The 144,179-nt window shown below is 44.5% G+C and overlaps 5 protein-coding genes across 7 annotated transcripts in view; 3 read left to right on the top strand and 2 right to left on the bottom strand.

Annotated features, from left to right (window-relative positions):
* Positions 1-60,341: 60,341 nt before the first annotated feature.
* On the top strand, positions 60,342-68,996 carry lactbl1a (lactamase, beta-like 1a; the record flags this gene model as incomplete). The annotated part of the gene is made up of 6 exons (XM_084068718.1): positions 60,342-60,447; positions 62,564-62,670; positions 63,310-63,467; positions 64,403-64,623; positions 66,270-66,375; positions 68,018-68,996. 6 exons carry the CDS (start codon positions 60,342-60,344, stop codon positions 68,994-68,996), a joined length of 1,677 nt encoding a protein of 558 aa, XP_083924844.1.
* An 8,118-nt stretch (positions 68,997-77,114) lies between these two features.
* On the bottom strand, positions 77,115-102,984 carry LOC311053256 (polyhomeotic-like protein 2). The gene is made up of 15 exons (XM_084068717.1): positions 102,890-102,984; positions 98,808-99,072; positions 95,745-95,888; positions 95,369-95,446; positions 93,524-93,685; positions 93,317-93,403; positions 92,173-92,500; positions 88,074-88,468; positions 87,476-87,584; positions 83,590-83,810; positions 81,314-81,413; positions 81,057-81,171; positions 80,138-80,264; positions 79,272-79,545; positions 77,115-78,597 (listed from the first exon to the last, which is right to left on the bottom strand). The coding sequence occupies exons 2-15, from the start codon at positions 99,003-99,005 to the stop codon at positions 78,443-78,445; spliced, it is 2,493 nt and encodes an 830-aa protein (XP_083924843.1). The 5' UTR covers positions 99,006-99,072; positions 102,890-102,984; the 3' UTR covers positions 77,115-78,442.
* Positions 102,985-117,158: 14,174 nt separating this feature from the next.
* LOC311053255 (solute carrier family 2, facilitated glucose transporter member 1-like) lies at positions 117,159-122,855 on the top strand (the record flags this gene model as incomplete). The annotated part of the gene is made up of 9 exons (XM_084068716.1): positions 117,159-117,236; positions 118,395-118,555; positions 118,661-118,901; positions 119,421-119,583; positions 120,025-120,212; positions 121,127-121,231; positions 121,399-121,500; positions 122,045-122,248; positions 122,649-122,855. 9 exons carry the CDS (start codon positions 117,159-117,161, stop codon positions 122,853-122,855), a joined length of 1,449 nt encoding a protein of 482 aa, XP_083924842.1.
* A 2,599-nt stretch (positions 122,856-125,454) lies between these two features.
* Positions 125,455-131,800, top strand: LOC311053692 (trafficking protein particle complex subunit 6b). 2 transcript variants are annotated; one of them, XM_084069361.1, is made up of 6 exons: positions 125,455-125,811; positions 125,909-125,976; positions 126,559-126,676; positions 127,462-127,545; positions 128,609-128,702; positions 129,587-131,800. In XM_084069361.1, exons 1-6 carry the CDS (start codon positions 125,731-125,733, stop codon positions 129,616-129,618), a joined length of 477 nt encoding a protein of 158 aa, XP_083925487.1. In that variant the 5' UTR covers positions 125,455-125,730; the 3' UTR covers positions 129,619-131,800. The 2 variants fall into 2 exon arrangements, with proteins under 2 accessions (XP_083925487.1, XP_083925488.1); XM_084069362.1 differs by lacking the exon at positions 127,462-127,545.
* Positions 131,801-132,707: 907 nt separating this feature from the next.
* sema3gb (sema domain, immunoglobulin domain (Ig), short basic domain, secreted, (semaphorin) 3Gb) overlaps positions 132,708-144,179 on the bottom strand; it is a 53,213-nt gene continuing 41,741 nt past the window's right edge. For both annotated transcript variants that reach the window (XM_084068049.1, XM_084068050.1), the window contains exons 4-18: positions 144,101-144,163; positions 143,633-143,752; positions 143,337-143,430; positions 143,075-143,194; positions 142,433-142,578; positions 141,307-141,421; positions 141,084-141,153; positions 140,832-140,976; positions 140,048-140,270; positions 139,351-139,439; positions 139,208-139,249; positions 138,837-138,994; positions 138,354-138,421; positions 136,404-136,528; positions 132,708-136,262 (exon numbers count right to left, since the gene is read on the bottom strand). In XM_084068049.1, the coding sequence (XP_083924175.1) occupies positions 135,858-136,262; positions 136,404-136,528; positions 138,354-138,421; positions 138,837-138,994; positions 139,208-139,249; positions 139,351-139,439; positions 140,048-140,270; positions 140,832-140,976; positions 141,084-141,153; positions 141,307-141,421; positions 142,433-142,578; positions 143,075-143,194; positions 143,337-143,430; positions 143,633-143,752; positions 144,101-144,163 (1,983 nt within the window). In that variant the 3' untranslated portion in view covers positions 132,708-135,857. The remainder of the gene's footprint in view (positions 136,263-136,403; positions 136,529-138,353; positions 138,422-138,836; positions 138,995-139,207; positions 139,250-139,350; positions 139,440-140,047; positions 140,271-140,831; positions 140,977-141,083; positions 141,154-141,306; positions 141,422-142,432; positions 142,579-143,074; positions 143,195-143,336; positions 143,431-143,632; positions 143,753-144,100; positions 144,164-144,179) is intronic.

Here is a 144,179-nt window from a genome sequence, read left to right as displayed (position 1 = left end):
AACCCATTTATCAGCTTACATTTTAGAATGTTCCAATTCCATTTTTTTTCACTTCCAATTTCTATTATTTAACCTGTAAGCTTTTCTTAGTTCTCTCTCCTCATTGGATGAAATTGGTCTCTCAACCTGACTTTTTTTTTACATCTGAAATTACATGTAAATGGCTTAAAATGCACAAAAATACCCCCAATACATTGTAAATGGCTGACTTCCTGTTGGGTTTAAGTCATAACCCCTTGGGTGTATGTCTGGACATGATACATAAAATATGTAATTCTTTGCCACTTGCAAAAACAATAATCATAATATTAACTATAAAAGGCAGTTCCTGCAGAAACTGTGTGGGCTCACTGAAAACAGTCGCAAATTGCAATGTATTGTACCGTAGAAAATGTATTTAAGCAGAATGTACATTTGAAGGAATTTGTTGTGAGCTTGTAGATGGGCAATTTGTGTGTGTGCATGCGTGCGTGCGTGTGCGTGCGCTACAGATATACTGGGGTTGACCAATCCTCAAGGACCCCTGGATGTCCCCGGCCCGCACTTTGAGAACCAGCCCAAGGACCCCCTGGAAACCCCTCAAGGACCCCTGGGGGTCCCTGGACGGCACTTTGAGAACCAACCAAGGACCCCCCGGAAACCCCTCAAGGACCCGTGGGGTGGGGGTCCCCGGACCGCACTTTGAGAACGGCTGGGACGGCTGGCCAATGAGAGGAGACATGGGCATATTCCCCTTGCCTATGCGTGGCCTAGACCGGATCACACGGCCATTTAGAAACGAATACCAGGCTTTCCTCAGAGGTGTAGTCTAGTGACGCCGGGTTAGGGTTTACATACATCCAGGCTATGGGTAATGGCTATGGGATGTAAAAGTAGCAGAACCACAAGCTTGTAGATCCACAACGCCACGTGACCTGTTGCAACAGGTGCTACAAATAAAGCATATTATGCTTTAATTACAGTGCTGCAGCGGTTAGGGTAGGAGACACAAAGAGTCTCCTTTGTATCTCCTACCGGAACCGCTACCTACCGGTCCGCTGGTCATCAAATTATTGGCTTAGGAATGCGACAAAAACTATCCATGAATTCAAGTCTCCATGGGGTGACTAATCGATAGAAAGATTTTGTTTTTTTTGGGTGAACTATCCCTTTAAGCTGAGAAGAATGGCAAACGGTTATGTCCGAACAAATGGCTATATTGCAAAAAGTAATTGCTCAAATTCACATTTTGTTTTACTCTGAGTGGCCCGAGATATTGAGGCACAACATGTGCGATTTTGATTGATTGATTGATTGATTGATGTACTTTATTTAGTAAGACATGAGAACATCAGTACATGGAAGTACAAATTCACAATACAAGGTCTACTAAACTGGAAGACTCATTAAGCACTGAGCTTGTTTAAGATGAGACCCCCATGCACACAAATCATGATGACATAAGAGATGACATAAGAGACAGACAGATATACACACTACTATACAGAATGTCATACAATCAGCTTATAGGTTACTGGTATGAAGAGTGAAAAATATGTACAAGAGAAGAAAAATAAAAAAAGGGGGGGGGGGGTGGGGGTAGGTTAGGACTTGGGGTAGTTTAAGACTTGGACAGGGGCCATTTTCGAATTGCAGCCTCCTGAAGGTGTGTCTTTAGGGCAGACTGTCTTTTGGTGTTGGTACGATCAAAAACGTAGTTATAAGAGCGAGTTAAAAACATGTGTTTATAAAAAAACATTATTGCTCAAAAGCTTAAAATTTCACACTGATCGTAATGGAGAGCCTATAACCCCTGTCACTCAGAGGGCCGTAGTTCAAATTATGTTTTGGTAGTCACATTGTGTGAAAGAAGACAAGTATGGCTACGTCTTGGCAAAAAACACATGTGTGTAAGGTGAATATTTTGTGCCTCCCTTCTGATTTACGTTGTTAAGCGCTGAAGATTTTAAGAGCTTTTTTACATTTTAACTGCGATTTCGGAAAAAAACCTGTGACGTATTTGAATACAGTTTGAACCACTTGTGCGCTGTTAAAAGTTTAAATCATCTTCACGATAAAGTATGCGGAGTAATGAGGATGCAAAGTGAGGTGGGTTTGAAGATTTTCATAATAGATTCTCTACGGGATGAAAACATTATGAATAAATGAAAAAATAAATTAAAAGTAAAACATTTCGAAAAGTATAACATTTAAAAAAAAAGAAGCACATCAATCTGTGTATAGCTGTGGAGGCATGCGATAATCCGACACACCTTTTCTCCGACTATGTGGCATCCGCGTGCGGTTAGGGTTAGGGTGCGGGTTTGGTTCGGGTTTAGTATTGAAACGTCGGAGCGCTGCGCTGTCGGAGGAATGCGCTGTCGGACTAACGTACTGCACCCGTATAGCTGAACATGTTGAACATAGCACAAAGTATGTGGAAGGTTTTAGTACCGAAAAAAGTGGCAGAATAAATAAATAAATTATATGAGTATAAAGCGGGAAAACATTAGTGTGCTCAGGGCCGGACTTACCGTTGGGCTAGGGTGGGCTGCAGCCCAGTGGCCCCCAACTGGGGGGGGCATCAAATTTTTTTTTAAAACATTGTAAAGTAACCCTACCGAATTAACCGAATTAAAGTAACAAAAAACAGAAAAAAAAGAAAAAAGCCCGCAAAAACGCAGGGGGGGGGGCGCTCCAAAAAATCTCCAGCCCAGGGGCCTCAACTCCTATAAATCCGGCCCTGAGTGTGCTCGTTCTGCAGCGAGCCCACAAATAATTCCTTGCATTTCATAATACAGGAATGGGAGACCTGTTAAGTTAAAGAGAAATAAGAGGACACAACAGTATAGTCCTGTGGGACATGGCAGCAGACAGAGTGCTTTATGATCCTGGTGTTTATGAGCAGCAGGGTGCTCCATCATCCTGCTGGTTCCCTGGTGAGATCCCTGCAACAGCCAAAAGTGTGTCAACAGCCATGTGTCCAAGTGTCCTTGAACAAGTCACTGAACCCCTTCCTGAAATCCCCACTCATTGGAGGCCAGTTTTCATCAATTCATTTGCCTTTATATTAAATAGTTTGTTAGATTGTGATTCTACCTGTATGCTTTGTTTTTCACGCATAATGCAATCATGTAATTTCTAAACAATTTTATTCTATTATATGTTATCTCTGTTGATGTGCAGTGTGGAGGTCAGTGGTGGAAAATTACTCAGATTGCTTACTTAAGTAATAGTAACAAAATGTACAAATAGTACTCCTGTATTAAAAATGTTACAAATCAAAATATGCTTTATGCACCAAATTAATGCGATGCATTGAGAGCTTGTTCATCTTCTATATTCGAATAGCCAAAGTTTTGTAATAATGACCTAAATCTGCTAAATAACAAATGATTGTAGTCGAGTAAAAATATTTTTTTGTGTCACAAAGCAGTGAGTGTAGATCTCATGAGGCAGGCTTGTAGAAAAACTAGAGATTTTTAATTGGTTCCAGGCCCAGACAACACTTATGAACAAAAAATGTAACAACTTAATTGGAGAAGCAAAGTGTAATCCTATCCCCATGGCAGCCTAGCCAACACTTTTCACTGAGCTGTTTTTTTTATACTGCAGACTCCACCCTTCCATTTCTAATCACCCAACCACAGTAGAATAGCAATCCACCCAAGATGCTCCCCATGTTCTAATCAATCAGCTAAGCACCACTCAATCAGCTCTTCAGGCACCAATCACCCAACTACACAGCTATTATAGGCTTCAACTGGCCCGGCCGGCGGCCGCTTCCCCATAACAGCATCTATGTGCAGATAAACAAAGATATATGAAAGAGATTCCATTCACAACAGAATGTGCACTTTATGAGGCGCAGTTTACGGAGCTAGTTCAGGCCAGGCAACTCAGGGATTGGGCCGTCCGACCAGGTGACTAGTCACATGCATTTTTCTCCTGGTCGGTGGGTGATAAGTATTGCTCTGCTACCTGTTCATTCTAGTTGCGCTCTCCTGCTGGGCTGTCGTGCCGACGCTGCTGCTGCGCTGTTGCTGAAATCCTGCGTATCTGCTGCTTTGCTTGCCTACGTATGCTGCTACCATGAATAGTCTCATCCCACCGCCTCCCCGGCATCCACCTGTAGGTTCTGTTTCTAGATCCCCGTGGGGGTCTTTATTCACTCCCTGTAAATGCTATTTGGCATGTAACATTTATTAAAATGTTATTCTTACAGGGAGTGAATGGATTCAGAGACCTGACGCCAAACTATGCTTCTTTATGCTTCCTATATCTATGCTCAAGCTTGCTTAATAAATATATATTCTAATCCAATCCAATTGTTGTCTGACTGAACTGTGGGACTGGGAATACATGTTAAAAGCATAATGCATTTCATAGAGAAAATGTGTCTGCAAGAGGCTGCGCTGTGCCAATTTGCCTCCCGAGATGTAGTGGAGTAGAAGTATAAAGTATTGAAAAATGGAAATTATCAAGTAACTCAAAAATAGTACAGTACTTGAGTAAATGTACTTGGATACTTTCCACCTCTGGCGGAGGTGTGTTTCGTCAATGCTGCAGGTCATTATAATTGGCATACAAAGGTTTGGGTTTATTGCAAACAGTGTAGTTTAGTTAATGTTCTTTATGTTTATGGTTAAGTTCATGGTTGTTGTTGTTGTTGTTGTTGTTGTGATATTTGTCAAGTACATGAGCACATCTGGAATTTGTTTTCTGCATATACCCATCCTAATTTATGGTTTGAGTTGAGTTCCACCACCGTGGCCATTTTTTGTTTTCCTATCCACATGTTTCCTAGGGCGTTGTGGGCATCACTTCCTGTCGATTTGATCAGGTATCAGGGATCAAATCGACAGGAAGTGATGCCCACAACGCCCCAGGAAACTTGTGGATAGGATCATACAGTAGATATGACTATGGATAGTATGGTAGACACCTTGAGCTCAGATGCCCTACGCTAGGCTGTGAGTGGCTCACAATGTCAAGTGAACCAAAATGAGCGCTCCAGTCACTCAACCACCATAGGAAAGAAAACACAGCCACCAGTGGAGGGAGTGGTTGCCATTTAAAATATGTCGGTCTGGAGCATACAGTAGGTATAAATGCAAAAACATTCACCCCCCCCCCCAAGTGTACAATGATGTACTTCAACTTCCATACTGTTAGAAGTACTGTATATATACTTCTGTGCCTTGGTTGAGATGTGTGATGTCCTTGAGGGGGTTCCAGGGGGTCCCCAGCTAAATGATTAATAAGTTAGGAACCAAAATGATGGACCATTACAGGTCATTAAAGGCCAATTTGTACACTCTCAGAGTTACATTAACACTGAGGATTGGTTAGTTTGGGGTCCCAGAAACAAAAACAAAAAATCAAATGCAGGTGTAGTACATCATTAAAATTAAAAAGGTTGAGACCAGTGGTTGTCAAACATTTTCCTGTCAAGGACCCCCAAATTGATATGTATTTGGCTGCAGTCCCCCTTTTGAAAATATGTTGTACCAGGGACCAGCAGAATAGAAGATTTGTGTAAAAAATTCAAACATTTTCACAAATTTATACAATAAGTGTTTGAATAGCTAAAGTATAAAATAAGGTTTACATGGTTAAACTGATCATTATCTTATATTAACTCATTTTGCAGGGGACCCCGAGGAACCCCCTTCAATGATCCCCTGGGAGTCTCTGAACCACACTTTGAGCACCACTGATCCAAGCAAGCTGGAGCAGAGCAGAGCAGCCACAGCAATGCAGAGAGAGGAGGGAGGAGGGAGAGTGAGGGATGGAGAGAGAGAAACATCAGAGGGGGGGAGGGGGGGTAGCGAGTGAGAGAGTGTGGGTCTACAGAGCGAGGAAATAGAGCAGAAGAATCTGGGCCTGACATAAAGGAATCCAGCAGAACGCTGCCTCAAGATGAGTGAGGGCTCCTAAACAGCAGATTAGAGGAGCCCGTTAGAGGGCTCGTTCCCATGGAAACCTTTGCCCAGGGAGCTCGGCGACCCTCCTGCTCTGCCAATACGAACGCAGCACAGATTGTAGGTCACACATGGCATCAACGATCCAATCAGGCCTAATCTGTCTTGACTTGTGGGTCGTAAATTGAGCAACAAAGCTGCTGGTTTCTCTCTGTTGGCTGGTTTCGCTGTCAGGGGCTTTGTTCCCAGTAACGTTTAACCAGTAAGATGTATGGGTAGTATTGCATGGCGTCGAACAGAATTATGATTACTTAGGTTATTATATAGTGAAATGTTGGGATGCATTATGTAAAATGACACACACACGCACACACTTTCAGTCGATTAATGCACTGCAGCCCCATGGACAAAATGGCCTTTAATGGCACATCATATTCTATGGACCAACGTCATCCATAGAGATGATGCACATGCGCCGTCTCCTCAATGTTAGCCTAAAGGCAAACATTGTAGACAGCCACTCTGATCAAACCGCCCACCCTGACCCGTTCATGCCTGCAGTCACACCAAAATTCTCTATGATATATTAGAGAATGATGTGAAGAACCTGTTACCTCCAGGCAAGAACAAGTGGTTGGAGATGCAAAACCGCTGGGTGAAACAGCTTGTCTTGGAGTTGTGCTGTGGCTCTGAAACATATCTAAACCTAAGATGCCATATATTAAAGGGGGTGTAAGATATATTTTTATGTAAAAGTCAGTGTTAAATAGCTTTATATTCCCATAGTAACCGTTGCTATTGTGTTAGTTCAGTAACAGGATTTATTCACACGTGTGCACTTTATATTGTATCGTGGATAACTGTTGGTATTGTTGAGGTTTATTGTTTTGTCTGAGGTTAGATGGCAAGAACACGTATCCGTTTCTGTAATATCTCGTTTTTTATTGTTATATGTTAGGGACTATGCAGGAAAAACTCAAATTCTATTGCATGTAGTTGTGTTACTTTGTTCATAAATATGTTCTGTCCCTTCCAAATAAACAAATATAGTAAAGTTGCACAAACTAAAGTTTTAATGAATCTATTTTGCTGCAACGGCGTGGGGTGGGGGCGCAGATGGTCAAAGGGTAGCGATGACTCTGGTTCAATGCAAAGGAGTATGGTACAACAATTTACTTACTGACTTATCACTGACAATCCAATGTCCAATACAATGTATATCATTTGTTTACATGACATTTCAACTTGTCATTTGATTTGAGGCCAGTCTATGATTGTCAAGTCCTACTCTTGTTCGCCTCCAAAGGACACAAGGATACAACTCAATCAACTTTTATTTTCCAACTCTGTTTTCTGATTTGTTGGCTTCTTTTGTTGATTGGTCTGGTCAATAATTAGGTTGTAAACCTTTAAAGACAGAAAACAAAGGTAAACAATATTGCCATTTTACAACAAATGATAGTATTTTTTAAAACAACTCATATATAAACAATAAATGTCTTTAAACAAATTAATGCCTTTAAACAATGTCCTCAGACAACATTAAAGCCAACATTTTTTATTGAATATTTTAAATTAATTAACCCTTTAAGCCCTTTAAATGGAATAAAGAAAAATCAAAAGAGATAGCTGATCCACAAGCTGTAGATTGCCCCTTTTTCGCTTGATAATTCATGAATTTGACATCAGGGCGGATTCAGACTGGGTCCGATTGATTCAAACCGTTCCTGAGTACGATTGGCCTCTCGCAGCCATTTCATTTAACAGTAATGGTAAATATGTGCCTCATGGGGGCGCTGTGGACTATGGGGCTTTGGGAGAGAGAATGTAATTCACAGAAGAAAAGTCACTTGTCAGAGTCTAGTGAATAATAAAGTTTGACTGTGTTCTGTTCCTGACGTTGTCTTGAGTTATAATAACAACAGATCAACAATACAACCAAAGCAGTGTGTGCACTGGTCTTTGAAACCTCGAAATGTAACCTCGTCTCTGTTAATATGATATTGGCGTCACGGACGCATCCTTGGTATTTTAGCAGTGACGTCACGGACTAATCCTTAGTATATTTATCCTTATATACGCGTTTGCTACACATGTGTTTTTAGCGGTGCCAACCGCTCTACGTTTGACTCTGTCTGCGTGTGGGTCCGTGGGTCCGTTTGTGTGAGCACGGGATGAGCACGGCAAAGAAGCAAACAGCTATAACTTCAGTTTGCAGCATGCCACCAAGTCCAAATTTGGTATGTGGACTTAGACCACCAATAGGGACGAGCATGAATTGATGACGTTATCAAAGAGGGGTCCAGGGACCCCCAGCGCCCGTATGAGCACGGGATGAGCACGGGATTTTAAACAGCTATAACTCCAGTTTGCAGCATGCCACCAAGTCCACATTTGGTATGTGAACTTAGACCACCAATAGGCACGAGCATGAATTGATGAAGTTATCAAAGAGGGGTCCAGGGACCCCCAGCGCCCGTATGAGCACGGGATGAGCACGGGATTTTAAACAGCTATAACTCCAGTTTGCAGCATGCCACCAAGTCCACATTTGGTATGTGGACTTAGACCACCAATAGGGACCAGCATGAATTGCTGAAGCCCCGCCCCCTCTGTCTTCCCATTGGCTGGCCTTCAAACAGCCATAACTCAAGTTCGCAGCATGCTATGGAGTACAAATTTCGTACATGGACTAAAGCCAGCAATAGGGACTAACTGTCATTACTTAAGCCCCGCCCCCTCTGTCTGCCCATTGGCTGGGCTTTAAACAGCCATCATTCCAGTTTGCAGCATGCTACCAAGTACAAATTTGGTAAGTGGACTCAGACCACCAATAGGGACGAACTGAAATGAGTTAAGGCCCGCCCCAAAGGCACCGCTTCCTTCACACAGGGTGTGATTTTTTGTTTATTATTTTTCACGGCTCGCGCTAGTCAAACACTAGCAGGATTATTATGTCTTGTCAACATTCAAGTAGAACTATGAGAAGGTATAACCCAGCTAAAATAATGTGTCATTATAAAAATATATAAATGATATATGATTAGCAGTCCACTTCCTCCTGTTGGTACGGATGGCTTCACATTGCATCGTTCCGTACACGAATACGCAAGATCCGGATCCGAGACTACCTCCGGAGGCGGTCTCGGGTACGGTACGGTGATCCTTTTCGGGGAACGATACACAACATCAGCACATCACAACATCAGCCAAGTGGTCCAGGGTGCGCACCCGGAACCATAGTGTGAATCCGCCCTTAGTAGAGTTTTAAATAGAATTTGAACCTATTTAACTTTGTATTATTCTTTTGTATTTTATACTTTTCAAACACAAAATGAAGTCAATGCTGTAATGTGTTCCTTAACCAATTTAAAACTTTAGTAGTTAAACATGGAGCATGTATAACATAAAAGTATAATTTCTAGTATTGGACTAGTACTGCATTCAGAAGTAGGGGTGGAAAGGGAGGCAAATTATATTGATAACAAAGAAAGAGACTGTAGTGCAGACAATGGTACCATGTATTGAGAAAAAGAACCAAAAAGAAACAAAGACAATAATTCAACATATATTTCAATAAACAAATAAAGGCTCAATCCCTGAGCAGGTCAGTCCAACAAATCAAAGGCTCAATCCCTGAGCAGTCCAGGCAGTCAAAGTCAAAGGTCAAATGGTCAGAGGGCAATATGAGAGGCAGTGTTGGTGTGTGAGATATGGGGGGATTGGGTGTAGTGGTGTATGGCTGCTGCTGCAGATTTGGCCTGGCAGGACAAAAGTGTTGTAGACCATTCAAGTCTCTCTGGGTCGTGGTTAGCTCGCCATCATGTTCATCTTCTTTCATGGCATGAGCATGTATAGAAAGGCAAAATGAATATCTTTACAAATAACCAAAAACAGCTGATCTACAAGATCACTGACAATCAAACTAAAAAATAGCTTATCTACAAGCATTACGATTACATCCAAAATAAATATACAGTCCAACCAAAATAACAATCAAATCAGAAGAAACATTTCAAACAACAACAAACATTTTAAACTCATAGTCACTCACCAATTCAATCTGTCAGTTTCACACAGCCAGGAACGAGGGGTAAGCACGCAGTTTCAGCTCCCAGTAGAAAAGTTTTATTTATAATAAGTTAGGCAACGTTTTGACCGCAAATGGTCTTCATCAGGTCTGATACATTACATGGCAGGGCGTGTTAAATACAGGAGGAGAGGAACGATACAGTCAAGTTTCACACAGCCAGCCAGTTCAATCAGGTGGGTAGTGGAAATCTAAAAGCCATATTATAATTGGGTTTAGTCATTTGGTCAATGATAAAATTGTTGGAATTTATAATATGGTACAGACCTGCAGCAGTTCCAGAGTGATGTGCACCACGGCACCTCACTCACTACTGCAGGCTGACACTGTTTTATACTTGGGCGTGGCTGGCAGTCAGTGATCGCCATAGTGGCTGATCAGTGTGTGAGTGAGTTAGTGAGAGAGTGTCACACAGACAGCAGTGACACAGCATTTACCTGTGTTACATCCACATTAAGCAGCATTGCAAACATGAATGTAAATAAATATTTCACCGACCATTGGCGTTGTTGGACTGAACCCATGAGTGGAACTTGGAGCTTCTTCTCTCTGAAGTTTGTTTGAATGACTGAGAACCTCCATTCCTTTTCATTTGCCCCATATCAGGTAACAAGCAGCCATTGTGTTGCTGTATTCTGGGAAGTGTAGTTACTTCAGCAGAGTAGGTGTGTTGACTTTTCACCTGTTTCCTAGGCTGTGTGTTTTACTTCCTGTCGATTTCATTGGATATCATTGGTCATCTGACCAGTTTCATTGGATCAAATCAACAGGAAGTAGAAAACACACAGCCTAGGAAACAGGTGAATATATGGAAGAGGATTGGCAATAAAGCTCCATTCCTGAGTTAAACTCACACCCTTGAACTGCTTGGAGAGTGCAGCTACGCTACTCACTATTTCTAGATTCTTATCCGTGTTGGACATCAACACTCGATGTAGCAGACCCACAGTTGCTTTACATTATACTTTTCTTTTCTCGTTTACATCTTTGCATGGGGTTGTCAGGTGCTTTTAGTTTGAAGGGTCTCTTGTCAAACTCAGGACAGGAGCGCACCAGCCACCTTGATTGAAATCAGATTCACTTGTGTTGCTGAAAACATGAGTCAATTCATCAGTCAGGCTTCACCTCTTATTGTCCAGCTGGGTCCGCTACGCTCGACTGGCTAAATTATGCTCCCATACTGACTGCAACAATGAAGAATAAAGAATCATTGTTTTCCAAGGCAGCTGACCACGTTGTCAGCCAGATAAGCCCTCGATCTAGTGATCTCATCTCCGTCTTCCGTCCAGATAAGCTGGTTATCAAGACAAATCACAACGGGTGGTTCCGGAAGTGGACTCAGGACCAGCTGTCTGACTTCACCCTCAGTGACATATTGCGGGGTACACCACAACTAAATCCAGATGTTTCTGAGATATTCTTAGGTCCTTACGAGGGGACGTTCAGATACGATCACAGCGGGAGGCTGGCTGCCAAGGTTAAACAAATATTCAATGCCAAGTTTGAGGGACAGGGTTCTGCTGAACTGAAACTATCTCCCGTCAAGTGCAAGAAAGAGACACTGGCGCTGCTTCAGTCCAAAAACTGTTGCGACAGGCAAAACAAGCTTGTGCAGCAGATGCAGGAGTCGAAGAAGGCACCAAAGTGTCCGCATGTTCTGGCCATGCTGACAGAAAGAGTCATCACGACCAACTCCTGGGAAATCTTTGAGACCTGGAAGCGCACCGGTGGAGCTGAGGCAAGTGGGCTGGACACTGTTGATGCCAGTTTAGAAGCTCTGAAGACCAAAGACCAGTCCGTAACGTTTGATTCTGGCACAGTAATCACTTATGGACTTCGGAAACTAGACATCATGGATGTCAAGTCCTACTCTCGTTCGGCTCCAAAGGACACAAGGACGCAACTTTGTTTTCTGATTTGTTGGTCCGGTCAATTATTAGGTTGCAAACCTTTAAAGACAGAGAAAACAAGGTAAACACATTGCCATTTTACAACAAATGATAGTATTTTTTAACAACTCATATTTTCCAAACAATAAATGTCTTCAAACAATAAATGCCTTTCAACAATCATGTCCTTAGACAAAATTAAATTATTAAAGTCCACATTATTAAACATTTTAAATACATTAACCATTTAAGCCCTTTAAATGGAATAAAGAGAAATAGCTGTACAAGCTTGTAGATTGCCCCTCTTTCATTGGTAATTTCATGATGATTTTCCACGATTTAGTAGAGTTCTAAATAAAATAAACAGAATTTTAACTTTGTATTCTTTTGTATTTTATACTTTTAAAACACAAAATGAAGTCAAAGCTGCAATGTGTTCCTTAACCAATTTAAACTTCAGCAGTTAAACATTAACACATTAAGCCACATTTTAAACACATTAAGCAGCATTGCAAACACAAATGTAAAATATAGCTGCAAGCAGCGATAATACGGGGCCAGCGATTGCAGAGAGAAGAAAGGAAGAAGCAATGATAAGTAATATGCACAATAAGCCATAAAAACATAGAAGACTGAACTTGAGAGAAAGAAGACCATGCAATTAACAAATGAGCATTTTAAACCCTCACTAACCCTAACCTCAGTAAAACTATGCCTACCCTTAACCTCAAGAAATACTACGCGTAAGCCTACGAATGCCAAATCATGATCACCTCAACACATCATCTGGGACGGGGATCGAACCGGTGACCTCCAGACTCACAGGCTGCCTTTCTTCTCATTGAGCTAGACATATGGTAACCCTGTCAGCGTCTGTTGATATATATAACTCTTTCCGACCCTGATGAACCAAGCCTCTGTTTTGCTAACTACTCTAGATCACTGGTTCCCTAACCATCTACCGATGGAGAAATTGTAAGTCTCCTCGGAACAGAAACTAGTGAAAGTAGCCGTCTACAAGCTCACAAAACGTTGCGAGATTGTAGATCGGCTATTTTCACAATGAAGTATGTCATACATTGAAAAAACATAATCTCAAATAAGCATTTCATCTCATCTTTAACAATTGCACATGTATTCATTGATAACGTCATGCTGTTTGCAATTCACTTTAAATGAAGTCTGCCTGAAGTGATGTTTGAACTGGCGACCCTGCGGTTGTAAGGCAGTAGCTTTGGCGAGAAGCCATTGGACCAACGGACCTTAACCGGTGAAAAAAGAAGCTCAAACAGATAATACAGTTTCATGCAAATAGCTGAAAAATCCTGAGTTTAAGTGTTTTTCAAACTGCTCAGAATTGAGGACAATCTAAGGGCGGAGCTTACTGGTCAAAGTGATAGATGTGTTCCTCATGAGTCAAGGCACAAGTGGAAGCCAGTTTCACGACTTTCGGCCAAACGAGGCATGACTTATGCCGGTTTAAAGTTAGCATTTTCAAAAACAATCTATAGCGCCCCCCTTTGGCCAATTGGAGTAAGATTGGTTTCAGTGATATTTGGAATGACCCTCTACATTACTGCAAAGTTTCAAAGAAATGCGAGTCTTGCATGTATGTGTTAGGGGCAGATGAATAATTTTCATAAAACTGCAATAGTTAAAACCTATCTCTAATCTGCACGAAACATTTTACACATGAACTTATGACCTTTGCCGACAAAACGATAGCGGCGGATTTTCCATAAGTGATAAAATGCAGAAGTTATGAGCCAATGAATATTTTTCATATAATTCAAAATGGTGGGAGATCTAAAGGTCAGAGGTCAAAAGTCAGACCACAAAAGTTGTCGGCATGAAGAGACGCATGTGTGCATCGAAGTTTCATGGCTGTACTGTATGTCAAACAGGGCATGAGTTGTACCTGTTCAAAGTTGGCATTTTCAATTGAGTGCTATAGCGCCACCTTTTGACGAAAGATTGTGAGAATTATTTCTTGATAGTTTTTCATGACCCTCTACCATATGGCCGAGTTTCGTAAAAAGCATATGCACGGTTAAGCCAGAACTGGCAAAAACGGTAGAAGAAACAGAATAATGCCAATAATAAAACGGAGCCTTGCTCTGTAGAGCCTGGCCCCATAATATGAAAAAGGTTATGTACAGTACGGCACTCGGCTTTTGCCCGCATGCCACAGCAGACCAACTCCATCTTGTACTGTATATTGGTGCAAGACCTGAGGCCCAAAATTAATCCCAAATTAATTTTCCCAAATTAATATATATTTGGCCACTGACCCCCCCTCCCATCTGAAAATGTTGTGCCAGGGACCCCCCCCTCAGATGTTAAAAAGCTCAAAATTATTCAAAATCATTCAAACACTTTTTCCCCCCAAAATCTTTAAAAAATGTGTGCAAGCTTGTATATCTGCTATTTTTGAGAACCAATGTTCTGAAAACTAAAACTTTTCTGAAACACTTTATACATACCACACAGACAGAGACAGACAGACAGAAACTTTCCCGGTTTTAATGGGTTAAATGGCCTGTCTTGGTTTAAAGCCCACTCACCACGACAAGGTGCAGGCCGAGAGTGGGGACCCCCCCCCCCCCACCAATCAGGGTGGGGGAAGGGGGGGGGGGGACAAAACAAACTGACGGGACAACATGAAACTTACTGTATGTTACAAACATAAGCAAGCAGATATTACATATATTACAAACAGAAGAGAGTTTGTAATAGCAGCAAGGACCCGACCGATCGCAGCGTGACGGCACATACTGTACTGATATGCGCGACAATACCGCAGTAAGGACCCGACCGATCGCAGCGTGACGGCACGTACTGTACTGATATGCGCGACAATACTGCAGCAAGGACCCGACCGATCGCAGCGTGACGGCACATACTGTACTGATATGCGGGACAATACCGAAACAAGGACCAAACCGATCGCAGCGTGACGGTACATACTGTACTGATATGCGCGACAATACCGCAGCAATCACCTGACCGATCGCAGCGTGAAGGCACATACTGTATTGATATGCGAGGCAATACCGTAGCAAGGACCCGAACGATCGCAGTGTGACGGCACATACTGTACTGATATGCGCGACAATACCAGCGCAAGAACCCGACCGACGACGGCGCAATAGCGTGACGGCACATCCTGTACTGATATGCGCCACAATACCGCAGCAAAAGGATCCAACCGACCGACGACGATCGCAGCGTAGCGTGACGGCGCATACTGTACTGACATTCGCCACAATACCGGCGAAAGGATCCAACCGACCGACGACGATCGCAGCGTAGCGTGACGGCGCATACTGTACTGACATGCGCCACAATACCGGCGCAAGGACCCGACCAATGACGATTGCAGCGTATCGTGACGGCGCATACTGTACTGACATGCGTACGCCCAGCCCCGGCCACAGGACAGCACACGTCGCCAACAAGTGGTCGACGCGAGTGTCGACACGTCGCCAAACAAGTGTTCGACGCGTCCATGACCGGGGCTAGGCGTACGGACGCGCAAACGACCCGACCGACGACGGCGCAATAGCGTGACGGCACATAATGTACTGATATGCGCCACAATACGGCAGCAAACGACCCGACCGACGACGGCACATACTGTACTGATACTGATTGTGGCGCATATCAGTACAGTATGTGCCGTCACGCTATTGCGCCGTCGTCGGTCGGGTCGTTTGCGCGTCCGTACGCCCAGCCCCGGCCACAGGACAGCACACGTCGCCAACAAGTGGTCGACGCGAGTGTCGACACGTCGCCAAACAAGTGTTCGACGCATCCATGACCGGGGCTAGGCGTACGGACGCGCAAACGACCCGACCGACGACGGCGCAATAGCGTGACGGCACATAATGTACTGATATGCGCCACAATACGGCAGCAAACGACCCGACCGACGACGGCACATACTGTACTGATACTGATTGTGGCGCATATCAGTACAGTATGTGCCGTCACGCTATTGCGCCGTCGTCGGTCGGGTCGTTTGCGCGTCCGTACGCCCAGCCCCGGCCACAGGACAGCACACGTCGCCAACAAGTGGTTGACGCGAGTGTCGAAACGTCACCAAACAAGTGTTCGACGCGTCCATGACCGGGGCTAGGCGTACGGACGCGCAAACGACCCGACCGACGACGGCGCAATAGCGTGACGGCACATAATGTACTGATATGCGCCACAATACGGCAGCAAACGACCCGACCGACGACGGCACATACTGTACTGATACTGATTGTGGCGCATATCAGTACAGTATGTGCCGTCACGCTATTGCGCCGTCGTCGGTCGGGTCGTTTGCGCGTCCGTACGCCCAGCCCCAGCCACAGGACAGCACACGTCGCCAACAAGTGGTCGACGCAAGTGTCGACACGTCGCCAAACAAGTGTTCGACGCGTCCATGACCGGGGCTAGGCGTACGGACGCGCAAACGACCCGACCGACGACGGCGCAATAGCGTGACGGCACATAATGTACTGATATGCGCCACAATACGGCAGCAAACGACCCGACCGACGACGGCACATACTGTACTGATACTGATTGTGGCGCATATCAGTACAGTATGTGCCGTCACGCTATTGCGCCGTCGTCGGTCGGGTCGTTTGCGCGTCCGTACGCCCAGCCCCGGCCACAGGACAGCACACGTCGCCAACAAGTGGTCGACGCGAGTGTCGACACGTCGCCAAACAAGTGTTCGACGCGTCCATGACCGGGGCTAGGCGTACGGACGCGCAAACGACCCGACCGACGACGGCGCAATAGGGTGACGGCACATAATGTACTGATATGCGCCACAATACGGCAGCAAACGACCCGACCGACGACGGCACATACTGTACTGATACTGATTGTGGCGCATATCAGTACAGTATGTGCCGTCACGCTATTGCGCCGTCGTCGGTCGGGTCGTTTGCGCGTCCGTACGCCCAGCCCCGGCCACAGGACAGCACACGTCGCCAACAAGTGGTCGACGCGAGTGTCGACACGTCGCCAAACAAGTGTTCGACGCGTCCATGACCGGGGCTAGGCGTACGGACGCGCAAACGACCCGACCGACGACGGCGCAATAGCGTGACGGCACATAATGTACTGATATGCGCCACAATACGGCAGCAAACGACCCGACCGACGACGGCACATACTGTACTGATACTGATTGTGGCGCATATCAGTAGAGTATGTGCCGTCACGCTATTGCGCCGTCGACGGTCGGGTCGTTTGCGCGTCCGTACGCCCAGCCCCGGCCACAGGACAGCACACGTCGCCAACAAGTGGTCGACGCGAGTGTCGACACGTCGCCAAACAAGTGTTCGACGCGTCCATGACCGGGGCTAGGCGTACGGACGCGCAAATGACCCGACCGACGACGGCGCAATAGCGTGACGGCACATAATGTACTGATATGCGCCACAATACGGCAGCAAACGACCCGACCGACGACGGCACATACTGTACTGATACTGATTGTGGCGTATATCAGTACAGTATGTGGCCATACTGTACTGACTTGCACCACAATACCGGCGAAAGGATCCAACCGACCGACGACGATCGCAGCGTAGCGTGACGGCGCATACTGTACTGACATGCGCCACAATACCGGCGCAAGGACCCGACCGACGACGATCGCAGCATAGCGTGACGGCGCATACTGTACTGACATGCGCCACAATACCGGCGCAAGGATCCAAACGACCGACGACGATCGCAGCCCGACCGACGACGATCGCAGCGTAGCGTGACGGCTCATACTGTACTGACATGCGCCACAATACCGGCGCAAGGATCCAACCGACCGACGACGATCGCAGCCCGACCGACGACGATCGCAGCGTGACGGCGCATACTGTACTGACATGCGCCACAATACCGGCGCAAGGATCCAAACGACCGACGACGATCGCAGCCCGACCGACGACGATCGCAGCCCGACCGACGACGATCGCAGCGTAGCGTGACGGCTCATACTGTACTGACATGCGCCACAATACCGGCGCAAGGATCCAACCGACCGACGACGATCGCAGCGTAGCGTGACGGCGCATACTGTACTGACATGCGCCACAATACCGGCGCAAGGATCCAACCGACCGACCGACGACGATCGCAGCGTAGCGTGACGGCGCATACTGTACTGACATGCGCCACAATACCGGCGCAAGGACCCGACCGACGACGATCGCAGCATAGCGTGACGGCGCATACTGTACTGACATGCGCCACAATACCGGCGCAAGGATCCAAACGACCGACGACGATCGCAGCCCGACCGACGACGATCGCAGCGTAGCGTGACGGCTCATACTGTACTGACATGCGCCACAATACCGGCGCAAGGATCCAACCGACCGACGACGATCGCAGCGTAGCGTGACGGCGCATACTGTACTGACATGCGCCACAATACCGGCGCAAGGATCCAACCGACCGACCGACGACGATCGCAGCGTAGCGTGACGGCGCATACTGTACTGACATGCGCCACAATACCGGCGCAAGGACCCGACCGACGACGATCGCAGCATAGCGTGACGGCGCATACTGTACTGACATGCGCCACAATACCGGCGCAAGGATCCAACCGACCGACGACGATCGCAGCCCGACCGACGCCGATCGCAGCGTAGTGTGACGGCGCATACTGTACTGACATGCGCGACAATACCGGCGCAAGGATCCAACCGACCGGCGACGATCGCAGCGTAGCGTGACGGCGCATACTGTACTGACATGCGCCACAATACCGGCGCAAGGATCCAACCGACCGACGACGATCGCAGCGTAGCGTGACGGCGCATACTGTACTGACATGCGCCAAAATACCGGCGCAAGGATCCAACCGACAAACGACGATCGCAGCGTAGCGTGACGGCGCATACTGTACTGATATGCGCCACAATACCGGCGCAAGGACTCGACCGACGACGATCGCAGAGTAGCGTGACGGCGCATACTGTACTGACATGCGCCACAATACCGGCGCAAGGATCCAACCGACCGACGGCGATCGCAGCGTAGCGTGACGGCGCATACTGTACTGACATGCAGCGTGACAGCGCATACTGTACTGACATGTTCCACAATACCGGCGCAAGGATCCAACCGACCGACGACGATCGCAGCGTAGCGTGACGGCGCATACTGTACTGACATGCAGCGTGACAGCGCATACTGTACTGACATGTGCCACAATACCGGCGCAAGGACCCGACCGACGACGATCGCAGCGTAGCGTGACGGCGCATACTATACTGACATTCGCCACAATACCGGCGCAAGTAGCGTGACGGCGCATACTGTACTGACATGCGCCACAATACCGGCGCAAGGACCCGACCGACGACGATCGCAGCATAGCGTGACGGTGCATACTGTACTGACATGCGCCACAATACCGGCGCAAGGATCCAACCGACCGACGACGATCGCAGCCCGACCGACGACGATCGCAGCGTAGCGTGACGGCGCATACTGTACTGACATGCGCCACAATACCGGCGCAAGGATCCAAACGACCGACGACGATCGCAGCCCGACCGACGACGATCGCAGCGTAGCGTGACGGCTCATACTGTACTGACATGCGCCACAATACCGGCGCAAGGATCCAACCGACCGACGACGATCGCAGCGTAGCGTGACGGCGCATACTGTACTGACATGCGCCACAATACCGGCGCAAGGATCCAACCGACCGACCGACGACGATCGCAGCGTAGCGTGACGGCGCATACTGTACTGACATGCGCCACAATACCGGCGCAAGGACCCGACCGACGACGATCGCAGCATAGCGTGACGGCGCATACTGTACTGACATGCGCCACAATACCGGCGCAAGGATCCAAACGACCGACGACGATCGCAGCCCGACCGACGACGATCGCAGCGTAGCGTGACGGCTCATACTGTACTGACATGCGCCACAATACCGGCGCAAGGATCCAACCGACCGACGACGATCGCAGCGTAGCGTGACGGCGCATACTGTACTGACATGCGCCACAATACCGGCGCAAGGATCCAACCGACCGACCGACGACGATCGCAGCGTAGCGTGACGGCGCATACTGTACTGACATGCGCCACAATACCGGCGCAAGGACCCGACCGACGACGATCGCAGCATAGCGTGACGGCGCATACTGTACTGACATGCGCCACAATACCGGCGCAAGGATCCAACCGACCGACGACGATCGCAGCCCGACCGACGACGATCGCAGCGTAGTGTGACGGCGCATACTGTACTGACATGCGCGACAATACCGGCGCAAGGATCCAACCGACCGGCGACGATCGCAGCGTAGCGTGACGGCGCATACTGTACTGACATGCGCCACAATACCGGCGCAAGGATCCAACCGACCGACGACGATCGCAGCGTAGCGTGACGGCGCATACTGTACTGACATGCGCCAAAATACCGGCGCAAGGATCCAACCGACAAACGACGATCGCAGCGTAGCGTGACGGCGCATACTGTACTGATATGCGCCACAATACCGGCGCAAGGACTCGACCGACGACGATCGCAGAGTAGCGTGACGGCGCATACTGTACTGACATGCGCCACAATACCGGCGCAAGGATCCAACCGACCGACGACGATCGCAGCGTAGCGGCGCATACTGTACTGACATGCGCCACAATACCGGCGCAAGGACCCGACCAACGACGATCGCAACGTATCGTGACGGCGCATACTGTACTAACATAAGGCACAATACCGGCGCAAAGACCCGACCGACGACGATCGCAGCGTAGCGTGACGGCGCATACTGTACTGACATGCAGCGTGACAGCGCATACTGTACTGACATGCGGCACAATACCGGCGCAAGGACCCGACCGACGACGATCGCAGCGTAGCGTGACGGCGCATACTATACTGACATTCGCCACAATACCGGCGCAAGGATCCAACCGACCGACCGACGACGATCGCAGCGTAGCGTGACGGCGCATACTGTACTGACATGCGCCACAATACCGGCGCAAGGACCCGACCGACGACGATCGCAGCATAGCGTGACGGCGCATACTGTACTGACATGCGCCATAATACCGGCACAAGGATCCAACCGACCGACGACGATCGCAGCCCGACCGACGACGATCGCAGCGTAGCGTGACGGCGCATACTGTACTGACATGCGCCACAATACCGGCGCAAGGATCCAACCGACTGACGACGATCGCAGCGTAGCGTGACGGCGCATACTGTACTGACATGCAGCGTGACAGCGCATACTGTACTGACATGCGCCTCAATACCGGCGCAAGGACCCGACCGACGACGATAGCAGCGTAGCGTGACGGCGCATACTATACTGACATTCGCCACAATACCGGCGCAAGGATCCAACCGACCGACCAACGACGATCGCAGCGTAGCGTGACGGCGCATACTGTACTGACATGCGCAACAATACCGGCGCAAGGACCCGGCCGACGACGATCGCAGCATAGCGTGACGGCGCATACTGTACTGACATGCGCCACAATATCGGCGCAAGGATCCAACCGACCGACGACGATCGCAGCCCGACCGACGACGATCGCAGCGTAGCGTGACGGCTCATACTGTACTGACATGCGCCACAATACCGGCGCAAGGATCCAACCGACCGACGACGATCGCAGCGTAGCGTGACGGCGCATACTGTACTGACATGCGCCACAATACCGGCGCAAGGATCCAACCGACCGACGACGATCGCAGCGTAGCGTGACGGCGCATACTATACTGACATTCGCCACAATACCGGCGCAAGGATCCAACCGACCGACGACGATCGCAGCCCGACCGACGACGATCGCAGCGTAGCGTGACGGCTCATACTGTACTGACATGCGCCACAATACCGGCGCAAGGATCCAACCGACCGACGACGATCGCAGCGTAGCGTGACGGCGCATACTGTACTGACATGCGCCACAATACCGGCGCAAGGATCCAACCGACCGACGACGCAAGGATCCAACCGACCGACGACGATCGCAGCCCGACCGACGACGATCGCAGCGTAGCGTGACAGCGCATACTGTACTGACATGCGCCACAATACCGGCGCAAGGATCCAACCGACCGACGACGATCGCAGCCCGACCGACGACGATCGCAGCGTAGTGTGACGGCGCATACTGTACTGACATGCGCGACAATACCGGCGCAAGGATCCAACCGACCGGCGACGATCGCAGCGTAGCGTGACGGCGCATACTGTACTGACATGCGCCACAATACCGGCGCAAGGATCCAACCGACCGACGACGATCGCAGCGTAGCGTGACGGCGCATACTGTACTGACATGCGCCAAAATACCGGCGCAAGGATCCAACCGACAAACGACGATCGCAGCGTAGCGTGACGGCGCATACTGTACTGATATGCGCCACAATACCGGCGCAAGGACTCGACCGACGACGATCGCAGCGTAGCGTGACGGCGCATACTGTACTGACATGCGCCACAATACCGGCGCAAGGACCCGACCAACGACGATCGCAACGTATCGTGACGGCGCATACTTTACTAACATAAGGCACAATACCGGCGCAAAGACCCGACCGACGACGATCGCAGCGTAGCGTGACGGCGCATACTGTACTGATATGCGGCACAATACCGGCTTAAGGATCCAACCGACCGACGACGATCGCAGCGTAGCGGCGCATACTGTACTGACATGCGCCACAATACCGGCGCAAGGACCCGACCAACGACGATCGCAACGTATCGTGGCGGCGCATACTGTACTAACATAAGGCACAATACCGGCGCAAAGACCCGACCGACGACGATCGCAGCGTAGCGTGACGGCGCATACTGTACTGACATGCAGCGTGACAGCGCATACTGTACTGATATGCGGCACAATACCGGCGCAAGGACCCGACCGACGACGATCGCAGCGTAGCGTGACGGCGCATACTATACTGACATTCGCCACAATACCGGCGCAAGGATCCAACCGACCGACCGACGACGATCGCAGCGTAGCGTGACGGCGCATACTGTACTGACATGCGCCACAATACCGGCGCAAGGACCCGACCGACGACGATCGCAGCATAGCGTGACGGCGCATACTGTACTGACATGCGCCATAATACCGGCACAAGGATCCAACCGACCGACGACGATCGCAGCCCGACCGACGACGATCGCAGCGTAGCGTGACGGCGCATACTGTACTGACATGCGCCACAATACCGGCGCAAGGATCCAACCGACCGACGACGATCGCGGCGTAGCGTGACGGCGCATACTGTACTGACATGCAGCGTGACAGCGCATACTGTACTGACATGCGCCTCAATACCGGCGCAAGGACCCGACCGACGACGATCGCAGCGTAGCGTGACGGCGCATACTATACTGACATTCGCCACAATACCGGCGCAAGGATCCAACCGACCGACCAACGACGATCGCAGCGTAGCGTGACGGCGCATACTGTACTGACATGCGCAACAATACCGGCGCAAGGACCCGGCCGACGACGATCGCAGCATAGCGTGACGGCGCATACTGTACTGACATGCGCCACAATATCGGCGCAAGGATCCAACCGACCGACGACGATCGCAGCCCGACCGACGACGATCGCAGCGTAGCGTGACGGCTCATACTGTACTGACATGCGCCACAATACCGGCGCAAGGATCCAACCGACCGACGACGATCGCAGCGTAGCGTGACGGCGCATACTGTACTGACATGCGCCACAATACCGGCGCAAGGATCCAACCGACCGACGACGATCGCAGCGTAGCGTGACGGCGCATACTATACTAACATTCGCCACAATACCGGCGCAAGGATCCAACCGACCGATGACGATCGCAGCCCGACCGACGAGGATCGCAGCGTAGCGTGACTGCTCATACTGTACTGACATGCGCCACAATACCGGCGCAAGGATCCAACCGACCGACGACGATCGCAGCGTAGCGTGACGGCGCATACTGTACTGACATGCGCCACAATACCGGCGCAAGGATCCAACCGACCGACCGACGATGATCGCAGCGTAGCGTGACGGCGCATACTGTACTGACATGCGCCACAATACCGGCGCAAGGACCCGACCGACGACGATCGCAGCATAGCGTGACGGCGCATACTGTACTGACATGCGCCACAATACCGGCGCAAGGATCCAACCGACCGACGACGATCGCAGCCCGACCGACGACGATCGCAGCGTAGTGTGACGGCGCATACTGTACTGACATGCGCGACAATACCGGCGCAAGGATCCAACCGACCGGCGACGATCGCAGCGTAGCGTGACGGCGCATACTGTACTGACATGCGCCACAATACCGGCGCAAGGATCCAACCGACCGACGACGATCGCAGCGTAGCGTGACGGCGCATACTGTACTGACATGCGCCAAAATACCGGCGCAAGGATCCAACCGACAAACGACGATCGCAGCGTAGCGTGACGGCGCATACTGTACTGATATGCGCCACAATACCGGCGCAAGGACTCGACCGACGACGATCGCAGCGTAGCGTGACGGCGCATACTGTACTGACATGCGCCACAATACCGGCGCAAGGACCCGACCAACGACGATCGCAACGTATCGTGACGGCGCATACTTTACTAACATAAGGCACAATACCGGCGCAAAGACCCGACCGACGACGATCGCAGCGTAGCGTGACGGCGCATACTGTACTGATATGCGGCACAATACCGGCTTAAGGATCCAACCGACCGACGACGATCGCAGCGTAGCGGCGCATACTGTACTGACATGCGCCACAATACCGGCGCAAGGACCCGACCAACGACGATCGCAACGTATCGTGGCGGCGCATACTGTACTAACATAAGGCACAATACCGGCGCAAAGACCCGACCGACGACGATCGCAGCGTAGCGTGACGGCGCATACTGTACTGACATGCAGCGTGACAGCGCATACTGTACTGATATGCGGCACAATACCGGCGCAAGGACCCGACCGACGACGATCGCAGCGTAGCGTGACGGCGCATACTATACTGACATTCGCCACAATACCGGCGCAAGGATCCAACCGACCGACCGACGACGATCGCAGCGTAGCGTGACGGCGCATACTGTACTGACATGCGCCACAATACCGGCGCAAGGACCCGACCGACGACGATCGCAGCATAGCGTGACGGCGCATACTGTACTGACATGCGCCATAATACCGGCACAAGGATCCAACCGACCGACGACGATCGCAGCCCGACCGACGACGATCGCAGCGTAGCGTGACGGCGCATACTGTACTGACATGCGCCACAATACCGGCGCAAGGATCCAACCGACCGACGACGATCGCGGCGTAGCGTGACGGCGCATACTGTACTGACATGCAGCGTGACAGCGCATACTGTACTGACATGCGCCTCAATACCGGCGCAAGGACCCGACCGACGACGATCGCAGCGTAGCGTGACGGCGCATACTATACTGACATTCGCCACAATACCGGCGCAAGGATCCAACCGACCGACCAACGACGATCGCAGCGTAGCGTGACGGCGCATACTGTACTGACATGCGCAACAATACCGGCGCAAGGACCCGGCCGACGACGATCGCAGCATAGCGTGACGGCGCATACTGTACTGACATGCGCCACAATATCGGCGCAAGGATCCAACCGACCGACGACGATCGCAGCCCGACCGACGACGATCGCAGCGTAGCGTGACGGCTCATACTGTACTGACATGCGCCACAATACCGGCGCAAGGATCCAACCGACCGACGACGATCGCAGCGTAGCGTGACGGCGCATACTGTACTGACATGCGCCACAATACCGGCGCAAGGATCCAACCGACCGACGACGATCGCAGCGTAGCGTGACGGCGCATACTATACTAACATTCGCCACAATACCGGCGCAAGGATCCAACCGACCGATGACGATCGCAGCCCGACCGACGAGGATCGCAGCGTAGCGTGACTGCTCATACTGTACTGACATGCGCCACAATACCGGCGCAAGGATCCAACCGACCGACGACGATCGCAGCGTAGCGTGACGGCGCATACTGTACTGACATGCGCCACAATACCGGCGCAAGGATCCAACCGACCGACCGACGATGATCGCAGCGTAGCGTGACGGCGCATACTGTACTGACATGCGCCACAATACCGGCGCAAGGACCCGACCGACGACGATCGCAGCATAGCGTGACGGCGCATACTGTACTGACATGCGCCACAATACCGGCGCAAGGATCCAACCGACCGACGACGATCGCAGACCGACCGACGACGATCGCAGCGTAGCGTGACGGCGCATACTGTACTGACATGCAGCGTGACAGCGCATACTGTACTGACATGCGCCACAATACCGGTGCAAGGACCCGACCGACGACGATCGCAGCGTAGCGTGACGGCGCATACTATACTGACATTCGCCACAATACAGGCGCAACGATCCGACGACGACCGCAGCGTAGCGTGACGGCGCATACTGTACTAACATAAGGCACAATACCGGCGCAAAGACCCGACCGACGACGATCGCAGCGTAGCGTGACGGCGCATACTGTACTGACATGCAGCGTGACAGCGCATACTGTACTGACATGCGCCACAATACCGGCGCAAGGACCCGACCGACGACGATCGCAGCGTAGCGTGACGGCGCATACTATACTGACATTCGCCACAATACCGGCGCAAGGATCCAACCGACCGACCGACGACGATCGCCAACCGACCGACGACGATCGCAGCCCGACCGACGACGATCGCAGCGTAGCGTGACAGCGCATACTGTACTGACATGCGCCACAATACCGGCGCAAGGATCCAACCGACCGACGACGATCGCAGCGTAGCGTGACGGCGCATACTGTACTAACATAAGGCACAATACCGGCGCAAAGACCCGACCGACGGCGATCGCAGCGTAGCGTGACGGCGCATACTGTACTGACATGCAGCGTGACAGCGCATACTGTACTGACATGCGCCACAATACCGGCGCAAGGACCCGACCGACGACGATCGCAGCGTAGCGTGACGGCGCATACTGTACTGACATGCGCCACAAAACCGGCGCAAGGATCCAACCCACCGACGACGATCGCAGCGTAGCGTGACGGAGCATACTGTACTGATGTGACAGGGTCAAAGCAGGGGGGTGAAACCAAATTGTAACATTTTTTATTGATGATGAAAAACCTGTATTACGCACTTAAAAACATCATTCTCTTAACTATATTTCTGCACTGCATGTTTTATGGTTGACAATGTATTTCCCCCCGGTCCCCGAGCCACTTGACATTGGACTCCCCTATAGGCTGTGTGACATTGGCCTTGTGACAGCGGACGGCCAATGTCCCCAGGTCACGCTGGTGGCAGAGCGAATGAGGGCGGAGTAGGGTGTGGCCCACCTTATTCAAAAGTGAGCGCGAGCCACTTGGACAGGAGAGAGACAGGCATACAGGGCAGTGTGGAAGTGACAGCCAGAAGGGACGGTTGTGCACAGGAGGAGCAGACATACCACGGAGCAGAGGTGGGGAATACAGTGATCGCGGCACGTACCAAGCCACCAGCAGCGGACGGTGAGCAGACGGCGCAGTAGCAGCAGAGACGGGGAGGACAGACAGACGAACCAAGGAACGGAGGAGAGGTCCAGTGGCGATAACGTTGCGCGCTTCACACCCTCAAAGCCAGACGTACAGTCTGGCGGGCGAGTAAGTGTCCTTCTATGCAACGTTACCTTTATAAACCCACGGTCCTAAACCTCATATGTGAAATATACCTGAACAGATGAACTGGTTCTAGTTTCTATGATTGCAGGCAATACGCACGAAGACAAGAAGAGACAGTGATTCCTGGCCTAAACCCCCGCTCCAGTTAAACCCCATATAAGGACATTCCCACCTTTTGCATTGAACCGTGATGAGTATATGACATATAGCAATTGAATTGGCACTTGGCACTTTACTGCTTCAGTAATAGTTGGCACTTTAACGCTAAATTCATTATTTATTTGCTATAGTTTGCACAAGCCCTGTCTGTTTTTAGTGTTTGGTGATTGTCTGTATTCCTGTATTTTAGTTAGTTAGTGGGCGCATTAGGAGGTTGAGGTTTTAGAATTAGTGTTATATTTTGTTTATGCTTTTCAATATTTTATGGCTTATAGACGCCACTGTATTAGCTTAATAAAATAGATTACCTTTTTATACAAACCTGTTTCCGTCCAGCTTTCTCCAAGGGATATGTGTTGAAGTGTTGTTTTCATTTAAAAGTATTGTACTTACCTGGGTAAACTCGAACCTGTGAATAGCCTAAGAAAGAGTGTTACAGAGGACCCTACCTCTTAAATAAAAAGGTGGCGTAGTCTTGCAGTACCTAACAAACAGTATTATTCTCACAGTAATTACGCACCCCGCACTTTACCGTGCAACTGATATTTTATTGTTGTGAGTTTAATGTGTATTGTTATTTATTTATTATTGAGACAAAGTAAAGAGTGTCAGCATTCTAAAAAGAAGTGGCAAGTTACATGTGACAACCTGGCCACCGTCACACTGACATGCGCCACAATACCGGCGCAAGGATCCAACCGACCGACGACGATCGCAGCCCGACTGACGACGATCGCAGCGTAGAGTGACGGCGCATACTGTACTGACATTCGCCACAATACCGGCGAAAGGATCCAACCGACCGATGACGATCGCAGCCCGACCGACGAGGATCGCAGCGTAGCGTGACTGCTCATACTGTACTGACATGCGCCACAATACCGGCGCAAGGATCCAACCGACCGACGACGATCGCAGCGTAGCGTGACGGCGCATACTGTACTGACATGCGCCACAATACCGGCGCAAGGATCCAACCGACCGACCGACGACGATCGCAGCGTAGCGTGACGGCGCATACTGTACTGACATGCGCCACAATACCGGCGCAAGGACCCGACCGACGACGATCGCAGCATAGCGTGACGGCGCATACTGTACTGACATGCGCCACAATACCGGCGCAAGGATCCAACCGACCGACGACGATCGCAGACCGACCGACGACGATCGCAGCGTAGCGTGACGGCGCATACTGTACTGACATGCAGCGTGACAGCGCATACTGTACTGACATGCGCCACAATACCGGTGCAAGGACCCGACCGACGACGATCGCAGCGTAGCGTGACGGCGCATACTATACTGACATTCGCCACAATACAGGCGCAACGATCCGACGACGACCGCAGCGTAGCGTGACGGCGCATACTGTACTAACATAAGGCACAATACCGGCGCAAAGACCCGACCGACGACGATCGTAGCGTGACGGCGCATACTGTACTGACATGCAGCGTGACAGCGCATACTGTACTGACATGCGCCACAATACCGGCGCAAGGACCCGACCGACGACGATCGCAGCGTAGCGTGACGGCGCATACTATACTGACATTCGCCACAATACCGGCGCAAGGATCCAACCGACCGACCGACGACGATCGCAGCCCGACCGACGACGATCGCAGCGTAGCGTGACAGCGCATACTGTACTGACATGCGCCACAATACCGGCGCAAGGATCCAACCGACCGACGACGATCGCAGCGTAGCGTGACGGCGCATACTGTACTAACATAAGGCACAATACCGGCGCAAAGACCCGACCGACGGCGATCGCAGCGTAGCGTGACGGCGCATACTGTACTGACATGCAGCGTGACAGCGCATACTGTACTGACATGCGCCACAATACCGGCGCAAGGACCCGACCGACGACGATCGCAGCGTAGCGTGACGGCGCATACTGTACTGACATGCGCCACAAAACCGGCGCAAGGATCCAACCCACCGACGACGATCGCAGCGTAGCGTGACGGAGCATACTGTACTGACATGCGCCACAATACCGGCGCAAGGATCCAACCGACCGACGACGATCGCAGCCCGACTGACGACGATCGCAGCGTAGAGTGACGGCGCATACTGTACTGACATGCGCCACAATACCGGCGAAAGGATCCAACCGACCGACGACGATCGCAGCGTAGCGTGACGGCGCATACTATACTGACATGCGCCACAATACCGGCGCAAAACCCGACCGACGACGATCGCAGCGTAGCGTGACGGCGCATACTGTACTGACATGCGCCACAATACCGGCGCAAGGATCCAACCGACCGACGACGATCGCAGCGTAGCGTGACGGCGCATACTGTACTAACATAAGGCACAATACCGGCGCAAAGACCCGACCGACGGCGATCGCAGCGTAGCGTGACGGCGCATACTGTACTGACATGCAGCGTGACAGCGCATACTGTACTGACATGCGCCACAATACCGGCGCAAGGACCCGACCGACGACGATCGCAGCGTAGCGTGACGGCGCATACTGTACTGACATGCGCCACAAAACCGGCGCAAGGATCCAACCCACCGACGACGATCGCAGCGTAGCGTGACGGAGCATACTGTACTGACATGCGCCACAATACCGGCGCAAGGATCCAACCGACCGACGACGATCGCAGCCCGACTGACGACGATCGCAGCGTAGAGTGACGGCGCATACTGTACTGACATGCGCCACAATACCGGCGAAAGGATCCAACCGACCGACGACGATCGCAGCGTAGCGTGACGGCGCATACTATACTGACATGCGCCACAATACCGGCGCAAAGACCCGACCGACGACGATCGCAGCGTAGCGTGACGGCGCATACTGTACTGACATGCAGCCTGACAGCGCATACTGTACTGACATGCGCCACAATACCGGCGCAAGGACCCGACCGACGACGATCGCAGCGTAGCGTGATGGCGCATACTGTACTGACATGCACCAAAATACCGGCGAAAGGATCCAACCGACCGACGACGATCGCAGTGTAGCGTGACGGCGCATACTGTACTGACATGCGCCACAATACCGACGCAAGGACCAGACCGACGACGATCGCAGCGTAGCGTGACGACGCATACTATACTGACATGCTCCACAATACCGGCGCAAGGATCCAACCGACCGACGACGATCGCAGCGTAGCGTGACGGCGCATACTGTACTGACATGCAGCGTGACGGCGCATACTGTACTGACATGTGCCACAATACCGGCGCAAGGACCCGACCGACGACGATCGCAGCGTAGCGTGACGGCGCATACTATACTGACATTCGCCACAATACCGGCGCAAGGATCCGACGACGATCGCAGCGTAGCGTGACGGCGCATACTGTACTGACATGCGCCACAATACCGGCGCAAGGACCCGACCGACGACGATCGCAGCATAGCGTGACGGCGCATACTGTACTGACATGCGCCACAATACCGGCGCAAGGATCCAACCGACCGACGACGATCGCAGCCCGACCGACGACGATCGCAGCGTAGCGTGACGGCGCATACTGTACTGACATGCGCCACAATACCGGCGCAAGGACCCGACCAACGACGATCGCAGCGTAGCGTGACGGCGCATACTGTACTGACATGCGCCAAAATACCGGCGCAAGGATCCAACCGACAAACGACGATCGCAGCGTAGCGTGACGGCGCATACTGTACTGACATGCGCCAAAATGCCGGCGCAAGGATCCAACCGACCGACGACGATCGCAGCGTAGCGTGACGGCGCATACTGTACTGACATGCGCCACAATACCGGCGCAAGGATCCAACCGACCGACGACGATCGCAGCCCGACCGACGACGATCGCAGCGTAGCGTGACAGCGCATACCGTACTGACATGCGCCACAATACCGGCGCAAGGATCCAACCGACCGACGACGATCGCAGCGTAGCGTGACGGCGCATACTGTACTAACATAAGGCACAATACCGGCGCAAAGACCCGACCGACGGCGATCGCAGCGTAGCGTGACGGCGCATACTGTACTGACATGCAGCGTGACAGCGCATACTGTACTGACATGCGCCACAATACCGGCGCAAGGAACCGACCGACGACGATCGCAGCGTAGCGTGACGGCGCATACTGTACTGACATGCGCCACAAAACCGGCGCAAGGATCCAACCCACCGACGACGATCGCAGCGTAGCGTGACGGAGCATACTGTACTGACATGCGCCACAATACCGGCGCAAGGATCCAACCGACCGACGACGATCGCAGCCCGACTGACGACGATCGCAGCGTAGAGTGACGGCGCATACTGTACTGACATGCGCCACAATACCGGCGAAAGGATCCAACCGACCGACGACGATCGCAGCGTAGCGTGACGGCGCATACTATACTGACATGCGCCACAATACCGGCGCAAAGACCCGACCGACGACGATCGCAGCGTAGCGTGACGGCGCATACTGTACTGACATGCGCCACAATACCGGCGCAAGGATCCAACCGACCGACGACGATCGCAGCGTAGCGTGACGGCGCATACTGTACTAACATAAGGCACAATACCGGCGCAAAGACCCGACCGACGGCGATCGCAGCGTAGCGTGACGGCGCATACTGTACTGACATGCAGCGTGACAGCGCATACTGTACTGACATGCGCCACAATACCGGCGCAAGGACCCGACCGACGACGATCGCAGCGTAGCGTGACGGCGCATACTGTACTGACATGCGCCACAAAACCGGCGCAAGGATCCAACCCACCGACGACGATCGCAGCGTAGCGTGACGGAGCATACTGTACTGACATGCGCCACAATACCGGCGCAAGGATCCAACCGACCGACGACGATCGCAGCCCGACTGACGACGATCGCAGCGTAGAGTGACGGCGCATACTGTACTGACATGCGCCAAAATACCGGCGAAAGGATCCAACCGACCGACGACGATCGCAGCGTAGCGTGACGGCGCATACTATACTGACATGCGCCACAATACCGGCGCAAAGACCCGACCGACGACGATCGCAGTGTAGCGTGACGGCGCATACTGTACTGACATGCAGCCTGACAGCGCATACTGTACTGACATGCGCCACAATACCGGCGCAAGGACCCGACCGACGACGATCGCAGCGTAGCGTGATGGCGCATACTGTACTGACATGCACCAAAATACCGGCGAAAGGATCCAACCGACCGACGACGATCGCAGTGTAGCGTGACGGCGCATACTGTACTGACATGCGCCACAATACCGACGCAAGGACCCGACCGACGACGATCGCAGCGTAGCGTGACGGCGCATACTGTACTGACATGCGCCACAAAACCGGCGCAAGGATCCAACCCACCGACGACGATCGCAGCGTAGCGTGACGGAGCATACTGTACTGACATGCGCCACAATACCGGCGCAAGGATCCAACCGACCGACGACGATCGCAGCCCGACTGACGACGATCGCAGCGTAGAGTGACGGCGCATACTGTACTGACATGCGCCACAATACCGGCGAAAGGATCCAACCGACCGACGACAATCGCAGCGTAGCGTGACGGCGCATACTATACTGACATGCGCCACAATACCGGCGCAAAGACCCGACCGACGACGATCGCAGCGTAGCGTGACGGCGCATACTGTACTGACATGCAGCCTGACAGCGCATACTGTACTGACATGCGCCACAATAACGGCGCAAGGACCCGACCGACGACGATCGCAGCGTAGCGTGATGGCGCATACTGTACTGACATGCACCAAAATACCGGCGAAAGGATCCAACCGACCGACGACGATCGCAGTGTAGCGTGACGGCGCATACTGTACTGACATGCGCCACAATACCGACGCAAGGACCCGACCGACGACGATCGCAGCGTAGCGTGACGGCGCATACTGTACTGACATGCTCCACAATACCGGTGCAAGGATCCAACCGACCGACGACGATCGCAGCGTAGCGTGACGGCGCATACTGTACTGACATGCAGCGTGACAGCGCATACTGTACTGACATGTGCCACAATACCGGCGCAAGGACCCGACCGACGACGATCGCAGTGTAGCGTGACGGCGCATACTATACTGACATTCGCCACAATACCGGCGCAAGGATCCGACGACGATCGCAGCGTAGCGTGACGGCGCATACTGTACTGACATGCGCCACAATACCGGCGCAAGGACCCGACCGACGACGATCGCAGCATAGCGTGACGGCGCATACTGTACTGACATGCGCCACAATACCGGCGCAAGGATCCAACCGACCGACGACGATCGCAGCCCGACCGACGACGATCGCAGCGTAGCGTGACGGCGCATACTGTACTGACATGCGCCACAATACCGGCGCAAGGATCCAACCGACCGGCGACGATCGCAGCGTAGCGTGACGGCGCATACTGTACTGACATGCGCCACAATACCGGCGCAAGGATCCGACCAACGACGATCGCAGCGTATCGTGACGGCGCATACTGTACTAACATAAGGCACAATACCGGCGCAAAGACCCGACCGACGACGATCGCAGCGTAGCGTGACGGAGCATACTGTACTGACATGCGCCACAATACCGACGCAAGGATCCAACCGACCGACGACGATCGCAGCCCGACTGACGACGATCGCAGCGTAGAGTGACGGCGCATACTATACTGACATTCGCCAAAATACCGGCGCAAGGATCCAACCGACCGACCGACGACGATCGCAGCGTAGCGTGACGGCGCATACTGTACTGACATGCGCCACAATACCGGCGCAAGGACCCGACCGACGACGATCGCAGCATAGCGTGACGGCGCATACTGTACTGACATGCGCCACAATACCGGCGCAAGGATCCAACCGACCGACGACGACCACAGCCCGACCGACGACGATCGCAGCGTAGCGTGACGGCGCATACTGTACTGACATGCGCCACAATACCGGCGCAAGGATCCAACCGACCGACGACGATCGCAGCGTAGCGTGACGGGGCATACTGTACTGACATGCGCCACAATACCGGCGCAAGGACCCGACCAACGACGATCGCAGCGTATCGTGACGGCGCATACTGTACTAACATAAGGCACAATACCGGCGCAAAGACCCGACCGACGACGATCGCAGCGTAGCGTGACGGCGCATACTGTACTGACATGCAGCGTGACAGCGCATACTGTACTGACATGCGCCACAATACCGGCGCAAGGACCCGACCGACGACGATCGCAGCGTAGCGTGACGGCGCATACTATACTGACATTCGCCACAATACCGGCGCAAGGATCCAACCGACCGACCGACGACGAGCGCCAACCGACCGACGACGATCGCAGCCCGACCGACGACGATCGCAGCGTAGCGTGACAGCGCATACTGTACTGACATGCGCCACAATACCGGCGCAAGGATCCAACCGACCGACGACGATCGCAGCGTAGCGTGACGGCGCATACTGTACTAACATAAGGCACAATACCGGCGCAAAGACCCGACCGACGGCGATCGCAGCGTAGCGTGACGGCGCATACTGTACTGACATGCAGCGTGACAGCGCATACTGTACTGACATGCGCCACAATACCGGCGCAAGGACCCGACCGACGACGATCGCAGCGTAGCGTGACGGCGCATACTGTACTGACATGCGCCACAAAACCGGCGCAAGGATCCAACCCACCGACGACGATCGCAGCGTAGCGTGACGGAGCATACTGTACTGACATGCGCCACAATACCGGCGCAAGGATCCAACCGACCGACATGCGCCACAATACCGGCGCAAGGATCCAACCGACCGACGACGATCGCAGCCCGACCGACGACGATCGCAGCGTAGAGTGACGGCGCATACTGTACTGACATGCGCCACAATACCGGCGAAAGGATCCAGCCGACCGACGACGATCGCAGCGTAGCGTGACGGCGCATACTATACTGACATGCGCCACAATACCGGCGCAAAGACCCGACCGACGACGATCGCAGCGTAGCGTGACGGCGCATACTGTACTGACATGCGCCACAATACCGGCGCAAGGATCCAACCGACCGACGACGATCGCAGCGTAGCGTGACGGCGCATACTGTACTAACATAAGGCACAATACCGGCGCAAAGACCCGACCGACGGCGATCGCAGCGTAGCGTGACGGCGCATACTGTACTGACATGCAGCGTGACAGCGCATACTGTACTGACATGAGCCACAATACCGGCGCAAGGACCCGACCGACGACGATCGCAGCGTAGCGTGACGGCGCATACTGTACTGACATGCGCCACAAAACCGGCGCAAGGATCCAACCCACCGACGACGATCGCAGCGTAGCGTGACGGAGCATACTGTACTGACATGCGCCACAATACCGGCGCAAGGATCCAACCGACCGACGACGATCGCAGCCCGACTGACGACGATCGCAGCGTAGAGTGACGGCGCAGACTGTACTGACATGCGCCACAATACCGGCGAAAGGATCCAACCGACCGACGACGATCGCAGCGTAGCGTGACGGCGCATACTATACTGACATGCGCCACAATACCGGCGCAAAGACCCGACCGACGACGATCGCAGCGTAGCGTGACGGCGCATACTGTACTGACATGCAGCCTGACAGCGCATACTGTACTGACATGCGCCACAATACCGGCGCAAGGACCCGACCGACGACGATCGCAGCGTAGCGTGATGGCGCACACTGTACTGACATGCACCAAAATACCGGCGAAAGGATCCAACCGACCGACGACGATCGCAGTGTAGCGTGACGGCGCATACTGTACTGACATGCGCCACAATACCGACGCAAGGATCCAACCGACCGACGACGATCGCAGCGTAGCGTGACGGCGCATACTGTACTGACATGCGCCACAATACCGGCGCAAGGATCCAACCGACCGACGACGATCGCAGCCCGACCGACGACGATCGCAGCGTAGCGTGACGGCGCATACAGTACTGACATGCGCCACAATACCGGCGCAAGGATCCAACCGACCGGCGACGATCGCAGCGTAGCGTGACGGCGCATACTGTACTGACATGCGCCACAATACCGGCGCAAGGACCCGACCAACGACGATCGCAGCGTAGCGTGACGGCGCATACTGTACTGACATGCGCCAAAATACCGGCGCAAGGATCCAACCGACAAACGACGATCGCAGCGTAGCGTGACGGCGCATACTGTACTGACATGCGCCAAAATGCCGGCGCAAGGATCCAACCGACCGACGACGATCGCAGCGTAGCGTGACGGCGCATACTGTACTGACATGCGCCACAATACCGGCGCAAGGATCCAACCGACCGACGACGATCGCAGCGTAGTGTGACGGCGCATACTGTACTGACATGCGCCAAAAATACCGGCGCAAGGATCCAACCGACAAACGACGATCGCAGCGTAGCGTGACGGCGCATACTGTACTGACATGCGCCACAATACCGGCGCATGGACCCGACCGACGACGATCGCAGCGTAGCGTGACGGCGCATACTGTACTGACATGCGCCACAATACCGACGCAAGGATCCAACCGACCGACGACGATCGCAGCGTAGCGTGACGGCGCATACTGTACTGACATGCGCCACAAAACCGGCGCAAGGATCCAACCCACCGACGACGATCGCAGCGTAGCGTGACGGAGCATACTGTACTGACATGCGCCACAATACCGGCGCAAGGACCCGACCGACGACGATCGCAGCGTAGCGTGACGGCGCATACTATACTGACATTCGCCACAATACCGGCGCAAGGATCCAAACGACCGACCGACGACGATCGCAGCGTAGCGTGACGGCGCATACTGTACTGACATGCGCCACAATACCGGCGCAAGGACCCGACCGACGACGATCGCAGCATAGCGTGACGGCGCATACTGTACTGACATGCGCCACAATACCGGCGCAAGGATCCAACCGACCGACGACGATCGCAGCCCGACCGACGACGATCGCAGCGTAGCGTGACAGCGCATACTGTACTGACATGCGCCACAATACCGGCGCAAGGATCCAACCGACCGACGACGATCGCAGCGTAGCGTGACGGCGCATACTGTACTAACATAAGGCACAATACCGGGGCAAAGACCCGACCGACGGCGATCGCAGCGTAGCGTGACGGCGCATACTGTACTGACATGCAGCGTGACAGCGCATACTGTACTGACATGCGCCACAATACCGGCGCAAGGAACCGACCGACGACGATCGCAGCGTAGCGTGACGGCGCATACTGTACTGACATGCGCCACAAAACCGGCGCAAGGATCCAACCCACCGACGACGATCGCAGCGTAGCGTGACGGAGCATACTGTACTGACATGCGCCACAATACCGGCGCAAGGATCCAACCGACCGACGACGATCGCAGCCCGACTGACGACGATCGCAGCGTAGAGTGACGGCGCATACTGTACTGACATGCGCCACAATACCGGCGAAAGGATCCAACCGACCGACGACGATCGCAGCGTAGCGTGACGGCGCATACTATACTGACATGCGCCACAATACCGGCGCAAAGACCCGACCGACGACGATCGCAGCGTAGCGTGACGGCGCATACTGTACTGACATGCGCCACAAAACCGGCGCAAGGATCCAACCCACCGACGACGATCGCAGCGTAGCGTGACGGAGCATACTGTACTGACATGCGCCACAATACCGGCGCAAGGATCCAACCGACCGACGACGATCGCAGCCCGACTGACGACGATCGCAGCGTAGAGTGACGGCGCATACTGTACTGACATGCGCCACAATACCGGCGAAAGGATCCAACCGACCGACGACGATCGCAGCGTAGCGTGACGGCGCATACTATACTGACATGCGCCACAATACCGGCGCAAAGACCCGACCGACGACGATCGCAGCGTAGCGTGACGGCGCATACTGTACTGACATGCAGCCTGACAGCGCATACTGTACTGACATGCGCCACAATACCGGCGCAAGGACCCGACCGACGACGATCGCAGCGTAGCGTGATGGCGCATACTGTACTGACATGCACCAAAATACCGGCGAAAGGATCCAACCGACCGACGACGATCGCAGTGTAGCGTGACGGCGCATACTGTACTGACATGCGCCACAATACCGACGCAAGGACCCGACCGACGACGATCGCAGCGTAGCGTGACGGCGCATACTGTACTGACATGCTCCACAATACCGGTGCAAGGATCCAACCGACCGACGACAATCGCAGCGTAGCGTGACGGCGCATACTGTACTGACATGCAGCGTGACAGCGCATACTGTACTGACATGTGCCACAATACCGGCGCAAGGACCCGACCGACGACGATCGCAGTGTAGCGTGACGGCGCATACTATACTGACATTCGCCACAATACCGGCGCAAGGATCCGACGACGATCGCAGCGTAGCGTGACGGCGCATACTGTACTGACATGCGCCACAATACCGGCGCAAGGACCCGACCGACGACGATCGCAGCATAGCGTGACGGCGCATACTGTACTGACATGCGCCACAATACCGGCGCAAGGATCCAACCGACCGACGACGATCGCAGCCCGACCGACGACGATCGCAGCGTAGCGTGACGGCGCATACTGTACTGACATGCGCCACAATACCGGCGCAAGGATCCAACCGACCGGCGACGATCGCAGCGTAGCGTGACGGCGCATACTGTACTGACATGCGCCACAATACCGGCGCAAGGACCCGACCAACGACGATCGCAGCGTATCGTGACGGCGCATACTGTACTAACATAAGGCACAATACCGGCGCAAAGACCCGACCGACGACGATCGCAGCGTAGCGTGACGGAGCATACTGTACTGACATGCGCCACAATACCGACGCAAGGATCCAACCGACCGACGACGATCGCAGCCCGACTGACGACGATCGCAGCGTAGAGTGACGGCGCATACTATACTGACATTCGCCAAAATACCGGCGCAAGGATCCAACCGACCGACCGACGACGATCGCAGCGTAGCGTGACGGCGCATACTGTACTGACATGCGCCACAATACCGGCGCAAGGACCCGACCGACGACGATCGCAGCATAGCGTGACGGCGCATACTGTACTGACATGCGCCACAATACCGGCGCAAGGATCCAACCGACCGACGACGACCGCAGCCCGACCGACGACGATCGCAGCGTAGCGTGACGGCGCATACTGTACTGACATGCGCCACAATACCGGCGCAAGGATCCAACCCACCGACGACGATCGCAGCGTAGCGTGACGGCGCATACTGTACTGACATGCGCCACAATACCGGCGCAAGGATCCAACCGACCGACGACGATCGCAGCGTAGCGTGACGGCGCATACTGTACTGACATGCGCCACAATACCGGCGCAAGGACCCGACCAACGACGATCGCAGCGTATCGTGACGGCGCATACTGTACTAACATAAGGCACAATACCGGCGCAAAGACCCGACCGACGACGATCGCAGCGTAGCGTGACGGCGCATACTGTACTGACATAAGGCACAATACCGGCGCAAAGACTCGACCGACGACGATCGCAGAGTAGCGTGACGGCGCATACTGTACTGACATGCAGCGTGACAGCGCATACTGTACTGACATACGCCTCAATACCGGCGCAAGGACCCGACCGACGACGATCGCAGCGTAGCGTGACGGCGCATACTGTACTGACATGCGCCACAATACCGGCGCAAGGACCCGACCGACGACGATCGCAGCGTAGCGTGACGGCGCATACTATACTGACATTCGCCACAATACCGGCGCAAGGATCCAACCGACCGACCGACGACGATCGCAGCGTAGCGTGACGTCGCATACTGTACTGACATGCGCCACAATACCGGCGCAAGGACCCGACCGACGACGATCGCAGCATAGCGTGACGGCGCATACTGTACTGACATGCGCCACAATACCGGCGCAAGGATCCAACCGACCGACGACGATCGCAGCCCGACCGACGACGATCGCAGCGTAGCGTGACGGCGCATACTGTACTGACATGCGCGACAATACCGGCGCAAGGATCCAACCGACCGACGACGATCGCAGCGTAGCGTGACGGCGCATACTGTACTGACATGCGCCACAATACCGGCGCAAGGATCCAACCGACCGACGACGATCGCAGCGTAGCGTGACGGCGCATACTGTACTGACATGCGCCAAAATACCGGCGCAAGGATCCAACCGACAAACGACGATCGCAGCGTAGCGTGACGGCGCATACTGTACTGACATGCGCCAAAATGCCGGCGCAAGGATCCAACCGACCGACGACGATCGCAGCGTAGCGTGACGGCGCATACTGTACTGACATGCGCCACAATACCGGCGCAAGGATCCAACCGACCGACGACGATCGCAGCGTAGCGTGACGGCGCATACTGTACTGACATGCGCCAAAAATACCGGCGCAAGGATCCAACCGACAAACGACGATCGCAGCGTAGCGTGACGGCGCATACTGTACTGACATGCGCCACAATACCGGCGCATGGACCCGACCGACGACGATCGCAGCGTAGCGTGACGGCGCATACTGTACTGACATGCGCCACAATACCGACGCAAGGATCCAACCGACCGACGACGATCGCAGCGTAGCGTGACGGCGCATACTGTACTGACATGCGCCACAATACCGGCGCAAGGATCCAACCGACCGACGACGATCGCAGCGTAGCGTGACGGCGCATACTGTACTGACATACGCCAAAATACCGGAGCAAGGATCCAACCGACCGACGACGATCGCAGCGTAGCGTGACGGCGCATACTGTACTGACATGCGCCACAATACCGGCGCAAGGACCCGAGCGACGACGATCGCAGCGTAGCGTGACGGCGCATACTGTACTGACATGCGCCACAATACCGGCGCAAGGATACAACCGACCGAGGACAATCGCAGCGTAGCGTGACGGCGCATACTGTACTGACATGCGCCACAATACCGGAGCAAGGATCCAACCGACCGTCGACGATCGCGCAATAGCGTGACGGCACATAATGTACTGATATGCGCCACAATACGGCAGCAAACGACCCAACCGACAACGGCACATACTGTACTGATACTGATTGTGGCGCATATCAGTACAGTATGTGCCGTCACGCTATTGCGCCGTCGTCGGTCGGGTCGTTTGCGCGTCCGTACGCCCAGCCCCGGCCACAGGACAGCACACGTTGCCAAACAAGTGGTCAACGCGAGTGTCGACACGTCGCCAAACAAGTAGTCGACGCGTCCATGACCGGGGCTAGGCGTAAGGACGCGCAAACGACCCGACCGACGACGGCGCAATAGCGTGACGGCACATAATGTACTGATATGCGCCACAATACGGCAGCAAACGACCCGACCGACAACGGCACATACTGTACTGATACTGATTGTGGCGCATATCAGTACAGTATGTGCCGTCACGCTATTGCGCCGTCGTCGGTCGGGTCGTTTGCGCGTCCGTACGCCCAGCCCCGGCCACAGGACAGCACACGTTGCCAAACAAGTAGCCTCGGAAACCCAGCCATTTTTTTTGTTACAAAAGAAAAAAGTCTGGGGGAACGATGCAGGAACGATGGTCTTTGAAGCTTGTTATCTCCTAACCATTCAGAGTGCAGAGGGGCGTCGCTCTAAATTTGGTGACGTCAGCCTGCTCCGTGCACAGACCGGGGGGGGGGGGAGGGGGGAGGGGGGGGGAGGCGGGGACATAGATTGGTGAAGCAATCGGAGGACGCGCCTGCTCCGGGCGCCTGGGTTTGGATCCGCCCTTCGAGACCATGGATTGCTCTCGTTCTCTCAGTCTACCAAACAAGTGGTCAACGCGAGTGTCGACACGTCGCCAAACAAGTAGTCGACGCGTCCATGACCGGGGCTAGGCGTAAGGACGCGCAAACGACCCGACCGACGACGGCGCAATAGCGTGACGGCACATAATGTACTGATATGCGCCACAATACGGCAGCAAACGACCCGACCGACAACGGCACATACTGTACTGATTGTGGCGCATATCAGTACAGTATGTGCCGTCACGCTATTGCGCCGTCGTCGGTCGGGTCGTTTGCGCGTCCGTACGCCCAGCCCCGGCCACAGGACAGCACACGTTGCCAAACAAGTGGTCAACGCGAGTGTCGACACGTCGCCAAACAAGTAGTCGACGCGTCCATGACCGGGCCTAGGCGTAAGGACGCGCAAACGACCCGACCGACGACGGCGCAATAGCGTGACGGCACATAATGTACGGATATGCGCCACAATACGGCAGCAAACGACCCGACCGACAACGGCACATACTGTACTGATTGTGGCGCATATCAGTACAGTATGTGCCGTCACGCTATTGCGCCGTCGCCGGTCGGGTCGTTTGCGCGTCCGTACGCCCAGCCCCGGCCACAGGACAGTACACGTTGCCAAACAAGTGGTCAACGCGAGTGTCGACACGTCGCCAAACAAGTAGTCGACGCGTCCATGACCGGGGCTAGGCGTAAGGACGCGCAAACGACCCGACCGACGACGGCGCAATAGCATGACGGCACATAATGTACTGATATGTGCCACAATACGGCAGCAAACGACCCAACCGACAACGGCACATACTGTACTGATACTGATTGTGGCGCATATCAGTACAGTATGTGCCGTCACGCTATTGCGCCGGCGTCGGTCGGGTCGTTTGCGCGTCCGTACGCCCAGCCCCGGCCACAGGACAGCACACGTTGCCAAACAAGTGGTCAACGCGAGTGTCGACACGTCGCCAAACAAGTAGTCGACGCGTCCATGACCGGGGCTAGGCGTAAGGACGCGCAAACGACCCGACCGACGACGGCGCAATAGCGTGACGGCACATACTGTACTGATATGCGCCACAATACGGCAGCAAACGACCCGACCGACAACGGCACATACTGTACTGATACTGATTGTGGCGCATATCAGTACAGTATGTGCCGTCACGCTATTGCGCCGTCGTCGGTCGGGTCGTTTGCGCGTCCGTACGCCCAGCCCCGGCCACAGGACAGCACACGTTGCCAAACAAGTGGTCAACGCGAGTGTCGACACGTCGCCAAACAAGTAGTCGACGCGTCCATGACCGGGGCTAGGCGTAAGGACGCGCAAACGACCCGACCGACGACGGCGCAATAGCGTGACGGCACATAATGTACTGATATGCGCCACAATACGGCAGCAAACGACCCGACCGACAACGGCACATACTGTACTGATACTGATTGTGGCGCATATCAGTACAGTATGTGCCGTCACGCTATTGCGCCGTCGTCGGTCGGGTCGTTTGCGCGTCCGTACGCCCAGCCCCGGCCACAGGACAGCACACGTTGCCAAACAAGTGGTCAACGCGAGTGTCGACACGTCGCCAAACAAGTAGTCGACGCGTCCATGACCGGGGCTAGGCGTAAGGACGCGCAAACGACCCGACCGACGACGGCGCAATAGCGTGACGGCACATAATGTACTGATATGCGCCACAATACGGCAGCAAACGACCCGACCGACAACGGCACATACTGTACTGATACTGATTGTGACGCATATCAGTACAGTATGTGCCGTCACGCTATTGCGCCGTCGTCGGTCGGGTCGTTTGCGCGTCCGTACGCCCAGCCCCGGCCACAGGACAGCACACGTTGCCAAACAAGTGGTCAACGCGAGTGTCGACACGTCGCCAAACAAGTAGTCGACGCGTCCATGACCGGGGCTAGGCGTAAGGACGCGCAAACGACCCGACCGACGACGGCGCAATAGCGTGACGGCACATAATGTACTGATATGCGCCACAATACCGGTGCAAGGACCCGACCGACGACGATCGCAGCGTAGTGTGACGGCGCATACTGTACTGACATGCGCCACAATACCGGCAATACCAATACCGCATTAAGGACCCGACCGACGACAATCGCAGCGTGACGGCACATACTGTACTGATATGCGCAACAATACAGCAGCAAGGACCCGGCCGATCGCAGCGCGACGGCACATACTGTACTGATATGCGCGACAATACAGCAGCAAGGACCCGACCGATCGCAGCGCGACGGCCCATACTGTACTGATATGCGTGACAATACCGCAGCACGGACCCGACCGATCGCAGCGCGACCGCACATACTGTACTGATATGCGCGAAAATACCGCAGCAAGGACCCGACCGATCGCAGCGTGATAGCACATACTGTACTGATATGTGCGACAATACCCAGCAAGGACCTGACCGACGACTATCGCAGCGTGACGGCACATACTGTACTGATATGCGTGACAATACCGCAGCAAGGACCCGACCGATCGCAGCGCGACAGCACATACTGTATTGATATGCGCGACAATACCTTAGCAAAGACCCGACCGATCGCAGCGTGACGGCACATACTGTACTGATATGCGCGACAATACCTCAGCAAGGACCCGACCGATCGCAGCGCGACAGCACATACTGTATTGATATGCGCGACAATACCGCAGCAAGGACCCGACCGATCGCAGCGCGACGGCACATACGGTATTAAAATGCACGACAATACCTCAGCAAGGACCCGACCGATCGCAACGTGACGGCACATCCTGTACTGATATGCGCGACAATACCGTAGCAAGGACCCCGACCGATCGCAGCGTGTCGGCACATACTGTACTGATATGCGCGACAATACCGCTTAAGAACCCGACAGACCGATGGCAGCGGCACATACTGTACTGATATGCGAAAATACCGTGCAATAACCCGACCAACGATTGCAGCGTAGCGGCACATACTATACTGATATGTGCAAATACCACGCAAGAACCCGACCGATCGCAGCGTAGCGGCACATACTGTACTGTATGCGCAAAGCGCAAGAACCAGTGAGAACCTCAGTCATTCTGGTGTCTGGGAGGGTGTTATATTGTAGGTGAGAACCTCAGTCAGCCTGGTGTCTGGGAGGGTGTTATACTGTAGGTGAGAACCTCAGTCTTCTGGTGTCTGGGAGGGTTTTATACTGTAGGTGAGAGTCTCCGTCTTCGGGGCATCTATGGCACAAGAACAACCTCGGCACAGTCCGTCTCCACTCTGAGAAAGAAAGAAAGAAACAAATATTAATTCAAGTGACCGAGAGCCAGATATATACGTAGATTGTATCCTGTCACAACATAAACAGCCTAGTATATGGAATCAAACTTTATTTATAGAGCACATTTAATAAACAACAGAAGCTGAGCAAAGTGCCGTACAAGGTTGTGGCAAACACAGCATCAACAGGCATCCATCGGCGCAGACACATATATGTGCATAGTTACAACACATTAGAGCAGGTCTTCAACAGGGGGTCCTCGGAGTTACTACAGGGGGTCCGCCAAATCTTTGTGTGATAGGATTTTCGTTTTTACATTAACCACTCTAAACCTGGCTAGCATCCCTATTCTGAGGGGAACATTAGCCGAAAATAGCCGATCTACAACGCCGTTGTGCGCTGCGAGGCTTTGTGAGCTTGTAGATCGGCTATTTTCGACAAAGATAGGGGGAAAAGAGCAGACTAAGTACAGAGTGAACGTTTACTTAGTGTTGATGGTTTAAGTGGTTAAATCTCTGAAAATACATATTAACATGAAACCAACATCTATGAAAAGCTTTAATCAGCAACACAAGTTTATGCAATATACATATACATGTATATAGTGGAAGTGAGGCAATATGTATACTGTATCCTGTCACAACTAGGGATGGGGCGATACTTGTTCACATCACATCATTAAAAACGCTCACAATAATCGTTATCGCAGAGTTTTAATTTATTGTGAAATTGTCCTCCGTTATCCACAAGGATTAATTAGCTTTTGTTGAGCATCAAATCCAGTACCACTTGTCTTAACCCTCTATACTTGATAAAACGGACCTGTAAAGAGTGCATTTGGTACGCTCTTCTTTCACTCTACTAATATATACACACACACTAGTGATGCGCGGGTCGGGTTTTTTCATGACCCGCCCCGCGACGGAACCCAACCCACCTCAACCCGCCCCGCGAACCCATATATAAATATATGGCTCAACCCGCCCCGCGACCCGCGATTTTTTTTTTATTCTGTAAAATCATGGTTAGAAAATAATCCCCAAGTGTATTCAAACTGTTTTATTGTTATTATTCTTATTAGGAATAAAGACAAAACAAGAGCATGTGATTTTTTTATTTTTTTTTGCGTGTGAGAGCGGCTGACCCGCAGCCCGCATAATTGCCTCCGAAATTCTGACTTGACCCACCCGCGCCGCGGGTTGACCCGCGGGTCCCGCGGGTTACGGGTCAACCCGCGCCTCACTAACACACACACACACACACACTTCAATACTGCAATAGGCTCTATGCACAGCAGCCATATTGGGAATGAATTGGGCCTCTTCCTTACTTCTTTCTCAGCCACCCCCCTGACAAAAACGCCAGAGTGGTGTGTTTATGTTTGGAACGCAGTTCTTATATGACGTGATCTAAGATTCCCAAATGGGGATTTCAACACAAAAAATAAAGCCACGAACCCTGGAACAGCGCCCTCTACTGGCCCTCTACTGGCAGTGACGTCAGACTTCGGCGCTCTATTTTGTTTGTGGGAAGAAAAACTGTGTTAAGCCCCGTGAGTGGAGATGTTTCAGAGCCTTCTGCACCTCAGTCCTTGTGTCCGTACGACACAACTCTTTAGCACCAACTCCCTCTAACACTATGGACCAGACTACTGTATGTCACAGGGAGGTTTCATAACATGCCCCAAAACTATGTGGGTATTCTGAAAGAATGAGCTGTGTCCTCTCCTCCTCCCCCTGCGGCTGCTGCAGCAGGTAGGCTGCACTCCCTCTGTGTGCGTGTGTGCGTGCGTGCGTGCACCGTGAAGGATAACATCAAGTCTATTAATGATGTACCGTGCATGTTCACATCATGTATTTTTTCAACATTTTGTACAAAATAGACAATTGTACATCAAGGTGCCCAGATATCCCTAGTGCCCACCTATCCTGTATCCGATTTGAACATGCTTGTTGAACATTTCACATTTAAGGCCTCATTTGAACAATTGCTATAAAGCCTGTGGATGTCATTATGGCATAAACAATAAGGTGAAGGGTACATTTTGGAGGTTCAAATCATCATGTTTAGCCTACTTATTTCATACCCTTTCCCAAAGCATACTTTAATTATTTACTTTTTCACATTTTGCAAACAACTGCCAATATCAAACTGCAAAACATACATACGTAGACAATACATATCTGACGTATGGCTGAAGCATTGCATTGAATTTCCTTGTGATTATGGTCTGAATAGAACTTGTTACAACCATGTTACAGTAAGTGTGATGTAGTAGCCTAATGCAGGCGTAAGACCAATGTGTTTGTATTGTTACGGGTATAATGCATAGTTTTCTATGCATTTCGGGGGGTTTGGGGGGTTTTGACCCCCCAAAATTTAGAAAATACAGATTCTGATAACCCCACCATCAGTCACCCCCTCTCTGTCTCTCAAAAGATCCCTGCTTAACATCCTCGACAGAGCCATGACATGATATGGCGAAGTAGACACAGACATGATATGGCGAGGCAGACACAGACATGATATGGTGAGACAGACAGACAGACAGGGTGAGATAGATAGGTAGATATAAAGATAGACAGACAGACAGACAGACAGACAGCCAGCCCTGTGTTGCTACCTTGCTGTGGTGGGGAGGCTTGTGTGCCTCCATGACCCTGGGGTCTATACCGGCAGGGGTCATACCCCTGGCAGGTTCAACCAAGCCAGGCAGGTTTCATAGTAGAGGTCAGACAAAAGGTAACACCTGATATGATAGATAGATAGATGTTCTATGCATTTCGGGGGGGAAAAATCCGGCTGCGCACCTAAGGGGTCGCCCACCTAACATTTCTGCCTGCCCACCCTAGTACTACTGGCTGTAACCGGGCCTGGGTCGGAAAAGTACTCACATTTTTTACTTAAAGTAATACTAGGTAATGTTTTCAGTAAAACTAAAGTTAAATTGTATATCTTTTGTGAGTGGCAAATGTCTCACAACACCCACTCCATGAATTTCACCCCCGAAAGCCTTTTATTAATATATTTTCTATTGAACGCTGTCGGGGTTGACTTTCCCTCGAAAATGACGTCATCTGGCCGGAAAATGGAAGCGGAAATTCACCGGGTTCCTGTTTGGCCAGTAACTACCGCGCCGCTTTCCTGTTTGGCCAGGAACTACCACGCTATTAACAAAAAGGAAACTCACGCTGATTTTAAGAGATTGTATGATTTGAAGAACGAAAAACAACAGCAAAAGAAAACACAGCTCACGGTAACTAAAGCTCCACTGGCTAAGAGAAACGATCCACAGATCGTATAAAACAATGAAAAGAACGCTTTTTGAAACACTTCCGTCTTCCGGTGAAAACGAATGGAATTCTGGCAGTAATAAACAAACGGCCTGCAGTGACGGTAATGGCCAGCAGAGGCTGCTAAAAATCGTTTTTTTTAAATTTGCACTGTACAACTTTAAGTAAAAGTATCAATACTGCAATATAGAAATACTCTGTTAAAAGTAAAAGTCTGGGATTCTAAATTTACTGAAGGAAAGGGATAGGTGCTGGTAATAGTAAAGTCAGTACTCGCTCTGGAGTGTCGGTCAGAACACAAGGAGGCACTTGGGAGTTTAAACCATTTACTGAAGGCTTAATAAAGGGCAGCATACAGATAGCACAGGTACAGGTATTGGGTGTGTGTGGTCTGAAATAAATCAGGAGTACATACAGTCAGTTCTGCATACTGCACTAAACATGGCATCAGTCACAAACATGATGAAACAAAACACAGGCAATGGGTCAATAAGCTAAACAGGGTAATCACATACACAGCAGCAACATCAAAGGGGACCCTTAACGAGGCCTATTGCAGCCAGGTGTTAGCAACAAGTGATTCATTGAGCAGAGCATCCGTGCATGGAGCTACAGTAAGGAAATTACAAACTCCCTCTGTGTCCAAACACATAAACACACATAAATTATGCATGTAGGCAGATTATAGGTAAATGTAGGTAAACTATAATGACAGGAATTAACCTAACAATCAACCAAAATAGCGTCAGTCCACAGAGATTAAATGGCACAAACAGTGGCACAAAGTTACACTAAAACAGAATATGCCAGCCATAATAATGGTGAAACATATATCAAACATAAAGCACAACTCACGGTTGTTCAATGACGCACACAGGTTAAGGATATAGTATTAGAAAGGAGTATATAATAATACTAGAAAGAGTCCGTCGCGGGGGAGACAAACTCCTCTGCAGGCACAGTGAAACAGAGTCACTAGTGATTGACAGGTGCGTCCGCGCTCCCGTTCTGTGCCTGCGGGGTGCGCTCATGCACGCGCTTTGGGAGCGCGCCTGGCAGTCTCTCTGGGACTTTTTAACATTTACTTTAGTAAAAGTACGAGAGAGAGAGAGATAGATAGATGGATACTGGAGAGAGACATGGATGCTGGAGAGAGAGAGAGAGAGAGAGAGAGAGAGAGAGAGAGAGAGAGAGAGAGAGAGAGAGAGAGAGAGAGACAGACAGACAGACAGACATGGAAGCTGGAGAGAGAGAGAGAGACATGTACTTAAAATACCAAAAGTAAATGTACTCATGCTGAATGTCCCATTTCAAGTTTTCAAATGCATAGAAATCTTTTGAATTTAGCAGATCTACAAGCTCACAATGCATTGTGAGTTTGTAGATGGGCTATTTTTTAAGTTTTCAAATAAATGTAGTGGAGTAAAAAAAAAATAAGCACACAATCAACAACTTGCACAGTACATAGACCAAAGCATACATAAATAAAAAATACAATGACATGGAGAAATGTGATGAGTGTCCATCAAACACAGCGGCAACATCAAAGTGAGATCAAAACAGAATACCTCATTGGCCTGTTGTGTGGAAAAGAGGTTCTTCGTTCTTTGGTTTGTTAAAGTCCTTAGAATGTCTTTTTGACCGTTTGTCCTTGGTTTCAGACGTCTTAAATAACTTTAGCAGCGCGATATCACAATAAACTGCATGTTAACAGAGCATAGTCGACCAGGTTTGTTTGCACCACCTGTCAGCAATGACATGCAATCATGCGTCAATCAATAAGGGTCCGATGTGTAGCTATGGTTCTGGTTTTCAATTTACATTAAATTAAGTTAAATGTTACATTGCAAACTCTCACATCTACATAAACGTTCAGATTTCAAATATAAAGTGCTTAACCAAGTGCCACGGATGTTACAAGGTGATCCGTACCACGATAAACTTACTGTATCTCCCGTATTGTTCAATAAAAAATATTTTAATCCGATCGCCAGCCATTTTCTCCAAATTTCGTCCGTTGCTTTCAACTATGCGACACTAATGGTTGGGAGGTGTATTACACTGATATATTACTAAAAAAAAGAAAGAAAATGGCCGGCGATGGCATTAAAATGCTTTTTATTGAACAATACGGGAGACACGGGTACTTATCATGGTACGGATCGCCTTGTAACATCCGTGGCACTTGGGTAAGCACTTTATGTTTGAAACCTGAACGTTTATGTACATGTGAGAGTTGGCAATGTAAAAGAAAATCAAAAATCAGGAACTCTGGGCTCCATGACTGTCATGGTATGACAGTATTTCAGGGCTAGTCTGGTGTAGTGTTACTGACAGACAGCGAACTTTTGTTCCACCCCAGAAAGTTTAATCACATCATGTTTTACATTTTTAAACCTTGCATGAAATCAATTATGACCCAAAATATTTATTTATATCATGAAATTAGAAATTATACCTTATGAACTTAATGACCATTCATTTTCTGTATTTTAGCAATTTTAGTATTTTTACTAAAATTTACCAGATGTCAGTGAAGTGACAATTTAAGGACTTTAAAGACCTTTTTAATAACCCCAAAAAAGTAAGATAGAAAGGAAAAACACTATCACTGCATCACAAATAATCAACAAACTATAAAAAATGGTCTAATATTAAAGGTAGGGTAAGTGATTTGCTTTTGTTAAAATACGTGTAAAATAGCTCTATATTCTGATAGTACTCATTGCTATAGAGTGTTTGTTCAGTAAAAGGAGTCTCCCATGTCTCTCCAGCTCTTTATTAAACAGAAAATACATTTCCAGTGCTCTCTCCTGATTGGCTTAAATTGTGTCACCTACCTGAAAATGTACTATATTCTGTTTGAGCTGGAGAGACCCCTGTGACCAAACAAACGCTCTGTAGCAATAATTACTATCGTACTTTAACCTTTTTAACAAAACAAAACAAAAGATACTCAAAAATATCACTTACCCTGCCTTTAATTGGCCAAATTGTCAAATAATATAAGAAAGAGGCAAACATTTTCAAAACAGCCGATCTTCAAGCTCACAACGCCTCAATCTATATTTATAGATTTATAGAGTAGCGTAAACCTTTATTCTCACTGATCACTGATGTTTTAGTTTTAGTTTTGTGCCACTAGAGGGCAGCCTGTACCACTGGCGTATGGTGAATTCTAACTACGTTGACCGGGCCAGAATCTTAACCCCCCCACAACGGCTGATAAGTCTATTGAGAATTACCGAGCCATTCCGGCTGGAAAACGGAACGCTCGTCCCAAAACACACTGCCCCATTTTTTTCGCAGACCGAGGCCGCCGGTTTAGACGCGGGGCAGGGTGTCTCAGGACGACGGTTCTTCTTCTATTACATTTCTGAATGGAGAGGTGCTCCTCTCTGCGAACCGGTTTGACGGCGAAAATGGTTTTCTAATGGCCACTCATTAACAATTCGGCCGAATGCAAATGAGCCCCATTTGAAAACAAAGGTGACTTAAAGGGTGAGGGGCTGCTAATGTTGTTATGTTGATTTTTTGTTTTTTCCCCCTGGCGGATCTTGCCCCTACACAGGGGGCAAAACGCACTAAACGCCTAAACGCACCCCACCTACTCTGTAAAATACACTTTTTGTGCAGAAAATAAAATATGTCAGCGAGACGGACATTATTTGTATTTACTCCACAGTGCCCTCTACATTTTGGTTAAAGGTAAGTTCAAATCCCCCAGATCTGTAGAGGGCACTGTGGAGTAAATACAAATAATGTCCGTCTCGCTGACATATTTTATTTTCTGCCCAAAAAGTGTATTTTACAGAGTAGGTGCTAGGTGGGGTGCGTTTAGGCGTGCGGGGTTGGAGAATAGACATTCAACAACACAAAACAGCCTTTGCTTCGGTGAGTAGCGAAATGGTTTTGTTTATTTTCACTACTCTTGAGCGCTGGCAGGGCAGTGGAATTCCTTGTACATGGCCAGAGCGAGGGGTCTTCCAGAGCGTTAGAGGGAACTCACTAACGCTCTGAACCAGAGCTAGGGTTCACACAGACCGGGCCATGGCCTCGTTGGCCCCAATGAGCGTACGCCTATGGCCTGTACCTATCTACCACAGACAAATGCGTTGCTTTACTATCTAAGGGCGGAGCTTACTGGTCAAAGTGATACATGTGTTCCTCATGAATCAAGGCACAAGTGTAAGCAAGTTTCACGACTTTCGGCCAAACGAGGCATGACTTATGCCTGTTTAAAGTTTGCATTTTCAAAAAATTGCTATAGCGCCCCCCTTAGGCCAATTGGAGTAAGATTGGTTTCAGTGATATTTGCAATTTTACTGCAAAGTTTCAAACAAATGTGAGTCTGCATGTGTGTGTTAGGCGCAGACAGTGGTGTGTTCTAGATTTTTTTGGAGGGTATACTATGATTATTCCCTGCCTCCCACACGCACCGCATGCGCGCGTCTATAATTAATTAAATGTAAAAAAATTGCGCGCGCTTCGCGCGCGTGTGTGGCCCACACGCAATATGCTTTGTACTGATTTTCTAATGTTTCTGATGTCTGATCACCTGAGCTCAACCACTTCCGAGCTTGGATGCATTTTCAATGCAAAGCAAGGATTAATATAGCTGCAAGCAGCGATAATACGGGGCCAGGAGAGAGAAAGAGAAATGATAATTCCTTTAACAGGTCAGTTCATGAAAGTCCTTGCGGTCTTGTTTCCAATGAGGGCCTGTGAGCAATTAGGGGTTAAGAGTCTTGCTCAGGGACAAATTTCATTTCATCGACACATTTGCTGACCTGGCCTGGAATCGTACCTGGGGCAACCAGAACCTCTGGCTCCCTAACCACTCAGCTATGGCCGACCCTCAGAGAGAGAGAGAGAGAGAGAGAGAGAGAGAGAGAGAGAGAGAGAGAGAGAGAGAGAGAGAGAGAGAGAGAGAGAGAGAGAGAGAGAGAGAGAGAGAGAGAGAGAGAGAGAGAGAGAACGGAATAGATTGAAGAGACAGAGAGAGAGACATGGAAACGGAATAGATTGAAGATAGAAACGGAATAGATTGAAGAGACAGAGAGAGAGACATGGAAACGGAATAGATTGAAGATAGAAACGGAATAGATTGAAGAGAGAGAGAGAGAGCCATGGAAACGGAATAGATTGAGTCATGTTTTTTGCAATTCAACTTAAATGAGTCTGCATCAAGCAAGGCTTGAACCGGCAACCTTGCGGTCGTGAGGCACTCTTAGGTAGCTGCAACACTACCTATAGTGCTATAGCTTTATCCAGGCTGATATTGTCTGTTGAGGATCACAAACTCTTGCCTTCTGTCATGACCCAAGCCCCTGTTTCACTAACACTAAGATCACTCGTTCACAAACCATTTACCAATGAAGAAATTGTACATCTCCTCAGAACCAAAACTAGTGAAAGTAGCCGATCTACAAGCTCACAAACCATTAAAAGTTGTCAGATTGTACATCGGCTATTTTCACAATGAAGTATGTTATACATTGAAAAAACATACTCTCATTGCTATCTGAAAAGTTGTGAGATTGTAGATCAGCTGTATGTAAAAAACACTCAATTAAGTATTTCATGTTATCTTTAACAATTGCAGATGTATTCATTGATAGTCATGTTGTGTGAAATGCAACTTAGATGAAGTCTGCACCAAGTGAGGCTTGAACCTGTGACATTGGGGTTGTGAGACATACACTTAAGCAGGAAGCTATTCGACCAACAGACAAACCTCTGAAAAAAGAGATCATACAGTTTCACGCAAATAGCTGAAAAATCCTGGGTTTAAGTGTTTTTCAAACTGCTCAAGATTGCGGACAATCTAAGGGCGGTGCTTACTGGTCAACGTGATAGATGTGTTCCTCATTAGTCAAGGCACATGTGTAAGCAGGTCTAATGGCTGTCGGCCAAACGAGGCATGACTTTTGCCTGTTTAAAGTTTCAATTTTCAAAAAATTGCTATAGCACCCCCGTTTGACCAATTGGAAAGATTGGTTTCGGTGATATTTGGAATGGCCCTTTACATTTCTGCAAAGTTTCAAAGAATGGTAAGTCTGCATGTATGTGTTAGGGGCAGATGAATAATTGTCATAAAACTGCAATATTCATTGGCTCATTAAAGCTTCATTTTTTCACTCCGCTGCAAACGTTTGTCGGCATAGGTCCAAAGTTCATGTGTAAAACGTTTCGTGCAGATTGCTCAAAAATCCCAGGAGGAGATAGGTTTTAACTGCTTTTTACTGCTTTTCATATAATTCGAAATGGTGGGAGATCTAAAGGTCAGAGGTCAAAAGTCAAACAGTGAAAGTTGTTAGGCATGAGGAGACGCATGTGTGCATCGAAGTTTCATGGCTGTAGGTCAAACAGGGCATGAGTTGTACCTGTTCAAAGTTGGCATTTTTCAATTGAGTGCCATAGCGCCACCTTTTGACGAAAGATTGTGAGATTTATTTTTTGATTGTTTTTCATGACCATCTATCATATGGCCGAGTTTCATAAAAAGCGACTGCACGGTTCAGCCAGAACTGCGAAAAGTGTCAGAAGAAGAAACGGAATAATGCCAATAACAAAACGGGTCCATGCTGGAAGCCTGGCCCCGTAATAAATATTTCCCCGACCATTGGCGTCTTTGGACTGAACCCATGAGTGGAACTTTGTTGAGTTTTGACTCAACAATGATGTCAGTAAAATATGATTTCAGTACCCTCTAAGCAAGGTGAGGCCTATACCACATTAGACAGTTAAGGAAATTCAACTGTCTGGTATGGAAATAGTCACTCTTGGGACCTTCCGAAGGTGGTGCGCTTGGCTGAACATACCATAGGGAGCCCCCTTATGCCACTGTCATCTGCTGTCATACATTATATATCTGTCAGTGTCAGATATATAGTATGTGACAGCAGATGATATACAGTATAATGACAGAGTATAAGGAGGGCTAAAAGAATCATGGAAGACGAGCAACGCCCCGAAAACAGTCTGCTTGAGATGATGCAGACTGGCAAGCGCTTGAGGTGTCTCAAAGACCAGGGCCTTCGAAAAAGCCTCTACCCAGCAGCTGTCAGAGCCATAAATAAGGACGCGGAGAAGAGGCAAAAAGAGAGGAAAAAAAAGAAATAACAAATTCAAGGAAAGATTACAAAATATAAAGTGGGTTTGGCACTAGGAACTGTAGTCTCTTGATCAACACAACATTGCACAATTGTACATATTATATTGATGATGTTACTATACCACTGTAATAGTATAAAAATCTACAGGGAAACTGTTGTTGCTGCTATATATAATACAGTATATAGATACAAGGTATCTTGCACATTTGTCATTTTGATGTGACTACTACGTGTGACTACTAGCTGCCTTAGTTTAAAATAATAGGTAACTACAGTACTATTGCTGCCATAGTATATAAGTGTTTTCTGCATGTGTTTTGCTACAGCTAAATGGCTATACTTTATTGCATATCTATATGCAATAAAGGACGGGCAGACAGACAGACAGACAGACACTAGATAGAATTAGATAGATAGATATGGTTCTATATATGTTCCCCACTTACCTTAGGTTTAGGGTTTAGGGTTAGGTTTAGGGTTAGGTTACGCTCCCTTAGAAATGCTAAGGGAGGGCTCACTGTATGGATAGCCGCACAGCACCTCTCTCCACTCCCTGCCCTAGCTGTCACTATTTGTGTGTTCATTGATTTTAACAGCCCGGGTTTGGTAGGGCTGGGTAGCCTGCATGTTTAACCTTTTTTTCTCCTGTGCTGTGATTAAGTGTTAGTTCAATGATCTGTCTGTTGGTCCCTTTTGATTTTATTAGGTAAGTTTACAGTAGGTTGTTCATGTTTAGTTTCCTTATGCTTGTTGTTTTGGCTGTTGGCCCTCCCTGAAGCTACAGGCCTTTAATAAAACCCTTGAAAAATACTGAAATGCTTTGTGGCTGGTGGTTCTAGGAAGCTGGGCAGAGGCGTGTCCCACTTAATCATAAGCCATGGTTTGCCCTAGGCCATGAGGTACTCCACATGTTCTGTATAGAAGGTCTTGTACCGAAGGCCCAACTAATAAATCGATGGTGTTTACATGGAGTCGCTACTTTGATGCAGGGCCGCATCCTGAGTCCATGGGCCCCTGGGCCTGAGACTGCCTCAAGGCCTCCCCACCGCACCCCCACCTAACACACAAATGCATGCTGGTGACACAGCCAGAACCAGCCTGCACATACATTAAATGTATACTCCACACAACTTTTTCTAGTTTTTTATAGTCTGCCCATCAGCAATACAGGGCTATTATTAATCCCATTATTTATTTATTTATTTATGTGTGTGTGAGAGAGAGAGAGAGAGAGAGAGAGAGAGAGAGAGAGAGAGAGAGAGAGAGAGAGAGAGAGAGAGAGAGAGAGAGAGAGAGAGAGAGAGTTGAAGTGCATATTATATTGTAGCACACACTGCCCTCTTCTGGTTGAACTGGAAGGTTCACACATGATCTAGTCACATCAACATACTTGTCCTTAGTTCAGGGATTTTCCCTGATATTTGGAACCAAGGACTGATAATGCCACTCTACAAACGTGGAGACAAAAGCGACCCAAAAAACTACAGTGGGATCTGTGTCATCATCAGCAAACTCAGTATGATGATCACTGATCAATATTGATTTCCTCACAGAAAATGATGTCCTGGGCAAATCAAACTGGCTTCTTACCAAACCATCCAACAGATCATATTTTCACCCTCAGCACTCTATTTGACAACCAAAAAAAACAAAAACCCTGTTTTGATGTCTTAAAAAAGCCTTTAATAAAATGTGGCTTCTGCACAAACTATTGGAAAGTGGCGTTGGAGGAATCAATGTACACTAACTAAGTGTGCGGTCAAGATTGGTGAAAAAACTGACCAACTTCTTTCCCCTAAGCTGGGGGTTAGATAGGGATGCAGTCCAACACTCTTTAACATACATCAGTGACCATGATATTGACATAACACTGACCATGATATTGACATACTGACCATGATACTGACATGATACCGGCCATGATACTGACATAATACTGACCATGATACCGACCATGATACTGTCATGATACTGACATGATACTGACCATGATACCGACCATGATACTGACATGATACTGAACATGATACTGACATGATACTGACATGATACTGACAGGATACTGACATGATACTGAACATGATACTGACCCTGATACTGACTACGATGCTGACATGATACTGACCATGATACTGAACATGATACTGACATGATACTGACAGGATACTGACATGATACTGAACATGATATGACCCTGATACTGACTACGATACTGACGTGATACTGACCATGATACTTACTATGATACTGAGATGATACTGACCATGATGCTGACCATGATACTGACATGATACTGACCATGATACCGACCATGATACTGACATGATACTGAACATGATACTGAACATGATACTGACCCTGATACTGACTATGATACTGTCATGATACTGACCATGATACTGACCATGATATTTACTATGATACTGACATGATACTGACTACTGACATGATACTGACCATGATACTGACATGATACTGACCAAGTGACCAAGCTACAGTTACAGGGCAAGACAAGTACTGTAGATACACAGCACACTCAAAAGAAACACCATCAATAATGAACAAAATACATACAGTACACCCTCAACAGTGCATGCATAATGCACAACAAAATAAATAATAGGAGCACACACAGTAACCATGTCAGATAGTGTCCTTACTGTAGAGAACTGCTGTTACTTTACTTCCGAACTAATTAGTCTATTGAACGAGCAGACCATAGTGACCATAGTGTGCATCATTATACATCTTCACACCTAACGGCACAAAAGACCGAAGTCTAGTGTGTGTCCTTTTGGGGGAGGATGACTTTACTTGACTTGACTTGATAGCGTCCAGTTTACGCACCTTCATCACCTCCTCCACCCTATCCAGGGTAGCCTCTACGTGGGAGCCAGCTTCCCCCTTGTAGACACAGAAGTCAAATGCCTACTGTTTGCATATGATCTGGTGCTGCTGTCTCCTACCAAAGAAGAAAGCATCAACAGCATCTTTATCTCCCAAACCTGGGTGTTGACAGTGAATCTAACCTACTATTCTCACTATTATTATTTGTTTTGAACATTTCTGGAAAATCTTTGAATTCTTCTGGAAAATGTCTACATTTTAATACAGCACTTGGTACTGTACTTTAACTCAAGTACAAATTTGACAGAGCAACTTTCACTAGTTGAGTAATATTTCGCCAGGAGTATCTTCTTTGACTCAAGCACTGGGGTTGATATTTTGTCCACTACTGGGAATAACCCAGCTGATGTGAAATGATTTGATTGCTCAGGATAAGGGCTTACCCACTGTCTGACACCCTCCTCCGTCCTGCTGCTTTGCAGCCTTCAGTCTCAGGAGATTATGATGTCACGGCGCCTGTGGGGAGAGAATCACCCGTGTATCCCGATTCAAGCCAGGGATCATGGTTAGGATTAAATGCATGTAGGTGGCAGTGAGTGGGTGGGGAGTGAATGCTCAGGAACAGTGATTCTCTTAACTCCACCGATGACAACTCCTACACTGGTGTCTCAGGTCACTGTAAAATGACCCTTCTGGATAGGCTACCTGCCTTCTGCAGACGTTGTTTATGAACATGTGCTGATGAGGATTTGAGGCATTTTTCTTCTTTTTCCCCCTCTCAGGTGAGTCAGTTTTGTGGTAAATAATCTCTGTTGCAAAGTGAATTTCAAGAGGTACTGGTTTGAGAAAGCTTTTTGTTATGTTGTAATTTGCAGTCAGAATGTATTTTGTATTTTTGAGAAATGTGTGATAATGATAGCTTCTGATTTTAAAGTGTGCAGAAAAAGCACACATAATCTGTAAAACACATTTAAACCCGTGAAGAATGTGAGACTGCCCATGAAGAAAACTATCAATTGTAGACATCTGATGCTTAATTAAAGAGTGAAGTGGTTTGCTCTCTGCAATATGATCCATTCCTTCCTTAGTAGCCTCCTGCCATTATCGCTGATGTTATGTTTTCTTTCCCACCAGCCCTGACCAACCCTTAACGTTACCATCCAAACTGGGAAGATGAAGGTCAAATGGACCAAGTTGGGTATGGTGGTCTTCTTTCTGATCTCTGTGGTCATGACTGGCTGCTTCATATGGCAGTATCGCATGCCAAAGATGGTGATAGGTAAGCCACTCCCTCACACCATGTTTACCTACAGTAGCACACAGTGTAACTTTAACTCAGAGTGTAAAATAGACCTAAACGTGTCCGTTTGAGTGAAATTAACACTCAGGATGTTGCTGTGCGGGTTCCTTTAAAACAACAACAATCATACACTATTGGGTCCCAGTAACAGACCTGATGCACATAACTATTCCCCCTACACACATGTTATTTCTGGGCTTTGGGGGTTACTTTTTGAAGCTGACAAGAACCACTTTTGGACATTGGGCTTCCTTAGCGTATTTTAGCGTAATTGCTCGTTTGCAGGGGCGGCAGTGGGATTACACAAAGCTGGACGTTGTCACAGCAAGGATTACCATCCCCTTTAAAGCAGGCTTTAAACCTTGGCATGGGAGACGGGGGGTGGGGTGGAGGTTAAATAGTGGGCGTTCCTGAATAATACAACAAAGCGTATAGTGTTGCAAACAGAGGGTCTACCTTTGGTCTGTAAAGATATGATAAGATAAGATAAGGGACATTCAGATGTCATAGCACACTGCAGTAACTCAGGCCTCAGGAGAAGTACAGGTACAGTAATGGTCAAGAGCCACACCAAAATGTAATAAATAAAACAATGAATCTATACTATAGATTCTGTAACTAGATATCTGACACTATATATATGTATCTGCTCTGGGTCTTACCATAAATTAATATGCTGTATATTTAATAAACAGTGAAAATATGAATGGATATACATCCCAGTCTCTTCTCCCTCCTGGCTCCAAAACTATGGAACAAACTCCCCATTGCAGTCAGAGCTGCAGACTCACTCCTAAGTTTCTGCTCTCTTCAGACTCCACCTCACCCCCTAGCACTTCACTCTCCCTGTACCCCTTTCTGCCACCTTCTGCCTCGATTGATGCTAGCAACTGACCAAGAGATGGCTGCCGTAGCGACATATCTTGGTTTCTCGTTCTCATGTTTCTGTTACTTAGATTGGTTTTCTTGACCACAATGTTAAGAATGTAATTTAGATGGCATTTTGTTTAGAAAGAAGCATGTTCATGGAATCCTAGTTTCTTGAGGCACTACACTGTCTCTCTGCATTCTATGCATGTGATTATTTACCTTGATTGAATGATGGAGTGATGAGGGCATGGGCTGGACCTGGGAATTAATGATAGACAGAGGGCAAAAAGCAGAGGGAACAAAACCCAAAACAGTGAATCATGTGCCTGACGGCAATGTACGTAACAATCCAGAATGCCTATTTCAGAATCACATATCATGCTACTGGACTATAATTATTGATCATTAACCTCTTAAGCCCTGTTTTGTAGTTTGGCTATTCAAAAACAGCAGCTCTACAAGCTCATAACTGAGTTTTAATTAAAGGTAGGGTAAGTGATATGTTTTGGTTAAAACAAAAAAGGTTTTTGTTCAAAGGTTAAAGCACTATATTCTGATTGTAATCATTGCTATGGAGCATCTGTTCAGTTAACAGGAGTCTCCCCGTCTCTCCAGCTCTTTGATAAACAGAAAATAGATTTTCAGGTACAGTAGGTGACAAAATCTCAGCCAATCAGGAGAGATTACCCATTTATTAGCTTCATTTTGAAAGTGTTCCAGTTCCAATTTTGACTGCTCGTTTCTTTGTGTCATCACTTCCAATTTCACTTGTTCTGAGTTCCGCTTGCACTGAGTTCTCTATGATTGGATACAATTGGTGTCCTGACCTGAAAATGCATTTTCTGTTTAATTATTAAAGAGCTGGAGAGACCTGCAGACTCCTGTTATTGAACAAGCAATGAGTACTATCAGAATATAGAGCTATTTAACACTTATTTTAACCAAAGAAAAAATCATTTACCCTACTTTTAATAATTGTATTAATTATTAATTAAACTTAATGCATTATTAATCATCTAAATCTGCAAAGTAACTAGGAACTAAAGCTGTCAAATAATTGTAGTGGCGTAAAAGTACAACATTTGCCTCTGAGATGTAGTATCAAAGTATGAAGAAATGGAAATACATTGAAATAGTATTTAAGTACAGCACTTAAGTAAATTAGCTTTACACCCCTGCATGTATGATACCATGTCAATAACTTACTGTTTCCATCTGCCTGCAGAAGTGACTGTAACAGAGGAGGTGAAACAGGAACCAATGTGCCCTCGCTTCCCTGAGCCTGTTCGACTTCAGCATCCAATCACAGTGCTGAAGGAGGCCTTAGAACAGGTACGTTGAAAAGTGTTTCCTAGTACAGTGGTTCTCAAACGTTTTAATGTAAAAAAAAAAAAAAAACTAACAGCCTATGTATGGACGAGAAGAGAACAATAGCTTTTCTAAATTATTCAAAAGTTATCTAAAACTTTCAAGGTTTTTCAAAAATGTTTTTTATTTTTTTATTGATTGAATACTTTATTAACAGTTTGCAAAAACAAGGCACAGTGGCACAGATTTATACAAAAGAATGCTAAAAGGATAACCCAGATAAGCCCTTAGGGCTTATTTCCATTAAGGTCCTGTGTATTCAATTCATGGAGACATTTTAAGACAAACAATAATATCTAATAATATGCACACAAAAAGAACACATCATATATACGTGTAATAATAAGAAAGACAGATATTTACAGTAAACAGTTGGGGGGGGGGGGTCATTTCCGGTGATAAGCTTAGACTTCAGTCAGTGAGCTTGTAGATCTGCTATTTTTTGCCTTTCCAAACCTTTCAAAGCAACACAATTATTCAAATCAATACAAATATTATTGATTAAGAATATAAAAACACAACAAAAAGGGAAACAGACATACAAGGATAAAGTAGTGAATACATATTTCCTTTTTTTGTTTTTCCATTTATATTCCACAACAGGTAGATACCCTTCTGAGGACAAGCATTGACAAAAGCCAGCTACCGGCGATATCTGCCATTGTGGTTTTGAATGACTCTGTTCTGTGGAATGGACATTTTGGCAAGAGGAACGGAAGTGACCCCTCTTCACCTCCACCCAATGAATACACTGTGTACAGGTGAGCTGTGAAGAATATCTATCTATCCACCTATCCATCTATCTATCCATCCATCCATCCATCCATCTATGTATCCTACACTGCCTTGTATTAGTTAACCCACTTCTCAAACAATCAAATATAGTACCACACATCCGGTCTCCAGCTGAGGAAAATGTCACTGGCCGCCTATAATTTACGTTCAGATATGTTATTTACAAGAGGCTTTAGATGGGGTTGGAGCTGAGCTTAGGATTACTGTAGTCATCTATACCAAAGCCTTGGTCATTTAGCACAGTTACATATAGTAGATGATTATGACCACACTCACACAGACTGAAGCACTTACTAAATTGAGGCCTCACATTTCCGGCGGGGCAGTGGAGATGTTGCGTGCTGAGAAATCAGTATCTAATTAAAATGAGTAACATAATCTGAGTTGTACACATTATCTAACGTGGAATATTTTCATTATGGCAAAGAGCGTTTTGTCCTGATGTAAAGAGACAATAGAGAGAGCCTATAGATAAATAGTCAAATTGGAGGGTAACATTTGTTTTACTTTACTTTTCAACATATTAATCTTTAATTAATTGCTTGTTAGCATTAGTATTGATCATTTATTAGTTCTGTTTTAGTCACATTTTAGCGCCTGAGTATGCATTATTAAATTAGCAAAATAATATTACTGTAAGCTATTAGGAGGTTTGTCTCAATAAGCCCTTAATTAATGCTTGAATAAAGACATTAGTAATATTCATGCTAACAAGCAACTTATAATACCTTAATATGAAGTGCTTTTATTTAATACAGATAGAAAAATGTCATGCAAGTTCAAAATCACTTTGTGGGAGTGTGTGGATTCTTTTTCAATATCCCTCCTTTCAGAACGAAAGCTATTCATTTTATATTTGATGTTGCCCAAGGACACATATTTGTATCCTCTCCAACTGCAGGATTGCTAGCGTCTCCAAGCTCTTTCCAACCCTGATGCTGTACAAACTGTGGGAGGAAGGAAAGGTGCAGTCCTTGGATGACCCATTCGAGAAATATGCAGATGACTTTACCATAAAGAACCCACTGGGGAGACGCCAGGGTCCAGAACCCATCTCTGCTAGGGACCCTACAGCCCGCCTACCATCACTCACCCTACGCCGCATGGGCAGTCAACTCTCTGGTAATTATACCAAACATGATTTTTTTTTATGTCACTGTCCAACACAGTAAAATCCCCCAGACAGCGAATGTACAAATGGAGCCAAATGGACCTGTGATTCGCAGTAGACTGTTTGCCAGCCTGTTTTGTATATTGTCAGGTGAGGATTTTACAGTGAAGATGTCCCATGAAATAAAGTATCAAATGGAAATCCTTGGCCTAATGCATATCAAACTGGGGGAGCTGGGAATTAAAACAGTAATTAGAATCACTGATAAGGAATACACTGAGTGCTTCTTCCGTACAACTTCATAGCAACAATTATTATTCACATAATTATTATCACTGATTGCGAATGAGGTGAATGGGGTCCAAAACCAGGTATTGATGCGTGTCCATTCTCTGTTAAGGGTATGTCTCCTCATATCCCAGTATAGCATTTTACTTGACCCCAGCTTCCATGAATAGAGAGATAAGCTAATAGTAAAAGGCTTGTGGCTAAAGATAAAGCTAATCATCTCGCGGGATTAAAAGAGGCGATCAGGAGAAACCCACGGGGGTGGCCATTTTAAGGACATCCTGAGTATTCATTTATCTCCTGATTAACACTCAGGATTTTGCTGCGGAGACTCCCTTGGAGTCAACGTCACAGGTTCAGCTTAATGTAAGATGAGTAAAGGGAATCACTTAGCTAGTAAGGACCAATATAGGGAAGGGAACCACTCAGCCGATTATGTCAGCAAAGTTGACTACCAGAGGTGTTGGAAGGTTATTGGTGTGGTTTTGAAACCATGTTAGTAGTCTTATCCTTGAAATAGTAGCATACAGAAAATAAGAAATAATCACAATAAAGACAGTTGTGATAGAATAACAAAAAAAATCACTAGGTGCAGTGCATTAGCTATAAATCAACTTCCTATCACAAATGGTATCACCCACAAGAACTGATTGGGAGTCTAGCGGTGTTCGGAAGGGAGAGAGGCAGGGAGGATTTTATGGACCAAGTCCAAACCTGATGCTGAACAAGAAAAGCTTTTGTGGCTGTGCTTCCGTGGAGAGGGAGAATAGTTGCAGGATGTTTGGGAGAATGACCTTCAGCAACCCCCTATACCCTTACCCCCAATCCTAATCATTTTGCATTTCTCATGTTATTGTCTAGGGGGTGCTAGCAGAGCTTTTACCATAGTGTAGAAATCTGAGCCAAAGACAGTGGAAGTATTCTTTTTACAGTCCATGGTCAATGTTATTCAGTATCTGGCCTGCTAAGTTTAAGTGGCCGTGGAGGCGGAGGTCTTTACCACTACACTGTTAAGGATAAAGCTCATACCAACAGATTAGTAAAGTTAATAAATGTCAAATAATTCCTCTGATGGTTTCATATCCTTGTTGAGGGAATCAGCAGCCGTTGTGCATGCCAAATGCCTACAAAAGCAGCCCTTGACCTGTTTGTTATTTTATGATTATGTAATCAAAGCGTCCACATTCAGTTTGTGTGGCCAGTCACCTCTGACATGTCCATTGTACACTGCATATAAGACCAGATTTTTTTTTGTGCCCACAAATCACAGGAATTTGAGAATATTCATTTTTAAATAAGGCATTTCTTCCCTACACAGGATGAGGTCCGTTTTCTCTAGTTTTACTTATAAAGTTGAATGTTTTTTCAGGGTTACCCAGAAGACTAAGGGGCACCAGTCTCCTTTGGGACGGAGACACACAGACAGCCCTGGAGTTGTTACAGGATGATGTCCTCGTTGCAGATCCAGGCACCAAGTAAGACTTGTCATTTTCAATATACTTTCAACCACTATTTTATACTTTACACAAATTTAGAAAATAGTGAAAATAGATTTATAGGCTATTTTCACTATTTTAGTCAAGATAAGAATGCATTATTGGACATTTACCAACTTTACTGACTGATGGTTGAAAATAGCAGATCTACAAGCTAACAACTTGACACATCACGACAATTGTTTGCTTGTAGATCGGCTATTTTCAAATTTTAACATAACTAATCGTGACTGACATTATGTCATACACCTTATAAATGGTCAATAATGACATGGGAACATTTTACACTTAGTTTAAAGTGTAACATTGGGAAAATGTAACATTTAGGTTAAGAGTTAATACATAGATAAAGATGGAAACATTTTATTTATGTGCCACTCCTCAAACCACAGATCATGCAGAGTGAAGTGCATTAGATAGTATGGATTAACTTGAAGTTGCGAAACACAGGCTAAAAATTACCTAAAAATAAACGCATATTACAATACTGCAAAAGGTCACGTTGTTAACAATCATACAGTTTGTTATCAAAACAGTTACAGATAGAGATTGTTATATAATCGTACAGTGTTACATTGTAAATGTAAACGCTCATGAGAGAGCATCTTCTGTTAAGAAAGAGGTGACAGGCTTTGGCAGTGGCACGATCATTAGTGCAGTGTTTACCAGTTACAATTACACACAATTTATCAGCATCATCACATCAAGGTCATTAATATAGGACAAGTACAACATGGTTTGAGAGTTGAAGAAACTGTTCTGAACTAATGTCTGCATTGAGTTCACACACAGTGAACAAATACATAGATTTATGATTCAGCCGTATACTGTCACTATAGGGTACAGAAACATCTATCAGCTGAGGTGATAGTGTACCTGATCATTAGCATAGTTTATTAGCCTCTGGTTCATTTATTAACTGAAATAAGTTCTGTTCATCTGCCTCTGGCAACGTTAAAATGCTATAAATCATTTCTTGAACAGACTAGTGCAGGGCAATGTACTGTATGTTAAAGAGAGAGGAGAATAGAGGAGAATGGGACATAAAATACAGCCATATTTTACTCCAATGTCGATACCAATCTGTAATACAGCCATTGACGCAAACACTTCACATTTTCATACAAAGCATTAACCACTTAAACCCCAGCATAAGGTCACAACATGACGCAACGCATCGAGTTGTGAGCTTGTGTAATAATAAAAAACAGAAAATACACTAGTATAGAGCCCTGAGGGACTCCGCTCAACCATTTGGTGTTTAAGTGGTTAAGGATGTTCAGTGTATTGCCAACTAGGCCCACCTATAATATTTTGTCCCAGAGTATGTTCTGGTCTATGTGATCAAAGTCGTCGAACGTTGATAATTGTGGTTACGGTGGCAATATGAACCAGACTGTGTTACCTGTAACAACCACGTTTGGCGGCAGAGTTCGTCCATGATTGACACAAGCTCCTTCAGAAGCAGGGCACTTGCAGTGACAAACAATTCAGCGTGCTTGTGGTGTTTGGTCTGACTAATCAGCACAGGTTTTTCACCCTCTTAGTCCATTTATCAACCCCTCACTCAGCACAAATAAAGGTTGGGTATGTGATAACGATTCTTATTCTCCTCCCTCAGATGTCACTACAGCAATGTGGCCTTTTCCTTGTTGGCCAACGTCTTGGCCCCGAAGGTGACAGGCTCTGACTATGAGAGCTGGGTGGCAGAGAACATCCTGGAGCGTCTGGGAATGGAGGACACTGGTTTTGACATCACACCAGCCGTTCAGCGCAAAATGGCCATGGGGGTGTACAGCAGCGGAGCACCGGCTCCCCTCTACAACCTGGGCTGGTACCGGCCTGCGGGGCAGATGTACTCCACAGCTGTCGACATGGCCAAACTGGCTATGGCTCTTCTGGGGGCCTACAGCCGGCCCCTGCTCCAGCAGGAGACCCTCAAGACTATGTTGACCCCTATGTTACGCTGCCACAGTGGCTACTTTGCCAATTCCACTGGCACACCCTGGGAGATCAACGAGCAGCTAGGTTACGACGTTGTGAGGAAGGACGGGGATCTGGACGGCTACGCCGCCACCTTCTCCCTGGTCCCGCGACTCAAGCTGGGCCTTGTGGTCCTGATGGCCGGGGTGCGGCCGAAGGACCAGGACCTGGTGAGCAAGGCCTACAGCCACATCATCCCCGCCGTGGAGGCGGCTTTCAGGGAAGCTCGCCGTACGCTCAGGCCACCGCCCAACCCAACTCCATACATGGGTTTTTTCACTTACAGGAACATGACGTTCTACGAAATCAAGGTGGATTCAGATGGGGTGCTGGTCATGCAGCAGTTTGGCCCGCAGGTGGACAGTGCCGTGCCGGCCAAATACCGGACCATCCGGCTGGACTTCCTCCAAGAGAGAGTCTTCAAGGTTGTGTTTGAGAGCCAGTACCCCTGCAAACTGAAAGTTAACAGCGCCTCAGTGTCTCTGGAGGCGCAGGACAGACAACTCTTCAACTTCTACCCATTCAACAAGAAAGGCTTGTCACCGGGGTTTGACTCTCCGGGACTCAACACTTACGGGGTGAACCGAATACCTCGTAGACCAATTTTTGCTCAATGAGGCTACTAATGTTTCCATTGAGCAAATGTAGGACTGACAAGCCAGACTTTGAATAAATGAGTGACACTGGACCGCCCTTACAAATGCCTGTATTTGAATGTGGCTTATGAGCGGAAAGTGATGGTGTGAATGTTGATTTTTATACAGTTTTATATCGGGATGTTCTTTGTGTGCTGAGGCTAATGCATTTATATGGACTCGTTACATTTTACTTCCTGATCATAATATGCTTTTTATCATTTAGTCTAAGCTCTCGTTAATCTTCAGCAAAACCCAAACACAACCTTTGTGTGTTATATGAATATGTTTACCAAGTAGAAGAGGATGGGTAGACGTTGTGAACCTTAAGTGCCTAAAATGCGTCCTTGCAAGAGAAAAGAATCCAGGTGCGATTGTTTAAGCTCTGCAGGTGAAATGTCAAGTGCTAATCCATCTATTTAAGTCCCCAACACTGAAATAAACCAGTGACGATGCACTGCTTAGCCTAAGTACTGAAGCAAGCATTGGTCATGCAAGCCTGTATGAAACAAGATACTGTAATAATGGTGAATATAAAGCCCATACTTGAAATCTATGTGTTTGTACTTTAATTCACATTATAGCTATCTTAAAATTGGGTTTCCAGGTCCACATTTTCACATTATAGACAAATAGGACGCCTGTCCAGTGTCCACTTAATTGAAATTTCTGTTGATTAATACGGCATAAATAATGTGGGCTGTTTACAGCTACAGGAGCTAATATTCCAATTAAGAATATGTACACAGTAACATCCTCAGTGTTAATTAAGAATCAACTTTATTTTCACATCAGAGGTTAAGTGTAAAGCAGTGGGTGATTAAAAAAACATATTTTAAGCGAGCTCCATCATTTTATTTAACTCTGACCTTGTAAAAATGGACCCACATAGGAGTATAATTTGGTGTGGATTAAACTCTCTCCAGTGTAAATATAACAAAATAGCCTTACAGCCCAGAAGCAAGATACCCTTTAGCTGAACAGTAATTGTTTGGTTTCCCATGCGGGACACCCTAATTTAACTATAATGTCTTCAAAACAGGTCACCTGGATTTAACATTTTCACTACGAGCATATCAAGAATGCAATGAAAATATGTATTCTGTAATGTGTATCCTGATTCCATCCTGATTCCTGACACATGACTTCATTTGGCCAAAATATATTGTCAGTTAAAGTAAATATTTGATGGGAGAAACAGAAAGGCTTTAATAAGAAATATATAAGAATATAAAGAATATGAATGTGGTCATCATGGGAGAGTTGAAAAATGGGTCAACACTCCTTAGTGTTGACCCATTTTTGTCAGAGTGAAAGAAATTGAGAACAAACTGCAAACATTGCAAACAAACCTTTCACTCCTCCAGGGTAGATTTACTTAGACTTAAGGTTGTGCAAAGACACATTCATCTTGCATTGATGATAATTCATCGATCAAAGAGCTCTGACATTGGGTCTACTTGAAGAGTGAATGCCTTGAGCTGGGCCTGGGTCTTGCACCATTTAGTGTTTGTCCTCCTCACATTTCACTTCTTTAACCATGTTAATTAACCCTGGCATCCGTATTTTCTGCACATTTTCAAACATTTTAAAAATGTGTCAAATTATTTGTTTATTAGCAGATCTACAAGCTACTACAATGTGATGCATCACAACGCATAATGAGCTTGTAGATCGGCTATTTTTGCTGTTTGTCAAATGACTATATGAATCATATAGGGCTTAAGTTAAGACTTCCCTAAACAATCTCTATAGGTTATCATCAGATGAGCCCTCCAACAGCATTTCCAGTCATCTCGAATGACAGCATCTGACTTTCCGCCCATTTACATTACTTACATACATAAGCCCTCCATTTTTATTTGTGATAACTTTCAATTTAAGCTTTAAGCTACAGATCATATTTATTTGTTGTGTCTTTGCACTATGAAGTAGTGATTCCATTCACTCCCAACACAAAAATAGGTGTGAAATTACACTTAACCCGTTAAAACTAGGAAAGCATCTGTGTCATTTAAAATCCAAAAATAGCAGATATACAAGCTCACAGCCGCGCTGGGAGCTTGTACATCTGCTATTTTCTTTACATTTTTGAAAAATCTTGAAATTGTGAGGACTACTGATTTAGAAGGTATTTGTAGAATCGGCCTCAAGTCAAGTTCAAACAAATTCAAACAAAGTGGATACTGTCAACACTATATAAAAACAGCCCTGGTACTTACTTATTGTAAAGTGAAAGGACTGCATTGTATATATTGTATTAGCACCTGTATAGAGTTCAGGTGTGTTTTAGAAAATCAATCAATCAATTTAAAGGATGTCATTTCAACACATGGTAGTAGCACAATGACACTGCTAACATTCATTACTTTTAGAACTATTGCAACTCTATGTATTGTCCCCCAATGAGACTATGTATGTTTACATCAGAGAATGGATATAAATGACTATGCAAAGACAACAAGGAGGTAACAAACTTTAAGAAACTAGACTTTGTAAATGTCAAATCTGAGTCTCAGTGAAAGAGAGAACCACGTGTAAGAATGAATACTAGGCTATCAGTCATACAGGTATACTATTATCTTTTTGACAACTTGTGTTGTAGCCTAGTTAGTACATCGTATCAGAGCCATGTGATTAAAAAACAATCAATATCCCTCATTTCACTTCCTTATTTTTCCACAACCCGATAACACATGCTTTTATGGCATGATAAATGACCTGTCGTTCATCATTAACTGCCCCTAGTGCCAGACAAAAATCAACCGACCCTTTATAAATACTCAGGAGTGCTTTGTACAAACCACAACCAAGAGAGAAACCTCAAAGTAGCTACAAGAGAAAGGAAGAAGTCAGTCATCTGCCACAGAAAGACAACATGAAGGCTGCCATCCCACTTTCACTGTTACTTGTTGCTTTGTGTCAAGTGTCAAGTGCTGTAACAGTCACGGTAAGAGCGCCCTACATAACTTGTTTACCACTTAATCCTTATTTTATACTTCTCATATGATTGTGTTAGGTGTCTGGGATCTACAAGTTCACAACACAGCGCTTCACGGCACTTTGTGAGCTTGTAGATCTGGTATTTTTGCTTTTTTTTATTTTTTTATATAATTTTGAGATTTTTACAAATTTGCTATGACATGCCCAAAATAGGGACGCCATGTTGAAAGTGGTTAAATAAAACTTGAAAAGCACAAAAAAAAATGTTTTTACATCCTTATAAGCAATGTTCCCTTTGCATGTGCATAAGAGTAGGCCTACTGTGGAGTTTTTTTGTATGCTAATTTAAATTGCCATACAAACAAATTCCCGTAAAAACAAATCATGGTAGGATATTAACTCGAATGTAGCAAAATTATGGAAAATTAGACTCACTTAGGGCTGGGTGAAATGGACAAAATCCAGTATCAGAAAATGTTTGACCAAATACCTTGATATCGATATTGTTATGATAATATCATATTTGAACAATAATATCCTTTTTTTCCCCAAGATATTTCGAAAATATCAGAACTTCAAACTTGCAGATTGGCTAATTTTGCTATTTTTATATTACGATATCCAAAATCCCAGAAGGTATCTCTATCTCATCTCACGACATCAATATAATATCGATATATTGCCGGCCCTACTGACATTGAGACTTCTTTGGGTCATGCATCATCTTCATTTACACATTATGTAGTCCTTATTTGCAGTCAACACCACATAGCCTACTCTTTTTTCAGAGAACAGTCTTTTATTAAAAAAAATAATAATAAAAAATAAAAATCATGCTATTTCAAAGCACCGATTTCTTTATGTTTAACTATGTTACAAATTGTATTATGATACTGAATTTCAGCTAACGAGTGTCTAATTTCTTCATAGGAGGGAGAGTTCAAATTTTCTCTGGAGTCGGTGAAGGAACTGGGTGCTCTGATGAAAATTAAGGCAGTAAAGCAGAACCTACGGTCCATAAAAGAAAAGGCGCTGGATATATGCGCTAACCCTGCTCTGCCAAAAGACTTCCTACCTCTTTGCCAGAATAAAGATGCAGGGTTGTCCTTGACCAGACTAGGTATGTATTTATTTATCTTAACCACTTTCACCCTGGTGTCCCAAAATGTTTCAAATTATTTCAAACATTCACAATTATTTGAAAATAGATCAGATCTACACGTGCACAACGTGTCACATCGCAATGCGTTGTAGAAATTCTGGAATAGCTGAAGTATAAAATAGGCCATAAGTGGATAAAAGCACTTTCAAAAGTTGCTAATTAGAGTCACGTGACATTTAAACTAAGAGAATGGAGACAAAGGTATTTAAATTGGCTGTGTTCAGACTTGATTCCAAACTAAATGTGGGACACTAGTGTTCCTAATGGTGTCTTACATTGCACCACACTGGTTAGAATAAAGTTAGAGGCTACTACTAATAAAGTAATTTCTCTCTGAGGTTGAGAGTTCCATAATTATGTCAACCAAAACCATGTGACTAATATATATGTGTGTGTGTGTGTGTGTGTGTGTGTGTGTGTGTGTGTGTGTGTGTGTGTGTGTGTGTGTGTGTGTGTGTGTGTGTGTGTGTGTGTGTGTGTGTGTGTGTGTGTGTGTGTGTGTGTGTGTGTGTGTGTGTGTGTGCGCGCGTGCGTGTTTGTTTCAGCATCTGTGGCTGTCAATGCCGACTCATGTGAGATCTGTGAATTTGTTGCCTGCACTGGTTGTTGATGAGGAATCCTGCACTGTGGGTCTGATTACCATTGAGGATTTATAATACTCTATAGGCGGCATATTATATTAAATTACTTTTAGTTCATGTCTAATGCCTATGGTATAACATTCTTTTTACTTTACAAAATGTTTTTCCAGTTACAGAGCTGCATTTTTATTCACAGACTCTTAAGCTGCAGCATGTTACTCTGATAGTCTAGTTGGCTACTCAAAGTTGAAACACGTGAGCCTATATGGTCAAAAGTTTTTATTTTTATTTAGTATCTGTTCATTGCTGCCATAATACCGTGTATAAATCACTTGTACCAAAATATTCAATAAAATAATAAAAACCATGTAATAATTGTACAAAGTTGTGCTTCTTGTACACAAGATAATATTTCAAATAGGACGAACAGGATATATATGGAATCACCTGGCATCAAGGTTACTGTTTACACCAGTGTCCTAAATTAGCTCCACTAATCTTTACCACTGATTGACAGGTGGAGATTAAGATTTAAAGGTGTGGTTTCAGTTTTTTCAGTTCATTAGCCATAAAAACACTAGTCATAAAGTTGCCAAGATATTGCTCTAGTATGTCCTTTTGACAGAATCAAAACAACAATAACAGAACATGCCTGCACGTAGTTTCTCCTTACCAATGGCAATCACTGGTCACTGTAAGGCAGTGTTTCCCAATCTAGGAGGTAGTCCCAACATTTTGAACATGTTGCACAAAATCATAACTTTGTTCTTGAGCAAGACACTGAACCCCTAACTGCTCCTGATGAGCAGGCCTTCCAATCGTTTCCTCTGCTGTGAATGTTTGTGAATGTAATGAACATTGCAAAGCGCTTTGGATAAAGCTGCTATATACAGTAAATGCACCATTTAAGTGGTTAAGAGTCGTTTCCTGTGGTGTCCTGTGGTGTCCACCTCCTGTATTTTCTCAGTGAGTTTGCCCTGGTCTCTGAAGTGTCTGGCAAAGAGCCAAAATCATATGTAGCGGTCCCCTCGATCATCACGTGGTTGAGGGGAGGGCTTTTGAGTTCTTTTAAATAAATTTAACTTAACTCTGATTAACTCAGTATTAATTATCTTAGATCTCTTTTATAATAATAAATGCAAAAGCAGTTTTTAAAGTCACAATGTTATCAATTTACCTTTTCATGCCGTTTTTAACCCAAAGTATATTAAATAAGCCTCTCTTAGCTTCAATATTAAACACTTAGGTCTGTAACCATATGGACCCTCTATCTAAAAGGTAACAATGAAATGAATTCACACAACCAAGTAGTTAGAAAAATATAAATCTCAATTATTTAGTTGTTTGTGCAATGATTGTGCAAAATAGGAAATAGAATGGACATAAATGTAAACAACAAATACCAATGTTCTTTTCAACAATAATGCAGGTTCAAAACCTTTATAACAAATACCCCTCTTCTGTCAGGAATACAAAATGCTGCAATACTGTTATTGCAAAATACCAAAAATAATATACCTTCTCAAAGATATTATTCAAAAGTGTACCACCTTTCTTTCAACACCAAGCCACTTTATAAATTATTAAATTAAATTATTAAATTATAATTTGTGGGCCCACACACACACACTCACACACACACAAATACTCAGTCCCTTTAAGCCGGCAAAACTATTCTAAGTTAACCTAAAAACCTTAAGTTGCAGGCCTGGTTGTTGCTTGTGTGCGTTGTGGCCTCAGATCACATTGGCCCCTTCACTCCTTGGTGAGCAGAAATAAAAGAATGATACCTGAATGTTCCTTGTTACTCCAACAGTCACTCACTGGTGCAGGTTAGTAGCAGACTAGCATCATGTGTCCAGACACAATCTTCTCATCCCACGTTGCCAGAGAACTATTTGTGAAGCCCTGGTTGCTGAAACTCTATTTGGATTGTCCTCTTTGTGTCCTCCAGTAGAGAACAACAGACTTTCACCTTAACAGTTCTACTGTGGAAGTTAAACTGGGCCTAGAAACGACTGTTCACGAGCTATGAACTGACTCTAGACTCACTGTGAGCTTGTTAGCATTGACGTTAGCCTTTAGCACAACAGAAAACAACAGTCTCTGAATTTCGTGTAGAAAGTCTTCTTGTTGTTGTCAAACTTGCAGCTTGTCCTCTTATACTGACTGTTGTGCAAACACTCATGTAATACACAAATTACACGCAGGTCTGTGCACTGCAAACATATAATATCATACAGAAATGTCTCTGAATGAAACCACTCGGTCCCTCTCTTTCTTCATGTCTTCCACTCTCTCCCGTCCGGGCAGCAACACACTCTACTGGCTACGTTCCCCACAGGAATGTTAACCCCATAAGTGCTGGTCAGAATAAACAGGATTACAGGAAAACATTACTTTTAAACAAAACAAAACAAAACTCCTAATGAATTAGTCATGAGTTATACATTACGTTTTTAAACAAAAACACGTACCTTTTTAAAGGCTTTTAACACTTTTTAAACAAACCATTCATTAAATGATTTTAATACTATTTAAAGTATAACTTATTTTATAGCTGGGTTACACATAAATACGTTAGACCTAGAAAGTTTGGCCCATTTCTTTCAAAAGGTTTAAAACAATAGCTCTGCCATGGTGATTCTGTTTGAATAACTAGTTTAACTGACAAATCTGAAAGCACTTTGAAGACTGTTGGCTTACTGTTTCAACATTTTTCACCTCTGTTTTCTGGACTGGTTGATAGGCGTCAGAGCTCTGGTAGAGCAACTACACGAGCATCAACACATGATGACTGTACAGTGCCTATAAGGAAGAACACATTCGGGCAGTCTGCCTTCTCAGTAAAGGGGGTAAACCTTTGGAACTCTTTGCCTACGGTTCTAAAACTAGAGACGGATGGTAATGTGTTTAACAGAGGGCTCAAATTATGGTTGAAATCAAATCAACTGTGCTCACATGTATAGTTACTGATTGGTTATTTGAATGATTGTCTTCTTTTGTTTAGTTAATGTATTGGGTCTGATATTGATTTTGATGATGTTAATTATTAGTACATGTGAGTGTGTGTATATATGTGTATCCATACATATGTAGGCCTATGGGTGTGTGTGTATATATATATATACACACAATTATTTTATTTTTTTGTACTTGATTGGGTTTTAGATTGGTGTTACTGTATTTTAGAAAAGCTTCCTGTAGACAGGTGTTGAACATTAGCACTCGTGCTATATACACTGTAAGCAATGCATCTGGTTTGTCCAATGTAATTTGGACGAATATTAAATAAATAAACATAACATAACACTGCTACAGGATTGAAGTGTTACCAACAAGTGTTACACAGAAAATGTGTACAATCACTTTAAGGATTTATTTTAAAGTACAAAAGGTATCCTGCAAAACAATTCCATAAACATTACCACTAACAACACGATACATGTACCACTGACAATGAACATACTATAGTTGGTGATTCTCTTTATGAGAAGGCACATGTGATACATCCACCAAGAAATCAAACTTTCATTACAATTGCCACCATGCATCTTTGTTTTGGGTCATAGTCACAATCTGGAGGCATTTGGTAATTAATAGTATAATTTAAAATAACAAAATGGTCACTGTAAAAAAATAAAACAATGTTTAAAACAGTAGTATGCAGTATTGGTACCATTACATTTGATGTCAAGTTGAGGTCTTTCAGGATAAAATCAAGTGCTAATTAAAATATTGACTGCTATAACAGGGTTTTTTTCTGAATGTTTTGGGGTTTTGGGATTACATTATTAAGAAATTGTAAATCATTGACTACACTTCCATAAAATGACATCAGTGTTTTCAGCAGTAGATTTAGAACAGCTTGTTCTGCTCTACAAATGGATGAGGTATGTAATGATATCCGCTACAGTATCGCACCTGGGCAGAGCTTTGGAACCACAAACTTTATAAACATTCACGACACACAACTTTGTCTTAGCGCTGCCCCTTTTATGTCAAGTGAATGTTTACTTTCTTTGTATTTGTGTCATCAAATCACAATCTGTTGAAACACGTCCATAATAAAAAATACAATTATTAAAAACATTCTATGAATGCATTTTGTTCAAAGTCGATAAAAAAGCAATAACATTTTTGATTAACAGTCCAACATCTGACCATCACTATCAGGGCACGGTTGTAAAAGCACAATAAGAAAACACAGTGATATGAAAACTACACAGCCGTCCAGAAAAGCTGTATTGGTCTTCAGCGATAACGGCACTAGGGAATGAACTGATCTCGAGCATCTCAGTGCAGACAAGACCCAGTACTTTATAAAGAAAAATATATTATCTATTGGAACGCTTATACCAAAGCAGGCTAACTACCAGGATTCTTGTAAAACTGACTTCACTACCTAACAATGGTTTTCCTGATGTCAAGTAAAAGTCATTAACAGAGTGGAAAAGTCAAGCACGTTGAGGTGCTTGTTGTCAATTATAGGCCACAGGAATGATGTCTGTCTGGAAGAAAAGTCAAACTTAATTATGGCCTCCTAACTGACCCCTCTACACCATCCAGATGACAGAAGGCATTACTAAAAGGTCCTGAACATCTCCTGTCCAGTCAGACAGATTGGAGCTGCCTTAAAGAGTGAGTGACTGCGTGTGTGTGTGTGTGTGTGTGTGTGTGTGTGTGTGTGTGTGTGTGTGTGTGTGTGTGTGTGTGTGTGTGTGTTGGAAATGTCAGGGTGGCTATGAATCTTTCAGCATGCTGATTTGGGCGAAGATCTTGAGAGCAGGGCCAAGTTTGATGTTCATGGTCCCCATGAGGTGGTCTTCTTTCAGCAGCAGCAGGGCCTGTCCATCTATCTCCTGTGAGCGGAACTCCTCGGCTATCTCTAGGCAACCTGCGTTCAACAATGAGTCATGTCAGAGATGGATTTTAAAGGAAAACAAAAAGAAGAGGGTGTTGTACATGGCATCCACATTTTGTCCGTTATTCGTTTAACCACTTAAGCCATAGATATTCAACTGGCGGCCCGCGGGCCACATGCGGCCCGCGAGGAGCTTCCTTGTGGCCCCTGGCCACAAGGAAGCTTTTTTTTTTTTTTTCCGCGAGGAGCTTCCTTGTGGCCCCTGGCCACAAGGAAGCTTTTTTTTTTTAATTTTCATAATTATTATTTATTTTAACTTTGATTTATGTTATCAAAGTTAAAACAGTACAAATTATTTATCCTTCATTAGTTCTTGAAAGGCCATCTTTCATTGGAACTTAACTTAGAACCTTAAATAGAACCGAATTAGACCGAATTAGACCCGAAAAAAGGTTGATTTATATTGGTCAAATAGAACCGAATTAGACCCGAATTAGACCGAATTAGACCCGAAAATTTTCGCGCGCGTACTCCAAATTATTTTACAGTTGTGGCCCCCTGCCTAATCTAGTTGAATACCCCTGACTTAAGCCCTATAAACATAGTCATAAGACAAATAGAGAAAATAGCCGCTCTACAAACTCAACAAAAAACATTGCTGCAAAATTCAGAAAGGCTTTTTTTTTTTTTTTTTAAGTGATGCCCACCTGGCAAAGAGCAGATGAACTCATAAACATCCTCTACGTTCCACTGGGCGGGGTCACAAGCCAGGAAGCTGTGGGACAGCAGGGGCAGCTCAGAGTGCTCAGGCCCTCTACCCGGGTGCACGCGCTGGGCAGCGGAAGCCGCTGCCGACAGAGGTGACAGCGGTCTCTCGTAGTTGGACATGTCCGAACACTGGCTCGACTCACCCTGCGCAGGGTGAGCCAAGTGGCCAGCGGTCACGGCACCGACAATAGGTTTCTGGTGGCTAGGAGGAACCTGAAGGAGATTAATTCAAATTAGCACAGGTTTTGCTTTGCAAAAATACCAGAAAATATTATTAGCTTTAAAAGCTACAATTCTGGACTCATTTTGATTAATAAAACAAACACTTGTTTTTCTTCAATACATTTTGGGGCTTTTCTGCTTTATTCGATAGTACAGTAGAGAGAGACAGGAGACAGTGAGAGCAGGGGAGTGACATGCAGTAAAGCTGCCGTCGGGTTCCGGAATTGAACCCGCGGATGTGGTACATGCCTTAACCACTCGACTAACAGCACCACAGAGTAAAATGTCATTTCAACCAATCTGTATGGTAGAATATTGTATTACAATATAACTAGCTAAACAATAAATGAAGACCCTGGTTTCGGGTTGGACATTCTTGCAACACACATAAGAAATATGGATTGTAGCTTTAAATAAGACACACATCACAATGTCATGGCAAGACTTTAACTCAAGCTAGCCTATATTAATCTGTGGTATGGCTTTTGTTAGGCCATTACACCTGGGTGGAGGTCAGGAAACATACTGTACAATGAATCATGTTGGCATGAACAAACCTGACACCACTTAACTGCTGCCTCACCTTCTTTTTAGACTCGAAATTAGAATTTCTGTGGGTGCCGTTCAGTGTTCTCTGTTTCTTCAGGTTCTCCATTGCAGTTCTGCGGTTTGAGAGGAGACCAACTCGCTTTGAGCATCCCACATTGTAACTGCAGAAAAAAGGTCACAGAATAGTTGTATTAACCATTGTTTCGTCAGTGGGTGCTTTGTTACTTTTAAGAAATTTTCTTTCAGGTTTCATAAAATGTAATTCAAGTGTAATGTGGTAGATATTGTGTTTTATAACATATACAGGCTTTATTTGCTATGAACGAGGGTAGTGATAAAAGGACAGATGGCTGAAAAGCAGTACCAGCCCTAGGGTTTAAACAGCAGTAGCAGACCAATTAGTGAAAGCTAAAGATTTGTTTTTTACCTTTATTTAACCAGGAAAACAAGTTGAGAACAAATTCTTATTTACAACTACAGCCCGGCAAAAAGTGTTGCATGTTGAACTGTTCACCATGCGCTAGGGCTGGATCAGTGTCAGGTAGTATCGGCCCAGTAAGATGTATGAGCTTATACTAGTTACATTTTATTTTCAAACAGCTTGCTAGCGTTCTTTGATGGCTCACAGAACAGCTGCATACCAACATGGGTATGCAGCCTCCCCACACTGTCGGGAAATCCCAGCGAGTCGACCATTCCTTTGCCAGAGAAGTTAAAAGTGTGTAATAAATACGGCAATGTATATGCTAAACAAATTATCACCCAGCATTCATTGTTACCCTCAGTAACAATGAATGCAAACGTAATCAGTATTATTATGAAAATAATAACCAGAAAACTAAAACAATAACCAAAAACAACAAATTAAAAATCCTATATGTTAATTTACCCCTTCAATATGCTATAGCAGAATTATATCATTCTTCCATATTGAGCCCTTGGCCTTCCCTTACCGTTTAGCACAGATAGTGGAACAGAACCTCTTGGACCCTTTGAAGATGTAGGCAAAATCTACTCTCCCACAAAGTTCACAGGTTAGCATGGGCTCATCCTGCTGCTTCTTCAGCTCTGAAGAGTCAAAGCGAAAACAACAGAAAGATTGTTTGTAGGTTGTTTCATATTTTAGGTGTAAGAACATTGATGAATAAATTGTAACGGTGAATGTAGAAATAGGAAAGTGATGTGAGCCTCTTTCAGCCACGGTCTTTACCTTGTGATGAGAGATTCTCCATCTCTGAATTGTGATTCTGCCTCTCAGAATAATGCTTATGCTTCCTGAGGCTTTCAATGGAGAATGATGGACGTTCCACCTGAGTGCAGTGAAATGGAAGGCAAAGATGGTTATGACTTTAAAGCTGTGGATTGAAAGAAACAAATCGAGAAAAGGTCTTTGTTTCAATTAAAGCAACTCACTTAATGTGGTCTGTGTTTTTGTCATATGTTATTGCATGTGTCCTATTGGCATTTTTTATTATTCTGCCATTTAGGTTAGGGTTCTCTCTTTATATCAGTTGGTTTAGAATTTATTGTGTGTGTGTGTGTGTGTGTGTGTGTGTGTGTGTGTGTGTGTGTGTGTGTGTGTGTGTGTGTGTGTGTGTGTGTGTGTGTGTGTGTGTGTGTGTGTGTGTGTGTGTGTGTGTGTGTCCTGATCTTTTTGCATTTGAAATGTATGTTTCTACTACAAATGTTTTTGAATGTGTTTTTATGTGGACCCCAGGAAGACTAGGTGGTTGCTATGGTAGCAGCTAATGGAGATCCCTAGTAAAATCAAATCATTGTGCATTTATCACTTGACATGTAATTTTTAGCTTTACCATTCAAGAAATATGTTTATTACATAGGGTCTATCCTACTATCCTACTATCCTACTTCCTACTATAATTCTAGTAACCTCTGTGCGTTTGTAGTGGTGGTGGTGGTGGTGAAGCTACCCGGTTCTCCCCACTGGCTGGACCAATTGCTCTGATTTTGCACACAGCCATTGACCATTACCATCTGAACTTAACTGTGAAGCCCGTTTTTCAATTTCATCAAATCTCAGCTTCTTATTAGCGTTTTTGTGTCAAAGAATGTCGTCCCATAGCTGCGGCTGCCCAGCTATGGGACAAACTGCCTCCCGGGTTGCCAGATCATGTGCGTATATCCCCCCACGGCTGCGCCGACCGGGTATGGTCTATTTCTATAAGTATCATAAGAGGCAGTAGTGGACATTGACAACGTAAAAATGAATGGTGCCTCTGGTTTAGTGTATAAATTGCTTCCACCACGTGGCCAGTGTTGTGGTAATTCATTCATCTCTTTTAGAAGAGGGGGTGAGGGTAATCAAGAGACAGGGGGAGAGACCCTTGGAAGACACAAGAAACAATGGCAGCAAGTTCTGCTTATGGAATGATATCTCTCAATTCCACTTTTAAACAAACACTCAAGAAAAAGTCACTTCAAACTTCTCCACAGAATATAAGCTAAGAGACTAGAGTTCTGCTACCTCTTGTGGTCCATGGATGTATAGCAGAAAACTTGTATAATAAATAAAAAATATATATTTGTTTTAATATTTCACAGAAAAATATAGTCACCCAAAATGTATGGTACTGCAACTGATTGATGTCGAAATCAAATACCTGATCTAGCCTCTCAGCCTACCACTGTTAGGCTGTCTGATGCTCTTGAGTAGACAAAAGAGACAAAACAATCTTAGCAGGTCATCAAAAGGTGCCATGTGTCAATATCCCACCTTAGCCGCAAGCAACTCTTAGATCCAATTTTTAATATCTGGAATCTAGAGTTGCAATACCATTACCAACCCTTGACAGCCCATACATTCAAAAAGAAAGGTCAGATCTGATTGTATTAAACAACATTGCAGCTGTACTGAAAGCTTGAATTATCCTTTTTCTATCTGCAATGTATGCATGTTACTTTCTTACTAGCTACTTTCTGTCAAGAAATTCTGTGCAAGTGATAATTAATGTTGGAGTTTGGAAGCACTCGTTTTCAATAACGCAACGTCCTGCTGCCTCCTGCATTATGTGCAATTTAGAAACAGGTGGTACGAAGGACCATTGAGTGATTTCCAACAAGAGCTTCCAAACTCGAACACTTAGAAAAAGAATCACCTGCGCGGAATTTCTTGACAGAAAGTATCTCATATCATGTCTACGGTGGATTTTTATGAAACAAAAACTTTGCAGATAGAAAGAGGATAATTCATGCTTTCCGTACAGTGGTGAGTTTAACGACGTTTAACACAATCAGAAAGGACTTCTCTGTTTGGATGTATGGGCTATCAAGGGTTGGTATTGCAACTCTAGATTCCAGATATTAAAATAGGATCTAAGAGTTGCTTGCGGCTAATCCCACCTGATACACCTATCACTCTCCTATTTTGTATTTACATTCCTTGTTACCTGAAAGGCCTACTATACAACCCACCCAACACACACACCAAAATGTAACTCTTGTCAGAGTGAGACAGTCTATACTCACAGGGAATGGCTCTGCGCCTTCTTGGATAACGAATCCCCCGATGAGGTGGGTGAGGATGTGGGGCTTCACTATGGCCTGCTGAGGGGGCGGCTTGCTCTCGCCATTCTGCGGGGTGCTGCCAGTAACCGTGGGTGCATTGTTCCCATTCCCCGAGGTCATGACTGGAGCCGAGCCACCTGGACGGTTCACATTCAGCCCGCAGCCTGCAGCCTCCTCCTCACCTGCCACACACACACACACACACACACACACACACACACACAGTACCCACATTTTTTACTTAAATACTGCAATGAAATGCAATACTAAAAGTAAAAGCCCAGTAATCAAAATTTAATTGAGTAAAAGTGCAAAAGTATTTGCATCAAAATATATTTAAAGTACCAAAAGTAAAAGTACTCATTAGGCAGAAAGTCCCGTTTCACAACTCACAAGGTATCATAGTATAACAATTATTAAAATCTTTTAATAATCAAAATCTACAAAGTAACTAAAGTTTTCAAATAATAGTAGTGGAGTAAAAGTATAATATTTGCCTCTGAGTTGTAGTGGAGTAGAAGTACTGAAAATTGGAAAGACTGAAATACCTTAAACATTTTACTTAAGTACAGTACTTCCACCACTGCACAGCAACAACAATGTGAAATCCAAATGAACTTGTCTTTACCGAAACAAATAAAACATGTTAAAACGGCACAATTAACAGGGATAATAAACTTGTCAACCAGTTGACTTGTCGAGCCGCGGTCACATTATCATCACACTGACTCCTAAACTACGAGATCCTGGTATGGAATAGCAGATCTACAATACTCCAGTTAAGTAAAAAATACCTCAAAACTGTACTTTACAGTACTTGAGTAAATGTACTTAGTTACTTTGTTACTTTACACCACTGGAAGAGAGTAGGCGAGGCAGTGGTGGAAAAAGTACTCAGATGATGATATTTTACTTAAGTAAAAGTAGCAATATCACAATATAAAAAATACTATGTTACAAGTAAAATGCCTGTGTTCAAAAAGTGACTTGAGTAAAAGTACAAAACTATTGGCATCAAAATATACTGTTAGGTAAGGCACTTAAATGTTTGAAAATAGCAGATCTACAAGCTCACATCACCTGAGCATGCGAGCTTGTCTAAAATAGCCAATGTATAAAATACAAATGACTGCACCGTATTCGATATAATAATTAAGTTAAGTTTTCAAATAAATGTAGTGGAGTAAAAGTACAATATTTGCCTCTGAGATGTAGTGGAGTAGAAGTAAAAGTATTGAAAATTGGAAATACTCCGGTAAAATAAAAATATAATAAAAAATACCTCAAAATTGTACTTAACCACAGTACTTGAGTAAATGTACTTAGTTACTTTCCACCACTGCACAGAGCTAAATATTAACTTTGCATGCAAAGATCCGAAAAGTTCAACGCAGCCGAGAGAGACATGATGATGAACAGTTGGCTTACTTTCACAATAATCCAATAAAAGCGACTTCAGTAATAAACAGTAGCAGTGGGCTGTGACAATAAAAGCTGCTGCACAGCCCTTTGTTCCGCTGCTGCTCCTGCACCAGACAACGATCTCTTTCATATAATGCCCTCCAGTCCGCCGGGGAAACAACGCACCACACACTGCAGCCGCCACGCGTTCTCCTCCAAAACCACAGCAGAATGTCCAACAAACGCACGCAACCGTTTCACACGGGAATTAACGCCCAATTAATTACACAAACAGTTCATATCCAAACTTTTTCTTTTCATTTTCTCGTGTGGTTGTTCTGATTTACAGGAGCCACCGGCGCCGCTCCCGCAGCCCCATGTAAACCTCTTTGTACGCTGCCTGCCTGTCTGTCTATTACTACTTTGAGCAGGATTCGTTGGAAGCAGTGTTGCCAGGTTTTGAAATAAGCAACCAGGTCTATGAGAACAAGCCCAAAAGAAGCGAGCTCGATCTTCGCCCAAAACATAACATAATACAACATTGGCTATTTGAAAATAGCCGATCGACAAGCTCGCGATGCGACGCATTGTAAGCTTGTAGAACTTTTGAATCTTCAAAAGAATCTTGGAAGAAATTGTGAAAAAATTAGGAATATTTTTGAAACGTAGGCTATTTAACAACGCAAATCTTATCCCTGGCAAATGTTTTCAGATGGGGTCAGCAGACAAATACATATTCATTTGGGGGTTCTTGTTCTTGCCTTGAAAATGTTTTAGAACAACTGGTTTAAACAATATAAGGAAACAAGAAGACCCAAAACCGCAACCCGCAACTACCAAAATGTACAAACAACTTTACAGAAAAACAAGCCCAAAGTCGCTTATAATAAGCAGACATGGCAACGCTGAAGTGAATAGAGAAATCCAACACCCCCGCCATTGGCCAGCGAAACCTGGAAAGCGGTCCAATCACAGCGGAGTTCCCAACGAAGAGCTCGCTGCCTGATTGGTTTGAATGGTTAGAGTAAAGAAACAGAGGTACATGATTGGCCGTCTCCACTCCTCGCATTTCCCTTCTACTCGCGGTTGTGCTCATGTACTGTGTTTATAATGTGTAATACTGCACAGGAGTATGCTGCTGTTTGATGTAGGCTACACTCTCTGATACATCCATCCATACATACATACAATCAGTGGTAAAATAGATGCTTGGCTTTAGTTCACTAACGTAACCTGCCAGTAAAACTAGGCAAATTCATTGTCAGAAACATCAACATTAATAATAGGGAAAACTTCAACCTGTTGAAGGCTATGGCATTATATTCAAAATAATGAAAACACTCATAACATTACACTAGGCCTAATAGCCCATTGTATTATATCTTTTATCTTGCCAGTTTCACTTCATATTGAAATAAAAATTGGGAAAAAAAATGTTATGGTCATCATTTACTCTCCATAGCCTGGGGATATTTCTCAAGGCAAGGTATTTTATCATTATCAACTTCACATGCACACAATTATGTGATACGTGCTTAAAGCTAAAAAAAAAAAAAAAAAGTGCTTAAAGCTAAAAAAGGATTACATGCAATAATTTCTATTACTGATTCAATATGATCTTAAACAAAGGGGTAGTTACTGACTAAACTTCCCCTCCCTATGGCCACAGTTTTAATGCTACACACCTTATTATTCTCTGTGTGGAAAACTGTCTTGCAGGCTGACACTTCCAGGGCAGGCTATTCATAAAGATAGTTCATATCTTTAAGCCCAAGAACTCTGGGCTGACAGGAGGGGCTCTCAAAAAAGTATCATGGTCATGTATTTTAATGTCAGTCAGATATTGGCGGTCCAATATTCAATATGGTGCCCTGATTTCCAAGTGTATCTATTCATTATCTAAACAGCTAATGTACACCCAGAAACCAGAATCTCACAAACTCTCTAGCCTCTTTTGGCCTGTTATACTTCTATTATTCATATGTGGATGCGGACAAGGCATAATTCTCCATTAATTCTTCCCAAACACACCACAGCTGTGTCCCAAGCATGTCTCCGGTCATGGTAATGACAAAAGCCAATACCCGCTTCGCTTCCTTATTAGTGGCACAATCTGGTGTGGCTGTGCAGGACAATGTACACTAGAGTATGACAGATTTGATCTTCCGCTTGAGGGGAGAGCTGGAGTGGAGGCGGCCATTGTGACGTGTCTATGGGTGCATGAATGCAGAGAGCATTTACTGTGTGATGAAGGGAATAGGTGTTAAATGGACAGCAGATTCAAGATCAGCACCAGATACAAATATAATAACATGAAAGTTAACACATTCCAAAGAAAAGCTAATTCATATGTATTCATAGTGTAAGTGACCTCATCAATCATTTGCTCTGTTGTAGCAAACTAAAGCAGGGGAAAATATTCAGAGTTTGCAGTTATTATTCCTACCTTCAGTCTTGTAAGCAGACATGTCAGAGTTTGCTGGCTGTTGCTTGGTAGTGTTATCCGCCTGCACAGGATTTGGCATAATTTGCTGGGCAGCAGGGATGGTGTTGTTCTGTGTTACAATGACAGGTATATGTTGATATACTAACATAAGAAATTGCCTTTTTAAAACTGCTGAATATCATAAACCTCTGTCTCTGCATTAATTTAGGTGCTCCTTTCCAGCCAAGAACACATTGTGCAATGCTGCTATCCTACTATAATTCTAGTAACCTCTGTAGTGGTGAGGCTGTCTGCAGTGGTGAAGCTACCCGGTTGTCCTTCCTCAGTGGCTGGAGCAAGCAATTGCTCTGATTTTGCACACAGCCATTGACCATTACCATCTGAGCTTAACTGTGAAGCCCGTTTTTGAATTTCATCAAATCTCAGCTTCTTATTAGCGTTTATGTGTGAAAGAATGTCGCCTCCGGGGTTGCCAGATCATGTGCGCATATCCCCCCACGGATGCGTCGACCGGGTATGGTCTAGTAACTATTAATGTAGTACCATATGGACCATCACCAATTCAGCTTGGGCTATAAGAAGTAAATCGGCCCCTTACTGTGTTTTTTGCAGTGAGCTGGCTCTGGAAGCCAGCTTCAGCTTGTTGCAGAGGCTTAGCACAGGGCTGCGCTGCCAGGGACTGGTCAGATGTTGGTCTATGTGGGTCCTGGGTTGGCTCACTGGGGGATAATACCTGAGATGTACGCCTAACAATGGAATGAAAGATGGCTGCTGGCAGGCTGGACACAGGGGGCTTGGGCAACACTGGAGCAGGGTCTTGTCTGGTTTGAGGTTGTACATGGGGCTGGATGGCCAGGGTTTGTACCATCTGGGCCCGGGTGTGGGTATGGAGGAGTGTGACCTGGCTCTGCTGAGGAGCATGTTGCTGCTGGATACCAGTGTTCTGTTGTTTATGTTGTTGAAGCTGAGGTTGCATCTGGATTTGGGCGCATGCTGAAACAACAGGTCAGAAAAGATACCGTTAACAGTAAAATGTCAATGCCAACCGTTGGCATTTAAGTAATTATATAGAAATGTTGTGACAGTGTAGCATCTAATGTATATACAACAGCTTATTGGGTGCAATAGATTTCCAAATGAAAATTGCAATTGAAAAGAAAAAAAATCTTGCCTGACAGCAGAAACCGAAGTGTGATTAAGTGCACTGCACATTATTCAATCCCAATAAGTACAGGCAGGCGGTGCAACAGGATTAAAGGAACTCTGATCTATAGTGCAAACGTTACTAATAGAAGCTAAGTTAGTCAGCAATTATGGCTCATCAAAGCGACTCAAGTTGTTTCCTAAGATTTTTTTAAGATGTATGAACAATTATTCTTGTCATCAGTCTATTTATCTATCTATCCATCCATCCATCCATCCATCCAGTCAGTCAGTCAGTCATGAAGTCAGTCATGAAGTAAAAAATGTAGTGAACACAATTTCTCAGCACATTACACATTAGCACAATGATCAGCAGCAGAGAAAAATGCTGGCAAAGACTTTACATTCTAGTACCGTCAATTAAGCACTTAAATGCCTCTGTGAAAACATCATATGCTGTATCTCCTATATGTGATGCAGCATAAAGTCTCATTAAGTGAAAAGGTTCAAAGGTTCAGTAGTTATAATTTGCGTGCCACCGCTATAATTAATCATATCTCAAGCCATGTTCCTCTCATCATTCAAAACAGTTAAGCTAATCAGTGCGAGACACCTAATGATAACATTAAGTGTTATATTTAATGTGCTTCAAGTCAGTTTTCATTTATAACCTAACATGGCTTGGCTGGTCCATGTGTGAAAGTACATTATACAATCCTCTGTATTAATTCATCCATGTGTAACTGAGGATTTTACAGTACCAGTGTACTGAGGATTTTACAGTGTACTTAACTGTCCATGGTAGAAACTCCCACATATCTGGTCCTAGAATATTTGTGTTGCGTGGGAGGAGAGCTCATCACTAGATGTGTTATTCTTCTTGTGCTCTTGTTTACATTTCCTCTGGTATGGTGACCTCAGGCTCCTAAACATGTATAAGAGAGCTATGGCAATGTTTTGACAACTCCCCCTTCTGTGGTTGAGTGGGACACTGGGCAGTGGAAAAAGTAGAACAAATTTAACACTTTTTCTCTATTGTTGTCTAGTTCCTGAGACTGCATACCAGGGTTTTTGCCAGAGGGATTTGATACAAGATGTAATCTGCAATAGTCTGAAAACATGCAAGTTGATAAAGCCTCTGTAATAGTTTCCTAGAGTCTAAGGTGATTTTTAAAACCACAAATTGGTGAATTTGCCAACATCTTCAGGCTTTAGCAATTAGGCTACTAGATCATATCTAATTAAATAGGAAATCAGTACTTGACTTTTTTTGTTTGTTTTAGATACAAGTTGCCCACAGTTGACCAATATTGTTTTTGTCAAAACCATGGCTTCATCCATCTGCATGGATCTCGAGATCTAAATGGGAACAACATGGCTTCATGTGGATCTCGAACTTCACCTGGCCAGTCAGTCAGTCGTCCATGACAGCTATGATGTATGTATGTAAGGCTTCAGCTCGATACGAGCCCCAGTGACTTCAATTATCAAATTAAAGTTGAATATAAAACATTCACTTTATAAAACATGTGATCAGTCCAGCGGTTTACTCTCTTATAGACAGCTAACCTCCTACAGAGTGACACCGTAAACACTAGTGAGTACTTCAAGGCCAGTCTATGATGTCATGTATGACTGTGATGCACCAACTTAGGAGCATTCGGGGATCTCCATATTTGACCATAAAGGGACACAGTCACACAGAGAGAGATTCCTGAAATGTATAGACAGATATATAGATTGGATGGAAGTTAAAGTCTTCAATCCCCCAAAACGGTCTCCACTGAATTAAGCCTTATTTATACATTGTCGTACGACAGTGTTGCTCGCCGAAAACAACCACAGAATCAAGTCAATCTAGAAAGCTGCTGGTTCTGCTGACACCATTATAAAGGTCATTACACATCAGGAGTGACTCAAATAAATTATTATCATTTCACATCAAACTTTTATTCATACAGGTTTATGTATGACTCGTTATAATTGCACTCAGTGTGCATGAACTCTTAACACAAACAGCAGTTTAAATTAATGTGAATTAATCACACAAAATAATCGCTCCCAGTGTGTACGGAGAGGTTACTTGTTTGTTCAGCCAAGCCCTATCGACTTGAACCCTGACCTATTTACTGCACAGGCCTACTGCATTACAGTACATCTCTGATATACCACATGTGATTTTGAGTGTGATTACAATTATTAAGATTATACTGTACATGTTGAGCTTATGAGGATGAATCTATACCAGCTTAAATAAACAAAACAACCCAGTTTGATTTACAGCTCCTCTAAAGCTTCAGGGAATCAAAGGTATAATAATGGCAGTGTCTCCTGTGGTTCATTTCCCCACATAAGAGCAGCTCTTTCCCGCATTTTAATCAGAAACAGAAGCTCGACTCGCTGCTGTATTGATTTTGGGGGCCCTCAGATGGGGGAAGGGCTTTCTTTGTGCACATGTGACATGGGAGATGTGTTGTGCTGCACAGCATCCCCCAACCCCCATCTGGTAGCTCATTAGGGGCTGTTCGGATGTGGAGACCCCTGGGTCAGAGCTCCCAGCTGTGGACACTGCACAGCTGCAGCCATGGCTGCACTTCTCACCATTAGCATCCACAGTGGAGGGGTTTGCCCCTGGAAGGGTTCTGGTAGGAGGCAGGAGGGACAGGAAGAGGACAAATCCCTTAAAGGCAAAGAGAAACGATTTACAGTGTATGTGCTTCCTCTTCCATTTTGAACTGATGAATTGCAATGCAAAACAAGTTCCCAGACAGACAGATTAACAGGTGGTTTTCTATTTGAAAAAGGAATGACCATATTATTTCAATCTTCATTACCCTGGCTTCCAGGAGCATTACACTGGCTTCCAGCAGCATTTAGAATTGTTTTGAAACCAACAATAAAGCATCCCGATCATCGTCTTGGAATACACATCTACGAGGTCCTTAAATAGGCCACACACCACGCTTGTGGTAAAAAAAACACATAGCAACGGCTATACTACCTCCGGAAATTCATCCTCAGGGTGCTATAACGGCACCGTAGGGTGCACCACCGCCTGGTATGGGAACTGCACCGGCGTCGACTGCAAAGCACTACAGAGAGTTTTGCAGACAGCTCAGCGCAGCGTAGGAAGTGAGTTTCCCTCCCTCCAGGAAATACATGAGAAATGATGTGTAGTCAATCAAGGCTGAGAGTATCATCAAGGACATTCATCACCCCACGACCAGGCAAGTCATACCAGAGTATCAGGAGCCACACCACCAGACTTCTGAACAATGTTATCAAGCAACCATCAGACTGCTGAACAAAGTGCTAAGCCTTGTCTCTGTTACCTTTAATTCTAACTTTTTTTTATAGTAGATGTTCCTTTTAAATGACTTAATTCACATTTTAAACTTACTTTTTTATGCACTTCTTTTTATTTTTTATTATCTTTCCCCAATTTTACCTCTCCCTTAACTGCATATTGAGAGCATATTGCATTTTCCCTTGTGGATCAATAGCATGAGTGTTGAATGGGTGTTTACCTGGGCTGATGCTGGGTGAGTGTTTACCTGGGCTGATGAGTGGATGCTGGGTGAGAGTTGTCAGACTTTGGCTGACACTCATCAGTCCTCTCACTTCCACTTGTCCCTCTCGCTTCTGCCTTTCTGATGGGGCTTCATTATCAGGTCCTGGACCTTCGTTTTCTTCAGAGACTTTCCCCTGCCCAGGTGACCCCTGCCCTGGAACTGGGATGGTGAATTGGTTGCATCCGGATGTCTGCTTTAGGCACAGACCCTGCAGCTGAACAGCAGACGCAGTAGCACAGGGTGTTGTGGAGGAGGTGGAGGGTGCAGACAGAGTTGGCCCCTGTATCCTGCACATAGAAAGGTTCTGCACCTGAGGGGAGGACAGATGTAATGTGTCCTGCATTCTTCCATCTGTCTGGATTTGTGTGATAGTGTTAACGTTATGTGATAACAAAGTTTTTGAGTGCCATGTAAGCACACACAAATGTGAATTTGTCATTTTAAAACGTGTTATGCAGTTGTTGTAGTTATTTGTAGAGCCAGATCTGTGATTTTTGGGTCCAATGCCAATCCCGATTTTTGGAGAGTCCTAGCCCACTGATTACCAATGTTTTGACTTTCTTTCATCACTTTCTTTCAATTGTAAGAACTTAGCTTTGATTATAGCTTCTATTTGAGAACATTTACTGTAACTTATAAGATTAATAAAAACAAAAAACAAACATAACATTGATAGATAACAATAAACACAAACAAATGTAACTTCATTTAACGTTTTGACAAGGAAGCCCTATTGAAAAAATAAGCTGAAAAAAGAAACACGTTGCAATGTGTTGTGAGCTTTTTTGAGTCATCCTTTTAGCCTTAATTTCTGACTAATAAAGTACTCAATTAATCAAAGCTTGTAGATCTGCTATTTTTAATAAAAGCAGATGTACATGCTTTTAAAAGCATTTGTCAACTATAATTACAAAATAGGGATGCCAGGTTCTAAGTGGATATAAATCGGGACACATTGGCTGCATAATTAAATAATCAAAATAGTTAAATAATGGCCGATATATTGTCCATCAACATATTGATCAGGCTTTAGTTATTTGGCTAGTCATCTATCAAAGGGGAGATCATGCAGTATTCTCAACCACTACATCCTCTCTGGACCCATCCATCCCTCCAACATATTGACCTGTGCTCCAGAGGTCTGCTGCTGGGTGGTTGATTGAGTCAAGGCTTCTTTGGTTGCAGTAATGGCTGCAGTTGGGGTCAAGAAGAGCTAGAATGAAGAAAAAACCCAGAAGTCACGAACCAATGAAACTGAAACACACCATTTTCTGTAGCACAGTAGAAAAACAATTTGTTACAATTTGGATGTAGCGTAGATGTACTCTCTCACCATCTGAGCCCGTAGATACATCTGGGCTTGGCTGGCAGTAAGGATGGGGTTCGAGGCGTTCCTCAGGATCACAGCTGTCTGAGGTACGCAGTTGGCAACAGCGCTGACACTCTGTGATCTGCTGATGAGCTGGGCGGCCGTCACAGGCACAGTCAAGTTGATCTGACGATGATGATGATGATGTTGGTGGTGTTGGTGGTGTGTTGATAGGTATACAAATGAATCAGTTGCTTTACATTTACAACTTGTTCTCTGATACAATGCTAAATTCTCAGTGTTAATTTAACGAGATGTAAACAGGGCCCATTTGGTTACATTTGTTCACTCTCAGAGTTAAATTAACAGGATTTGACTGTGTACTTGGATACTGCGTTTGTTTCGTTTTTGTAGTGCATTTATTACTATCCACCACTCTTTTATACTACTGTTGCAACTGCATGCTTGCATTGTTGTATTGTTGACTTGTGTTTATATTGTCCATATTTGCTTTTACACTGCATGAAACTGATAGGCTATAACCAGGGTCCCCACACATTTTTAGCAATGAATTTCCAAAACTTTTCCAAAACTTTTCCAGAATATTTAGCCCAATTTCCAGGCCTATATAACAATCATTCGGCGCAATAATGTGTCTCTTACTCCTATGTAGAATGCCCAAAGATAGGCAGTGTAGCAAAAATAAAGTTTGAGACATACATTAGGCTGCCGTCATACAGCCCGTTCGGCGAAAAACTACTTATGTTACATATTTCGTGTAATATTATTCATGTTTATGAAAATGTTTTGTTTTAACAAAATCAATAGCCAAAAACAATGCATAGCCAAATATTTTTCCAGGACCCTTGATAAATTCCAGGACCTTTGATGATGTTTGATCAATTTCAAACCTTTTCCAGTACTGGATTTTATTTTTTTTAATTTCAAAATATTTCCAGGAATTTCATGACCGTGGGGACCCTGTATAACAGTCTGAGGAGCTTGTTTTACTGCTCTAATTCAATTTAACCCTATAATGTGCAATCAAATTGGTTTCAATATATGGGATATGGCAGTATAACAATTAGACAGCCGTGACTGTTTAAAAGCCCCGATGGATTGGCTACCCAAGTCTATCCTAGCCAGTTGGAAGGGAATATGAATATGATATCTGACAGATACAGCTTGATAACATGACTCCAGAGATAATGTGTCATTTGTGTTAGGTTTGCACAAAATCTTTAGGAGTAGTAGCAAAAAGTGTGTTTTGAAGAAAATGCAAAACGGCAGAAAATGTAGTCAGGCACAAATGGGCAGGGCCTATTATGGGGAGTTGCGTTATGAGCCAAGGGATCCGGCGTTTTTTACTGTACCAGCCAGTAATCTACAGTTCAGTAGTTACAGGACAAAATGTGAAGCGGACAGTTATAGCGCCACCATGAGGCCGTTTTAAAAGATATGGAGTGGAGGGTCTTCTTGTGCATGCAAAGTTTCATGCCGATCGGTCCAGCGGTGCCAGAGATAAGCTGCTCACAGAACACACAGACACACACACACACACACACACACACACACACACACACACACACACACACACACACACACACACAACATACGTCTGGCCTGGCGGAGATAATGAATCCTGCTCCTATACCCCTCAAAGATAACCATGCTAAACAGCACCTAATAAGGGTCAATAATAGTATGTAATAATAATATGTGAAGCAGGGTGAAACTGAATTGAAAAGAATACAGAATAAAAGTACAAAAAGCCTTATCATGGGATAAAACGTTATGGTACTGTACTACCGGGAGTAGGTATTGGCAGTGAAGAAATGGCACAGTATGCATGACTGCATCCCAACTCACAGTGGTTTGTGTGTTTCCTGTCTGTTGGACTGGAGAACTGTTCTGGTTGGATGTTGGATGTCCTGCCACCAGGGTTCCCTGGGAAACAGAGAGACACAAACACCGTCTAACCCACTGGTTCTCAATGTCGGGTCTGGGGACCACCAGGGGTCCAAATGGACCCTTATGGGCAATTGCATCGTCGGTGGATCTGTTTTGACGGTATGCAAACTGCCACAGGTCTAGCAAGGCAGGTAGTATGGAGCAGATGTATTCTCTCACCAGCTTCTCAAAGCATTTGCTGGCTATTGCTGTGAGAGTGACAGGTCTCCAGTCATTCAGACATGTCACTTTGGATTTCTTTGGGATGGGTACAATGGTGGACATTTTGACTAACCTGCTGCATGGTACCCAGACTCTGGAGCTGAGTGGTGTTCAGTGCTGCTGTCTGCAGCATGAGGTGCTGCTGCTGGGCCACATACATCTGCTGAAGGTACTGAGCAGCTGTGCCAGGCTGCCCATTCAGAGCCTGCTGGAGAACCTACAGGCAGGCAGGCAGGCAGGCAGGCAGGCAGGCAGGCAGGCAGGCAGGCACGCACACACACACACACACACACACACACACACACACACACACACACACACACACACACACACACACACACACACACACACACACACACACACACACACACACACACACACACACACACACACACACACACACACACACACACACACACACACACACACACACACACACACACACACACACACACACACACACACACACACACAGCAGAGGTGGACAGTGAGAGCTGTGGCGGAGAAAGAGACAAAAATAGAGGAAGCAGAGAAGAACAGAAAGCACAGAAAGACTGGAGGAGGGACGTTAGGTTGCACTTATGCACTACATCATGTACACAATGCTACAGATACACCATTCAGAGGCTGAAAGTACAATAAAATGAATACATTTCTACAGGCTTCTCCATCTAAACTGCTGAAGTTCACTAATCTGCCTCGCCCACTGTAGCTGAATACTCAGTCTCACAGCGCACGTGTGAGTGTGTGTACACACAGGATCTCAGGGTATGATGTGTGTCCAGTGACCCAGTCACCTCTGAGCAATCAGTCAGAGGGCTCTGACAGCCAGGCATCCAGACCCCATCCAGACCCCCTCCAACATCCCCTTGCTGCAGGGCCCCATCTCTACTCAATCACTGCCTGCAGGAGCAAGGGGCCATTCCCCAACATGCATACATGCATCCGGCCACGGACAAGCCCTGGCTTGTAGATGTCTGTGAGAGTGTGTGCATGCATATGTGTGTGAGACACGTTTGCACAAAGTCAAATGCTGATTGTCCATTTAACTCGTAGGGTGTATGTTCTCAGAGTGACAAACGGATAAATGAACTCTAAGGATTTCACTATTCTCATACTCTGTTACAATCTCAGTCACAATCTCATTCTCAGTTACAGTATGATCTCAGTTAGGCCTGCAGTATGATTAAAACTACATTCTACATGCTGTCTCTGGCGCCTGAATTTTCCCTGCGGCATCAATAAAGGTATCTACTGTATCTATATATATTACCATCGAGTCAACACTTGAAAAGAGCAACATTGTTTGAAATCCATCTGTTGGGGATTAGCCCTTTTCTGAGAAAGGGATTCTCTTGTCGAATAATGAAGGGATTCTGTAATCTGTTTGATTGATTGATTGATTGATTGAATACTTTATTAACAGTTTGCAAAAAGGTTCAGTGGTACGATTATACAAATGGTGCTAAAAGGATAACACAAAAAGCCCTAAGGGCTGGTTTCCATTGTGGTCCTGTGTATTCAATTAATTGAGTATTATTAGTATTATTAGTTAGCATCAAGTTATATAAAGTTAAATACATTTTAATAAAAAAATCCATCTCAGAAATCCTAAGTACACTGAAGAAATGAGACTGGATCAATATTAGATCAATATTTAAAATGGGTTAATTCAAAAAGAAGACAGTGGAGCCAAGGCTCTGGGTCATGAGTAAAGCCTAATTTTCAACTAGCAACCCCATCATATGACAAAATACAGACTTTCCCCATTCTTCAACTAAATCTCTACATCAAGGTTGAGTGACAGCTTATTTCGGTTCCACAGCAATAGGAGAAGCGAGAGGGTACCCTCATCCTTTGTTGTGATGAGCCTGCTTCTCTTACATTTGACTCAAACTGATAAAGAATGTTTCTTATCACTGGAAGAGATACTGATCAATGTCAACATGCACAGGACATCTTTGTGGAGTTACATGCTCCTCCTTTCTCCTGTTGTCCAGTTCACTCTCCAGGGGTGTCTATTTTATCAGATACATGCTAGCACCTGTGGCTGCCCTATTAACCACTTGAACACCAGCATCCATATTCTGGGGGGAACATTAGCCAAAAATAGCTATAAGCTCATAATGCATTGCAAAGAGATTTGGTGTCAGACAAAAAAAAGACGAAGTACAGTCTAGACTAAGTGGTTAAAAGACCTGTTGGGTCTTTTGTTTATGGGACCTGCCCATTGGTCCGACAGCCCATTATTCCAAAACCCCAATAGTCCGAATTGTTTTAGGTTATGGTAGTTAGGGTTCAGGTTAGGCTTAGTAATAATGCACGCCGTTGGACCAATGGTGCTACGGAAAAAAAAGAGCCGTCGGACCATTTACCAATGCCACGGCAGATGGTTTAGCTTAGCACCTTCCTGTTGTGCCAAACAAGTCTGTTTTTACGTATGAAATATGGGGAGTTTGCACCACACCAGCAACATTAAATGTGTATGTATTTGATGCATATTAATTATAATTTCACACTTTTCACAGTGCCATGGTGCTAGAATGCCTGATTCTATCTCCTAATGCACTTCTATGCTTCCCGGTTATCTCAATGTTGCAGGCGGAGCTTAGTGCAAAAACAAAGCTATATATGAGAACCAAGGACAGTGAGTTTTTGTTTTTCAGATATTATGAGGAAAGTATTGATTTATATAAAGGTAGGATGAAAGAATGCATGACTTCAAATAGTGTTTACAAAATATGTTATTGTTCATTAAAGGTCCCAAAGTGAGCTTTTTGTGTGCTTCTCTGTGAAAGCTTATCAAGGGTGTGTATCGAATTTAGTGTAGATTCCCTGTTTAGCTGTAGGCCTATCCCACATTGGCATTGCTCTGGAAAGGCTCTGCTACATTAACTGGAAGAGAACCTTAAATTAGTATGGCTGCCATAAAAAGGTCTATTTCACCCGTGTCAGTATTGTAAGAAACATGCATCAACTGGCCTGTTGATGTAACATACATTACATATATTCATGATTGGTTTTGAAGGGGCACATTACTTCACAAGTTCGTGATGTCCATGATTAGAAGAACCGTTTGTGTAATTTTCAACTGTACTCATCAATGAAGATAGAAATAACTATAAAATGGACTTACTTGGACTGTTTGTCTGTCTGTTATCCCACTGTAGACTGATATCCGGGGCAAAATGTGCCTCCCAGCCCCACTGGTTGTGATAGTGTTGGTGGTGATGATGGTGTTGGTGGTGATGGTGTTGGTAGTGGCTGTGGTGCTGTTAGTGGGAGTCGTGGTGCTGCTGGCACTAGAGGCCACTGGTGTCTGCTCAACGTGCATGGCACTCTCCACCTCCAGTCCAGCCCCAACGGGACTCCTCTTCCTGATTAAAATAGATTAAAAGCACCTATAGGCAGCAAGAAAATAAAGGAATTATAGCAACATGTCAGTAGTTGAAGTTGTGAGAACATTTTCAGTTTGTGAGGACCAGTTGAATCTACCTTTATGTCTTTACCAGTTTGAGTACAGGCTGCACAGTATAATTCAGATTGTTCATTTAATGATTAGTTCATTCTATTTATCTAATTTTTTCCCATTTCTTTTTTCATCAGTGGGCTACAGTACTGAGCTGTTTCGCTAACGCACTGATGGACAATATCAGGCTTCAGAGGCCAAATGTGCAACAAGACAAAGGATCCTTGATCCAGCTGGCAGAAGAAGTGTGTGTGCTCAGTTAGCACCCCATGGTGGCTTTGGTGGGTATTTATCAGGGACAGAGGTCATATTTTATCTGGTGTATCCTGGGTGATTTAGACAGACAAAAATATTTGCCTCCAGATCCAACAAAATAAATTTTAAACGCTGACAGGCAGCTTGGATTGTAATTTAAGTATGCAGTAGGGTTGAAGTATGTAATGCCATTTGGGGATGCATTTTAATGCCAGGTGTAAATGTTTGTTTGAATGATTGAATGAATACTTTGTTAAACTCTTAGAAACAGACCCATAAGAGTCCATTTTATTTCTAACTATCAATTAACTGGGGACCCCCTGGAACTCCCTCAAGGACACCTGGGGATCCCTGGACCCCACTTTGAAAACCACTGGATTACTGCACCATGAGCTGCAGTTTGAGCTTACTACTGCTTGAATTAACGACAAAAAGTCCTGTCAGACATGAACATGTCATTTGACTAATGACTTGAATTATGATTAGCGGCTCTGTGCACACACAAGAAGGATTCCTATTTATTTATTTAAACACTTAAACTACTGTAAAAGCCGACAGGAAAGAGAAGAGGTTATACTGTATGCGACGCAGTCGTGGGTCATGATCTGTATTTGAACATAGTATCATATGTCTTAAGTTACTGACATTTTTGAACGATAATTTTTACAAATCAGGGACTGACTGGGCCTAGCAAACAGGTGTTGTACATTATATCAGTGGTTCTCCAGGGGATCCCCAGCTAAATTATTGATAGTTAGGAACCAAATGGACCTTTACAGGTCTGTGACTCTGTGGTCTGTGAGTTATGGGGCCCATGGCCAAATGCATAACAGTTTTGTTTTTTTGTCAATTTAAAATGTTTGAGAACTACTGCATTATATCACTATTTTTGGGGGGGAATCAGGATGGAACGACGGAACGTGGTATATTAAGAGTACATCGTCTTAACACATTTCTAATTTGTGTGATTCTGTTTATCTAAGTGCCTGTGTATGCTTATTGGACCTTGTTTGAGAGCTTTAAAGGAGTGAAAGACACCATTGCACAACAGAGTATTAAATTAAGCATTATGATGGAGCTCATATTACAATGCACTTTCAGAATCAAAGCAATGTCAGACTCTATATGGCATAATAGCCCTCTAATAAAGACAGGGAGGGAGTTTATGACCCATCCTTTTCACCAAAGCTACCATTACAGAGTTTTGTGTGACACTACACACCTGCCCCACTGTGATAGTTGAGATCCTCATACATCATGCCTGTATTGCCAAACCTCAGGGGAGAAAGAGTTTCTTCAATTTAGGGAAAGATTTGTCCAGTCCAGTCACTTCAATCTGGGTACCTCAAACTCCTGCTGTTCGAGGCCCTCAAGCAGGGCTTGAGGGCTCTAGGTAAGTTTTTGACTCAAAAGTGAGTTTGTAGGGCAGCAAGTCCTCTCAGTCATACCACTCCACAAAAACACTGCCAATGAAATCAATTCAAACTAAACATTTTCAAACTTTGTGTTGGAAAATGCACAATTTTGCTACGTATACTCCTTTTTAGAGTTTTGTCGCCCGTTAGGTCTACGGCCGAGGCAGATACGCTGAGGTTTGGTGACCACTATTCCGTAACAGATCTGCCATAAAGCTGGCTTCTTTGTCTGTTGGGGACAGGCTTTTCACTGCAGGGTGAAAGACATCCTCCGTTGTCTTGGTTTCATTGATTATGGGGACGTGTGACAAAGGGAGCTGCAACCATGTTGTGATTGTTGTACATTGAGATGGTGACTGGAGGGAAAAGCCACCGCAGATTTGTTGAGGATGACGACTTCTGATGTTAAATGGAAATGTATCCATTTCCTAAACTATCTTTCAACCTTGTGTCCCTATTTTGGACATACCATTATACATGTAGAGTGAAGATTTTAAAACATTTTCTTAATTTTTCAAAAATAGTGACAATGGCAGATCTATAAGCTCACAACGGGTGAGCTTGTAGATCTGTTATTATCTGAAATTGTTATTCATTCATTTATTTAAATGTTTTCAATAATATGAAAAAAAAAGAAAATATATATTGGCTGAACTTTTCTTTGTGACATAAGACTAATTGATTGCTCCTGGCAGTGTTTTGTGACAAATGTAAGTAACAAGGACCAAGCAGATTTTTCAAGCTGTTTTTATGACATAATTATGCATAACGAGTCAACGGCTACTGCAGGTGTACAGCCTGAGGGTCAGAAAGCCACAGCCATTTAGAGTTCACTTTCTACACATCTATACATAAAGGAAAAACCTGATTACAGTGTGTGTGTGTGTGTGCGTGCGTGCGTGCGTGCGTGCGTGCGTGCGTGCGTGCGTGCGTGCGTGCGTGCGTGCGTGCGTGCGTGCGTGCGTGTGTGTGTGTTGATCACATGCATGCAAGTGTGTATTGACATCACTTACTCAATATACTTACTAGTGACGGTTTTGGGGGAATTAGGGTTCAAGAATCTTGAAACAGGTTGTTATATTTAATTATATAAACAACAGTAAGTTTAACACTAGTGTGCACTTTGGGACTGGACTGGGGTTCCTACAGTAGCATGCCCAAATGGAACTAAATGGACTTGTATGCATCCATTTTGTTACATTTACACTCTCAAACTTAAACACTGCAGATTTGACTGCGTACTGTCTGTCTCAATGGCAAAATAATGCCATGGGGTGTAAACTGCTTACAAAGAACACTGCACAAGCATTGGTTATTAATAGATGGTTGTCAGTTGACTAACAAGCTTCATGGATCTCAACTGGTCTAAAAATATCTATCCTCAAACAAATTACACCCCAGTGACCCCACGCACACCAACCACAAACTCTGAATTCAAGTTATTATAGATATTTATACAATTAACTTGATAAAACATAAACAGATGTCAGGCTGCTGTCACTCTGTATATCAGCAGAAAAACAGTCCACACCCATTGGTAAAATATACAAATGGGAATGTAAAATAGCAATTACACATTATGTACACTCTGTACTGGTGTGTGTGTGTGTGTGTGTGTGTGTGTGTGTGTGTGTGTGTGTGTGTGTGTGTGTGTGTGTGTGTGTGTGTGTGTGTGTGTGTACTGTGCTACTGCAGTGTCTTGTTGCACTCAGTAGTGACCTTCTATGTTTAAATCCAATTCAAATGCTGCCATGCGTAATAACGTAATTATGTAATGTGTACATGACACATACCTGTACATGCACACAATTTGAGCTTGAGCAAAAACACACATGCATACACACGAGTGGTGTGAAGCTGGCTTTCACACACAAACACTGAAACCCATGTGGACATACTGTAAAGTAAACAAACATGCACGCACACGCACGCACGCGCACTCTTCTTTCTTTCTTTCTTTCTCTCTCTCTCTCTCTCTCTCTCTCTCTCTATCTCTCTCTCTGGTGCCAAATATTTAAAAAATCACCTGTATCATCACAAAGTAACCTTCACCTTCACAGAAAGACAGTCAGATCGTACCTTCATGAATGTGTCCAGTCCTCACTGAGTCACCCTCTACTCGAGCTGTTGCCTTCTGTTCTGTTATTCTAGGTTGGAAAATTGTTGCCTCCTCCTCGCTCCCTCTGTAGATAGCTTCACTACACACCAAGAGAGGGAGGCGAAATTCTATGAATTAGCATTCCATAAGTTGTCATGTGACTGGAGTTATCCAATGTTTGGCGTCTATCCACCAGTGACCTCCCATTTCCTTGGGACCCTCCCCTCCTGTTGTCTCAGAGGGAGATGACAGGGGTCGGGTGCCCTGCTATGGAGCCCTTGCCTGAAGGCATGTCACTGTGTCTATGTCCATGACAGCAAGGAGTTCACTTTTCAGGGTATTTGTATAGATGTCAAAATACTGTAGAAGTGGCACATACAGGAACAAATAAAGTAAAATATGGCCAACAAAACCTTGAATACATTTTAGATATTTGATGTAGCTTTTCAAACTTATCTAATATATATATTATATATATATCTTTAATTCATGGAGGAATTCTTCTTGTGTGTTCATACCTCAGTGTGTTTGTATGTACCGTGTGTGTCCTATATTATATGCAAGTGGGTATGGATGTATGTATGTATGTATGGATGGATGGATGGATGTACATATGGATATATGGATGATAGTCATTAGTCTACAAGCTCACTGCAATTTCCATATATGGTGTTGTGTAGGTTGGCATGCCACACTGCAAGAGCTCCATATGAAAAATATTCACGTAGTGCTTTAAAGTGCCAAGTAAATGGCAAATAATTGCCTCTATAAGCTGCAGTTTCTCTACCATAGTCCATATAGAAACAAACAAGCTGCCCATATTCAAGCATAAGTTAAAAAGTACACTCCTTAAGTGACATATAATTTAATGAGCTGGTCCATGTGTTCAAAGGCCCAACAACATCCATCATTCTTTATGAGCCGACTGTGTCACAGGCAGAGACAGGCTCTTCCCCTTGCACTGTTTATGAGCTGTAAACCTAGCTTTTGTGTTGCAATAATTGCCTCTCTTGAGAGGTTCCTCATCTGGTCATATTTTCTCTCTCATAGCCAGACCTGAATCAGTCACTCCTTGACCTTGAGCAAGGACAGAAGCCAAAGGCCAGGGGATGCTGAGTTGTATTTCATGAGTCCAATAATTATCACTCCCAAAATCAGCAAATCAACAGAAAAACACAACTTGTTGAAATTAGATTAACATTATACACATCAGTGTTTTGTACTCTGTGCGGGCAGTAACTGCCCAGGACAACACCAAGGTTCTTGGCCATTGGAACCGAAGTCACCAGGGCGTTGTCTATGGAAATAGTTAGATCCTGCGTGGGATAGGATTTACCTGGGATTGGGATGAAGAGAAGCTCGGTCTTGTCTGGGTTCAGCTTGAGGTGGTGAGAAGACATGCACTGTGAGATGTCAGCCAGACATGCGGCGATGCGCTCTTCCACCTGAGTGGAAGGATAGAAACAGCTGAGTGTCATCGGCATAGCAGCGATAAAATAGATTGTGAGCAGAGATAACAGCGCCAAGAGATTTAGTGTACAGGGAGAAAAGGAGGGGGCCAAGAGCAGATCCCTTCCCTGGGGGATTGCGGGCTTAAAACATTTAATATAAGGATTTTATTAAACGACTATGGAAAAATGAATGGGATTCTTTGGCGCCAGCATCAGTGAAGAACATGGCGGCAACTGTGCGGATCTGGACAACTGGATATCCATATATGCCTGATTTGGAGTGCGGTTCTGGACAACCGCACTCCCTCGAGTCCTTGGCGATGCGCTCGCCAAGTGTGAAGCCGGTCGGTCCCATATATGTCCATGACCATATATGGGCATAGTGGTCGGATCTGTGGCTCTGGACAACTGGATCTCCATATGCCTATATATGGGCATATTGGGGTTTTTTATGGTTATGTCTGAGTCATAGTGACATGCCTATATATGGGTGTATTGGGTTTCTTTATGGTTATGTCTGAGTCAGAGTGACGTGGCCATGGTCTGCCGGCCAGCCGGCCCTCCTAGTAGCCGATTTGTATATAGGACAGGCCCTTTTCGGAAGCCAAACAGTATGTTATATACAAAAGCTACTGTATTTGACACACATGAGTTCATGTGTTGTACCATTTGGTGAAGATTGCAAAAATACATTTCGTGTTTCTGGGTTCATTGGAAGATGCGCTCATGATTTTTGTTTTTTTGTTTATAAAATAGGCCCCTCCCGCACATTTTGAAAGCCAAATGTAGGACCCACAGACTTACACACTGACTGACAGACAGGGGCAAATACATACATACCAACTCATACATATTATTGTCCACTAGGTGGCAGAATCACATAAGATTAAGGTAAGATGCTGCCTGTGACAATCAGTTTGTATCATGTGCAACACAGAAGCGTGATAATAAACATGCATGTCACAACATCTAGTTAGTGTGGTTGCCCTAACAGGGCCAGACTATAGTACAGACTATAGTACTCTTCCGACTTTATTATTCTTTATAGATAAACTTTATTATGGCGCGCTATTTCTCCCACAGTTTATTTTTCCCACACTCGTGCCATATGTCAAATTGACCGGCTTCACCGGGCCTCATCTGCTTGTACTTTGCTAAGACATTGGTGACATAGTTTAATTGATATTGATTTATTAGTGCATTAAATGTCCCCATCCACTTTAATGGGAAAATGAAAAAACTCCCATTCAAGTATTTCTTTCTCGGAAACCGTAAGGGCTACAGCTACGACACTGGAGGGGAGGTTCATAGTTTATTGCCAAATGATTTACAAAATTATTACACCAGTCGGCCACATGGTGGCGCTATAACAGCCCACTTTACATTTTGGCCTATAACTCTTAGGTCGTAGAATAAAAAAATCCTCTGGATTCCTTGGGTCATGACGCAACTCCCTATGTAGGCCACGCCCATTTGCGTCTGGATAGATTTTCCGACATTCTGAATTTTCTTCAAAACACACTTTTAGCTCCTCCTCCCACATATTTTATCCAAATTTCACAAAAAAGGTACACATGATCTCTGGACCCATGGGATAAACATATCCAAACGGCATTTTGATAGTCCTTACCGTTCGTCCGTAATTGGCTTCTAAAGTTAGCGGGAGGGGCCCGTTTTACAAAAAACGCCAAAAACATTTCAACTTTGATCCATAGGAGGTGCCACAAATGCGCAAAACGTAACCATTTGATGCAAAAACATGATTTTTGGGGGGATCAGTTGTCTCAAAAAGAAAAGCAAGTGATCTCAGGAGTGACATGACGATGTCATTGGCCCGCTACATTTGTGGGAGGGGCCTGTTTCTTTAGTGGGAGGGGCCTATTTCCTCAAATCCAAATGGCACGTGTCACGAACGCGGGATCCGATCGGCACCAAATGCGAATCGCACGTCGCACGGCCTCCGACAGTATTCCTCCAGGCGTATTCCTCGAGTCCCGGCGGCCACGACCCGCAACCACACTTTGCAATTTCCCAGAATTGCGACGCGTCTAGTTTCAGGTTGCAGTTCAACATTTTACCTCTTAAAGACTAATCCAGTGCGCCAACCGCCAACTGCATGACACATTTGGATTCATCCTTGCATCAATCTGGGAACCCATTGAGTAAAAATAAATAAATAATAATAATAATAATAATTTTACATTTTATTATATATATATATATATATATATATATATATATATATATATATATATATATATATATATATATATAATACTGGTTGAGAAACTCTGATGGTGTTGAGACAGATTTGTCTATAATCTACATCCACTAACTGACATGATACATGAAAACAGTGACTGAGAAGAAGAAAAAAACACCTGTGTTGTTTCTATTAAGTTGTTTGTTTTTGCTAAAGACCTAACCAAGCTTTGTGTCTTTTCATCTGCAAAGTCTTTGAGCAGGGTCAGTTGCAGGCATCTTGGAAAAACTTTCTATGAAGAGAAACACAGACATTTATACATTTGTTAAATGTAAAAGTTTTGGATCCTATCCACAAGTTTCCTAGGCTGTGTGGGCATCACTTCCTGTCGATTTGATCCAATGAAATCCAATGATATCCAATGAAATCGACAGGAAGTGATGCCCACGCAGCCTAGGAAACTTGTGGATAGACCTTGAAAATAGATTGAAAATGGCTCCACTTATTGATACAAACAAAATAGTAAAAATGTCCAAAATCCTCTGTTTTGTAATGATTGAATTTGAATTCCAGTTTACAAATGTACAGTAGATCAATAAGCTACTTGTACAGTATGTGTCCTACTACATGAGTTATCATAACCCTAAACATTGGCTAGATTCTGGAAAATAAACTATATCATGCCATGTTTGTCCTATATGCATAAAATTGAAATAATAGTAACCAAATTTAATCTGGAGAGAAACGGGCCAGATGCCACTCGCTACACACTTGCTCTGCACTGATGTCGATCATCAACATATGAACTGGCCAAAGACCCCTAAAGGGCCGTCTCCTTTCATGCATGCATGCAGCATGCATATATAGGATGCTCATGGTAAACCTATGGCAAGCAAAGTTGACCAACCATGACATCATGTCACATGTTAAAGTCATTGGCATCAATTAGACGACAGGAATTCCACCACTTACAAGCATGTATGTATAAATAGCCACTGTACTCAGAGGATTAGAGTACGAGAGAACATGAGGCACTTGACAGATTAACATCATCCCTCACCTGGACAAGCATGAGGGATGACCACATCACTACCAGAAGAGGACTGACAGAGGAGAGATACAGTATTGAATACCAAAATAAAATATCAGATACATATAATGATTGATAGAACAATAGATAAATAGAAAAATAGAACCATAGATAGATCGATCGATAGCTAGATAGCTAGATAGATAGATAGATAGATAGATAGATTGATACCTTACCAATAACATAATATATTGCCTACACTTCACTAAGAGTCAATCCAGTCAATTTAAAAAACTGACCCACCAGGGTACTCAGCTGGTGGTCTCAACAACTGTATGTCACATGATCAAGTTGTCATGAATGATTGAGCTCAGCTCCTGGGAACAGAACAAAACACTTCCTCTAGCATGCAAGGATAGATTAATGCATAGTGTGAATTTAGGGTCCCAGCGACAGTCAAGAGTTTGATGGCAATCTCTGCCATTTGAAGGTTACATGTCTTAAAACTTGTCTAACTATTCTATCAAAGCACAGTCTGGATACTGTTGTTTTGAATACTTGTCGTAGGCCCGGTTTGAAATGATACTCTTCGTGCATTGAGATGGGGAGAGACTTGTATGATCATAATGTGTCTCTATTTACTGTATAACTGTACTGTAACTGCATCTATGACACTACTGTATGCTGAACATCAAAGTTGTGCTTATTCCCTCAGGTTTGCTGTAAGAAGTGATCAAATGAATCTCCTTTGATATACTCATATAATATTATTCTTTCCTCCTGACCTCACCCCACGTTTCATCTTCCGTTTCCACTATTCCAGGTTTTCTTGCATTGTTTGTTCTTCTTAAGTTTCAAACAATGTGTTGATGAAATCGTCAGGACCCAGTGGGATATTCCTGGATCATTCTGTTGGACTTCGGCTACTTGTGATCTCAAATAACCAGTTTTTCCATTTATTAATGTTGTAGAGAAAGAAAGTCTGATTGCTCGCTTGTGAATTAAATCTATTGTGTTCCCAGACATAAGATTGGTATTCATCAAATTTGCCTCAACATACTGTAGTTAGTGTCTGCTTTTGTTAATAATAGGTCAGTTTCATAAATGCTGCTCTTGGCTTAGCATTGACAGCAAACATGGTCTAAGCAACAACTTTCTCATGCAAAGTTACTAATTTTCTAACTGTGGGTCCATAGAAAGTAAAAGCCTCATTAACATCTGATTAAATTGCCATCACCCTTAGAACTTAGAAATAAATAACTCCTAAGAGAGACACACTTACTTCCACTGAGTTCTTACAAGATTTCAACAAGGTTTTATTTTCAGTGAAAATTGTATAGCCTTGTAAATAATCAAAAAAATCCAGATCAAGCCCCAGCATGTCTCCTACGTTGGTGTGTATGATGGTACCTGCTACACAAAGCCTACACACATCTGGAGATGCCATGTGAGAGTCATGTTCTTTGACTTCTCCACTGCCTTCCACACCACTATCCAGACACTCTCGCTTACAGATAAGCTCTCAGGTATGCAGGTAGACCACGGCCTGGTGGCCTGGATTACAGACTACCTCACCAGCAGACCTCAGTATGTCAGACTGCAGGGGGGCCAGTCAAATGTGCTGGTGAATAACATCGTCGCACCACAAGCAACCATTCTGTGAACTTTCATGTTCTTCTGCTTCAACTTGGGTATGTGGCACTTAGCCGACGTTTTCCGATGACAGCTCCATTGTCAGCTGCATGACGGATGACAACGAAGACGAGTGCAACATCGTAGGGTGGTGCAACCACAACCACCTCCAGCTCAGTATAGGAAGGCCAAGGATTGGTGGTAGATTACTGATCGCCATAATCATTTAAAACCTGCACCTGTCAGGTATTTATGTATATATATTGACCAACTCAGTGGCCTTGTGGTTAGTGCCGCCCTGAGATTGGGAAGACAGGGTTCAATCCCCCGGCCGGGTCATACGTACCAAAGACTATAAATATTGGACCCATATTGCTCCCTGCTTGGCACTCAGCATCAAGGGTTAGATTACATACTAGTGGGACACGTTAGCCTGGTTCCAGACGAATCTGCCATTGCAAAAACAAAAGGCATTTTTTTAATTTGCCCCTCGGAAGTGCAGGTTCCACACATAGATGCCAGACTAACATCTGGCCATGCCAGGCTAGGGACACGTTGCTCTGCGTGCCCAAAGAGAGAAGTTGCAATACGTTCATTCTTGCAATTCCTACACTAGCGTCATGTCCAGAGGGGGTACTTGTACATCATGGCTGGAGGAATGGGGGATGTACATCAAGCTGCCTCACACTACAGAAACAGGAGATAGGCTCCTGCCCTATATGGGCCACATGGCTCTGAAAAGGTTGGTACCCAAGGCAACTTATACTTAACAGTAACTGGCTCCTGCATGGACTCAGGTGCACTTGCACATGAACTATTACAAGGATGTAAATTGTGAAACTTTAATAGATTCCTGTCAAGGATAACCATCGAGAGACTGTACATATCTTCATTCATATTGTATTGTATTCATTATTGTAATATTCATTGTTGATAAGACTGCTGAGACTGTACTTATATTTATCAATATATTTATTGGTGATAAACGTATATTAATTTATATAACTGCTGATAGACACTCACCTGAATACAACTGAATAGCCTAACTGTCACCTTACATGACCTCAAACCCAGCTTCACAAATAGGCTAAAGAAACACTTCATGCATATACAGGGCTTTTATTCTACTTATTAAAAAGTAGCCTTCTATGGTCAGTGGTGTAAAGTAACTAAGTACATTTACTCAAGTACTGTACTTAAGTACAATTGTTTGGTATTTTTTACTTTAGTGGAGTATTGCCAATTTTGAATACTTGCACTTCTACTCCACTACATCTCTGAGGAAAATATTATACTTTTACTCCACTACAATTATTTGAAAGCTTGAGGAACTAGTTACTTTCAGATTATTATTACTAAAACGTACATTAACCACTTAAGCTCTATATATATTTCGGCTATTTGAAAATAGCCGATCTACAAGCTCACACCACCTCCCATGGCAACGTTGTGAGCTTGAAGATCTGCTATTTTCGAAAGATTTGTATTTTGAAAACTTGAAATGGGACATTCTGCATACTTTTACTTTTGTATAGTAGCCTAAGCATAATTAGATGTCAATAGACCCCTTAACAGACGACGCCACACTTTTAAGAACCAGTATGCGCGCAGCGCTAGGCTGGCACCAAATGAAACCCATTCTGTCATGTCTCTCTAGGACGCGCCTCACTAGCCAACACACAAGAGGAGGTTGAATGAACTGAAACCAGCGCACCCCAAAACAATATGTTGGGAATTGATTGCATGAAACAATCACCTGTGCGTCCAGTCTCAATGTTGGTAGGTAAACAAATAATTGGTCTATACTTTGGTACTTTTACTAGTATTTATACATTGTGGCATTGATACTTTTACTCAAGTAAAAAAGACGAGTAGGCTACTTCTTCCACCAGTGCAGTTTCAACTTGCAAGGGTTTTACTTTACCGTGGCGTGGACATCCGTCAGTCACATCCACAATGCAGCTACGCCGTGACAGACAGTCTGCACGCAGCTCCGTCAGGTAACGCCCCCCCCCCCCCCCCCCCCCACGTACATCAGGCAGCCAATCAGGATTCACAACATAACCGGCTTATTTCCACATGCAAGTCAATGGGAGCTTCAGATAACGGTGTCTAACACGACAACGAATCACTTATTGCTTGTCTAAAAGGGTGAGACCGTTGACAATTACATCTGGGATATTTAATAGGCCTATAAATCATTTTTTTAAAAGACTTTATTAAGTTAACAGTGGACTTACGAGGCTTTTGAAGTTTTGCGTGCTCACAGAATATAATAAAGCACCTGCTGAGCTGATCAACCTCCGTCTCGGCAGAACCACCATGGAGGCCAGGGGCCAGGTAATTTATTTTGTGTTCAATTAAAAAGGTATCGCAACACTGCAGTGAGTACTTTACAGTAACTAAGTACATTTACTCAAGTACTGTAATTGTTTTGGTACAATTTTGAGGTATTTTTACTTAACTGGAGTATTTACAAGTTTCAGTACTTTTACTTCTACTCCATTACATCTCAGAGGCAAATATTATACTGTTACTCCACTACAATTATTTGAAAACTTTAGTTACTATAGTTACTTTGAAGATTTTGATTATTATTACAAAGCATACATTATTAACCACTTCAGCCCTATATACACTTTGGCCATTTAAAAATAGCCGATCTAAGCTCACAATATCTGCTATGTTCAAAAGATTTGTATACATTTTATTCATTTGAAAACTTGTGAAATTGGACATTCTGCATAATGAGTAGGCTACTTTCTACTTTTGGTACTTTAAGTACATTTTTATACCAATAGGCTACTTTTGTGGCCAATAAGTACATTTTGAATTCCGGACTTTTACTTGTAACAGAGTATTTCTACATAGCAGTATTGATACTTTTACTTAAGTAAAACATTTTTGTACTTTTTCCAACACTGACTGCAGTTAGCCAGTTCAGTTCAGGGCCTTTCTCAAAGTTCGGAGGCAAAAAATATCTTGGTCACGTTCAAGGTGAAGTTGCAGCCTGCTTGCCTATCACTAACTACTCTGGTATTTGATGAGGGTTTCTCTCTCTATCCCATTCTTGGCATTGGAACATGTTTCATTTCCATCTGTGTTGCACAGCCTTGAATCAATTATTCAATCCATACATTTCCAAAAAGGAAACTTTGGAGAGAAAAATGCACATCATACATGTCAATATTAATCATATCTATGAATATTATCTAATGTGCTTTGGCTGCTGTGATTTTTTGATTGATAGAATGTTTTATTGACAGTTTTAGTACAGCAATAGGTTAAAAAAGAAGGGGGAAAAAAATCAAAATGGATAATCACAAAAGAAAAAGCCAAAGGCTTGTTTCCATTGTGGTCCATGTAAACATTCAACATCTAGACAAATACAATACAACAAAGAATGATAAAAAAAAGAACACATATCAAAATATGCAGTTAAAACAATTGATAATGAGATGGGGACCACCCGCACCAGGGATGCGAACACATGGAGGATGCCACTCACGAGTCACAACAGATGTTGTGAAGCTCGATGAAGGAGTGAGTTTTTCCAACCCTGGGGACAGGCTAAGATCAATTCGAATTTGAGTAGAGCCATGATTTTAGGTGTGTTATTTGACAGTGCATTTTTACCCTTGACTGTGAAGCATTTGCAGCAGGAATCCATATAACTTGTGGAGCGCTTGTAGACTTGTACTTGTGTGGAGGCAGTGCTTTATTTCTCTAGTCAACCACAACTTGGCCCTGTTTTCAGCCCAGTTCTTATCACCAGAGACTACTCTTATACTTTAACCATTTGACTTAAACCTTTTTGACCGGGGTCCCCCAGGGGTCATTTTTGATAAAATAAAATAAATTCTGATTCATTTTGATGATTATAATTTAAGCCATCGATAAATACCGTAGGCTACATTCGCTGGATGAATAAAACTCCCAAAAACGTAATTATACTTTGGTAGAGGTTTGGTTTGTGCAGTTATCTTGCAATGATGTAAACTCCAAATATTGGTGAGATTTCTGTAGTAGTTGCTCTGTTGATGACTGATAGTTCAAAAATATTATCCCCATTGACTTACAACAAGTGTCAAAGTCACTTTTTTAGTGGACAAACAAACACAAACAAATATTACAAACTCTGACACTGCATTTATTTATTTTTCTCAACTTCCTGTGATTTTTCTATTTAAAGATCTGAATCTGAATATGTGGATCCAGTCTTAATCTTCTTCCTAATTCAAATAATAAAATCACCTGGAAGTTGATATTGTTATTTGAAAAATAAAATTAAGAAAATGCAGTGTCAGGGTATGTTATACATTGTCAGAATCTGGCACTGTTTGTTTGTGTTCCACAGTAAAAGAGTGACTTTAAGACCTGTTTCACTGTCAATGGGGAGAATATTTCGTTCTGTAAGCACATAATATTATATTATCATTCTCAGTCATAGCTAAACTTACATACAGTAGCCTATAACTTTCAATAAAATCAACGAGAGTGAGAGCAAGATGAAACATTTTAAAAATGTTATAGGGTTCCCAAGGGAAACGCCACCCTTCCAGCATGCGAGGTGACCGAGTCTCGGGCTGCACCATATTTACACAGAACATTTATACAGTTTCTCATGACAGTAATAAGAGGATGTCTGTGACAACAACGAAAACCCCAAGCACAAAACACACCCTGCATGATATCATGTTTTACAACGGAACCCTCTCTTTTGAGATACTGCTACTGTAGTTTGCAGGCCCACCCGTCTGGGTGTGGCATGGACCCCCCCCCCCTCTCTCTTGGTGGAGTACAAGTGAATTCAGTCTCTAAACAGGTTTTACAGTCTGGTCAAATGCCTGTCAGTTAATTCTATGCGCACACCCGTGAGCTGGGTTTCTGTTAAACTGGTACATGCCACCTGACTGCCCACCACCACGGAGGTTGTGGGTTCAAATCCATTGTGGTGATCCGGCTTTGTTGGGCCTCATGTTAACACAATTGGCCCGTGTTCGGGGGAGGAAAGCCGGACAGGGAGGGTTAATGCAGGAATAGGCTGCCCTAGCACGTCTGATATCTGGTCTAGAGGGGCGGGTTCAAAATCTCCGGAGAGAGAATCTCCCTCCTCCCCAATGTGCAGCATAGTCCATATTCACACGGCGGCCATTTTGGAATTTAACATTGCGTTGCTGTGGCAACTGGGGTGGAATTTCATTTACTTAATGGCAATATGGCCGCCGAGTGAATATGGTCTATTGAGAGTCCTGACGTCACAACATTTGGAGCGACGCCCACTACACTCTGGTTGGTTGGGGAAATCACCCTCTTCCTATGCCAGGAACGTCAACAGGCTGGTCCAGGCTCTTATTTTTGAGCAAAACGCGAAGGAAAATTAAAGCCTGGAGAGGCTAATGCAGGAATAACTATACTCTCTAAAAAACTTGAGCTCAAACGAAAAGACGTTGAAACCCCCCTGAGTTGGGCAGCTGTTGAACAAAGCTCCCACCTCCCAGCAGGGTTGCATCAGTTACATCCTTTCACTCTGAAATGAGCCAGCTTTTGCACTGTCAAATCTGGACAGGGGGCTTTGAGTGCCAAAAGGACCCTTACGGTTTATTAAGTGCATGTAATAGAAGCTTAATAATAATAATGATAATAATACCTCAGATAGATAGAACATTTAAATGAAATGAATTATCTAAAAGGGAAAACAGTGAAAAATAAGGCTTTAGCTGAAGAAACCAAGTCTGAACAGGTGGAGTTTGAGGGCTTAAGGGTACATTTTGCCAGGAATGTTATGCACTACAAAATGTACAGTATTACACACACACACACACACACACACACACACACACACACACACACACACACACACACACACACACACACACACACACACACACACACACACACACACACACACACACACACACACACACACACACACACAGATATGTGGTATGTTCCCTGAGGAGTCCTGAGTCAGATATCGGGTGGTACGCTAAGGCATGTACGTGCAGGGCAGTGGATCGTGCCTGTGCTGTGGTGATCGTGCCGCAGTGGCAGTGCTGGTTGATCCCTAACAAAGCTGAGAGATCACGTTGACTCCACAGTGAATAGCCCATCACACAGTGTGGTTATTCACGAGAGACAGCTTAAAAGGCTATTCAGAGGTTGCTGATGCTGTTGTTAGTTCAGGCTCTCACTGATCTCACTGTCCTTAGAGGCAGAGGTGGTCTTTTTAGAGCCATACGGGTTCAAGGGAGACGTGTCCAAGGTGCGTTACACAGTAAAACCAAAGAGTGTACAATATTATTCACTCTTCGGAGTTAAAGGAATAGTTCACCGCACCCAAAATGTATTTTTTTATGTCAATTACTCACCCCAAAGAATCAGAATCGTCTTTATTGTCACATCACAGGTTTACAGGTGTAAAGCATGTTGTGTTCCCTTCTAGAACACTGGTGCTCAAAGTGAGGTCCGGGGACCCTAGGGATCCTTGAAGGGGTTCCCCAGCAAAAAGACGAATTGTTTAAACTCTTAAGTTTTCATTTTTCGGCTATTCGAAAATAGCCGATCTACAAGCTCAAAACACATTGCAATGTGATGTGCTGTGAGCTTGTAGATTGTGCCACAAAATCCTTTCAAATGGGGGTCCATGGCCAAATACAGATCAATGTCCGTGGCATGAAAACGATTCAGTGCTCTATAAGAGCCATAACATAAGACAAAATTATATGAGATGAGGATCTCTGCATGGATTGTGGACTGAGAAAAAAGCATTTTCCTCCTGCGATAACAGTATAAAAGTATAAAATAAAATGTTTCATGATGCATTCTGAAACCTTGAAGAAGAGAGTATTGTAGTTGCACTGTAACTAAATATTGAATTCAGAGGTATTTATGATATTCTCAATTAACAGTTGTAGAGTTTTATCTCTCTTTTGGCACTCATAAAGCTCTTCCCATAACCCTGACAATGTCAGTTTTAGTACTAATATGTTTATCATTGTACTAAATCTAAAGATCAAAGACTGTAGAACAACATGAAAAGTAAAAATTAAAGTTTATTTGGGGAAGGATATACAAACATATTAATAGTCACCTTTGGCTTCTTGGTGTCTCACTCGCTTAAAGGTCATAGTGCGTGTGCGTGTGCGTGTGCGTGTGCGTGTGTGTGTGTGCCTGTTACATAATGGGCTCAGAGTGTGTAGTAAGCCTTTCTCATCCAGTCTATTTCGTCCCTGTGTTTACTAACAAACTTTTGTATCACTGCTCACCAATATGTAAATATCTGTTTGATTAAAAATAGTATACAGTGGGTGAAACATTGTCAAACATTTAAACAATCTAAATCGTAATAAAAAGCTTGTTAGATTTATGCCAGATTTATGCTTAGTTGCACGCCAGTGTCTCGCACCGAATATAGACGATCTACAAACTCACAACGCACCACACTGCAAGACATGATGTGCAACTAAGTATAAATCAGGTTTTAAAAGAGTGTCAATACAGTCTGTTTGCACATTGGCACACACCCATGACTAACTTAGATTGACCACACCCTTTATTTATTTATTTTGTTTTAACTTCTGCACTGCTTATTAGCCTGCCATGTTTTTAATATGCTGTAGTTTTTAACTTGCGTTTGAAAACAAACAGCAAAATCTGACTAGGGTTGGGTTGTCATGCACCTTTAAATGTTGTTGCAGAAGAGAATAGAATACAATTGGATCAACTTTTATGTCCCTCCCCTGATACACATTTGTTTCATATATACAATGTGCATGTCAACTACTAATTAAAAAAACATGCCATTAAAAACCAAGGCCTCAAAAAACACACACTCAAGCTGAATGTTTGTTGGCCCATGGAGCTTTTATTTTGAAATGCAGATGTTTAAGTGTGCTTTTTCTGGCTGTCAACAGCGGCTGACATTACCGCTGATGTTGGCGGTGGGCGCAGCTGTCATTGGTTCACTGCAGTTTGGCTACAACACCGGTGTCATCAACGCTCCCCAAAAGGTGAGTACGACACTGTCATATGATGAAGTATAGAAGAGTGCATTAACTTAAGAAAATAATTAATATGGAGATACAAGGTTTCTGCCTGACAGTGATGACATTGTCGCTCTGTTTCTCTCTCTCTTTCTGAGAGACATCGTTAGATTTGGTCCAATAAATAGAGCTGAGTGAAGAGGACAGCATCCAAACCTATTCTCCCGCCTGGCTGTCCCAGCATGCACGCACCTAAAAGCTTCTGTCTATTACTGTAATGAATGCTATCATTGGGTTTGTTTTGGTTTCGGCCTCGTTCACGTGCTCTGCAGTAATAGGCTTTCCAGTAGAAGGCTCATTGACAAAATGTGCACAGTAAAATCCTAATGTTAATTTGACTCTGAGAGTGTACAAATGTAAACAAATGGACCTGTATACATTTGTTTACTTTCAGAGTTACAAATGATAAATGAACACAGGTGATTCAATATTTGTGTAACTGCTGCTGCGATACTGCTAATGCTCCATCATACATATTGACACATGCCTGCCTCAGCAGTCTGGCTCAACTGTTTGGCTCAGCAGGGATGGCCATAGCTTAGTAGTTGGTAGAGAGGCTGTCTGGTAATCAGAATATCACCGGTTTGCCTCCCAGCCCGTCCAGTAATACGTGTCGATGTGTCTGTGAGCAAGACACTTGTTAACCCCTAACCCCCCGAGTGTTCATCATGACCACATGAGCAGCCGTCAGCTGGGTGAAGCTGTAACAGAATTTTGCCCGCACGATTAATAAGGTTTACAACAATGGCAATCTAAAGGGCTTGCATACGGTGAACAACAAACAATGTTTTTCAAAAACAGAATGATGTTTTTTTGTGTTTCACGAATAACCCTCATTTAATGTGTTGGGCCTTAAACCCATTATTAGAGTTGAAAGACCTATGGAGATCTTCAAGCCAACACAATTATTATTTGTATGCAGTCTAATTTGTCAAAAAACACTGAATATGCTCACCTTGTTGACCCATCAACCCATTTGTAGCCCATGGGCATATCTTTGCTGAAAATAGCAGATCTAAAAGCTTACAACGCATCACATTGTGAGCTTGTAGAGTTGCTGTTTTCTGTGAATGTTCCCCCAAAATAAGGATGCTGGAATGTCTGCTGTGTTGTCTTGTGCTATAGATTATTGAGAACTTCTACAATGAGACGTGGACCAGCAGGTATTCAGAGGGCATCTCTGCGACCTCTCTGACCACGTTGTGGTCTGTCTCTGTGGCTATCTTCTCCGTGGGAGGAATCTGCGGCTCCTTCTCCGTTGGCCTCTTTGTCAACCGTTTTGGAAGGTCCGTGACTGAGAACATTAATCAAGCCTTCCACAAAAGTAAAGTTTTCTTCAGAAAGAGAGCAAATGAATGTTATAACAATGTGCAGTGGATGCTACTTTGCAGGAAAAACTCCATGCTCATGGTCAACGTGCTAGCCTTCATCGCTGCTGGCTTAATGGGCTTCTCCAAGCTGGCGTCGTCTTTTGAGATGCTCATCGTTGGCCGTTTCGTCGTGGGCCTGTACTCTGGCCTTTCCACTGGCTTCGTGCCAATGTATCTTGGGGAAATCGCTCCCACCGCTCTCCGTGGTGCGTTGGGTACCCTGCATCAGCTTGGCATCGTGATTGGCATCCTTATGGCACAGGCAAGATCCTTTAAATACGTTAGTGTTGAGCTACAGTATCATGTCAAAAGGCTGTTTGTGTGTTAGAGAATTTTTGTATTTTGTTGGAGCATGTGCCCTAACTAATACTCCTGGATTAAAGCAATAGATAGGAGTTGCTCACAATGACCAATGTACTGCAGTAACCTTAATGTGTGCAGAACATGTACTTGTATTCCCCTTATGTGTGCAAAAATATACTTAGCATTCAGAGAGTGTAAGGGTACAGAGTGAGGGATATACAACTATATGGGAAATGCTGCAATGTTAACAATAACAGGCTACACATGTCACCATGTAATGCTGAATGCTCATATCTAGCTGGATTACACCTCCCTGCCTCTGTGAACCATTGCAGTTTAAAGCCCTTTTACAAATGGAAAGATATCTTTAGTCTCCCTGTCAGAAAACATGTTAGCATACGTTAGCTAGGACGATCATCACCTAACATGTCTATTCTATTTTGGTGATGAGCCTAAATGCTGTATGTCTTTTGCGCAGGTGTTTGGGATCGAGTCGATCATGGGAAGTGCCACCCTCTGGCCTCTGCTGTTGGGTTTCACCGTTATCCCGGCTGTACTACAGTGCACCCTGCTGCCCTTCTGTCCTGAAAGCCCCCGTTACCTCCTCATCAACTGCAACGAGGAGAGCAAGGCCCGGAGTGGTGAGACGCACGCATGTGCATTTGCACTACCCACAGTAGATCAAACCTCCAACAACCTGCTGCTCTATGAGTCCTCTGGCCCAGCTTGTCCAAGACATTTATACTTTCTTGGACTGTACATGGAGAGAGACAAGAGGGTGGGGTGGGGGTTCATATTTTGGGTCCAGTTTTACACTTTAAGAGTTAAAGGTTCTATTCAGCACAAAGGTTCTACTCTGTCACACTCCACTCCACCTCTGTGGCATTAGGTTCCTTATTTCCGCGAGACAGATCTATAAGGCAGTACTCATGCAGTTTGCATCGTTGTAATGCGAAAGGAGGGGGTAAAGTTCTTTTACCAACAAAAAAAAACAGAAGCAACAGATTTTGCTGTGTAAACAAATTTAAAAAAGGACATTGGATTTATGTTCAACAACAATATGTTTACCTTTGTGTTGCCAGTCTTGACAAAGCTGCGGGGCACAGACGATGTGAGTGCTGACATGCTGGAGATGAAGGAGGAAAGCAGGCAGATGATGAAGGAGAAGACGGTGACCATTTTAGAGCTGTTCCGCTCTTCCCTCTACCGCCAGCCCATCTTCATCGCCATTATGCTGCAGCTCTCACAGCAGCTGTCCGGTATTAACGCAGTGAGTGGAACGCAAACCTCATATTCAGTTATTATGTCAAATCTATTATGTTGAGCTTTAAATGTTGTTTTAATCTATTAACATGCCAGATGGAAGAGGACACCGGTGATGGAAGAGTACTCAGATCATTGACTTAGCAATATTACAGGGTAAAAGTAATTTGATACAAGTAATAGTCCTACATTCAAAATCTTACTTAAGTCAAATTCCAAAGTAAGAGCATCAAAATATACTTAAAGAAGCAAAAGTAAAAGTAGTCAATACGAAGAATGCCCATTTCAGAATCATATATATCATGTTATTGGGCTATAATTATTTATTATAATTGTTATTAAGTTAGAGCTCATTTTAATTACTTTTACTGAAAAAAAACCTCAAAAACATATGTATTAGTTGATTTGTTATTTGTGTTAATAAACTAAATCTGCAAAGTAAACTAAAGCTGTCAAATAGGGTTGTAAAAACAATATTTCCAATTAAGTATATAATAATGTTGCTTGAAATGGAATTACTCAAGTAAAGTATAAGTACGTTTAAACTGTACTGAAGTACAGTACTTGAGTAAATGCCCTTAGTTACATTCCACCAGTGGATGGATACTTTTTTTAAATAGATTATCTAACCTTAATGAAGACAATCCATTTAATGCTCAGGGTTAAATATTAGTATACTTTTACAATATTTGATCCAGGTGCGGCATGATGCAAATTATGAAGAGACACTCAAATATACATGCAGGCAAAACCCATCAAGTAAATCACCACACTTTCAATCTGATATTCCCAGACTAACATTCTACTAACGCTATTTTCTAAGCAAGCACCTCACTCCAAACTACCGCTATGTCCACACGCACAAACATAAACATAATAGAAACATGTTACCATGGTAACGGCCTCTGTCATCCGCTGCAGGTGTTCTACTACTCTACAGGGATCTTTGAACGAGCAGGGGTGTCCCAGCCTGTGTATGCTACCATCGGGGCAGGAGTGGTCAACACTGCCTTTACCGTGGTGTCAGTAAGTTACACACAACAACATAACAGTGTGAAGCAGAGAATCTAAATACAAATTGATATGGATTAGGCCATGGACTCTCATTTGATCATTTTTTGTATCTGTCGAACCTCAATCTAAACTTTAAGATGTCTCTATAAGTCTCTAACTTTGGTTTTCTCTCTGTCCAGTTGTTTATAGTGGAACGTGCAGGCAGAAGATCCCTCCATCTCACTGGTCTGATGGGAATGGCCGTATCAGCAGTCTGCATGACAGTTGCCATGGAATTGTCTGTAAGTGTGTGGCAGCCAGGTTTACCAAGATCCAAAACACAGAAATATTAAACAGAAAACAGTTTCACCAGTAGCAATGTGCCTGATGTAACATGAACTGTTTTAGGCTGCATTCTAGTAGTAGTAGAGGTTAGTATAGCTACTACTACAACTAGTAGTAATATCAGCAGCAGTATCAGAGGTAGTTGTTGTACTATTGTAGTAGTATAGGTGTGCCTTCAGCTTTTGACTTGGGTGCAACATGTTTGAAAACCACCGGTGAATGAAAATGCAGAGGTATGGGCAAGTGATGTAGAAGATTGCCCACAATGCCCAGACAGCGGAATATACCTGAATCTGTTTTTTTTTAGGGCAGGAATGGTTTGACTGGGATTTTATTTACCAATGAACCAGCGGTTGTTAGTTTTCATTTTTTATGGATAATTCCACCTGCCTCATTGTGACCTTTAAATGCAAGCAATGAACAGTTAGAGAGCAGGTATTTTCATAAGTGCTGGTGTTTCAAGTAACTGAATACTTACCTTGTGTGGTTTCCTCTCCTCAGAACCAGAACAAGTGGATGCCTTATGTCAGCATCGTGGCCATCTTCTCCTTTGTGGCCTTCTTTGAAATTGGTCCCGGTCCCATCCCCTGGTTCATCACAGCCGAGCTCTTCGGCCAGGGTCCCCGGCCCGCTGCCATCGCCGTGGCCGGCTTCTCCAACTGGTCTGCCAACTTCATGGTGGGAATGTTTTTCCCGTATGTTGAGGTAAGGAACCCAAGTATCCAACTCCCAACAAGAGACACTGCAAAATGATGATGGTTCTTTTTAAACTACATTTAAAAAGAATAGTACCAAGGCACTTTAACATGCAGGCTAAGACAGTTCATCAAGGCAAATCATTTGCACTTGGATACTGCTTGAAGTATTCACCTTCCATATAACAAGGTTCAGTAAGTGATATTGTTTGTTAAAATAAGTGTTAAATAGATATTCGAATAGTAGTCATTGCAATAGAGTGTTTGTTTAGTAACAGGTTACTGTGTAATCCTTATATAGCAATGCATTCTTACTCAGTAACACCACTCTGCTACGCTAACAGGTATTTTACTTGCATACATGAATGGAACATTTACTGTCTTTTGCCCTCCCTTAACCTTCCCTGTAGAAACTGTGCGGCGCTTATGTCTTCCTCATCTTCACCGTCTTTCTACTTGGCTTCTTCGTCTTCACCTACTTCAAGGTGCCAGAGACCAAGGGCCGCACATTTGACGAGATCTCCGCAGGCTTCCGACAGTCAGCCGGACGTTCCTCTGAGAAATACTCCTCCTCTGAGGAGCTCCAGTTCTATGGTGGAGCAGACTCACCACTTTAAAGGACACAAACATTGCACTTTTATGCTTCATTTGTACTCCATCGCATGGCGTTGTCACGTACCGAAACTGATTAAAAAAAAAAAAAAAAATAGCTGATCTGCAAGCTCACACCATGTCACAACGCCCTGTGAGCTTGTACAGTAGATTGGCTATTTTTGGCACGCGATAACACTGTATGACAATGTTTAAATCAGGCTATCGACTACTACTACAACTACTAAGTAGAAATAAGTTGAGGGCTTTTGTAGTGATGGTTGCTACTATGTAGAGATTAAGTTACAATGGTTTATTGAACTTTAGCCAATTAAATTGCTGCAGAATTGCTGCCATTTACAAAGTGGGGAAAACCTTTCCTTTTTTGGCACTTTCTTTCAAGATGTACATAAATGGCCCATGTGAGAGGTACGTTTTTTTTGTTCAGCTTGTTCAGTTTGTTTGTTTGTTTGTTTGTTTTTCCACACTCATCCCCATACATTAAATATGTCCACTGAAATCTAAATGTTTTTAGATTATCCATAAACCAGCTCTAAATATATTATTTATTTACACACCGTTGCTATTGGGCAGAAACCTTCTATTTTCTGATCTACAAGCTCTAAACGCGGCACATTGCAACGCGTTGTGAGCTTGTTGATCAGCTATTTTTGAACATTTTGGATAATTCTTGAAGAATTTTGCCTACAGTGAATGACAAGCCCAAAATAGAGATGCCAGGTTGAAAGTCTTTCTGAAGGTTTAATTATCTAATCTCTGAAAAGTATTAACAAGAGCTTGTGACTGAATAATAACTCCTTTGTTTTTCTCCTCCATATCCTGAAAAGAAACCGTTTTGGACATACAAGCTACCATCCGACAGCAACAATATAATACAACGTAATAATGTAACACATATGTACATGTTTAATCATATCATTTGTACTGTTTTATTGTTGGTCATCTTCTATGCTAAGGCTTTTGTCTCTGTAGGGCCACCAATGAAAGATAGGGAATTTCTTTGTTTAACTATCTGCACTGTGATGCTCTTGGTGATATTTACGCTCATTTGGCCATTGAATTTAGAAGGAAAACATGAAAACAGGCATTCTTTGTCCATGGAGAGTGATCCCAGATTTTCATAATACCTTTGTAGACTCATCCACCATTTTAAAAGTTGTGGTGACCTGGAAACTATGTATTTTACAAGTGCACATTTGTACTAACAATGGGGATTGGGCACACATGTACTGTTGATGCTAGCCCCCCTTATATTATGACATTCCTGTTGAATGTTTCTATGGAACATGCAATGTGAATAATAGATGTAGAATGCAGCAATCAGAAAAAAAAGTAATTTGGCAGAACTGTTCACATTCCACCTCTGATCAATGGTCTTATCATTTCTTGGTCATGTGATTCACTGGATGTAGCATTATATTCTTTTTTATTGTGGAGTCAGAGGATGTTTATTTTTTGTGTAAAAGAAAAGTGCCAAGACATTTTGCTGTCCTGACTGTTGATGGGATAACTAGTACATTAATAAAGATACACAAAGAAAAAAAGCCTATTGTTCTTCTTGCCATTGTATTTATTAAGCACTTTTCTAAATCATATTTGTAATTTTACTAATGCAAAGAGTTTCCAGTGACCCATGGGGCATTGAGGGAATTATGGGCATCACTTCCTGTTGTCCGTCATTCTGGACAGACTGATGACAGGAAGTGATGCCCATAATTCCCTAAGAAACTTGTAGAGCTATCCAGCTTAAGAAGAATTCAGTCACAGTTCAACAGAAAGCACTGACAAGACAAATAATTGTGCTTAAAACCTTTTCAGTTTAAATTGAACATGTGCACCATAAGATTGCTCTATGTATAATGTAAAACTGATGATAGGCCAGTTTAAATATTTCTGACTAGTTAAGGGCATAGAGAACAGATTCAATGTGGATAACAACACACTATAGGGAATGCAATTTCAAAATGCAAAGAGTCATCTCTAATTTAGAGTTGCAATTAAGTCCACACTACACCTGGCCACAAATGATGCTAGCAGGGTAGACCACTTTCATGAGGGACAGTGTATGACTAGTTGTCTTCTGGCGCCCCCTGCCGACAATTCCTTTGTCTGCTTCAGTGGTTCTCAACCTTTTCAGGCCGTGACCCCCCAAACGCCTCGCAGATTGGCTACTTTCTCATTTTTTTTGCCTCTTAAGGTGGCAATTAATTAAATATCAATCAATTAAATATATTAATATATAAATTATAATATATAATATATAAATTAAAATATCAATCAATTAAATATATTAAGATTATCTTGTAGTGTATTGCCACCTTTATTTGACAATTCGGCCGATTTTATGGTATGGTTCGTTTATTACTTTAGATGCGGTCTTTTCTTCTTTTATTTTTTTAGATATTAAAAAGATCTTCCTTCCATTGTCACTTCACTGTCATCTGGGGACCCCCCAAAATCATGCGGGGACCATTAAGAGTTATAATAAAAGGTGGGGACCCCTGGGGGTCCCGACCCACAGGTTGAAAACCTGCTGCTTGCCTTGTTGTCGTGAATGAAATTATTTTTGAGCAGGCAGTGACGTGGCCAATCCTGAAAAGGACCCCGGCAGTCAGCTGTATGATTTTCATTGTAGACGTTTTTCTTCTTCACTCAAAACGTCAACAAATGTGTGATGTTTGGGGTTTTTCTGCTTGCTGATGCTGACAAAAGTACAGTCATCACGAAGAGGGTCTCTGCCATGCACGATATAACCAAAGAAGATACTGAAACAAGCAAAGCATAACGTTACTTCATAAATCAGGACACGGCTATTTCTCTTCTTATTGGGGTGATCTTCTCATTTTAACCAGAGGTTTGACAGGTGACAGGCAGACAAGAATGGCAGACGAAGCCCTCTTCCAGTTTTTACACAATGAATTGATACAGTACATTTACAAATCTGCTGAAAATGGAGAGACGGTAAGAGTCTTTTTGTTGTTGTTGTTTTACTCATCTATTCGACAGGCCCCCCCCTCGTCATGAACTCTCATCTAACCAGATCAGCTGCTTTTCACAGGAGAATGGAAGAAATATCACCAAACTGGAAAACATGGGATTCAGGGTGGGACAAGGACTCATAGAAAGGTAACAGTCAAATAAAATAATGTTCCTATTCCATTTGATTTAGTGGTACAATTATCAATTAGTCTGATCGCATAATTACTGCATTAGCCTTGGATCAAAACTATCATAGATGTATTTTATCGAGTCTGACTTTCGTATCTGCAAATGTCAAAATCGATAAAAAAAAAATACATCTATGATAGTCTTGATCCAAGGCTACAACTGCATGCAGAAACAACACTTTGACAGCTGGAAGTTACCTCATCACAGCACGAATTTATGGTAATCTGTGAATATGTGATACCTTAGAATAAAATAGGTTGAAATGTTTGAGTTAGTTGATACTAAAACCTTAATGTGGTTCCAAGACAGTGTCAGTGTGCCATGAGACAAGTCCAGGTGTTGACTTGCTATTTTTTGACCACCACATATTATTGCAATATAAACAACAATAAAAAGGAGATGTATTTACTGTTTAAATGTAATTTTGTTGTTGGTGGCAGTGGATCTCTTCTTGGTCTCTCTCTCTCCACACACGCACGCACGCGCGCCTACAGTAGGTATAGTGTACATTTACAATACCAATCATGTCTTTGCCTACAGGTTTACCAAAGACACAGCGCGCTTCAAGGACGAACTGGATGTAATGAAATTCATCTGTAAGGACTTCTGGACGTGTGTTTTCAAGAAGCAGATTGACAACCTCAGGACGAACCACCAAGTAAGACTTGTTTCCACAAGCACATAGGTCTAGTGGTGGACAAAGTATAAAGGCCTACTCAAGTAAATACTCAAATATTCAAAATTACAAAGGATATTTTCAAAAATAGTGAAAATAGCCGATCTACATAAGCTCACAAGTTTGTAGATTGACTATTTTCACTTTGAAATGGGGCTTACGTGGTTAATTCATATTTTTGTAAGTTTCTGTCTCAAGAGTCTCTTCCTAGAAATGTAGTGGAGTCAAAAGTACAATATATCTATAATGTAGCAGAATGAAAGTAATCAGCATTTTTTTAAAGTAAATGTGCTTAGTTACTGTCCACCACTGCATAGGACCTGCTACTGTATCTCCAGTCAACAAGTATTAACTATGCTATAATGCACAAATCATCAGTTTTGTTCCACAGTGGGTCACATGTTAAAGGGGAAGTAACTTTCATCCTCAACAACACATTTCGATACACACACACATACACCCAGAGAGATTAATAATGTAACTAGAAGGAATGCGAGTACAACTTCAGTCATACGTAGACGATACGACAAACTTTCCGCGTGCACGGCTCCAAAGAATGTTATCATGAAGAGAATGATAGCAGCACTCAACTCAGAGTGCTGGCTATCATTCTCTTCATGATAGATTCATAATGTGACTATGCACGTACTGTATGCAGGACACATGTCCATGCCAGGAGTAAAGGCTGTAGCTAGATCCAGCTCTCACACAACATAGGCCTGTTATGAATGCTGTTGTGATGCTGTTGACATTGTCATGTTTTGCAGGGCATCTACGTGCTACAGGATAACAAGTTTCGCTTACTAAGTCAGCTTTCTGCTGGAAAGCAGCATTTGGAACATGCCCCAAAGGTTAGACTCTAAACTGCACACTACAGTACTTATTCAATCTATAGCACTGCTTTTATAGTGTCTTGTTAAGTCAAGAGGTATAGACAACAACCCAGTGGTGTGTTCTACCGTCAGATGCTGTGTACGGCGTATACCTTGAGATTTTTTTTCGGCGCTACCGTATACCTTCAAAAACTGTTTCATCCATTGAAAACGCGAGAGCGTATACCCACGACCACGCGCATCGTATCGTAGCGTATACCTTCCGAAAAAAAATAGAACACAACACTGCAACAACCCTACTTTCAGTGTGGGCCGGATTTCAAACCAAGCCCCCCCATCATAGATCTACGGTTTATGTGGTAAAACATTCACCAGGTTTCACTTACCTGTCTGGATGTGGAGATATGGCTCAAAACACTCGTGCAGTATTGCATACATTACAAGTCAGTGTTGGTCTGCTGCTTTCATTTTCGATCACTACATCACCCACAACATGTTTAAAATCTGGTATGCTCATTCTGCAACACCAAATGTCTGTAATTAAAATATTTCTAGATATCACTGTCATGTATTAGTTCATGTTAATTTTGTGCAAGCTTTGCTGATACAAGATTTTTCACTTCCTTCTCTTGCACTAAAATCGTTGGCTCTCTAAACCGAAATATTTGATACCGTTTTGGTCAGAGATGAAAAACCCCCCGATACAAACAGGTGCAGGTTGAATTTGGCCTTCTATACTGCAGACATTTTAGCCGCTGCTAAACAGTAAACCTGAGTTTATGCCTCGCTGTCACAAGTAGTGGGTATTGTCCGTTTTCAACACCTGACGAAGACAGAACACAATGGGAAAAATAATTGCTGTTATCAGCTCTGATGAGTTTTGCACATCAATATTTTTTCTTTACACAAAACTCCTCTTGTGGGAACTACAGGAAAATAATAAGTGTGGAATGGACTGTCCTACAATATTTTTTAAGATTTATTAACTTTTCAAAATAGTCGGTGTTCACAGTATTGTGTGATTTATTTATTATTATAAAAAATATATATATTCAAATTTAAATGTTTTTTTGTTTTCCAGTATTTGGCCTTCACATGTGGTCTTGTGAGGGGAGGGCTTTCAAACCTGGGAGTGAAGAGCATTGTTACGGCAGAGGTGTCCGTCATGCCTGCATGTAAGGAACACATTTCAGGGTTTGATCAATTTCAGTTTTTCATTTTGATTAGAATTGATTGATTGATTTTGCACCTTTTTCTTTCTTCTTTTTTTTTTACTAAATATCGGTCAAAACTTTGGTAATTGTTAATCTAGGACTCTCGGCGGGTGGATTCTGCCAATGCTTTTCAATGGGAACAGAGCGGTTTGTTGCCATTCAAGGATCTCCGCAAGAAAATGCTTCGTTCTCATTGAACAGAATCCAGAATCCGCCCGCATATGCAGAATTAAAGTTCGGTGTGACCGCACCCTTACAGTACATCAGATTTGCAGATGAATAAATGAACACTGAGGATTTTACTGGTGGTCAAAAATGTTATGTGATATCTTAAACACACTTTAAGGGTGCGGTCACACAGAACTTTAATACTACCTATGCGGGCAGAGTATGCCAATGGTTTTCAATGGGAAAGGAGCGTTTTTTGGGGGAAATCTGAAAATGGCAAAATAACGCTCCATTCCCATTGAAAAACATTTTCAGAATCTGCCTTATAGGCAGAATTAAAGTTTGGTGTGACTGCACCCTTATAATGAATGATCGTATAAAACTATGTAACTTGGGATATTTTTAAATCAAGAGTTTATTTTGCACTGAAGATTCCTTAGAGTATTAATTCATTCATTAGGGCACGGCCACACCGCACACCCCACCTCTGGGGCGGAATCTGCCAATGCTTTCTCAATGCAAATGCGTGGATTCATGGTCTTGCAGATGTTTTCCAAGAATCCACGCATTTGCATTGACAAAGCATTGGCAGAGGTCAAATAAAAGTGTGGTGTGGCCGTGCCCTTAAATGCTAATAGACTTAATTAATTACACCCTATATTTCATTTTCTTTCTAGGTAAATTCCAGGTCATGATCCAGAAAATGTAGTATCTCAAGAGGCCATGGTCATCCCACTGTCTTGCCTTTTTAAGTCTTTGCTCTGAAGTTTGACATGTAAAATATTGTGTAACAGATTTTTATTTTATTTGAATATATGTTTTTATATTATGTGTTTGGGCATTTTGTTGTTGGCGAACATTTCTAGAAAATCTACATATCTATATCTCGCAACGCATGATGTTGTGAGCTTGTAGTTTGGCTGTTTTTGGCAAAGATATTTAGTGTGAAGGGAAAAAAGGAGAAGGCCTAGTATAGACCCCTGGGGGACTCCGGTCAGCTAAGGAAGGATATAGGGTTTTAGTGCTTAAAGTGAAGGTTTAGTGAATTATGTCAAGTCTATATAGAATACAATACAATTGCACAAAAAGAAATCACAGATGAAAATGTACATTTAATGTAGCTTCACGGGTAGATTTAAAAGTAAAATACAATAAATATGTTATATCCATCACATCTTAAACTTTTCTAGTTTACAAAATGTATTGCATTCTTTTAAAGCTCATAATATACATTGCTATAGAGTGTATTCAGTAACATTGGTCTCTACAATGAGGCCAATGTCTCTACAGCTCTTTAGTACACAGAAAAGAAAATGTCCAGGTGGGTTACAAATTTCATCCAATCAGGAGAGAATGGTGAGCTTGTGTTCCAGTTCCAATTTTGTCTGCTCATTTATTTGTTTATCCTGTATGGGTTTTCTCTCCTGATCAGATTAAATTGATATCCTGACCTGAACATATATTTTCTCTTTACTAAAGAGCTGGAGAGACTATTTAACACGTATTTTAACAAACAAAATCACTTACAGCACCTTTTTTTTTATAAAAAAAAAACAAAAAAGTACGCACCTTTAATTTAAAATAATAGGGAATTAAAAAGATGTGTAATATTGATCACTAATCAATACCTCTCTTTGGACAGTTGACATTGAAATAAGTTGACATTCCAGAGTTGCATGTCACAGGAAACGGGTGACACCAGCTACAGTATGTGCTTGCAGAGGAGGCCAATGACTGTCGGGGACCTTTTGAAGATACCATGGTCCATATGTTTTTATTGTTTAAAGGCCCATTCAGTGATACAAACACAAACAAGGGTAGGCCACCACCACCAAAAATGACTAATATGTTTTATTTGGGATGGGATAATAAGAGTAGAAATAACATAGTTTCTATCTACAACTCAATAAAAAGCAAGTCTTTTGCACACCTACAAAGGCGACAGGTGTGTAGGAGAAGACCAGGCGAGGGCACCAACGTACTGAAAGAAAAAACTCCCGCACGCTGTCTTCAAATGCAAAAAAAAGATTTGATGGAAATACAACATGGAAATACAGTTCATAACCTTCATCGGGTTATCTTAAGGTAACCTGATGAAGGTCTAACAGACCGAATCGTATTCCCCTTCAATCTTTTTCTTGCATTTGAAGACAGTGTGCAGGCCTTTTTTCTATCTACAACTCAATATTTTAGAATTTATGAGTAAACTCTAATTTCTATGTCCAAAATGATTCCAGATTGGCCTTTAATGTTATGTTCTAAGCCACATGTGGCTCAGAGCATCATAATGTTCAGTAATTGATGTGAAGCTCTGAGAAAATATTTAGTTGATTCGTTCTCGCTTTCCTAACAAGCTATGGGGTGTCTGGTGACAATTTCAGATGCTACAGTGCAAAAAGGGTTTGTGTGTCATTGATCAGAGTAGTCTCGGCTGAGCGCCTTTTCCATGCAGTCCCCTATTGCAAAATCGCTAAAAAACAACAAAAAAGATAGAAATGAGCCAATGGATAATATTGACATTTTTTTAAACATTAGATTTATATTTGTTCTTTTTTTTTTAATGGATTTTCCTTATCCTTTCCAAATGGTGCCCCCTGCCACTTTTAAAGCCTGTGCTCTAGGCTTCTAACAATCCTGAGCCTTTGTTTTGGACTGGGCTGATTTCAGTCCTGCAGTTTGGCATCCCTAATTGAAAGCAGATGATTAGAAAAGACTCCAAATAGCAACTGAAACATCGAGTGAAAGGCCTAGTGACATTGTGTAAACATGTTTTGCATTTACAGTATATTAAAGATGAAAGTATTCATGATTATTTGCACTGAGTGCTGATTAAAGACCCCATTACATGAAGAATGTGCATTTTCCAAAAATAACACTGTTTGATTATTTAATTCTCTGTGTTGTGTTTTTATTTGACAAAGATATTGAAGTCAGGAACATCTTCCTGAACTGCATAGACTAGTGCAACTTGAAGTGCATCATACAATGTTCAAATGTGATCGAATGTATGAACAGAAACAGATTTAAGAGTTTATTACAATGCATTGATCAGGCCAGGGTGACATGGTGAGGACTGGTTTTGGGTGTCATTCTGGTTATAGTGCATCCATACATGAAGGAATTGGCATGTAAACATGCCTCGAAAATACGTAACATTGGTGGAAAACTTGTATGTCCAAACAAAAGTTTTCCAATGGATCCAATGTAGTTATTGTTTAGTCATGAGCTCTTTTTAATAGTTTTCAGTGGTTTAGTATTTATAAAACCCACAGATACACTTAACCACTTTCACTTTAACTATAAAGAAAATAGCAAATATACAAGTTCACAACACATTGCATTTGCGACTTTGTGAGCTTGGAGATTGTACATTTTTTGGTGTTACACTGGTATGACGAAGGAGGGCATTAAATAAAAGTTACAATATGGAGATGCAAGGTTTCTGCCAGACAGCAACAAGAAAATCCCTATTTAGCTGCCAAAATAAAGGAAATACCTACAGAAACATTCACATGAGACATGGTTTGTCAAAATAATCTGCAACTTGGATTATTCTACTCAGCATATACTTAACTCAAGGCATGATGTGAATTGTTTAATTATCTTAGGTACCTTGAGGCATGTCCTTCATGCAATGTAATGTTGTAGTTTTTTTATGTGTTTTGTAATATGTTTTTGTGTGGACCCCAGTAAGACTAGCTGACAAAACTATTTTGTTCAATAATTCCATAAATTCCATTTCGAGTCATTTCCTTTCCCATTCCCAAAGTCTTTATAGCGAAAAATCCAGAGCCAAAACATTGTAGTAATAAAATAATATTTATTATGAACAACCATAATGTTTGAAGCTAACACAAACACATCAACTCTATGAATAAAGAAAATAGACGACATACAATGTAGCTCAACTACAAACTGTCTCAACCCTCCACAATATTGAAACCAATATTACTAATTACAGAATATTCCTTTACATTGTGTGATTTAAAGAGTCTGTCAGTGATCTATTTCTCCTTGGATCATTCTCTGCTTATTTCAGGTGCTAATGGAATTGGCTTTAGCTGTGATGGCTCATATCATTGTCTGGCTGGCTGCCTAAGCACTGGGCATCTTAATGTGGAAAACAAACCAAACCAAAGAATACATTATTATCAAGTTAAGTTATTCGCACTCTCAAATGCAGTATTCAAAATTGAACATTCTTTCATGGCTTTTCTGTTACCATTAGTAGGTAAGATATTTTGCTCACATTTAAAACTGCTCATATAATGTTTAAGTATTTATCGGTTGTGAATGATACAGAAATGGCAATGGGAGGTGAATTTAGATTTAGGTCTTATACTGTATCTACAGTAGGCAAACCCAGTATGTTTCTGACCCATTTATGTAAATCAAAAGTGTCCAGCCCGATTGTTTTTGCAAATGTTCAGTCTGTAGCTTATGTGTCAGCATCACTCAATTTTACGTTAAGTGATTGGGATTTCACATATGTCGTCTTTTGAAAGTCAGCCATTTTTCTATCAACACTGTATCCAATTGATCAATAAGATTGATAACCTTCCCCTCAACACCCTGGCCCCAACACCCCACCACCAAAGTGCAGGAAAAAAAAAGAAAGAAATATATACAGTCTCAAAATAAATATAGTTCATGGCGTGGGTGAGAGAAAGCAGTGGGCTTACGTGCATCCAAATTTAGCCGAGATCAAAGGGCCAATACAGCTGCACTGTATCTGACAAAATGTATACTTACAGTATAAGAAATGTCCACATAGTATCTATAGAATTTTCCGAGAAATTGTCTCTTAAAAACTATGGATCTACAGTATGAGTGCCTTGTCAAAAGATACATCCATTGACCAAATCTTAGGCTATTAAGTGTTGAATAGCTTTTTTGACATAAGTGTAATTGTTGTTATTGAACAAAGGTCGCCATCAGCATCTCTGGTGAGGCGGCCAAACGGGCAACTGTGAAGCAACGCTCGTGTATCAAATAACACATACTATTCATAGGGGTTGTATCATTACCTCAGCCATAGCTGTGGGGGCAGGTCACTCAAAATTCCTTTCTACAAACTACAGCCAAGCGCATTCCTGAGTATAGCATCATAGACCTCATCTTGAATGCTTGTCATCGAGGGTGGGATCACTTTATTCACATCTGAGGAGTACACAGTAAAATCCTGAGAGTTGATTTCACTCTGAGTGTGGTTCTATTTATACACTCTCAGAGTTAAATTAATACTATGGATTTTTACAGTGTAGTATTTTTTTAACGACAGTTGAGGTTTCCAATTCAGTTTATTGGTTTCCCTCAGTGAAATGTTTTTAAAGAGCTCTATGTTGAATGTGGCCTATGCTATGCTTCATGATTCTCCGTTATGAAGACATGTATTACAACTTAATGTCATGTCATCAGAGATCCTTGACCTACAGTACTTGCTTCCAGTTTTTCTCTCTTATTTCACTGCAATATTAGTAATACAAAAAAACAACGTTTATTTACATGCTTCTTTAGAAATTCTCAACATCTTGGCTGGAGAAAGGAACATTGTTTGGTCCTAAATAATTTGTCGAAAAGTAGAAAAAGAGCACAAACATGATCTCTGGGAAAGATTCACGCATTAAACATAGCTAATAATATTTAGTGTTCCGTTTTTTTTAACCAGAAGGAAATAGCTTTGAGTTAGCCAAGGAGCCATGCTACACAGCCAATAACAAGAAGCCAAAACTCATTTGGTCAGCTGCTGTTGAAAACCTGTTTAGTCCAAACAAGGAGTTGGAAACAAAATTATGAAAGCAACACAACTCACATCAACCTATTTCTTTCTTTAACTACCTAGAAGAAGCCATCTACAGTGAGTACATTATCAGGATTCAATTAATCAATGCTTACATTGGACACTAATATGCAACAAAAATAATTGCACCTGTTCACTTTTCATCCACGGTTTGCATTCATGTGTCACATGAAAGTGCAGGTGCAGTTTTGTCTTACATAATTATTCAAAAGTATATCCAGTATGCTTTTAAAAAGAAAGATCCACTTATTTTTCTTTGACTCTCATTGCTACGGCTGGTGTTATAGTGATCCTTCGCCTAAATGTCAATTCTCATACAGTATGTGTTAATAATTCGCCTATGAAGGATCATTGTATCTTATAATGTTCAACAGAATATGAATGGTGAATGAACACATTACGCTGAAACGATCCATTGATAATGTACCTTTACCTTTTTCAGAATTTATACTCGATTTATACTCGGCGCACGATTCCGTCATACAGCAACGTATAAATCAGGCGTTACTAAGATTATCATTATATAATACAACAACAGCAGTATGTTTCTTCAGTACACTGAATGCATTCCGCAATTTATCTGGTCATTTTACATATATATACAAAATGTGATTGGGGTGAGGAAAATACAGTAACCAGATGAGTGGACCACATGCAAAACGTGTAGACAGTTACTCAAGTGCTAAAATGTACACTCTTTATATTAACTGTGCCCCCCACACCCACTCAGCCACCCACCCATCCCGCTATACCACCCCACTTGAGTCTTGTCCTGCACACGTTTATGACTGACATAGCCTACTGTGTGCTATACCGTATCAAATCATCAAACATTTGATGTGTTTGTATATCACCTCCGAATTCTGTATATTAGTGAAGCAAAAAGTGACCTCATTTTAAGGTTTGGACCAAAAATGTCCACTGAAAGGGTGTGCTCTTCTACAGACTAACGGAAGTTACGAATGTAACTATGTTTCTATGAATTCCTAGATGACTGTCAGTAGGCAGTTTGTTTACTGACTACTGGCAGTCAGGAGGGAATGAAACAGAACGTACATTGTGGTTGGTGATCAGTGTAAAAGAGGCTCCAGTGGAATCTCAGGGCTCTACAGGAGGGCCTTGTGCAAGGGCCAAAACGAGAATGGCATCTACAGCCCGTCAGAGGAGTTCAGGCTGGACGTGTCATCGGCGTGCCTGCGGCTGGTGCGTTTAGGTGGCCTGTTGGCGTTGAACTGCTGCCAGTAGGCCTGGCAGTACTGGCTGATGAGACGTATCTCTGGCTGGGAGGAGAGCTGCGGCGGTAGTGCAGGCGGTAGCGGAGGCGGTTGGTGGTGCGGCAGTTGGTAGTGAGGCTTCTCCTGGCCAGCGGGCTTGTCCGGGAAGGTGAGCGCGTGCACAATCTCCCTGTCGAGGACGCGGAGGGCCACGCGGGCCATAGTGTGCTTGAAGTTATTCTCTGTGGCCAGGCAGTGGTACAGCCCGCTGTCTGCTTGACTCAAAGACTTAAGTAGGATCCCATGGGCCGTCTTCAGAACTTCCTGCTCCCGGTTCAGCTAAAGGAAATAGCAATTGCCAGATTTCATACAACTGTTGGGACAGTGCTGGACCTCCTATTTAATAACAGGAGATTAATGATAGCAGGCTGGACTGGTCAACCAGTATGAAATAGTGACTTCAGCTTGCACCCCACTCACCAGTTTCCTCTTGCCATCATTCTGGAAAAACCACTTGACAGATGCTTGTGGTGATCGTGGTTGGCACTCGAGGAACGCGCTGCTCCCCTCCACACCAAACTGCACCGTCTCGCTGAGCCGCTTCTCTACAAATCAAGGAGAGTAGTGATTTGCCGGGGTGCTCCTTCCATTCCGACATCTCGCCACTCCGACTAGTGGCTTCCGCGTGCGGTTAGGGTTAGGGTTAGGTATAGGGTTCGTTAACGTCGGAAAGGCGACATGTCGGAAAGGCGAAATGCACCCTGATTTGCCTTGTGGTCAAGAGCCTTTTGTGTCTGTAATGCCAGTATACTGTATGACCATGTCGCTCACCCAAAAACTGCTTTTTAAATGGCTTATTTTCGGCAAGCGAAACGGTCACTGGAAGAGTTGATGTCCTACAGCAGGTACAACCCTGCTTCCCATTTTATCAAGTAAATGAGGCCACGGTCAAGGTCAATGATTGGTAAATTAATCAGGAATGGAGAGACATAGAATAAGAGATGTTGGTGCAGGTAGGGTTTGCACCTTCAGGTGTGTTATTCTTTATATTAATCTGTACACTAAGGGTATAGTCACACATGCAGAAATTAAACATATACTGTATACTGTATACTGTACTAAGGGGTGGAACTTCCAGTGGCAAAGCAAATTCGCATCACATGTGTATAATTCAACTTTGGTGAACTTTACTCTACAGGCGTTGGCCACTCACCCGCATTTGTGCATGTGTGCCGGTACCCTAGTTCATATTACGGGCTCCCCCCTTCTTGTGTTCTTCTGACTCTCCTGTTTTCTCTCTCTCTCTCCTGTGTTCATCTGATCAAGTGATTATAGTGGGTGACCCTGCCCCAAAATAAGAGAGGCCGGAGGAGAAGGAGGTCTCTTGTTTCTGTTGCCCCTTATTTTATTTATTTATTTCGATGAAGGAGGTCTGTTTTTGTGGCTTTGTTTGTTTGTTTAGTTTATGTATACTGTTTTGATAGACAAGGAAGAGAAAAAGAATCACCAAAGTGTGGGGTGTTCTTCTCCCTCTCTTCCCTCGTTCTTTTTCTCTCACGTGTTCCTGATCAGGTGATTAGTGGGTGGTCCTGCCACATTTTACGTGAGGTTGAAGCAGAGGGTCTCTCTCAGACGAAACATCCTGCCTATGTTGTAGTGCTTTTGTTTTTGTTCATCCTTATTTTGTTTATTTTGTTTGTTTGAGGATGGAGGTCTGTTTTTGTGGTTTGTTAGTTTAGTTTCTATACTGTTTTGATAGTTCAGGGGAGGAAGCTCTGGGTCCAATGGCACATTGTGTGGTTGGCTCAAACTTCCTTAATCTTTTTGTTATGTTTGGCCAGACCTTCAGACTCCCAGAGTTTGGCAAACTCCTGACGGCAAATGTTTTGTTGTTGTTGTTAATAAGTCCTTTCACTTAAAACCTTGAGTATAGAGCACCGAAGTCTGACATAATTTACACATCCTACCTGGGTCCCCCCCCCCGTTCTGAATTCCCATAGACGTGTTTAATATCGCGTCAAATAAGAACTGTGTTCCAAAAATAAACAAATGACCCCGGCGGTTTTACTCTTATGGATATGAACCATCAACTGACGGTGAGAAAACGCTAATGTTACTTCCGACGAATTAGTTACATTTTCGCCAGAAACAGACTGTTTCAAATATAAGTGACTGACTATCATAAACGATACAGAGCCTCCTGCCTGACAATATCGCAGAGACAGTTTGTTTATTTTTGGACCACAATTCTTTTGTGATGATTCTAAGATGACCCAATGTTATTCTCCATAGCAAAATTACCTTACGAACCAGAGGATGGACGAGTGACGTCAGGACTTCTGTACTCTATATGGTGTCCTAAGGCTGAGCCTTTATGTATTTTTTTTACTGTGGCCGTAGCAATGTTCCTTATGTAACATGCAACAGTACCTTTAGCATTGAAGCCTCGACACTGTCGCAGTGGGTCTCCATGTTTGATGTCCTGTCTTCTACTCCGCCTGTGACAAAAATCATGTAGACAGTCAGAGTGTATTCTCTCATCTATCATATATCAGAATTGTGTCCATTGTACAGTGGCAGCCAATTCCTGTGTCTCCCATCACATTATGAATGTTGTGTTTTAATTGTTATTAATGATGATTAATGATCACAATGTATTTGTATAATTATGTAAGTGTTTTCCCTAAGGATATGTGCTTTGTCAGCTCTGATTGCTTAATTTGTTTTATTGTCTGACTACAAATGCTGTTTTGATGTTTTTATAAAATGTTTCTTTGTCCTTTTTTGCTGATGTTTGCTGTTTTTAACATGTCTGTAAAGCACTTTGTAACTATGTTTGGAAAAGCGCTATACAAATAAAAGTAATTCATTCATTCATTCATATTTACAAAGGGCTGGAGTGTGGGGTCTCACCTCTTGGTAGAGGGTGTAAATGGAGCACAGGTCTCTCCATCCCAGGCACAGTAAGGATCTCGGGCCAGACAACAGTCTGAGCAGGCTTTGCCATAGACGGCACATCTATGCAGGGAGACCTGGGTGAGCCCTCTGTCTGACGATACATACAGTTGTTGCTGCAAGTTACAACAGAGGAAACAGAAAGATTAGCCCTATATTCTTTGCTGTACGACGAATAGCGAAAATAGCCACGCTTGTAGATCTGCTATTTTTGCAAGTTTTGAAATGATTAATTTTATTTTAATTAATTAATACATTTTCATCTATAATGGCATGCTGAACCTGGCATTGAGAACCAATGGTTTAAAGCTGCTCAGGTATAGGCTCACCCTTTTGGATGATATCTTCATAGTCTTTATAGGAACTGGAGTCTGTGAGAGCAGAAACAACAATCAGGACAACAAAGACACTCTCAGTCTCATGTCATGTTAGACAATGGAACACTGTTGCTGAAACATTTGATTGGAATTACCCTGAAAACTTCCACCTCTTCCAACGTGAGCTGCTCTGTGCTGGCCGTGTCTTTAGGAAGAACTATGACTTTCTGAACTGTTCCACGGTCTGCAATGAAGAGGATTGTTTAAGTTAAAATAGCATCGTTGAAATTCAAATTGAATATACAGTATATTCAAACTGGAACCATTTCTTCCCCCAGGCCCTTTCCTCTGCCGAAAATGATGCAGAAACCAGAGGTTGGAACTTCCAACCTCTGGTGTCTATTAGCAGTTTTCAACTTAGATGACACTCTTATGAGTGATGACACTCTCAGGCTAATGGCCCATAACCACCATGCTTAGTTGGCAATCGTAATTTTAATGTGACTTCCTAAACCACTATGTTAGCCCTATTTTATACTTTGACGTACAATGGTGTTGCATGGCTAAAATAGTCAATGTTGTACTGTATTGGAGGTTTAACCTGCACCCAGTACAGTATATATTGGCTTGAACTGTAGAGCTGTTTGACCGATATATATACTGATTCAGTGGTAATTTTCACATATAATGACCAATGCCAAAAAGGACATCAGGTTTAAAGTGGTTAAATGAAGATATTTATTGATTGATTGATTGATTGATTGATTGCACTGTATATCACTACCATGTACAGCTACAGTTTCCCTCTCAGATTATTTTTGAACAGTCCTGGTATTCACGGCTAAAACTGACCTGTGCCCAGGAACAGCACCTCATATCTCCCATCGGTGGCATCCACCAGGTCCACCACGATTGAAGTGAAGCGGTAGTCGACACCAGTGCGCAGCACCAGAGGACGCTTGTGCATGGGGTAAACAGGGTGGTACATCAGAGGATGTGCCCTCACAAAGTTTACCGCCTCATCGGAGAACTCCTTGGTGGAGCGAAGGCCCGGAGTAAAGGTTCCTCCTGGACACTGTGCAAACATAACACAACAAAACATTGTAACAACATAGAATGTGACCTGTTGACAGTTAGACTCATTTATAGACTCTGTAGTATATATGTTGTTGCTTGCCAAAAATAACTGATCTAGAAGCTACAAATGCGTCACAATGACGCATTGTTAGCATGTAGATCAGTTATTTTTGGCAAGTGATATCCTCGCAGCTTAAAGGAGTAGTTCACCCAAAAAGAATATTCATTTTCTATCAATTACACACACCATGAAGCCTTGAATTCGTGGAGATTTTTTGTTTTTGTTGCATTTCTAAGCCAATAATTTGATGACGGGTGGCTAGTCAATTGAGTCTCCTACCGGCAGAGACGGCAAATTATTGACTCAGGAATGCGACAAAAACATGGGGTATGTAATTGATAGAAAATAAGTTGGGGTGAACTACTCCTTTAATAAACCACATTTTGGCGTAAATCTCTAAATGTTTTTAGCCCTTTTCCATAAAAATGTTCTATGTATTTATTTATTTAAAATACAAAAGTTGCAAGTCCATAAACAGAGACGAGAGATTGTTCTAACCGTTCCAGGGCGAGGGTATGGGATTTTCCCTGTGTATGGCGTCCATTGATAGTTGTGGCCATGCTTGTGAGAGAAGGGGCCGTTGAAGACATTTCGGATGTCAGACATGGAGTACACACAAACAGCAGAACCTTTGAACACAGAGCTGTCATCATGATGACAGAAGACAAGGTTAAAGTTAAGCTCCAAGGAAAAGACACAGTGATGACTGCTGGTGATGACAATTATTTTGGAAGTAAAGTGCATTTTTACCCGGCAGTCGTAAATACTGCATACACGACAGGATTGCGTTCATCTTGTGTTGGCTGAATGAAAACGTCCTCTGGAAGTGGTTTGAAAAAAGGACGAGTTTAGAGCCGCAATGAGATAAATCTGTGCAGGTATAGATATGTGCATTTTGTATCTTAGTGTACGTATCCCCTTCTTTAGCAAGCTAAAATGTATCGATTTCTAGCGCATATCACAAGCTACTTACTCAGCTCATCGAAATGTGTCTCCACGCCGTCGCTCCCGATCACCGAACACACCAAGCGTGCTTTCAAGAAAGTTGTCCACTTGTTGACCAATGACCGCTGTCCACCATCGTCATTCTGCGGGAGGGGAGAACAACATCGACTCCATTGTCAACAGGTTCATCCAACATCAACTCCATTGTCTCCTACTATCGCTCATCAGTGCTGATGTCATCACACAGATTCACAATTTACTGTTAAACCCCTTAAAGGGATAGTCCCCCCCAAATGACTTTTTTCCCTATTAATTACTTACCCCATGAAGCCTTGAATTCATTGAGATTCTTTTGTTTTTGGCACATTCCTGATCCAATATTCCAATATTTGTTAAAAGAGCAATACAAAATGTATGAATTTGTATTATTTTGATATAGTTTGGCCTTGTCCTCCTATTTACTTCAAGAATATTGGATCAGGAATGTGACAACAATAAAAACATCTCATGAATTCAAGGCTTCGTGGGGTGAGTAACTGATGGAACACAAGTCATTTGGAGGGTGAACTATCGCTTTAAGCCATATATACTTGTCAAAGCTACTTCAGAAACAGCTTAAATAGCCGATCTACAAGTTCACGATACATCGCATCAGTTTTTTAAAATGTTTTTAACATGTTTTTTGCCCAAAATAGGGACGCCAGGGTTAATTTTGTATCTGTAAACAGTTGTAAAAAGTTTGGTCTAATCACAGTGTTTACTATAATTATATCCTCCCCTTACCCCAAACCATCCCACCATGACCCCCACTCTGTGCCCCTCTGGCCCCTCACCCACGCACAACACTCTCTTATGTATGTGCTATACAGTATTCTTTCATGTTTTTATAAATTGTACTGTATGAACCATATCTAATTATTTTCCTGTGAAGCAGGTGGAATATACACTTTTGAGTGTTCTTATGAATAAGGTTAATGTTGTGAATGAAATAACGTCCGTCCCAGGTGATTGGCAAAGTGATAAAAAAAGTATTATTATAGGGATTAAGTGGTTAGACAACAAGGAAAGCACAGCAAGAGATCCGTCTTGGCCTGAATGATAGATTCTTTGGAGCCACGACTAAAATCATTGTAAGCGCAGGATTCTTCTCTCACCAGGCAGACACGGCCCACCCTGGACAGCACATTTGGGGTGCTGCCCCCCGCCGCGTCTAAACTCTTTTCTCTGAAGAAGAAATACAGCTTATCGTCATTCTTCTCGGAGCTGTCTGGAATCTGATGGATCTTCACAAACACAGGATCTGGAGATGAGATACACAGACACAGGTAGGAGTGTGTAAGTCAAGGTAAAGCAAGATCAGTGTATTTGTAGCACATTTCAATATGGCAATTCAAAGGGCTTTACACAAAACATTAAGCATTGAGACATTAGAGCATTTACCACTTTAACCCTGGCATTTAAATTGTCATTATAGGAGGGGAAAAAAGTGATGAAGACCTGTTTGGGATGAAACGTCATTAATAAAGTTGTTCTACTGGGAGCTGAGAAACAGCTCAGAAACTTCATTAACGTTTCAACCCAAACAGGTCTTCATCAGGTCTATTCTAATAGCACACATGCCCTTCCTCAGTCTGATGAATGGAATTTCTCTTTAAATGGAGCCCATCAGTGTGCGAGCCATTTTTCATTTTGTTTAGTCTGTTACTTTTCGCACAGCACCTGCCCAACACAGGGTGTGGATGTGCACATCTTAGCTTTCTTTAGTGTGTGTGTGTGTGTGTGTGTGTATGACCAACCGTTGAGCCACCTGGAGTCGTATTGTTCGGTGCGGACGGCTGGCCTGTCCCCCAGCGTCCTGAACATGGCAGGGTCTGTTCCCATGAAGTCAACATGGACGCCTGCATATAGGTTCCCATCTGGGACACATCCAGACAGACAACATCGTATTGAACTGACATAAAGGGATGACATATGGGTGTGCTTATGTAGAGAGTGTATGTGTGTGTGTGTGTGTGTGTGTGTGTGTGTGTGTGTGTGTGTGTGTGTGGGGTTACTCACTGATCAGAGCGGCAGCGTTCACTTGCCGAGGGTCATAGGAGCACTTGCCTTTCCCTGAATCCGCATAGCCGGGTACGAGCCTGAACAGATACTCCTGTACACAGTACAAAAAATTGGAAATGTAAGCGTGTTTCCATTATTTTACCGTCAGGCAGTCAACTCACTCACAGTTGATTATATGAAGAAAAAAAATGGTGTGTGTGTGTGTGTGTGTATGTATGTGTGCGTGTGCGTGTGCGTGTGCGTGTGCGTGTGCGTGTGCTTGTGCGTGTGTGTGTGTGCATGCGTGCACACACCTCAGCTCTCCATCCTCTGTTGATGAACGTGCAGATGGGCTTGTAGGCTCCAGTACCACAGGTATACAGGTGAGTTCTGTTCCAGGGTTCAATGAGGCGGACAAAGTTGGCACATTCTCCCTGGTTAAACAGTCAATCAAATTCAGGTTAACCACATGACCCCTAGCTTCCCTATTATGGGGGAAACATTTGCAGAAACTAGCAGATCTACAGTACAAGATCAAGCTTGTAGATCGGATTTTCACAATTTTGAAAAATATAAAAAAATAGAGCAACTAGCCGATCTACAAGCTAACAATGTGTCGATGTAGATCGGCTATTTTCACTATTTATATATGTTTTTCAAAACAGTAAAAAACAGCCTAATAAGTTTAGGCATAAGGGGTAAGGCAAGATAGGGCCCACATTACTATATCTAATGTAATTCGTTTTTGATCATTTCTGTGATGATGTACAGGTTGGACTGACCTGTCCACCCTTCCCTGTCATTCTGCACTCTGCTTTCCTCTGGGCAGTAGCGGGCCAATGGATCTGAAACACATAAGAA

This window comes from Gymnoscopelus microlampas (assembly GCF_963454915.1).
Source record: "Gymnoscopelus microlampas genome assembly, chromosome: 10".
In the NCBI taxonomy this organism is placed as follows: Eukaryota; Metazoa; Chordata; class Actinopteri; order Myctophiformes; family Myctophidae; genus Gymnoscopelus; species Gymnoscopelus microlampas.
This window is presented reverse-complemented; position numbering and strand designations above follow the sequence as displayed.

Coding starts and splice junctions, on each gene's coding strand:
- LOC311053256 (XM_084068717.1), bottom strand. CDS start 99,005: ATGCACGTTGAGCAGACACCAGTGGCCTCTAGTGCCAGCAGCACCACG. Junction 93,686..95,368: donor CAGGAAACACACAAACCACT/GTGAGTTGGGAT, acceptor CATCATCGTCAG/ATCAACTTGACTGTGCCTGT. Junction 92,501..93,316: donor AGCAGACCTCTGGAGCACAG/GTCAATATGTTG, acceptor TCCTCCCCTCAG/GTGCAGAACCTTTCTATGTG.
- LOC311053692 (XM_084069361.1), top strand. CDS start 125,731: ATGGCAGACGAAGCCCTCTTCCAGTTTTTACACAATGAATTGATACAG. Junction 125,977..126,558: donor GGACAAGGACTCATAGAAAG/GTAACAGTCAAA, acceptor CTTTGCCTACAG/GTTTACCAAAGACACAGCGC. Junction 128,703..129,586: donor GGTGTCCGTCATGCCTGCAT/GTAAGGAACACA, acceptor TTTTCTTTCTAG/GTAAATTCCAGGTCATGATC.